This window comes from Ixodes scapularis, unplaced genomic scaffold, assembly GCF_016920785.2.
Source record: "Ixodes scapularis isolate PalLabHiFi unplaced genomic scaffold, ASM1692078v2 PGA_scaffold2__306_contigs__length_199485367, whole genome shotgun sequence".
In the NCBI taxonomy this organism is placed as follows: domain Eukaryota; kingdom Metazoa; phylum Arthropoda; class Arachnida; order Ixodida; family Ixodidae; genus Ixodes; species Ixodes scapularis.
Genome location: NW_024609857.1, coordinates 127,142,121 through 127,254,432, shown reverse-complemented (window position 1 = coordinate 127,254,432; position 112,312 = coordinate 127,142,121). Strand labels below are relative to the sequence as shown.

The window sequence follows — 112,312 nt, the reverse complement described above, 5'->3', positions numbered from 1 at the left end:
TATTAATCATAGTTTTTTGTTATACTTCAGACGAAGATGTATAAGTTATTTTTAGACGCCATAGGAAGCTTTCGAAAGAGCGCAATCATCACGTGATAAATAAGGGCCAGTCACCTGATAAATAAGGGCCACTTTTCCGCGGCTCCCGCGGGCGCCAACTAAAAATTCGTATAGCGCCGTAAATATAACTCTAAAATTTTTTTCTTCGTCGTAAAATTGTTTTATGACATCCTTTTTTCATTTGAGCTGTTTTAAAAATGTTTTTGGTTCCTTCGCATGTGTCCTTTAAGAGAGAGGAACTAGTCTAAAATCGGTCCATGTTGACGATATTGTTTCTTCTACACAGCAACCGCGACAAGTGAAACGTTGCGTGTGGGTGCGCTTTCTTTTTCTCGACAATTAGCACTGAGCTGTTTCTAAGGATATAGTTCCAAGCATACAGTACGGTGAGGTTCGTGTTTAAAACTAAAACCGATAGGAGGTGTTGCCATACTTGAATATTGTGACATTTTCCCAGTGGTGTACTCGCGCCATACCGATATACACGAGTACTTTGCTGCGTTGGGTGAGCGCCTTTCCTCTCCCACTTTTTATTATTTCGCCTAATTAAAATGACACATTGTTATTAGTATGTCCTTTGTTAATTTTTATGTTTATTAAATATGCGTCTGGTTTAAGGGGATTTTACAAAGCAAAAACGAAAATAACTATTAAAATTTTCTTTCTTTCGCGCGCATCTTTTGAACTGAGTGTCCGTTTTACGGGCTGCCAAGACGATATCGTAACTACGGTCGTTTTTCCAGCGATGCGAAGTATCTCTGGAAGGATGATCGCTTATTCTATAAATTTTATAAAACAGGATACGATAAAATGGCTTTCACCGTATTCTGACACGAATAGTTCCCTCTACGAAGGTACGCACACGGCTTATAGGAAACCATCCGGATGCTTCTCTTTATTTTTTTTTTTTTTTCTTCATTTTATTATGTAAGATGAATGCGCGGATTAACGGTCGGATGCGGTTCCGTATTTTCCGGATGCGGTTTGGATGCGAATAAAAAGTTTGCGGACGCGGATCGGATGCGGATACAGTTATTTAAGAACACTGCGGATACGGTTCTGATGTTGATACAAAGTCTGCGGACAGTGATTAGATTACTATGGTCGGATACTGATTAGATTACTATGGAGAACTAACTATGGCCGACAAAGGCTAAATGTCGAGATAAATAAAACTTTGAGTTGAAAAGATAAGTCCGTAGATTTCTATCAACCTTTCACAATATCTAAATGTGCTTGTAGAAGGATGCTCGTGACACGTGAAATTGCTTTTTCATCTTTGATAGTGCCGTAAACCTCATGACTGTTATAAATATGTCTTTGATTTTTGTGCATATTTTCATTTTATGTTTCTTGATGTTTAAGTGTGAGAGAAAATCTTTTTATTGTTCTTTTATTATTACCACTGTGTTGTGGCTGATTTTAATGTGATGTATTGTACACTTGTATTTCTTGTAGTCCACAACGGAAGCCTGTCTTTGTTCCTGGTCGTTTTCAATGATCAGTGTTTTTTTTTATTTTATTCTTATTTTATTTATTTGTTCATGGTACATGAAACTCTAATTGTGATTATATACTTGTCGAATGTTTCACAAATGTTTTGGTCTATTTTCTACTAACAGATCGGCTTGGTAAATGGCGCATTTTGTTCTCTGGTGTATTGGCCACTGTGTTTTTGTACTAAACTGCTGAACTGTACGGGGGTGGGGGGGGTGCAGAGGCCCTGTCAGGCACCAAGCCTTTATCTCTGCCCCCCTCGCGGAACCTTCCGCGAAACAAAAAAAATAAAGATGGGGATGATCAAACTGTTATCCGCGCAGGGCTCTAAATGTGAGTATGACACGGATGACAACAGTCATCAGACTGCTATCGCAAGTACTGTTGTGGGGCAGGCTAGAGGCCCGTATTCTGGAGTTATGTTTTAGTACCAACCAACTGTATTGTAAGTATAAAATTATCAGAATTCAATGCTAAACAAAAATATAAACATACCGTTTTTGTTTTTGTGTGATATAAACACAAACTAAATATTAAGGAACTTGCTCTCTAAAACTAAATTTCGATCGTGGCAGGGAATTACATCATCTTTATGTGGTACGTTTATACTGGTAGTCCTAAAGGTTTAGAAGAGAAACACATGCATTATTTTGCGCATAATTGTTCCCTTAAATGTGAACATTTTCGACGGACATCCGTCTGGTTAGAAATGATTTAAAACTTAAACTTGAAAGTCTAACCACGCTTTAATCAAAGCAAAGAACCCGACGTTTCGGGCCAACTCGGCCCCGAAACGTCTTTCTTTTGATTAAAACGGGGTTAGAGTTTCAAGTTTAAGTTATAACTGTTCCCTAACGCGTATTTGCACATTTTTTGCTTAGATTAGAGTCACCAACTGTAAACTTTTTTGTATTATGTTTGACGAAACATTACTCAGATTAGTTTAATGGTGTATAGGTCATGCGTAACCTGGATGGTTTAAACTTTAGATTTGGTTAAAGATGGCACATACCGCAAGCATCAAAAACCTGCCGTCAGCCGCTGCTGTTTCATGAGATTTTTAGAGGCTCCGCGCTCTCATACTGGGCATTAAAATCGTCCTGAACTATATGCGGGCAAATATAAGCGCATCAATAAGATGCATTGCGAAAAAATAAGAAAAGCTAGGAACTGCCTTAAAAATAGCCTGCTGAACTTGAACGAAAATTGAAAACGAGTCAATTTACATAACTTGCTTCTTACTATATACAAGTATTACACGCATACATTTTATATTTTTATAGAAGGCTATAAAATTGTTTGTACGTCGCACGAATGTAGTAATCTAAAAAAAGATTACACAGAAAAAATCTGATCTTTTGGGCGAAATTGTTTTAAATGTCCAGCCTCTTTGGGAACTGCTCAAAAATTATATACTATAAATGAAAAAACAGGTATTTCAATTAGGTGTTATTACATTGCTGGTATATTACCCTAAACGTGTATAGATTTTTAGTTCTAGCGTTGGATGAAGCGGAAATCAAAGATGTCGTCGACGACAATCACCAGAACCCCGTCATCTTCCACGGCATCTTTGAAATTATATTTATTTAACAATAAACATATATGAGCTTTAAGACGCAGTGCGTTCTCTTCTGCGCAATATGCACCACAAAATATAAAATTTTAAGGAAAATAAAAAAAACACAAAAATGTACCTCAGTATCTCTAGATGAAACCTGCCCTTCTACAAACTATAAAAAAGCCTTGCGTCTACCTTCCTGCACAACTCTTGGAGAGCCAATCACCGCAACTTACGCAGCTCAGCAAATGACGATGCCGAAACATACGTTTAGACCAAAAACGCAGCCTAACTTGTGACATTAAGCAATGCAAGCAAGACGTTTTGCATTGCTTAAAAGGGCGGTGCAACGCTATTCAATTGGAATGTTTTTTTTACTTTATATGAGCTTACTGGCACTACACTTTTAAAAAATGACTACCCTGGGATACAGTTTTTGGGTTTTGACGACCCCGAAAAGCGAGTGACTAGCCTTTGGGCAAAGTGTCGACCCCAAGCCGCTGTTGAACGACCACTTTTCTCCAGGTTACGACGGAGGAGGTCACTTTCGAATCTGATATTTATGTGCAGGCAGTCGTAATTGATATTAGTAACTCAGACAATTACAAAAAAACTATAAAATTTTTTATTCTTTAGCTTCCGTGATCCTGCAAGATCCACCAAGACCACATTTGTTGTGTAATTCGCGTAAATTGATGGAATAAAAAGTTTGTCAGCGCGAGCAGCATCACCGGTCAGCAACGATCGACGCTTGGCTTGACGGGCTTGACGTGAGTATTTCCAGAAATGAGGTAAGAATATTGTTCTTGCCGTATTTTATTGTAAAGATTTTTTTTAAATCACTATTCGTATATCTGATTGTATTGAACCATTGAACACTGAGACCGAAGATCGGAAGGGTAAATATTTCTCAGAGGTATGTGACTCCCTATTGGAAAGACCAGTTCAAACTGGTACCAGTGTCAAACTTGGTTATTGCTCCAGTTTGACCAGTTTCATAATGGTTGAACTGGTCAAGGTGGTTCGAACTGGTCACACTGGTTGACTGGTTGACTGGTCATGATGGTTGAACTGGTCATGGTGGTTGAACTGGTCACACTGGTTCGACACAAAATATTTCCATTTGTTTACGCCACCACTGTGTTTGGAAAATCTTTATTATACACAAATGTAGACACAAAATGCCTCCTACAAGCATCAGCTGAACATATATTGAGCGCATACACATACATGGCACATAAAAACATCAATACAACGGCACACTAACCTGATCACTACTTCCGAGCTCTGCGTTTCCGTCTTTTATAGTGGTCGTTCTGAACGTAGGAATTTCTCGGTGACCGCCTAAGCAATAAAACATATTCCCAACGTGTTGATTTTTTTCCAGCAATGTCTTATCTTTGAGAGTATTTTGAACGGCTCAGGAAATGAATCTCTTAGTAAAAAAGTAAACGCTCGATCATGCCGAAATTATTTGAAAGCTAATAAATCAAAGTGCGAAAGGCAATAAATAAAGTGAGAAAGAGGGGTCCAACTGGTAACCAGTGTGACCTAGTAGGCCAATCTGGTGACCAGTTTGGTCGTTCTAGTTACCAGTTGGACCATTTCGGCCAGTCTGGTGGCTAGTTCGGCGTCTGGTGACCAGTTTGGCCAATCTGGTGACCCGTTAGGCCAATATTGTGACCAGTGAGGTCAATCTGGTGACCAGTTAGAAGGCGATCTGGTGGCCAGTTAGATCAATATGGTTACCAGTTAGACCAGTCTGGCTACCAGTTAGACCAGTCTGGCCACCAGTTGCACCAGTTTGATTTCCTGTTAGACCAGTCTGACCAGTCCAAATACCAGTTTGACCAGTCCAAATACCAGTCTGACCAGTTAGACTTTCATCTCGGAGTCGTTGAATTTCTGAGCTGCACTCGTCATTCTTTTGATCTCTCGGCTGTACGTAAATAGCACGTTAACTCTCCAATTTAATAACGGGTTCCAGTTCAGTAGCAGTGTAGTAACTGGCTCTAACTAGATTTTTTGCATCGTCACGGACTCTATTTGTGCTGTCATAAGCGCTAACTGGAGCCCGAACTCTCGCCTCTTTCGCAGTTCGTGTTCTTCAGTGTTGATGTTCTGCCGACCCATCAACATCATCGCTTCTCCATTGCAGAATCACTACATTTTGGTGCGTCGGCCGCTACTACGTTTTGGTGCGTTGGCCGAGCCTGTCCGCCCATCCCGTTCTTTCGACTGTTTAACTCTTTCCGGGGCAGAAAAAGAGTCCCCGGGGTTTTTTCACGGCGTTCTTGCGCTCGTGCTCGTTCATTTTTTTTTAAGGCCGTATATAAGGTTCTAATGTTCTTTGCGGTGTTCCAACGCTTGTGTTACTTCAGTTCTTTCAGGGTAGTTAATAAGCCCCTGAGTTTCTCCACAGAGTTCCAACGCTCGTGATCGTTCAGTTTACCCGTCTGCCCCGCAAGACGTGGCCTATCAAACCGTCTCATCTTTTACCTTCGGCCAGTCGCTCTGTTGTACCCATTTCTGGACTTCACGAAATTTCATTGCATTGAGACATGCTGCCCTATACTCCCTATGACTGCAGTGAGAACTACGTCCCCACCGTACCAGTCAGCCGCTTCCCTTTCATCACCTATCCCAGTCCTCCGCGCGTGGGTATGAGCGGGACGTGATCACGTGATGGAAGAGAGATGTATGGTTAGTCTAACGAGGAACGTAGGTTCCACCGCAGTCTCAGCTTAGGGGTGAATAGAATATCGTCAGCGCGCAAGATGACCGCCCAGCCCCGGCCTCTCGGGAATTCGGCGTTTACAAGATGGCCGCTGCCTTCATTGGCCCTCTCGCTCGATACCCTATGGCGAAGAACCAGTGTGCACCAGCACGTTCCACGAACCTTCATCAACGGCTGCCCGTCCGTGAAGGAGCTGGCTTCTTCTCCGTTCATGACGGGTGCTTTCGGTGAATCGCATTGTTGTGAAATTAATTGTTCCTCTTTCGGTGTTTGCTTCTAAAAAACGTTTTCATCATAAACGCCTGTAACCCAACAGCAGCCGTTGAGCCGAAATTTTTCTCCGACTCCAAATATTTCAAATACGACTAACTTTTCACGAATATGCACTTTTTTCATTACAATTTCTTGTTGACTGCTTGTGTGTTTCAGAAGGTAAGTGTCGCGGTCTTATGTTTTTATCATTCTAGCCTCCATGTAGCTATTGTTTAAAAAATATGAAAAAAAAGAGCGTAGTAGTGTTTTCCTTTCTTTAAAGGGGTGCGGAGGCGAAATTTTAGCGCCTATTTCTTTGTGTAGACGTGGTCTTCTTTATGACAGCAGCTCACAAACAGCAGTCTTTCGTCCGTAAATGCAAGAAAAGCAATTTTAAAATGAATAAAACGATTTCCCAATATCACCTGGTAGTTTGGGGGGGGGGGGGGGGACGAGCTTCATTGGAATGTCTCACGTCACGGGGCCATCAGGAGCAACACCACGGTGCGGCGTGTCCGATGGAGGCACGCAGGAGCGAGCGCAGGTGCGAGTACGCCATACCTCGGCTATTTCCACTTGGCGGGATCGTAATGCGTTGACGATAAAGCTGGCAGAACATAGTGACGACGATCGTAATTACGGTACCCCTGGCCGTGTGTGGGCCCGTGATGTTGTGAGCGTCACGTCACGAGCAAATATCCCGAGACGCATCGCGCCAACTCGATGGCTGATTTTGAAGCGCTCGCACGAATCCGTCGGTTGGGACAAAAAATATAGCCATCTGCTGAAAATACAAGTGTGTGATTATTGTTTACGGATATCATGGATCATATTTCACCTATTTTGAACTGCTCTGGGGATATTTCAAGTTTCGATTCTGTACCCCTTAATCTCCTTGTTGACGTTTTGTTAAAAAATAAATCAATAGGGAAAGGAGAATGCAATAATTGGCTTTTACTAGTTTGTTGCATCACCACGGACACTATTTGTGCTATTATGAGCGCAAGCTCAAGCCCGAGCTCGCGCCTCTTTTACCGTTCTTATTCTTCAGTTCTGATGTTCTGCTCAGTAAATAAACCTAAACCTAAAGGTCAATCCCATCTGCTTTGTCGCCGGCAGGGTCTACGGTGACCGTGAATCCCGGCCGCTACTCGTCTTTCGTCAGGGTATCCCATCATTTGGCCGCTCTACTGGCACGTTTTGGATGTCTCCTGCTGCCAAGGAGCAGCCTGATCGTTGAACCACCGAATCTCCAACAGCGTCGCCTCTCCATCAAGAAATTACTACTGGCAGCCTGGTCCACTTGTGGGGATGCCGTGTCCAGAGCTGATCCGCATGCTGTTGGTGCTATCCTCTTGGGGTGCCTACTGTTGTCATTCGCATACCATCAAGTGAGCAGTAAACTTCAGGAATTCACCATAGGCCGAAACTGCGTGCCCACACAGTTTCTCCCGCACCAAAAGGGTGGTTGCCCCTCTCGAGCGGGGACGAGTCCAAATGCATATAGAAAACAATCAATCTGGGTTCAGATGCGGTAGCCGAATAACAGCTCCGAGGAGTGCTTCCTATCTTTTGTTGAGCTTCTGAAGCAGTGGAACTTCAACAATAGTGGGGAAGTACTTACAAGGCTGGTTGCAAGGCTGCGAAGACTGAACCTCGTGAATGTCCCCCTTGACTTTACATTTTGCACGCTCGGCTAACCTGTTGAGCTGCGGATGACACAAAGTAGGGGTGGGTGCTACACATAAACACTGTAAAAAATGTTTGAAAACAGTACTATTAAACTAGGGTCCGTTTTCAAGCTCCAGTGTCCTTGGCTGTCCAAATAGACCAAAGATGTTGAGCCGGGATTCCACTGTGGTCTCGGTCGATGTTTCTATCTGTTTTGTGTCCGAGTGAACCACGATCAGTATTAATCAAATCTCCAGCGGTACGGCATAATATATCTGAAGTCGTGTTCAGTGTTGCTTGGTATCTAACTTGCTGACCCGAACCAGAACGAGAGACCTTTCATAGAACTGCGAACATGCCTTTCACTTTCTTGCATGGTCTTAACTGTCTTGGTCAACACCGGGAAACCCAAAGATGGTGTTTGCCAAGCTCTTCATGATTGACCTACCGAAATAGGTGTCATGGAGCACAGCCTCCTGTATACTGCTGCCAACTATCACCGCAAAGGTGCGCCGCTTCCTCATACAAGACAGAAAAAGTGAACGATGTGAGCAGGCCTCTTGTGCGTTCTTGTGTTCTTAATGCCGTTTTTGGCATATATCGTGGTACCTGTGGGCAAGGACGTGCCGGGGTTGTCATTTCACGAGACCCCAAGCAACACCTGGGACCATGGAAAGTGACTGTAGCTCATTTCGAGGAAAGACTGCGTCCCAAATTGTACCTCCCACTACTCAGTAGTATGCGGTAGGCACTTTTTGGTGATGGACATTATGGAAGACCAGCTCACCACGATGTTACATCGGGACGTGCCATGTCACAGTGTCATAGGACGCTAGCTACGATTTATGTGGGAATCACCGTACAATGCCTCTCTTTATCGTGTGTGTGTTTTCCGCTTATTTTGGCAACTGATACAGTCAAAAGAGTTTTTGATGGAGGCTATCAAGTTGGCAGGTTACGACCGCCTGCGCATTCAGCTAATTGGTGATTTCATTTCGTTACTCGTTTCAGTGGAATGTCTAATCTTGATTCTGTTTGTCCATAATCTATTCATTGACTGGTTTGTTCCGAAATAACTCAGTTGGTCTCTTTAAGGAAGCCTAAAAAATGCTTTGCTAAGGCTGCACTACCCTTGAAAATTATTTTCCTTGAGACCGAGAGACCACCTGATTTCCTTTTGAGCAAGCTGGCACACTGCAAAGGAAGAGAATGACCCAGGTTTAGCATGAAGTAATAGGTTTCACATGAGTATATTTCATTTGTTGCTGAAAAAGAGGTGTCGCACTTAATTAGAAAGAAAAGTTAAACAAAACAAATTTTAGTTTTTTTTGGTTAAGAAAGCAGTGCATACTTTAGCTCAGCGTTCAGTATTTTGCGCACATTTTACTTTGTAGCTGTGAGTATATCTATAATGACTATATAATCTATGATTTTAAGACGCTATCATTGAGAGACTCCTACGTTATTTAGTTCACTTGGAGCATGTAAAATACATTGGACGGGACAGACAACCGCATTTGGGCGTCCTTCATATGTCTAAGCTGTGCTTTAATTTTTTTTTTTCTTCAGTTGAAGTGTATCTCTCTCGTTTGACTCAATTAGTATCTACTTGTACTGAATGTTTGGATAAATGGTTTTGAGCAAAAAAGGCGGACATAAGAGAGAGAAACAAACACGAGCGCACCTTACAACTGTATTGAGGAAACCTTTAGAAAACATAAATATATCGTCAACTTCAATGCGTCCACGCATGTGTCGTGTCACTATCACACGCTCGTCACAGAAACTTATCAAGGAAGCGTTTCTCAGCATTATACAAATTTATCGAGGTGTCGCTCACACATAAGTCGCCTTTCTTTTTGATAAAGAAGTCTGGTTGAAATTAGAACTGCCTAGTGACCAGCTCACATTACTGCTAGAGAAATAAAATGGCATGCCTACTCATCCGCTGATGAAGTATAATAAAAATAATCAAGGAAAGCAAATATTAAAAAATCGCTGATGATGATTGTTGATGATTGGAACTTGGAAACAACTGCTACCGGACACCTGAATTTTCTCGAAACTACACAGCACACCTTGGGGAATGAAGTGATCACATAGCAGGTAGTAGGCAAATAGACAGCGTTGAAAAATATTTATTCCCCCGATTGTTAGGAAGGCTGATCGTGTCGGTGTCGGAGTTTTAAGCACTCTCAGTTCAGACGCTTTAGGGTGCTGCCGGTGCTAGCTTAATCTTACAGTAGAAATAGAAATTTCATGAAAGAAAGAACCATACAGAAACACTTCATACGGTGACGCAAATCCCGAACATACATCAGCGATCTCACTCTACTCGGTTTGGGCTATCTGCTTTGTCAGCGAATGAAGAACATTTTGGTAAAAAAAAATGTAGATAATGCTCCCCGTGTCAAGTTTTCTAATCACAGTCACTGGTTGATGTCGTCCCGTGGTAATTTCTGGCCTTTCGAACGAACTAGCACTTTGTAATCACATTTCCAGCACCGCCGCCGCGTCGCACAAGAACGAAGGTGAACAATCAAGATGGCAGAGCGTTCCCCGTGCTGTCTTCGCCGTCAGCGCGGTGTGACAGGGTGGTCGGACAACAAATCGGCGAACACGGTTGCCGGGCAGCAGCACCATGTTACCCGACCGTTGTTGCTGCAATGTGACAGGGACGCCGGCAACATGATTTCCTCGTGTTGCCGGATAGAGTTGTCCAACTGCTGCCTCAGTGTGACAGTTCCTTTAGTGCGATTGGTCTATTGGGACGATTGGTGGCAACAATAGATGACTGTCGCCATCTATGGTTGCGCACACCTGGAGCACAGGTCGAGGCAAGTGTCTCTACTTTCTCGGCTTTTCTTTGTGTGCCCACGGCAGCCCTCTCCCTTGGTGTGGCATGACTGCTCCACAGCGTGAACGGTGTGATCCTCATGCAATCTCTCAGATGCGTGGTGTCTACACCGCTAGGAGAGTAGCAGCGCACCCACAGTGCCAAACTGTGGGCGCGCTGGCGTAAATGAATGGAGACGAATGTATTTTTCCTGATAAAGTATTTGGTAGCATTGTCAACTGGCATGCTTGCGCCAGGCTAACAATGGCCGTAGAGAGGTGACTCGCATCCCAAATGTCCCAGATGCCTCTGTCTCATTTCGATCACTGCAATTGATGTACTTGCAGGAATGGGACATTTACCATAAAAATATAGCAATTCATTCAAGATAGATATTAAAAATATATTTTTAATGAATCTGTATACGCTTGTAGTTTAATTTCATTATCGCTGCAGATTCAAAAAGGTTGAATAACAAAAACAAATTATTGTTTTATTTTGTTCTTGTTTTGTAATTTATGTTCCAGGTGCATCAGCAAAAGACATAGGCATAGCTGCATGTTATCCCTTCAAAAGTTAGAGGGAATGAGCTAATTGTATTTTCGATGGTGATTATAGCAAAAATAGCATGTCACTGTTTCAGCGGTTGCTGCTTGTGAACTTGAGACCGGAATGGACCTTTTCTAAGAAGTGTTCTGTACACGAGCGAGCGCCCGATACCAAGCGGCGGAAGTCGGCACGAGAAATCGAGGAAACTCGGAAGGAGGCGTTTGGGTGGACGCCTCGGATGCCCCTCTTCAAAGTCACGTTGCTCACGCGATCACTCAACAACCCCGTAGGAAAAAGGTACCTAGAATGCGGCTGTACCTCTAATCGCCGTAATACTTAACTGTGTAACCTGTGCTTCACCGGAATAACAAGTTCTTCACGCCTTCACCGCCTCTTTCTATAGATTACGGTTAATCCCCCCTCCCGTGGCCATGCCCATGGTCACCCAACTTTTGAGAATCCGCCAGATTGAGCGGAAGTTTCCTATTTTGTGATTGGCCGCCCTTAATAGGGCGGGGCCCCCATCTCCCGTCGGCGCCGGGGACGTAGAACACCGTCTTTCGGCTCATTTCGGCTCCGGTGGCCCGATTTCGGTCAGAAACCGGTCCGAAAACCCTCTCTCCCGGCGGAAACGCCGCCCAGCTCTATCGCCAGGACGGGGTAAAAGACGACTTTCTGAATGCCTCCTAATCCATCCACCACCGTCGTCATCGTTGCTCGCTAGGTTACCTTGTTTTTCGTGGGTTCCCCCTAATTTCGTGGGTTCCCTCTGGCTGATCACGAGGTATGAAAATCCCTGGGTGCGTACCTTCGTACTGCTCGCGCGGCTCGCGTGCTGTCGCGCACGCGCCGCAACTCAGAGAGCGAAAAAACTAGTAGCATAGCTTCCATTATCGACTGGTAGTGCAAGTCACTTCCTCAATTTTTAGTTCGTGCAGCCACCGCCTGGTGCCGTCGGTATGTGGAAAAAGTCCATTGCAGCAATTGCGACTTCAAGATGAAATTATACTTCAACTTCTCCTTAGGCAAGGGTGGTGGAAACGAAACCTCAATCCTTTGGTGGGGCGTGCTTGTTGGTTTAGACCCTGCAACTTACAAAGTTGTGTTTACCTTGCAATGTCAAAATGTTGAAAAAGTTTCTTCGTGTCAAGCCAGCCTAAAACATCTCTGTTTGCTATATTGTTAAAGGTTTGTCACCCTCTTTTTTTTTTCCTATAGTGATTTAGAACTGGGTCATTTCATGCCAAAGAAAACGACAATTTTCGTCATATTTTGGATATGCTTGAAAAAAATAATATGAATAAAGACGCGCTTGAAAGTAGGGGTGGTTAAGTTTGAGGACTGAATTACGTTTATTTGGGCTGACGTCATGCTCCAAAGTGCGGGGAATCGGAGAAAACCTTCTGTATTTCGGAAAATTGCTGAAAAAAAGCTATTCTTACTACGTAATTTTAAGTTTGCATGCAATCGATCACTAATATATTATATCTTCCCCTGAAAGGGAAACACCTTTTGCCGCCATTTTGGGTCCAGACAGGCACTCCAAACCGAAGCAAATTTTTAAGATTTCTTGATTTCTTTTAGTCAACTTGAAATTAAAGTATGACTAAGACACTTTTTTCATTTATTTTTCTGAACCTTATGCTCGACTGGTTGCATTACAATTCTAAAAAATCATTCGGACAGTTTTTAAATAAATGGTGAATATGTCACTTTCTTCAAAAATGGCCATATTGAGGGTAAGAAAAAGCCATGTGGGCAACGGTGCTTGAATTTTCTGAAATAGCCGACAGGTTAACCAACCCCCTCTGTTCAACATATCAAAAAATTAGAAAAGCACCTTTTGGTATTTTGGAGAAATTATTTTTTTTAATATGAGGCAGAACACATCGCCTCCAGGTGTCCACCTCGTCGGCAACGCACGCCGTCGTCTGATACGGTCGAGCGAAACACTGCACGGGGAACTTAATTTCGTTAACTATATTTGTATAGCTAACGCTAAGAATCTTGACATTATGACATGTCTAGTTATAGTGAATAGAAGGGGAATAATTTTTTTTCCTCTAAACATTATATTTGGGTGCGCTTGCAAGTTGAATAGCGACCACTCGAATACTGTTTGGGATACTTTTTATCAAAGCCGAAACAAAGCACATTTATAGTTCATCGTTCACTATTTCATTTTTTACAAGCAAACGCAGTATGACCAAGAAGTGAAGACGCGCCGTCTGCTAACCAATTCTGGCGAACCGTCTGCATTCACAAACTCGGTTAGCAGACGACGGCTTTGTATCCCGTCACCTGAGTACATGTAAAGTGGAATTAAAGCCTTCAAATGAGCTTGCCAAAAGAATATTATTACGTGGTAGCTAAAATAACACCCACGTCCATGGTGCAGGAAGAGTTTTCCATGCGAATTTAAGACATCGCAGCAGACGGATCACACCGGTGGCGTTCCAGACGTGCGCAGTGTTCTAGCCTATGACATGAACTGAAAGCTAATGAAACACTGATATTCTAAATGTGATATAGTATTTCTTGACTATACTTTATATTTATTTACATATGAAGAAACAAAAACATCGGTGAGCTGCAAATGTGCTTTGTTTCGGCTTTGATAAAAAGTATCTCAAACAATATTTCGAGTTGTCGCTATTCAACTTGCAAGCGCACCTGTACATATAGTTTAGAGAAAAAAAATGCACTCTCTATTCACTATAAATAGACATGTCATAATGTCAAGATTTTCCAGCTTTAGCTATACAAATATAATTAACAAAAGTAAGTACCCCGTGCAGTGTTTCACTCGACCGTAGCAGACGACGGCGTGCGTTCCCGACGAGGTGGACGCCTGGCGGTGATGCCGTTCTACATCATATTTAAAAAATTAATTTCTCCAAAATAACAAAAAGAACTTTTCCAATTTTTTTATATGTTGAACAGATGGGGTCGGTTAAACTTTTGGCTATGTCGGAAAATGCGAGCACCGTTGCCCACATGGCTTCTTTTTACCCTCTATAGGGCCGTTTTTGCAGAAAGTGTCATATTCACCATTTAATTAAAAACTGTTCAAATAATTTTTTACAGTTGTAATGCAACCTAGTCGAGTATAAGGTTTATAAAAATGAGTAAAACAAGTTTCTTAATCAAATTTTAATTTCAAGTTGACTAAAAAAATCAAGAAATCTTAAAAATTTGCTTCGGTTTGGAGTGCCTGTCTGGACCCAAAATGGCGGCGTAAGGTGTTTTCCTTTCAAGGTAAGATAGAATATATTTATGCTCGATTGCATGCAAACGTAAAATTATGTGGTAAGAATAGCTTTTTTTCAGCAATTTTTTTTAAATACAGGAGGTTTTCTCAAATTCCTTGGACTTTGCAGCATGACGTCAGCAAAAATAAACATAATTCGGCCCTCAAACTTAGCCATCCTAACTTTCAAATGTTTTTTATTCATATTATTTTTTTCAAGCATATCCAAAATATGACGAAAATTGCCGTCTCCTTTGGCATGGAATGACCCAACTGCTATGAGCAACACCGAAGCCCACCGCCGAGTGCAGCACCTCATGTGGCAAGCACCAGCAAAAAGACGCGAAAGAGGGTTGGCAGACAAGGCCCATCCTGTAATCGATACCACCAGCCCGACAGCCCACAAGACCACGTATTCCACGCAATAAACAAGTTGTCGTCGTTAACCTGTCTCGACCACGACATGGTGGCAGTGGTGGGATCTATTGTTGCCCACGACAAGAACAAAGGCTATATAAAAATGATAAGAGACTAGTGAACATTGCAGTATGCGCTTCTGCAATTTGTATTGCTGCCGCCTACAGCTTGTCAGCAACCCTTGAATATACCCTTTTCAAAAGTGTGTACCATCTATATTCCGTTCACCCTTAAGCTGAGACTACAGTGGGAGTTATGTGCCTGTCTAACCAATCAGCCGCCTCCCTCTTATCACCTGACCCCGCTCTCCGCGCATGAGTATGGCCGGGAGCGTGATGACGAGGCAAAGGAGAGGCGTATGACTGGTCTAACGAGGACGTAGCTTCCACCGCAGTCTCAGCTTAGAGCTGAACAGAGTATGGTGGCTGCAGCACCAATTATCAAAGTTCGACATTGTTTGGGTACACACCTTGGGCATGTATTGGACACGAGGGCTGTGCAAGCATTCGGCGAGAACTCGGCTTGGCTTGTATCGAGAATGAATGTTGCGTCAGAGTTCGGTAAGGACTCTGATGCCATTTCAGGTTTCGTGCCCAAGAAATGGCGACCTCCAATGTTGCTTGATGGGACCATGAAAGGGTCTGCTACAGAAAAAATTGCCTTATCTCGATAAACCTTATGCAAAATTGCTGGGTGGTCTGACAGCACTAAAGCGCAGACCGCATGGTGCGTTTTTCTACACGCGAAAACGCGACGCGCTATGAACGCTCGCGCGGAAGCGGACACGGGGGCACCCGCATGCAGACAAAGCCAGGTAACAGAATTCTCAACACGCCACGTAAATGTTGACGCAAATACTATACAAAATGAGAATTACATGAACAAATAAGTAAATAAAACGGGTTTGTGTGTCAAAAAAAAACACCTTTTCAATTTTTATATGGAAAATAAAATTGCTTTTGAACACTTTGAATTGTGCTGCATACGAAACAGCGTACCGTGGGGGATCACGTGATAGTTCGACCGACCCTCATTGGGCGAGAGCCGCTTCGACGCCTCGGCGCGCGCGTCTTGTTCTGGGTCGGCTAGAAGCCAACGCTGCCGCGAAAACGCGCGCCCGCGCGCAGGAAATGACGTCAGTTTGACGCCGACGCGCCTGAATCGCGAGCAAAAACGCGCCATGCGGTCTGCGCTTAAGAGCGTCGCTTTTTTAATGCTAGGAAGCCTTGTCGGTAAGCGGTGGAGGCATTGGGGACAACCGTACGGGCAGTGTGCGATGGCGCGGCAGCTGTGTTTTCCGCCTTCTGACCATAAAATGTGGACGAACAGTTTAAACAACCAACCTTAACTGTCTGACAAAACTCTCAGAGGCCTGTGTACACGCTGGCGACAACCGACAATGTGTGAGCTTCCACAGCGAAGGTGTAGGACTTGCTCCGCTGCTTCGACGAGGTTGTCGCCACCGTGCACAGGCCTCCGAGGGTTTTGTCAGACAGTTGCGGTAGGTTGTTTAAACTGTTCGTCCACCTTCCATGGTCGGAAGGCAAAAAACACAGCAGCTGCGCCATCGCACACTGCCCGTACGGTTCTCTTTGATGCCTCCACCGCACTTCGGTAACGACGACGCCGGCCAGCATTAAAATGGAGACGCTCTTAGTGTTGTCAGACCACCGAGCGATTTCGCATAAGGTTTATCGAGCCTAATTGACCGGTAGCCATTTTCTTTTAAACAAGGCATATGTTGAAAGCTTTTGACACACTAAATCATACGAGGGTAGCCGCAGAAGTAACTAAAATGAATTTCTGAAGGGCGGACCGTTTGTAGTACCAGCTTTAGCAGCTAGCAGCGCTTAGCAGCACCCTTTTCGAGTGAGTTTGCCGACCGGCATTGTCTGCTATAATTTTTTTTCCCCGAACGGTTAAAAATATTTTGTCTTTTTTTTTTTTTTTCAATGTTTTATATGAGGGAACAGCATGCGGCCATGAAGTTTTGTTTTCTTTTAGGGAAAACGGTACCGGAAACTCTTGTAATGCTTAAGAGCGTTAACAAAGAAGATGCTAATGAGAAATCGCAAGTCTACGAGTGGTATTCTCACTTTAGGACCGGGGAATAACTATTGATCGCCGACCAACCTTGCTCAGGGCGACCCTCAACCTCCTCAAGTGATGAAAATATCTAAAAAAATTGGGCATTTTTCACTTCGAGCTTGTTCCTCTTAATGAAACTGTTAATCGGGCGTTTTACCTGGGAATTTTGCGACGCTTGCGAACTCAGTAAGGGAGAAACGCCCTCATGTGAGGGAAAGGGGAAATGATAGCTCCATCACAACAATGACCCAGCACGCTCTGCCCTATAAGTGCAACAATTTTTTTAGCAAAAATGGCATGACGCCGATTTTCCATTTACTCTATTCTTATGACCTCGCCCCTTGTCACTTCTTTTTCTTCAACCGCATGAAAAGTCTCGAAAGGAAATAGTTTTGCGAATATAGAAGGCCCTTCAAGTCGGACGTTGCAAAAAGCAAAGAATGATTTTGGAGTGCTTGGAAAAATATTAACAGCTGCCGCTAGATCCTTAGCAGACGATGCCAGTGGGCAAACTGACTCAGGAAGGGTGAAGCTCCTCTATCCTGGGAAAAGTGGCGCCCTTCTTTAAACTAGCCGCCGCGCACACTATTGGCCAGTCGTCACGTGACATCTGGCTTTCGGTTTTGGACTTCCGGTCGTCACGAATTTCCCAAGATGTTTCTACGCCGCAGCTCACGGGCTGCTGCGCCCGTAGAAAAGTCGACCGGAAAGCTTTGCAATGTTCCCTCTGAAACAGAAAATGAACCTCGGGGGAAAATCTTGCTTCACCGAATCAGTCAAAAAGATTTCAACCCGACGGGAGCCGTAAAGTTATGCGAGGTAGGTGCTCTGTATACTCATTAGCATGAAAAAGACAGCTGTTTAGAGTGAGTTATGCTTTCCATTCCACCGTAAACGCGAGCGATGTAATTGAGGAGTTTCAGCGACGGTGTCACCGCCCTGGCGGCCGGTCGCCGAAAGAGAACGAGGGGGATAGGTTCGCTGGGCGGTGGCTTTGTGTATATGCGTTGGCCGCGAACGTAGGCTTATAAACTTCGGCAGCAAGAATATTACGCGGCTCTAGTGTTTCGGTACGAGCAACAGAGGTGACACGATCTGCTACGACCAGCTACGACCACCCGCCGCAGCGATGCAGGCGTCGAAGGAGCGCAACCTGTGTACTACGCAGTCAGCCGCCGTCGCCCGACGCAGATCGTTCGGCATTCAGGGCTTTCCGCCCCGGGTTCTTCGCTTGTACTTGGAACCGAGTATTATTTCCTGTGCTTGTGTATGTATGTGCTCAGTGGCTGGATATGGACCTCATAGAGCAGTTCTTCAGACTCAACAGCGATTCAAAGTTGACGGCGGAAGGGCTTGCGGCAACGCTTTCGGTTGGTGCACGGCTGCGACGACTACACGGATAAATTTTAAGATTGGTGCTAGCAAGGTGGGCCATAGTCGCTTTATGTTGACACGATTTTGAGTGTAAGTACTCCGTGCAAAGGCGAATCTATCGCGTTTCTAATCCACCTCTGTTTTTGTTGTTTTTAGCACGCACGACCGACTGCTAAGCAAATGCTTCTGTACCGATCACGGAGTGAATGTCTTCGGCCTTACATTGCGGAACGCCCAATAAAAAGTCATATTCGTTCAGCAAGAAAACTTCCCTTTCGAGTGGCCTTCTGATTGATAATTTCTCCCGTACTTAAGTGCTTTAATCAACACGATCGATTAAGTTGGCTTCCCTAGTTAGGACATTTTTGTGCTACATGCGGCACGAATGCTTGGCACGATGTTTGCCACTGGTGGTATTGTGAATTGGTTTACTTCCAAAGCTAACAGTGTGACAGGTGGGACCATTCAATTTGCTAAAAATGTGATGATATGGGAATTTCGTTGCATAACTAGCGTTTTACGTTTAAGATTGATAAGAAACATGCTGATGTGCTGATGCATGCCTACAGCATAAACTTTGCAGATCCAGAATAGATGTGCTATAGGCTACAGCCTCAAGATTTTTAATGGACCAAATTGGTGATTACACGGCAATAAATGTTGTGGTGAAAAACTGCCCATTGACTCGGTGAGTTTTGATCGTGACCATTGGTGTGCTGTTGGCAAATTAGATAATGGCACACCTTTTCCCTGACCATCTGGCTTCAAGGGGCATTGCATCTAGATGTGCTCAAATATCTTTATTTCAAGATTCAGTGGACCCCTCTGCATCATTACAGTAAGGCAGTGTCAAGCCACAACAAACAGCAGTGAATATACAATGCATAATAACAGGCACCAGTGTCCAGGTGTATAGTCCGCAGTAATCAGTTTGAGCCTAAAAATGTTTGTTTTGTTTAGATAGTTTGCATTTGTTGTATAATCCGCAGGGCCCGATTTCCGCGCCCAGTGCATAGTCCGCCAAGCTGGTGCGTTGTGTCTTCGTGCTTTTTTTCCTGGGTGGCATTTTCTTCAGAAGTTCTTCGGTGAACGCTATTGAGCCTGAAGAACTGCTTTTGAGGCCCATATCTAGCCACGGAGCACACACAAGCACAGAAAATAACACTCGGTGCCAAGTACAAACGAAGCACCTGGGCGGAAAGCTGTGAATGCCAAACGAGCTGCGTCGGGTGACGGCGACTGACTGCGTTGCGCCCCTTCGACGCCTGCATCGCTGCGGTGGGTGGTCGTAGCTAGTCGTAGCGAGATGATCTTCACTTCAAGCAAGAAATCTTGTTATACCATAGTCAAGATATGTGTGCAAGTGTTCGACGACGTGGGCTCTCTCACGTTGGTGCAGTTGTCATCAAGAAAGGTGCATATCAACAATGTTGCATGTTTGAGGCTGAAACTATAGCGCATACCTATCTAAACCTAAATTTATCGGTCTGCGGCTACAAACATTTTCGTTGACGTTGCTTAGATGATGTAACCATTCAGGCCTCGCATTAAATGGTGTTGCCACTCTTCGGTTGTGTATGAAAACCTATTTTTGCCCTAATAAAAGACATTTCCAAAAGGACATGTGTCTTCTGCTGATACATATCTTCCAATTTACAATGCAGAGGCAAACAGAAAATCAACTGCATACATCTACCACTTAGCATAAGCACCTTTGGCATTCATTCTTGAGCACACTCAAATATCAGCTTAGTTTGGTCTTGTTTTAGAAGCTTTGCCCTGTTCTGTAAAAATAAAACAGTTAAAAAAGCTTTACCTTCGTTCTCCTTCTTGCATTTAATACAGACTTGTTTGTCAGCAGATATCACCGTGGCACATACAACTCGAATGACCGATGAGACTATTGCTATTACAATAAAGCTTTCCACAAGAGCCGAAACGAGGCTTGTAGGGGTGCAAAAGCACATAGAAATGAGATTGGCACTTCCGGGGATTGTTTACATTACGCGTAAAAACAGGACGACCGGCGACCAGCTGATCGCAAGATAACACCAAGGATACCGATGTTTCGATACGCAGGATAAAGACCTCAATCGTCCCTTGTATGCTGCAGTTGTCATACTTTCTATCCAACCGCTTTTTTGCTCAATTAACTAGAACAACCGAAGAGTTCGCGACACCTTTTAATGCGAGGCCTGAATGGTTACATCATCTAAGCAACGTCAACGAAAATGTTTGTAGCCGCAGACCGATAAGTTTAGTATTAGATAAAGTACGCGTCATAGTTTCAACGCGCGAACATTGTTGATATGTACCTTTCTTTGCACCCGCGTACATTCGGTTCAACTTGATGACAGCTGCACCAGAAGTGAGAGCTCACGTCGAACACTTGCACACATATCTTGACTCTGGCAAGATTTCTTGCCTTCAACTGGCTTGAAGATTTCATCTGTAGCATCACGGTAGGTCTTGGTTGAAACGATGATCGTCTCGCACACGGCAACAAACAGAGAACTACACGCTTTGTTTTATTTATACGCTACCGGTCTACGGGCGTCGCAAATCTATCCCCCTCTTGTCCGCCATGTTGGATCGATCGGAGCGCCCTCTATATTCGCTGAAACTCCTCAATAGCGAGCACAACAATGTCAACTTGGCATGCACGGACGCTCGTGCCGTGAAAGTAAAGGCCCCTACGCACAGTTGCGTTTGAGGGCATTTGACTGCGTTGCGTCAAGAAACGAAAGCGAGTCACCGGCACATCTGTGCTTCGTATGAAGCGTGGAATCCAATTCAAGGAATCATCTTGGCACGCAATAAATTAAGCATGGATGTCCTGCGTTCTCGCAGTCGCAACGCAGTGAAACGGTCTCAAACGTAATTGTGCGTCGGGGCGTTAAGTCGTTAAAACGGCCTGCTCCTGCTCGTGCTTGTGGCATCGGCGTCGCTCCCAATTGCAGGTGTGTGCGGAGTACGCGCTCTCGTCAAGTGTTGCGTACGTGCTCGCGTACCATACTTTGTTTCGCACAGATAGCTTGCAACGCTGCCGCAGCTGCGGACCCCAGCAATGGGTTGTATCTATACTCCGTTTCAATATCAGTGCCAGCGCAGCCAGTGCCACAAGCAGGAGTATATTTTCTCTGACGACGCTTCTACTGGACGAGCGTCTGTGCTTACCCCGCTAAAGTGCGTTCGCTCTCGTAGCGTTAATAGGGTCTCAATCACCCGTAGTCATATAGAAACGAAAACGTAAGCAAATAAAACATTTGAGGTCAACCCCACACTCGCGCCAGCAGCCTTGACAGCGCGCAAACTTTACGTGCAGGTCTTTGGCAGGCTAACCTAGGGTCTGCAGAAACGGGCGTTTGAGGTGGCGTTAACCGATGTGCTCTCGACTGAAGTCCGATTTCTTCAATCTATTACAGGACCACTTCAGTATCGGTCAATTCAAAACACTAATCATGCAAAACAAAGGAGAGCAAAGAATTGAGGAAAGATGCTCTCCCAAACATTTTTTTTTTCTCGTTACCTTCAACCATGAGAGTAAACCACCACTGCAAGGGAACTGAAAATGTAAATGATATGTACAACATCTCACAAAATATTTTTTTTTCAGTCAGACACTTTGCATCAGTTTTATTATACAAATTTGATGCACAAACTAATGATTTTGGATGCCTCCTTTACAAAATGCAGTTCCATTTGTTTGTTTTGGTTGCCTCCTTAAAGTCCTCGAGGCACCCCCAGCAAAGCCTGAATAGTACACCACACCAAGACAGACTGCTGCAGCAACCGCAGCTGCACTTTAGTTTGGCTCTCCGATACTGTTTCGTGGTCGACCGAGGCCTATCTGCCTCTAGTGCCATCTCTGTCCATTCAAGGAGTGTGCGTCCTCCCGAGGGCCCCCAGCAAGGTCCAAGCGGAGCTTTTTCCTCAGGGCAATCTGCGCAGTGACCACAGCTGTTGGTGAGTTTGGCAGTCCGATACTCTTTCCAGGTCAACTGAGGCTCACCTAACATTAGTGCCGCCTTTGTTGATTCTAGGCGAGTGTGTCCTCCTGAGGCCCCCCAGCAAGTTCCGAGGGGTGCTGTACCGAACCTAACTTTCCCAGCTTCCCCAGAGCAGCCTGGTTCGGCAACCCCCCCCCCCCCCCCCCCCCCGCTGCTGGTGAGTTTAGCACAATGATATTGTTTCTAGGTCGACTGAGGCACACCAATAACGACTGTTGTCTCTGTTCATTTAGTCATTCTAGAAGTGTGTGCCGTCCCATGGCTGCCCAAGCAAGGTCTGAGCAGCGCCCTACAGGCCCTTACTTCTCCAGCTTGTCCCGGACAGATTGCCGCAGCAACAGCTGATGAGTTTTCATTTTCGACTGCTGTTTATTTCCTGGCAGAGTGCAGACAATTACACACTGTTACTTACATCCGATCTTATTGTCTCACTGTTAGTCACTTAACAAGACAAAAGTAATAATGTTTTTTTTTCTTTTTTAGGCACACTGTTTACACTTGGTATCAGGCAGTATCATCAGAATGCCATTGTTTGTATACTGATGAATAACAAAGAGCTGCAAAGAACTATATTCAATGCAGGTAAAACTGATATTGGCACGATGGCACGAGTATCAGTGTCAACGTGAAGAGAACAATTGACAGTTTGGACTTAAGCACTTTCTCGTTGCAGTTCAACTTAAGTGTCTCGAAAAGTCCACTATGAAGGGGACTGCATTGAGTAAGGGGATCCTCGAGAGTTTTTAATATGCATCTTTCTTGTGTTTCCCATGGTTTCAATGTGGTACTGGGGAATCGGGGTAGCTTTTGCCTGTAGAATGCACACTTCATTGGCATCTACAGGACTTCAAGTTTGTTTCAGACATAATGCACAAGCTAATGGATTCTTTGGCATACAAGGTGAGCTAAACTTGCAGCATATAACACACTCGTGCATCTTTATCTTAAGTATGCATCTGAAGCCTGATACCCGCAGACCCGTCTCATCAAGCAGCTCGATGTTTAATTCTATGTGGTTTGTACAATTTATTGTCTACAGGTGTACCGTACCAGTAACAGCATTAGAAGGTGTAAGGGCTTTAGAAGTATTTTATGGTATGTAAAAGTGACTGGCACTTGTCAGTAAAGCTACCCGCGCATTTGTGAAGTGTTAAGAAAGCATTTTGATTGTGTATGGTGTGTCTCCGTGTCATTTATCTTCTTTTTTCATTCTGTGATCTCTTTTGTTATGTACTCAGCATGTGTTCTACTTGTAGTGAATGCTCCTGCCGTGGCCATTTACTTGGCTGCCAGTTTTGGGAAATAAATAAAATTGTGACTTTGATTTTGTTATTTTTAACATCATCTGTGCTTGTAAAATTTCATGAAAATTTTGATCTCGCATTTGCTTATTTTGCATTGTTCTCTGGGTGTGATTTCAATTATTTTCGCCTCATTCCCTTTTTCTGAAATAACCAGCAATTGCTTGACTCGAGAACTTGGTGCTGAAACCGAGCGCTAGTTTCCAATTCTGCACCCGGACGCTGGCCCAGGAGTCTAAAAGCAGCGTAAATCATAATTAAACCGGGATTTTTTTGGAATGAACGAATAACAGAAAAGATACAGACACGCTGATAAAATTACGGAGTAACAAAACTAAACGAAAACGGAGTTTTCATTTCTAAAAACGGTTTCATCAAATAAAATAACGAAAATTATACGCTCAGAAAAGCAGCGGCACCGCGTAGCCACGTAGCGAAAGGCCCGCGGTGTCGCAAATTTTTACGGCATGCACAAAAATACGTAGCGATTTTTATCATTACTAGTACTGCAGGCAGCTTAAAGGGGCCCTGCAATCATATTTAAGCGTCCACCTTTTTTGTGGTTTCCACGTCTCTTGGGGTTCGGGCAAGCCACCGGGCACGGAGAGAGTAACTAAATATCAGTGCGTCATATTTTAACCGGACGACGCGGAAACCACCTCCACCGACGAGGGCGACCCGCGGTACCGAAAGCGCGCAAAATCTGACGTCTTTGGTCCTGGGCTTACTACTGGTCAGAGCCGCTAAATCCTTCTTCTAAGTCGAAATACAAAATATAAGTGGCGCGAACCGTTTCAATTATTTATAAATTTACTGTTTGTTCAGTATTTTAGATAAAAAAAGAAACGAATGCAGTTCATAAAGTACGGAAACAAGAAATGACCCGTCGACATACCCGCCACCAAGCGGTGGAAAAGGCGGCGCATACTAGAAAGGAGTAGTGGGATCAGGCGCCGACACGGAAAGGTCACGGATGTACGCGGCGGCGCTGCGGTCGTTTGGGCAGGAGGATCCGACCGGCTCCGAGCGTTCCGAAGGCCTTCGGCGAGAAGCTTTGTTTTGCGGTTTGGTCGTTTCGCGGTATGGCAGCGCAAAATAGCTCCCATTCTGAACTGATCTTTACCCCGTGTTTGCTGTCGTTTGTGGCCAATGAAGTGTCATGCCGAATTAGTATTTAATCACGCAGCAAATGCAATGAGAGCCGCTCTGGCTGCCTGCTGCATACAGCCTACCCAGAACACGCTTCAATGGCGCCCTCTCGCGCCGTCGACTCGGAGTGCGGCAGCCGTGAGCGCTGATAAGCTCACTACCCCTCCTCTAGTTCATGGCCAGTCTCAAGCAACCAAGGACGTCATGAGGGAGGTTATCTGTTGCTTGTTTTTGTAATTTGAATTTGCCTATAACTTTTGAAATAAAGGGAATTTCGAAAAAAGAAAAGTTTCACTAAGTTACTACGTTCAGTGCGCTCAGGTTCGGTGCAAATTAAAAATTAGTGAAAAAGTCATTGCAGGGCCCCTTTAAAAGTGCTAGCTCAGCGTCAACCACATCAACACTTCCCCGATTAGAAAGAAAATAGTATCTTGCTGTCTAAGCCGCCAAATTGTTTTTAGCGCCAGAAGGCCAAACCTTCCCGAAAGCTCGCCAAGGACACGTATTAAAAAAATAGTCAATCATTTGAAATCGTGGAGTATAAAATAGCAATTTGGCGGTTTTATATGATGATTAAAAACGACTTGCAATTCCTGTGAAGACGAACACTCACGAGACACTGACCAAATGCAACTCGGTAGGGACGAGTATCCAAAGCACTTTCAGAATCCACAGTTAGACGAACAGATCTAGAGCGACTTCAGGAGAGTCGGATACGAATGCAGGCTCTAAATGAGGTCATTGCCACACTTATATGACGAGAGACGTTCACACGATCGGCAACTCGCCCGCTCCAGCTGTGAAGCCGAACACTCACGAGACACCCACCTAATGCCACTCGGTAGGGACGATCATCCGACGCACTTTTGGGATACATGGTTGGACGAACAGATCTAGAGCGACTTCAGGAGAGTCGGATACGAATGTAGGCTCTAAATGAGGTCATTGCCACACTTATATGACGAGAGACGTTCACACGATCGGCAACTCGCGCGCTCCAGCTGTGAAGCCGAACACTCACGAGACACCCACCTAATGCCACTCGGTAGGGACGATCATCTAAAGCACTTTTGGGATACATGGTTGGACGAACAGATCTAGAGCGACTTCAGGAGAGTCGGATACGAATGCAGGCTCTAAATGAGGTCATTGCCACACTTATATGACGAGAGACGTTCACACGATCGGCAACTCGTCCGCTCCAGCTGTGAAGCCGAACACTCACGAGACGCCCACCTAATGCCACTCGGTAGGGACGATCATCTAAAGCACTTTTGGGATACATGGTTGGACGAACAGATCTAGAGCGACTTCAGGAGAGTCGGATACGAATGCAGGCCTTAAATGAGGTCATTGCCACACTTATATGACGAGAGACGTTCACACGATCGGCAACTCGCCCGCTCCAGCTGTGAAGCCGAACACTCACGAGACACCCACCTAATGCCACTCGGTAGGGACGATCATCTAAAGCACTTTTGGGATACATGGTTGGACGAACAGATCTAGAGCGACTTCAGGAGAGTCGGATACGAATGCAGGCCTTAAATGAGGTCATTGCCACACTTATATGACGAGAGACGTTCACACGATCGGCAACTCGCCCGCTCCAGCTGTGAAGCCGAACACTCACGAGACACCCACCTAATGCCACTCGGTAGGGACGATCATCTAAAGCACTTTTGGGATACATGGTTGGACGAACAGATCTAGAGCGGCTTCAGGAGAGTCGGATACGAATGAGGCTCTAAATGAGGTCATTGCCACACTTATATGACCAGAGACGTTCACACGATCGGCAACTCGCCCGCTCCAGCTGTGAAGCCGAACACTCACGAGGCACCCACCTAATGCCACTCGGTAGGGACGATCATCTAAAGCACTTTTGGGATACATGGTTGGACGAACAGATCTAGAGCGACTTCAGGAGAGTCGGATACGAATGCAGGCTCTAAATGAGGTCATTGCCACACTTATATGACCAGAGACGTTCACACGATCGGCAACTCGCCCGCTCCAGCTGTGAAGCCGAACACTCACGAGACACCCACCTAATGCCACTCGGTAGGGACGATCATCTAAAGCACTTTTGGGATACATGGTTGGACGAACAGATCTAGAGCGGCTTCAGGAGAGTCGGATACGAATGAGGCTCTAAATGAGGTCATTGCCACACTTATATGACCAGAGACGTTCACACGATCGGCAACTCGCCCGCTCCAGCTGTGAAGCCGAACACTCACGAGACACCCACCTAATGCCACTCGGTAGGGACGATCATCTAAAGCACTTTTGGGATACATGGTTGGACGAACAGATCTAGAGCGACTTCAGGAGAGTCGGATACGAATGCAGGCTCTAAATGAGGTCATTGCCACACTTATATGACCAGAGACGTTCACACGATCGGCAACTCGCCCGCTCCAGCTGTGAAGCCGAACACTCACGAGGCACCCACCTAATGCCACTCGGTAGGGACGATCATCTAAAGCACTTTTGGGATACATGGTTGGACGAACAGATCTAGAGCGACTTCAGGAGAGTCGGATACGAATGCAGGCTCTAAATGAGGTCATTGCCACACTTATATGACCAGAGACGTTCACACGATCGGCAACTCGCCCGCTCCAGCTCTGAAGCCGAACACTCACGAGGCACCCACCTAATGCCACTCGGTAGGGACGATCATCTAAAGCACTTTTGGGATACATGGTTGGACGAACAGATCTAGAGCGACTTCAGGAGAGTCGGATACGAATGCAGGCCTTAAATGAGGTCATTGCCACACTTATATGACGAGAGACGTTCACACGATCGGCAACTCGCCCGCTCCAGCTGTGAAGCCGAACACTCACGAGACACCCACCTAATGCCACTCGGTAGGGACGATCATCTAAAGCACTTTTGGGATACATGGTTGGACGAACAGATCTAGAGCGACTTCAGGAGAGTCGGATACGAATGCAGGCTCTAAATGAGGTCATTGCCACACTTATATGACCAGAGACGTTCACACGATCGGCAACTCGCCCGCTCCAGCTGTGAAGCCGAACACTCACGAGGCACCCACCTAATGCCACTCGGTAGGGACGATCATCTAAAGCACTTTTGGGATACATGGTTGGACGAACAGATCTAGAGCGACTTCAGGAGAGTCGGATACGAATGCAGGCTCTAAATGAGGTCATTGCCACACTTATATGACCAGAGACGTTCACACGATCGGCAACTCGCCCGCTCCAGCTGTGAAGCCGAACACTCACGAGGCACCCACCTAATGCCACTCGGTAGGGACGATCATCTAAAGCACTTTTGGGATACATGGTTGGACGAACAGATCTAGAGCGACTTCAGGAGAGTCGGATACGAATGCAGGCCTTAAATGAGGTCATTGCCACACTTATATGACGAGAGACGTTCACACGATCGGCAACTCGCCCGCTCCAGCTGTGAAGCCGAACACTCACGAGACACCCACCTAATGCCACTCGGTAGGGACGATCATCTAAAGCACTTTTGGGATACATGGTTGGACGAACAGATCTAGAGCGACTTCAGGAGAGTCGGATACGAATGCAGGCTCTAAATGAGGTCATTGCCACACTTATATGACCAGAGACGTTCACACGATCGGCAACTCGCCCGCTCCAGCTGTGAAGCCGAACACTCACGAGACACCCACCTAATGCCACTCGGTAGGGACGATCATCTAAAGCACTTTTGGGATACATGGTTGGACGAACAGATCTAGAGCGACTTCAGGAGAGTCGGATACGAATGCAGGCTCTAAATGAGGTCATTGCCACACTTATATGACCAGAGACGTTCACACGATCGGCAACTCGCCCGCTCCAGCTGTGAAGCCGAACACTCACGAGGCACCCACCTAATGCCACTCGGTAGGGACGATCATCTAAAGCACTTTTGGGATACATGGTTGGACGAACAGATCTAGAGCGACTTCAGGAGAGTCGGATACGAATGCAGGCTCTAAATGAGGTCATTGCCACACTTATATGACCAGAGACGTTCACACGATCGGCAACTCGCCCGCTCCAGCTGTGAAGCCGAACACTCACGAGACACCCACCTAATGCCACTCGGTAGGGACGATCATCTAAAGCACTTTTGGGATACATGGTTGGACGAACAGATCTAGAGCGACTTCAGGAGAGTCGGATACGAATGCAGGCTCTAAATGAGGTCATTGCCACACTTATATGACCAGAGACGTTCACACGATCGGCAACTCGCCCGCTCCAGCTGTGAAGCCGAACACTCACGAGGCACCCACCTAATGCCACTCGGTAGGGACGATCATCTAAAGCACTTTTGGGATACATGGTTGGACGAACAGATCTAGAGCGACTTCAGGAGAGTCGGATACGAATGCAGGCTCTAAATGAGGTCATTGCCACACTTATATGACCAGAGACGTTCACACGATCGGCAACTCGCCCGCTCCAGCTGTGAAGCCGAACACTCACGAGACACCCACCTAATGCCACTCGGTAGGGACGATCATCTAAAGCACTTTTGGGATACATGGTTGGACGAACAGATCTAGAGCGGCTTCAGGAGAGTCGGATACGAATGAGGCTCTAAATGAGGTCATTGCCACACTTATATGACCAGGGACGTTCACACGATCGGCAACTCGCCCGCTCCAGCTGTGAAGCCGAACACTCACGAGACACCCACCTAATGCCACTCGGTAGGGACGATCATCTAAAGCACTTTTGGGATACATGGTTGGACGAACAGTTCTAGAGCGACTTCAGGAGAGTCGGATACGAATGCAGGCCTTAAATGAGGTCATTGCCACACTTATATGACGAGAGACGTTCACACGATCGGCAACTCGCCCGCTCCAGCTGTGAAGCCGAACACTCACGAGACACCCACCTAATGCCACTCGGTAGGGACGATCATCTAAAGCACTTTTGGGATACATGGTTGGACGAACAGATCTAGAGCGACTTCAGGAGAGTCGGATACGAATGCAGGCTCTAAATGAGGTCATTGCCACACTTATATGACCAGAGACGTTCACACGATTGGCAACTCGCCCGCTCCAGCTGTGAAGCCGAACACTCACGAGGCACCCACCTAATGCCACTCGGTAGGGACGATCATCTAAAGCACTTTTGGGGTACATGGTTGGACGAACAGATCTAGAGCGACTTCAGGAGAGTCGGATACGAATGCAGGCTCTAAATGAGGTCATTGCCACACTTATATGACCAGAGACGTTCACACGATCGGCAACTCGCCCGCTCCAGCTGTGAAGCCGAACACTCACGAGACACCCACCTAATGCCACTCGGTAGGGACGATCATCTAAAGCACTTTTGGGATACATGGTTGGACGAACAGATCTAGAGCGACTTCAGGAGAGTCGGATACGAATGCAGGCTCTAAATGAGGTCATTGCCACACTTATATGACCAGAGACGTTCACACGATCGGCAACTCGCCCGCTCCAGCTGTGAAGCCGAACACTCACGAGACACCCACCTAATGCCACTCGGTAGGGACGATCATCTAAAGCACTTTTGGGATACATGGTTGGACGAACAGATCTAGAGCGACTTCAGGAGAGTCGGATACGAATGCAGGCTCTAAATGAGGTCATTGCCACACTTATATGACGAGAGACGTTCACACAATCGGCAACTCGCCCGCTCCAGCTGTGAAGCCGAACACTCACGAGACACCCACCTAATGCCACTCGGTAGGGACGATCATCTAAAGCACTTTTGGGATACATGGTTGGACGAACAGATCTAGAGCGACTTCAGGAGAGTCGGATACGAATGCAGGCTCTAAATGAGGTCATTGCCACACTTATATGACCAGAGACGTTCACACGATCGGCAACTCGCCCGCTCCAGCTGTGAAGCCGAACACTCACGAGACACCCACCTAATGCCACTCGGTAGGGACGATCATCTAAAGCACTTTTGGGATACATGGTTGGACGAACAGATCTAGAGCGACTTCAGGAGAGTCGGATACGAATGCAGGCTCTAAATGAGGTCATTGCCACACTTATATGACCAGAGACGTTCACGCGATCGGCAACTCGCCCGCTCCAGCTGTGAAGCCGAACACTCACGAGACACCCACCTAATGCCACTCGGTAGGGACGATCATCTAAAGCACTTTTGGGATACATGGTTGGACGAACAGATCTAGAGCGACTTCAGGAGAGTCGGATACGAATGCAGGCTCTAAATGAGGTCATTGCCACACTTATATGACCAGAGACGTTCACACGATCGGCAACTCGCCCGCTCCAGCTGTGAAGCCGAACACTCACGAGACACCCACCTAATGCCACTCGGTAGGGACGATCATCTAAAGCACTTTTGGGATACATGGTTGGACGAACAGATCTAGAGCGACTTCAGGAGAGTCGGATACGAATGCAGGCTCTAAATGAGGTCATTGCCACACTTATATGACCAGAGACGTTCACACGATCGGCAACTCGCCCGCTCCAGCTGTGAAGCCGAACACTCACGAGGCACCCACCTAATGCCACTCGGTAGGGACGATCATCTAAAGCATTTTTGGGATACATGGTTGGACGAACAGATCTAGAGCGACTTCAGGAGAGTCGGATACGAATGCAGGCTCTAAATGAGGTCATTGCCACACTTATATGACCAGAGACGTTCACACGATCGGCAACTCGCCCGCTCCAGCTGTGAAGCCGAACACTCACGAGACACCCACCTAATGCCACTCGGTAGGGACGATCATCTAAAGCACTTTTGGGATACATGGTTGGACGAACAGATCTAGAGCGGCTTCAGGAGAGTCGGATACGAATGAGGCTCTAAATGAGGTCATTGCCACACTTATATGACCAGAGACGTTCACACGATCGGCAACTCGCCCGCTCCAGCTGTGAAGCCGAACACTCACGAGACACCCACCTAATGCCACTTGGTAGGGACGATCATCTAAAGCACTTTTGGGATACATGGTTGGACGAACAGATCTAGAGCGACTTCAGGAGAGTCGGATACGAATGCAGGCCTTAAATGAGGTCATTGCCACACTTATATGACGAGAGACGTTCACACGATCGGCAACTCGCCCGCTCCAGCTGTGAAGCCGAACACTCACGAGACACCCACCTAATGCCACTCGGTAGGGACGATCATCTAAAGCACTTTTGGGATACATGGTTGGACGAACAGATCTAGAGCGACTTCAGGAGAGTCGGATACGAATGCAGGCTCTAAATGAGGTCATTGCCACACTTATATGACCAGAGACGGTCACACGATCGGCAACTCGCCCGCTCCAGCTGTGAAGCCGAACACTCACGAGGCACCCACCTAATGCCACTCGGTAGGGACGATCATCTAAAGCACTTTTGGGATACATGGTTGGACGAACAGATCTAGAGCGACTTCAGGAGAGTCGGATACGAATGCAGGCTCTAAATGAGGTCATTGCCACACTTATATGACCAGAGACGTTCACACGATCGGCAACTCGCCCGCTCCAGCTGTGAAGCCGAACACTCACGAGACACCCACCTAATGCCACTCGGTAGGGACGATCATCTAAAGCACTTTTGGGATACATGGTTGGACGAACAGATCTAGAGCGACTTCAGGAGAGTCGGATACGAATGCAGGCTCTAAATGAGGTCATTGCCACACTTATATGACCAGAGACGTTCACACGATCGGCAACTCGCCCGCTCCAGCTGTGAAGCCGAACACTCACGAGACACCCACCTAATGCCACTCGGTAGGGACGATCATCTAAAGCGCTTTTGGGATACATGGTTGGACGAACAGATCTAGAGCGACTTCAGGAGAGTCGGATACGAATGCAGGCTCTAAATGAGGTCATTGCCACACTTATATGACGAGAGACGTTCACACAATCGGCAACTCGCCCGCTCCAGCTGTGAAGCCGAACACTCACGAGACACCCACCTAATGCCACTCGGTAGGGACGATCATCTAAAGCACTTTTGGGATACATGGTTGGACGAACAGATCTAGAGCGACTTCAGGAGAGTCGGATACGAATGCAGGCTCTAAATGAGGTCATTGCCACACTTATATGACCAGAGACGTTCACACGATCGGCAACTCGCCCGCTCCAGCTGTGAAGCCGAACACTCACGAGACACCCACCTAATGCCACTCGGTAGGGACGATCATCTAAAGCACTTTTGGGATACATGGTTGGACGAACAGATCTAGAGCGACTTCAGGAGAGTCGGATACGAATGCAGGCTCTAAATGAGGTCATTGCCACACTTATATGACCAGAGACGTTCACACGATCGGCAACTCGCCCGCTCCAGCTGTGAAGCCGAACACTCACGAGACACCCACCTAATGCCACTCGGTAGGGACGATCATCTAAAGCACTTTTGGGATACATGGTTGGGCGAACAGATCTAGAGCGACTTCAGGAGAGTCGGATACGAATGCAGGCTCTAAATGAGGTCATTGCCACACTTATATGACCAGAGACGTTCACACGATCGGCAACTCGCCCGCTCCAGCTGTGAAGCCGAACACTCACGAGGCACCCACCTAATGCCACTCGGTAGGGACGATCATCTAAAGCACTTTTGGGATACATGGTTGGACGAACAGATCTAGAGCGACTTCAGGAGAGTCGGATACGAATGCAGGCTCTAAATGAGGTCATTGCCACACTTATATGACCAGAGACGTTCACACGATCGGCAACTCGCCCGCTCCAGCTGTGAAGCCGAACACTCACGAGACACCCACCTAATGCCACTCGGTAGGGACGATCATCTAAAGCACTTTTGGGATACATGGTTGGACGAACAGATCTAGAGCGACTTCAGGAGAGTCGGATACGAATGCAGGCTCTAAATGAGGTCATTGCCACACTTATATGACCAGAGACGTTCACACGATCGGCAACTCGCCCGCTCCAGCTGTGAAGCCGAACACTCACGAGGCACCCACCTAATGCCACTCGGTAGGGACGATCATCTAAAGCACTTTTGGGATACATGGTTGGACGAACAGATCTAGAGCGACTTCAGGAGAGTCGGATACGAATGCAGGCTCTAAATGAGGTCATTGCCACACTTATATGACCAGAGACGTTCACACGATCGGCAACTCGCCCGCTCCAGCTGTGAAGCCGAACACTCACGAGACACCCACCTAATGCCACTCGGTAGGGACGATCATCTAAAGCACTTTTGGGATACATGGTTGGACAAACAGATCTAGAGCGGCTTCAGGAGAGTCGGATATGAATGAGGCTCTAAATGAGGTCATTGCCACACTTATATGACCAGAGACGTTCACACGATCGGCAACTCGCCCGCTCCAGCTGTGAAGCCGAACACTCACGAGACACCCACCTAATGCCACTCGGTAGGGACGATCATCTAAAGCACTTTTGGGATACATGGTTGGACGAACAGATCTAGAGCGACTTCAGGAGAGTCGGATACGAATGCAGGCCTTAAATGAGGTCATTGCCACACTTATATGACGAGAGACGTTCACACGATCGGCAACTCGCCCGCTCCAGCTGTGAAGCCGAACACTCACGAGACACCCACCTAATGCCACTCGGTAGGGACGATCATCTAAAGCACTTTTGGGATACATGGTTGGACGAACAGATCTAGAGCGACTTCAGGAGAGTCGGATACGAATGCAGGCTCTAAATGAGGTCATTGCCACACTTATATGACCAGAGACGTTCACACGATCGGCAACTCGCCCGCTCCAGCTGTGAAGCCGAACACTCACGAGGCACCCACCTAATGCCACTCGGTAGGGACGATCATCTAAAGCACTTTTGGGATACATGGTTGGACGAACAGATCTAGAGCGACTTCAGGAGAGTCGGATACGAATGTAGGCTCTAAATGAGGTCATTGCCACACTTATATGACGAGAGACGTTCACACGATCGGCAACTCGCCCGCTCCAGCTGTGAAGCCGAACACTCACGAGACACCCACCTAATGCCACTCGGTAGGGACGATCATCTAAAGCACTTTTGGGATACATGGTTGGACGAACAGATCTAGAGCGACTTCAGGAGAGTCGGTACGAATGCAGGCTCTAAATGAGGTCATTGCCACACTTATATGACCAGAGACGTTCACACGATCGGCAACTCGCCCGCTCCAGCTGTGAAGCCGAACACTCACGAGACACCCACCTAATGCCACTCGGTAGGGACGATCATCCGACGCACTTTTGGGATACATGGTTGGACGAACAGATCTAGAGCGACTTCAGGAGAGTCGGATACGAATGTAGGCTCTAAATGAGGTCATTGCCACACTTATATGACGAGAGACGTTCACACGATCGGCAACTCGCCCGCTCCAGCTGTGAAGCCGAACACTCACGAGACACCCACCTAATGCCACTCGGTAGGGACGATCATCTAAAGCACTTTTGGGATACATGGTTGGACGAACAGATCTAGAGCGACTTCAGGAGAGTCGGATACGAATGCAGGCTCTAAATGAGGTCATTGCCACACTTATATGACGAGAGACGTTCACACGATCGGCAACTCGTCCGCTCCAGCTGTGAAGCCGGACACTCACGAGACGCCCACCTAATGCCACTCGGTAGGGACGATCATCTAAAGCACTTTTGGGATACATGGTTGGACGAACAGATCTAGAGCGACTTCAGGAGAGTCGGATACGAATGCAGGCCTTAAATGAGGTCATTGCCACACTTATATGACGAGAGACGTTCACACGATCGGCAACTCGCCCGCTCCAGCTGTGAAGCCGAACACTCACGAGACACCCACCTAATGCCACTCGGTAGGGACGATCATCTAAAGCACTTTTGGGATACATGGTTGGACGAACAGATCTAGAGCGACTTCAGGAGAGTCGGATACGAATGCAGGCCTTAAATGAGGTCATTGCCACACTTATATGACGAGAGACGTTCACACGATCGGCAACTCGCCCGCTCCAGCTGTGAAGCCGAACACTCACGAGACACCCACCTAATGCCACTCGGTAGGGACGATCATCTAAAGCACTTTTGGGATACATGGTTAGACGAACAGATCTAGAGCGGCTTCAGGAGAGTCGGATACGAATGAGGCTCTAAATGAGGTCATTGCCACACTTATATGACCAGAGACGTTCACACGATCGGCAACTCGCCCGCTCCAGCTGTGAAGCCGAACACTCACGAGACACCCACCTAATGCCACTCGGTAGGGACGATCATCTAAAGCACTTTTGGGATACATGGTTGGACGAACAGATCTAGAGCGACTTCAGGAGAGTCGGATACGAATGCAGGCTCTAAATGAGGTCATTGCCACACTTATATGACCAGAGACGTTCACACGATCGGCAACTCGCCCGCTCCAGCTGTGAAGCCGAACACTCACGAGGCACCCACCTAATGCCACTCGGTAGGGACGATCATCTAAAGCACTTTTGGGATACATGGTTGGACGAACAGATCTAGAGCGACTTCAGGAGAGTCGGATACGAATGCAGGCTCTAAATGAGGTCATTGCCACACTTATATGACGAGAGACGTTCACACGATCGGCAACTCGCCCGCTCCAGCTGTGAAGCCGAACACTCACGAGACACTCACCTAATGCCACTCGGTAGGGACGATCATCTAAAGCACTTTTGGGATACATGGTTGGACGAACAGATCTAGAGCGACTTCAGGAGAGTCGGATACGAATGCAGGCCTTAAATGAGGTCATTGCCACACTTATATGACGAGAGACGTTCACACGATCGGCAACTCGCCCGCTCCAGCTGTGAAGCCGAACACTCACGAGACACCCACCTAATGCCACTCGGTAGGGACGATCATCTAAAGCACTTTTGGGATACATGGTTGGACGAACAGATCTAGAGCGACTTCAGGAGAGTCGGATACGAATGCAGGCCTTAAATGAGGTCATTGCCACACTTATATGACGAGAGACGTTCACACGATCGGCAACTCGCCCGCTCCAGCTGTGAAGCCGAACACTCACGAGACACCCACCTAATGCCACTCGGTAGGGACGATCATCTAAAGCACTTTTGGGATACATGGTTGGACGAACAGATCTAGAGCGACTTCAGGAGAGTCGGATACGAATGCAGGCCTTAAATGAGGTCATTGCCACACTTATATGACGAGAGACGTTCACACGATCGGCAACTCGCCCGCTCCAGCTGTGAAGCCGAACACTCACGAGACACCCACCTAATGCCACTCGGTAGGGACGATCATCTAAAGCACTTTTGGGATACATGGTTGGACGAACAGATCTAAAGCGACTTCAGGAGAGTCGGATACGAATGCAGGCCTTAAATGAGGTCATTGCCACACTTATATGACGAGAGACGTTCACACGATCGGCAACTCGCCCGCTCCAGCTGTGAAGCCGAACACTCACGAGACACCCACCTAATGCCACTCGGTAGGGACGATCATCTAAAGCACTTTTGGGGTACATGGTTGGACGAACAGATCTAGAGCGACTTCAGGAGAGTCGGATACGAATGCAGGCTCTAAATGATGTCATTGCCACACTTATATGACGAGAGACGTTCACACGATCGGCAACTCGCCCGCTCCAGCTGTGAAGCCGAACCCTCACGAGACACCCACCTAATGCCACTCGGTAGGGACGATCATCCGAAGCACTTTTGGGATACATGGTTGGACGAACAGATCTAAAGCGACTTCAGGAGAGTCGGATACGAATGCAGGCCTTAAATGAGGTCATTGCCACACTTATATGACCAGAGACGTTCACACGATCGGCAACTCGCACGCTCCAGCTGTGAAGCCGAACACTCACGAGACACCCACTTTATGCCACTCGGTAGGGACGATCATCTAAAGCACTTTTGGGATACATGGTTGGACGAACAGATCTAGAGCGGCTTCAGGACGGTCCGATACGAATGCAGGCCTTAAATGAGGTCATTGCCACACTTATATGACGAGAGACGTTCACACGATCGGCAACTCGACCGCTTTAGCTGACCGAGACGTCGAGACGCTTGGGAAATTCCAGAGGGCGCCTCCGTCGCAAACTGGAAGTTAGAGGTGGGGCAAGGAGAAATTTTAGAGGAGAAGGAAAGAGAGTGCGCCACCTTTCCCAGATACAGGGACTTTAAGGAAAGGTGGCGCTTAGCGCTGCTAGAGGCGGATTCTGGTACTATGAACGCCCCGCCCCGCCTTCCTGAAATTCATTGTAATTACTTTTGGGTACCCCCCAGACTTTTTTTGATTGCTCAAACTGGTTTTGATTGCTCAACCTCAAACGTTAATGACCTGCTTCACAGGTCATTACCGTCCGGGATCTGGTCTAAGCGGTATTTAGGCAAAGTACAAAAATCGCTGCATCGCCCCTTTAATGTCACAACTCGAGTGCCTTTTTCGGTCTATGCATAGGTTTCGTCATCGTCATTCGCTGAGCTGCCTCCATACGTTGCGGTGATTGGCTCTCCCAGCGTTGTACGGAAAAGTAGAGACACAGGCGAGTGATATGACCAGACAAATCAAACTATAGGAGGCGCTGTTTCATGATCATCATCGTCACCACAAACAATCCCTGTGTAACAAACAACTCCGACGCCAGTACTCGCCTAGTGTACGCCGCATGGTGTCCGCGCTCGCTGCATATTTATAGCGGTATGGCGCGCACCTGCTGCGTACTGCAGTGCTCAAGGCATGCTTTTAAATTGGGTACATGCAACCCGGAGGACTGCACCCCGTACGCGACGATGCGGACGCTGACCGCCGTCGGGTCTGGTGCAGTGGTACACTCGACAATATGATCGCAGTTGAGCACATCCTTTTCTTCAACGGGACACCGCTTGCTTTAGCCGATATCTTTCGTCATTGTCGAAAGTGACAGGGTAATTCAAAAGTGATCTGCCCGCTTTGTGGATTATTCAGAAAAACACGGACGCCGCGCCGGCGACGCACGACACAGCGCGCGGCCGACACGACCGGTTATCCCTGCACGCCCGCGCGGACTCAGGTACTCAGGTATTTCCAGGGGGCTCAGCGTATCATATGTTCGTGAACAACCCCCCCCCCCCCCCACCCCCCGTTTCTCCGCACTAAATGTTTACGCATGCAGAAATCAATATTGGGGTCAGGACATCCGGACCTCCCCTCTGAATCCGCCACTACCACCCATGCACTTGTTTCGCCTTCCAAGAGGACTTCGATAACATTGAACGCAAGGGGAGACTAGATTACTTTTATCTAGACGTGAGTAGGAGAAAATAATAGTGTTATATGTCTTTCACGTGCCTTGCGTCGTCGTCTTTTATGGCAGCGAATGCTCTAATGACTGCTGTCGAAGGGTTTATTTGCCACACAGCGTTAGTTCCCGAGGTGGCCGCTAGGGAGCGCCACTTTTCGATCTCCCCCCAATAGCGCCTAATTAGAATAGAATAGAATAGTTTATTTCAGACATACATGTGCCTGGGGGGCTGCAGCAAAAGAAGACAAAACGCCCTCTGACGTGGCCGCCAGCCCCAAGCCCCCCCCCCCCCTAATAGCAGCCCACAGATACAGCATACATAATTAAGCAACAAAATTATATAAACATGACATCTGTGAACCATCCCGATCAACATCATCCATATCAACATATGAATATAAGCAATGCGTCACAATAAAAACCAAGAAATAGAAACAAACAAAACAAAAAATCATGAAACCAAAACATTAACGTCGTCATTACCAACAATATCATCCAACGCACATCTGGCATGAACATATCACAACAATTCATAACACCCTGAAAGGAAGATGTACTCAAGGCACTATATTTGTAATAAACACACATAAACGTTGCATTCTCTAACAATAATCTAAGGTAGGGGTCAGCTTCAAGGAAATATGTTTTGACTTTTTTCTTGAACCTGTGGATTGTTCTACACTGCTGTGCTATTTGTGTAATGCTAGGGTGTTTGTTTAGTAGGTTAGGAATTTGGTAATCTAGTTTTTGAGTTCCATAGTCGGTCGTAACGTTTGGTATTGTATAGTTGGTACACCTGAGATCGCATTCCGCATGTTTATGAAGATAATTATCGAAGAAATATGTATCATCATGCTTGATCTGACCAAAAATTATTATCACCAATTTATGTGAGAGGACATGTTCTATCGGTAATAACTTGTATGAATGAGGGTGCTGGTATGTTCGATGTAGCCTAAAGTGTCAATTATCCTTGCAGCCTTCTTTTGTAAAAGAAATATTTTTTATTGTTTGTTTTTGTTGTTTTGCCCCACACTGAAAGACAATTTTGTAAACAAGACTATACAAGAGCGTAATACAGTTGTAGTTTGAGCCAGCTTGGTAGTAAGTCCCTTAGTTTGTGCACCATTCCAATTGAACTTGAGATGTTACATCCTAGCTTGTTTACACGATTTGTCCAAGTTACAAATTCCTCAAACCATACTCCAAGAAACTTGTGCGCAGTAGAAGACTCTATTGTTCAATTTAGATAGTGAGTATGTGGTTTATACTGCAATGATTTGTTCGTTGATCTAAATATTACATGTTTTGTTTTCTTTCTGTTTAAGACTAGTTGTTTAGACTCTAACCATACAGCTCGTTCTTTATGCCAGCTTTATGCAGTTTCTTCAAGCTCCTGCAGATTATCTCCGGAAAAAAACACGTTATTATCATCCGCATGCGATATAATATATAGGGTGGTTCAAGTCACCAGGCTCGATCTAAAATTGACCGTAAAATACGAACGCCAAACACACCCCGCTACTGAACCCCTGTCGTCTGCGTCGCTGCCCGCCGTAGAACTTACGCTTTGTAATTTTGCAAGAAAAACCGACTTGTGATATACACCTTTGACAAAAAGTTTAGATTTCTGTGTGCAGGCGTCGATTTTTACGGTTCATTTTAGGACGAGCCTGGTGAGTTGGACCACACTATAGGTAGTAAGCGGCACGTTAGCATAATCATTTACATATATTAGGAATAACAAAGGTCCAAGGATGGAACCTTGTGAAACACCGTACTGTATGCGGAAAATCTGCGATCTAAAATCCTTCAGGATAGTAAATTCAGTTCTATCGAATAAATAGTTTTGATAAGGTCAAGGGCTATTCCCTTACTCCATACCATGGTACTTTGTATAAAATCGAACGCTTTGCGAAAGTCTAAAAATATACCTAGTGTGTAAAGGCGAGACTCCATATTACTGATTATGTTTCCTTTATGTTCAACAGAGCCGATTTTGTGGATTTTCGTTTTTTTTTTAATCTATATTGACAAGGCGTTATAATATTTTTGTCATATAAATATTTAGAAAGCCTACTGTTTATCACTTTTTCAACGATCTTTAAAAATAATGGCAGTATCCAAATTGGCTGATAATTATTTACATTATTTAGTGTACCTCCTTTATGTATGACACATACAGTAGGTTTTTTTGTTGTTGTTTTTTTATAAAGAAATGTGCCTGTTTCGAGGATTCTATTACATATATGCGCAAAACGATAACATATCAGGTCGTTTGTTGCTTTGATAGAGGCTACAGTTAGGTCGTCAAAGCCTGACGCGTTGTTGTTTTTTAATGAGATAATTATCTTTCTGACCTCGCTGTCAGTGGTAGGGGCCATTCAAATAGAGTTAGCTTTGGCGAATTCGGGTGGTCGTTTCCCGACAAATTATTTTGCCGTTTCTTCGGCGAGGGCGTTCGCGTGGTCAAAGGCTGGCGGGTGCAAGCTGTTCAGGTGGCGCTTCTCAGGCGTGTTCCGGCAATTTAGCGGCACAATTTTTGCCCGAGCTCCAAGAGGTCGGGCCGCTTGCCGGCCAGACTGTATCTACTATCGTCACATCCGAAATTGGAAAGGGAACCAAACGAAAGAATGCTCGCCGGAAGCGGCAAATAGCGGGATCGAGCGGCAAACGAAGCCATCGACACAAACACGCGTTTGTGCTTCGAAAGAAGAAAGCGAAAACAACGAAGATAAAGATAATTTATGTTTCAAAGAAATCCAACATTTTTGGACGAATTAGCTCAGCCCGCACAAGGTTAGTTTACTCTGGGACTTGGGCTACAGTATACATTACTTTTTTTTACAACTGTGTAATAACACGTCATTACACCGCTGAAAAAAAAGGAATGTATGCAATGTGATGCAGTTCGATACTTGAATACGCATTACAAGTTCAAGGGGGGTAAGCGCAATGAAGACGGGATTCCAAAAAAGGTAATAACCATATACAAATTATAAAAACGACGCAGGCGAGCCTCCTTGGGATTTTTATAAAATGGCAGCAGTTCCTGGAACTAAAAACAGAAAACACTTAAAATTTTACGCGTGTGTCGGCAGCACCACACGGATTTATTAATCTGCCCTTTCATTAATATTATAATTTAAGATACTGTTAGCTGTACAAGCTGTGGTGATCTTAATATTTCGAAAAAAAATTGTAGAGCCAATGTGTTGACACACATCTCAAACAGTGAGAATTTATATTGTTGACGCAGGGATGGGCAGTATTTCAAATACAAGTATTTGAAATATGTATTTCAAATACTTTGTGTATTTTGCATTTGTATTTAATTACAAATTGAGTAATGTATTTAACATGTGTATTTAAATACTCAAACGTGGGTATTTCAAATACAATTGTAATTAAATATAATTTTGTGGGCCAAAATACATCCCTCAAATTTATTGTCACGACTCATTTTGCTCATCCTGACGTGTCCAGAGCAGGAAGAAAACTATGTTCTGCACCGAATGCAGTGTCTCTCAATCAAGCACAAGCGTTTAGTGACTTTGTGATTACGGTGCTAGTCCAGGGCAAGAATAGTGACGGAATCGACATTCACAGGCAGACTGGCTAAATAAGTGCCTGTGACAACTTGTGATGCTTTCCAGCCTGATTTCCATCCATATTTTTGCCTGGAACATTCTAAATGCGTGGGTCGTCCAGGTTTTCGTAACTGGTGCGAGTTGCAACAATAAAAAATTATCTGGCTAGTGCTGCGCGTCTTGGTCGTCTCGGTTCTTTGTTGGTCTATACCAAAATGTAATCGACAAAAAAAGCTGCTTGAAGCTCTGTACTTTTTTCACCTATTACGTCCAAGCTGATTACATTTTTTTTTGTGATTATATTTCTATTATGTTACTAGAGCCCCGCACACTAACTTCCGAGTGTGCAATGCAAAATTAAATTGAGATACCCAGAAACCTGTTGCATGTGCCCTGAAGTCGCTGACGCAAATTTTGAGGAATGTATTTCGAAGAGTATTTGGAGGAGACCAAATACATTTGGTTGTATTTGTATCTTGTACTTAAATGCTTTTTTGGAATTGTAATTAGATTTGTAATTAAATACATTTTTGACGAAGTATTTTGTACTTGTATTTTGATACATATTTGCATGTATTTTGCCCATCCCTGTGTTGACGCCTACAGCGTACTCATTGTACCATAGATCAATTAAGGAAGAAGATAACAAAGCTCACGCGCGACCCGGGAAAGTAAAAACGCCAGTTGCCGGCGCTTTGCGTCCGGGTGCAGAGGGTCACGTGGTGTGCCGCTGGCGCGGTTTTGGTCGCCGGTGCCAGCGGCAAGGGCTCACCGGCGATTGACCACCCGAATTTGCCATTTGATTCATATTAAAAAAAGCTTCACAGAGATCGGTGTGAATTATTGAAGGAGCACCAGCTCCAAACGTCAAAAAATTAGTACTAAACTTCTCCGCAAATGACTAGGGCGAATAGGTGTGATCTTCAATTGTGAGACGTTTGGAATGACTTCGGAAACTGACGATTATAGCCTTTAGCTATACTTAGGGTTCCGTCTTTTCTGCTAAGTCCGAAAAACTTCGAAATACACCCGCCGAGAAAAGTTTGGTGAATTCGGATTTTTCCGATAAACACCGAATGTTTATGAGCCAATGGCACCCCCCCCCCCCCCCCCCCACCCCCAGAAAAAAAAAGTAAAAGACGTTTTTTTCTGTTTTTTTTTTGTTTTTTTTTACAATTCGGTGAGCACAGAGTCAATGGTCCCAAGGAAATGTCACCATACCCAGGCAGCACACCAATGTCGGTCCGACATTGGCCTAACATTGGCAAAGACCGGCCTCAATATTGGACAATATTGGAAGCGCTACCCTTTCCAATGTTGGCCCAGTGATCGGTGCCAATGTTGGGCCAATGTCCAGCCATCGTTCCAACCGATGTCGGCCCCATCATTGGTGCCAATGTTGGGTCATCGCTAAACCATGGTTCCAGCCAAGGTTCTCCCACATTGGCGAAGACCGGCGTAATATTGGACAACACTGGAAGCGCGACCCGATCCAATGTTGGCCGTCATGCTGATTTTTGGCCATCGTTGCACTCGCCCAGCTCTTTGCAAGTGCTCTCGCCAAGTTGTTTGCAAAAAGGAAGGTAAACAGACACAAGGGATTGTTTTGAAATCTCCTAACACTTTATTACACACAGCTTATTCTGTAGACAAGCACAATCTCAGCAATTCGCAATATGTGAAGAGCTACTACTCAGCTGTGATACAATTAAAAAGACTGCAAAGTAAGCAACAACCGGGGTAATTCTTGGGTAGTGTCCAGTCTCCCGGCAGCTGACAGAATTGTTTCGCCAAAATTCTACCACTAGTCGCCCCTCATTGGCGGTGCAATCAGTTCATCGAACTACATTTCATAGACAGATCGTTTCATCAACACGCGATGTTTCATAAAAAAACTAAAAATATGTTTTCTTTTCTTCTTTTTTTGTTGCAATGAACCGCTTCAGATTAGCATGAAGCGGCGTGAAAGGGTGGGCTGGTTCGGTGAGCACGCGCCTCAGGAATACACGCGCGACGAAATGCCCCTACAGCGCGCAATTCGCGTAACGAATGTCGATGAAACGTAAATGTCGACCAGAAAGGTGGCAACGATACGTGTTCTTGCGAAACGCAGGTAGAATAAAAAAAGTCAGTATTCTACCTGCGGTTGTGACATTATTTCAGACAGATAATGGCAGGCGACTGTCGGTAAGATTGCGGGAAAATTATTCTCCCAGCTGCCAGGAGATAGGCAATGCCCAATTCTAGAGGTTATCCGGAAGATTTCCCATACAAGAACGGACAATGATCATCAAGTAGGTTGCAGCACACTTACGTTGAAAATACTGGACTTGAAAGATGTAATCCGACTTATATGTCAACACGGGCACTGCAGAACAACCACTCAAACACAAAAACTACAAGGAAGTGGTCCGTGAAGATTCAACACAATGTAGCACATGCTGCCATTTGCCGAACCGGACACTAAACTGTTCACAAGAATGTCTTGGGCCTCTTTGAAGAAATCGACACGGGTAGGACTTTTCGAACGAGACACCATTTACCACAGAAGCGAAATCCACAGCAGGCCTGCACCCCGCAGGCCGCATCACGCGCGAAACTATTGGCCCCGAGCGGGACCGATTGGAGCGCTGCGATCGCTCGACCGTGACGTAGGATAGGGGATCACGTGATAAGGACGGTTATTCTGCCTTGCTTTGGTCGGGGTATTCGGGAACCGTTCGGTCGTTATTTTCGTGTTTTTGTTTTTTTTTTGTGTTTGGAGCCCGATTAGTTCACGCGTGGATCGGCTTCGGCAGCCGTCGTGCTCAGGAAGCAATGGTGAAGTACTGTTCGGTGCCGCAATGCCGCAGTTACGCGACCGACCCGAACGTCAGCTTTCACATCTACCCCAAGGAGAAGCAGCTGCGCACGGAGTGGCTTGTGAAGTTGAGAATGGGCAAATTAAACTCCAAGAGCTCGACAGTGTGCAGCAAGCACTTTAGAGATGAAGACTTCGTGTATGCGGTTGGAGCGAAGATGTTTGGTAAGTGTTCTCCAGTTATTTCAGTGAACCTCCACAAAAAGGGGGGGGATTTTGTTGGTACCCGTCGGAGATCGACGCTCTTGCATTTTGCACGTAAGCTGCAAACACGAAACGTTTTCGCAGAGAGTGATATCACGCATGCGTGTATCTAAGTGCTTAACACTCGTTAGTTTTCCTGGGCCACGACGCCCGAAAGTCACGCGAGCGAACTGAGCAAAGCTGGCGATCAGACGGCCGAGATCGACGCATGCTCACGCTCCGTCGTTATTGATTTTCTTCCTTTTTTTCTCGTCAGGCTGGAAAAAAGGACACTCGCCCCAGGAACCGTGCCGTCCCAGAATCTGCCTTTACGGCCACTGGACAAGCCCCCGAAGCTGCGACAGCCCCTGAAGCCGCGGGCAGGTGTGGACACATGCAAGCCTCGCCGTGAGTGCTCTCGTTTGTAGGGAACATTCGTGGTATCAGTGGATGCTGTGTGATAAATAACCAGATTTTAAATATTTGGCTCCTGCATACCTGTTTACTTTTTTTTTTTTTTTTTTTGCAGTCATCAGAAGATAAAACATGGTCGTGTCTATTTCAGTTCCAGTGCTGAGCTGTAATTTTAGGTTTTTCTGGTTTTTTTTTTTTCCACTTGGATTTAACAGCCAAGGATGACCTGCCAGCAGCAGTTACATTGGCAGGGCTGAACTCCGAAGAAGCCAGCACCAGTGAGGGTTTGATTGAGCAGGAACTACCCAACCAGGATGCCGATGCTGCAGATCCCATTGGTGAGGAGAAAGCAAACATTGCATGCCCAGTGTGAGTCATGTCAGCCTAATTCTAGTTGATACCAGAGTTGTTTTTTAATGTTTCAGGTCTTCAGGCTGAACTTCACACCTTGAAGAAAGATGTCGGAAGTCAAGCGGACACACTACAGCTTGAGAAAGATCAAGTGCTCGGGATAGCACGGGTTAAGAATGAACCGGCCCTCGTATCACTGACCTGCATACCCTGTTTTCAGCTATTCTATAACATCTGCGACCTGTATGGGGAATCTCGCTTATTAAGCCAGAGGAAGGATTTCAGCATCAGTAACGAGGACGCAGTACTGCTAACAATGATGAAGCTGTACCACAATCTGACGTTTTCCCTTCTTGGGGTACTGTTTGGGGTCCATAGGACGACAGCTTCCAACATATTTAGAGCGTCGGTACCGGTCCTAGCAGCAGTGCTCAGGCACGCCGTTTTCTGGCCTAAAAAGGAGGCTGTGCTCCAGTCCCTGACCAAGTACTTTAACAAGTACAGGGACTGTCACATGGTGCACGACTGTACAGAGATTCCTCTGCAAAAGCCGAAAAACCTGGAGTCTCAACTACTTACCTACAGTCACTACAAGGGAACCCACACTTCAAAGGTGCTTGTGTGCGAGACGCCAGGTGGCTTAATTAGCTATGTGAGTCCGGCATACTGTGGCAGATCCTCCGACACGCATATCACAAAGGAGAGTGGGCTTCTAGAGAAATGCCTGCCCTTCATCGACAGCGTAATGGTCGACAAAGGGTTCTTAATTGACGAGCTGTGTTGCGAACACAAGGTAAAGTTGGTTCGTCCACCATTTCTCCGTAAAAACACACAGCTGAGCAAATCTGACGCCGCAAACAACCAAAGCATCGCAGCCGCACGCGTCCATGTCGAGCGTGCAATTCACCGAATGAAGTTGTTTCGAATTCTTCGGGACAATTTCAGCGCAGACCTCCTTCCGCAAATCGATGCTGTTGTCGTCATCATTGCAGGTCTCGTGAACCTCTCAAAGCCCTTGTTCAGCGACGACAAATTTTTAACTGGTTAATACATTGCTGAACAGGACACGATAGCGTTTTCTTTTAGCTGCCTGTTTAAACGTTGACGTTAATCTGTAGATCACTTAATGGGCAGTTCAAACATGGCATCCCACTGTCATTTGTGAAGAATGAGTTCTCTTTAGCAGGGTAGTAAGAAAAAAGTATTGTTCGGCCACAGACTGTCACTAGCCAAGAGTTTCCTTGTTAACTTCGTTCAAGGTACTCTTCCCCTGTGCCACATTGGAGAAAGGTTGTCAAAGCACAAAAATGAGTCAATATTTCTAGCTCGTGCATTTAGACACACAAGCCATTCAACAGCCTTGTAAGATATGTTTCTATGCCAATTTAATTTTGCAAATTTGATGTCATGCATACTGTAATAAATGAATGTATTAGCACGTGCTTGTTGCCATCCTTTTGTTTATTTGCTGGCTTCAAATGCATATCTAATGTGACCACACTGGCCCTTTTTGGGGCCCACTACCACGAGTATGAACATGCCAGGTTCTTCAGCGTGTCAAAAATGTACTTGTCGTAGAGGGTGTGCACTGCAGCCGAACATTTAAGGAAATGTGCAGCATCAAATGGCACGGTAAGTGCCCTCCAGTCCTCTGGACTCTTGTAGACGAAAAAGTCACACACTGGAATATTCGTTATCCCCATCTGGACCTGAACCTGTGTGTAGAATAGGGGCGTCGGCTTGTCCTTTGAGAAAGCTTTCTTCACCGTGTTGAGGCACTTGATTTCTAAAATACGCTTCTCACCCTTGCAGCAGGCGCAGGTGAAAGTAACGAGCCCATCCACGCTACAGCCCATCACAGGAAACTCGTTCCAAATCAATAGGCCCCTGTCTTCCACAGTGCATGCGTGGCCCCTCGACTTCACAACCGAGACATACTTGTCCCGCGCAGTGCCTTCCATGCTCAGCCCGCGCTGCACTGCTGCAGACTGGTATGTGCTCGTGCGGAGGACCGCCTTCAGCAAAAGCCCCATGTTGTGCGGCATTTGCTCTATCTCGCACTTCGCTGCCCTTGTTTTGAAGGAATGGCAGACTGTACTGGTTGCCATGCCTATCCTCTGGCGCAACCAGTCCTCAGATAGCGACTGTTCCCTCGTCCTCTCCTCGATTACCGCACAGACGTCTGCAGAGAAGGTGGCCCTTATCTCCTCCACAAAAGCATCGAAGCTGGGAGCAGCAGTTGTGGCAATCAGCCGCGTAAGTGTGGGCAGTCCGGGGACAGGGGGCTCCTCAGCTGCGGTGGGGGCGGTTGATATCTCTGCAAACATGCAAATAAACAGGGAATATTGACACATTACACACTATAAAGGTGATAGGAAAGAAATTGGTTGTTGGAATGCAAAAATGAAATGCTAGGGAACAGTTCTATGTACAAAACACAAGAGGACTAATTATGACCAGTCTCATCGCTGCCATAGTGAATACGTTGAATAAGCCTGGTACTAATATGCGAGCATACGAGGGCCATTAAAAAAGTATCAGACCTAAATTTGTTCTGCATAAACAAATGAAGTGCAGACAGCATCTTCTGGTTAGAGAAGTGGAGGGAACATTAATGTGTATGTGTGAATTTTATCAGGCCCGATGAAAATGTGAGTTGTTTTCAGTCAGCCTCAGAGTGAGGAATTGTAGTCGCTGCTCGTCGTTTTTTTCCGTAACTCGAATAAGGTTCCTTTCAGCGGCATTTTCATCGTAGGGAAGAGCCAGAAATCACATGGAGCCATGTTGAGACAGTAGGAAGCCTGTTTTGACCAAAAAAACTCAGACGCAAGGAATGAGCTGGTGCACTGTCATGATGCAGCCCCATCGTGAGAAACTTCGGCACGATTGCACGAAGTTAGTTAATCACCAGATTATTTCGGCTTGTTGAAGGCCTCTCCCCACTGACATGCAGTCATCTTTGATCTGGTTGTACCAAACCTTAATGTTTTTTTAATGCCCATGGCATCGTCCTCGAACTCCTGCTGAATATCTCGAATTGTTTCCACTTGAGTGTGAGCAAGCTTGAATCAAAATTTGATGCAATACCTCTCACTCAAACTACTTTATCAGGTTGCAAAAAAAAAAAAAAAAAAAAAACGACGAGCACTAACTACACGTCATCACTCCGAGGCTAGCTGCCTGCGACTCACATTTTTTGCGGGCCTGATAAAATTCTTGCATGCGCATTAACGTTCCCTCTGCCTCCCGACCAGATAAAGCTATTCGCGCTTCATTTGTTTCCACGGTACTAATTCAGGTAGGATACTTCTTAAACAGACCTTGTACACCAATTAAGCATGTAGTGGCATACTTAATTGGTGATGGTGCTCCAGGCGCACTTTCAGTTTAGAGTTGTGGGCCAGGAAAGTCACCTGCACCTGGCAATCTGGTTTTTTGTAGAAATCTGCCTATGGCAGGATGACAGTGCACATTGCTCAACTAGACTTAAGCCTCAGCCACTTTAAACATATTGTACTAAGGAACATTTCTGGTTGCTTTTCTGGTTCGCTTGACATTTTTTTCTCTCCTTTGCAGTCAACTGTTACGACATATTGGATATTAGTGCTTCCACTCAAATCTAATATATATATGGCGCAATCGCCATGCCTTCACAACCTAGTACCTGTACTTTTTATTATCAGCTCTGTAACTTTTGTGAGTCAGGCATGCACAATTCAGAATGTAAACATATTAAGGTTGGAGTCCCCATCCGTTGAGCGTACTGCTCACAGCTGTGTCAATTTATCACAGCCACCGATCTAAGTGGTGTACATTTATCTAGGGTTTCAATGTACACAAAAATTCTACACAGATAAATATACACAGGAGTGTACATTTATCTTGGGTTTTGTTTTGCTGTGATCCAAACATGCTGCATGGTCTGTACTGAGCATAGCTTCTATCCCGTGTGAGGCATGCCACCACTGATGTTCGTCGGATACTGAGAGAATCGATTCATAAAGTCTCTCAAGAATGACCAACAAACAGCCAAAACCAACTGTAGCAAAGACAATGGGAAAGAGAAAGAGGAAATGCAGTTCATGAACCAACCAAGAGGACGGATTTCTTCTGTGTGCCGCAGGGCAGCTGACCTATAAGTCAGTCCCTCCAGTAGTCGTCCCAGGATATCGCCTTTAGGAAGCAGCACCGGATCCCCTTCAACCTGAAAATATGAAGCAAAATTTCGCCAAAATTAAGCAAACGTAAAACAAGGGATTGCAAGCGTCCCGGCTAGTGCCTCTTTCATGCAACCATGTTCGCATGCATGTAAGGGCAACATTGGCAGGCTTGCAGTTGCGCGTGCTTCGTTGTTCAAGCGGAGACAATGGCTGTTCGGTCGAAACCGAAATCATGTCACTCCGCTCTGTCGCCCACTGGATCCCAAAATTGTATGCAAAATGCAACTGCCTAGCATACGACAAAAAAAAAAAAAAAAAAAAACAGTCCAGCGGTGTGCGCTTGCCAGGCCGGCAGGCGAGGTACAAGCTAAACACCCAGAAAAAAAGAACCTGAGTTCATCGATGTATGGCATCGCGAGCCAGGGTCAAAAAGTTTTTGGAGCGCTTTGTCCAACGACTGAACTCGTGGCAAACAAGCACACTCTGCGGGTTCAGCTTGCAGACATTGCCTCCTTTGCTCACTTCTCGTCACTAACTCTCTTTCGCGGCAGATTTTTTACGTATCGGGGTCCCTCTCGAAAAAGAAAGCCCACCGAGAGAAACCTATGTAATCACTACTTCGACAAGCAGTTTTTGAAAAGGGGGATTTTGGTAGTGCCATATGATTTAAACGAGAGCACGAATGTTGATGAACACGCAGCAGTAACTACGTTTCAGTTTAGAAAGCGCCATATTTGTAGCGACGTGGGGACGGCAACCCGTTACATTGCACGACCACGGTGACTGTGGTTGTGCTAGTGCTTCAGTGCTGTGGAACAAAACCAAAAATTGGTTTTGTTCCACAGCATGACGGCATGGCCGGCACACTAACGTCAGAGCATCCGCTCACGCCCGTGTGTATCGTTGAAAAAAATTGAAAAAGGCGCGAGACGAGACCACCGGACAAGAGCCCCGAGATGACATGAGAGCGCAAAACCTGAGACGGCGGGAAAAGCCATGCAAGGGGTGGGGGTGATCGGACGAATGATTGATGCGGGGTACTTAGTGTTGGGCGGTTTCTTGCGCCACCTAAGTCACGCATGCTCGATTACGGTTCTCAGTTTAGTTTCGTTTTTGAAAGGCGACCGAAACTGGTGCTTTGGCACAGGCTTGGTGCAGACTACCCATATTTTGGCAAATGTAGCAGGACGTAGCAGGGTTAGCCCCTTGGCACAGTTTCGCACAACTGGCCCAGCATACACATCACTGTCTTCATTTGATTTGTTAACTCAGGCTGACGCAACATATGCACTACATCGTTAGTGAGAATCCCACAAGGTCACGTAAGGCACACAAGAAAATAAAGGAGCATCCTGTGTGCTCTCGGCGTACCTATGCCGTGACACACTGTTGGTCAAGTTCCGTTAGCACAGGTCAGGGCAGAAGAAGCGTTTATATGCGGGTCTTGTACAGCCCTTTCCCGTGCGGATGGAGCTTTATGGTATGCACAAGGTCTACTAAAAGCGCTGTGCATGAATAGAAGTTTCATAGCTCACTTTTTCAAGACCTGGAAGGTTGACGATCTTCCTCGGAGCATACTTCTCCCCGACCGCTCTCTTCTGCCCCTTCCCCCACTTTTGTGGCGAGTCTGTGGACGCCAGTACGTTGAAGTTCCTCTTGGCGTTGATATGTAGCAACATTGCCACAACGTGCTTACACTTGTAGTTCCTGCAAAATGGCAATGTTCTTAGCTTGCAATTAAACAGCATATCCAATATCAGTCATAAAATGTGAACAGTCTCACCCTCTAGCAGTACCTTTTTCATGCAACTTCAATATTATTTGAATGAGAATAAAAGTGCATGTACATGTTGGCAGTATGCAATGCCAGTAGAGCTGAGTGTTAATAGACTTGAAAGAGTAATCTACAGAGAATAGCAAGACATAAAATTTCACCGACTATTTTAACGTGAAAATCACTCGCAGCTTAGTGGTATCTAAACAACCAGCAGCTGCATAAATGTGCGAATGTTATGTGGCTCCATTGATTTTAGTTTAAAGGTTGCTGATACGAGGGCAGCTGCACTCGTATTTGCATGTAATATTTTTCTTTTTGTAGCGCATCTGGTTACTATGTAGGGGCCGAAAGAAAACTATTCTACAACTCTAATGGACCTAGCTACAGGAATATTTGCATAATCTTTTTTGACAGAAGAAAGAAAAACAGCAATGCTGTACACAAACTGCCATTGGCCTTTGGATGATCGGATATTAGTTTATGAATTAAATGTTATCCACAAGGTTTAATACTCGTAGCTCAAAAATTCCGACATTGCAGAAAAGATAAAAGACGGGTACTCAAACAAAAAAAAAAAAAAAAAAAAAAAACGGACGCGCGGAGTCGAACTTGCGACAAGCGCCTCACGAAGCGCGCACCTTACCACTGCGCCACGGGAACAACGGGTGAAGCCTGATCGTATTTCGTAAACAAGGCGCAGCACTTCGCCGGTTATCGCAAATTGTTCGGTTCCCGGCTCGAGCCGCGAGCTCCTCGATCGACTTCACAACACGCCGGCCGATAAGTACATACAACTCAACCGAGTAATGATACACGGCATGTTCCTTTACCCTGCTTTGCAGGAGCACGATGTGTCACCGACGTCTCTTCCATTCAGTGCTATCTCCAGCTCGTGCGGGTCCGAAGTCAGTGCCGACGTCTGGAAAACGAATCCAATGAATGTGTAGCAGTCCTTATCCACCTTCTTGATACTGCAGAAGACATGTCCCGCTTCAAGAACTCGTTCGCCCTCGAGCAACAGCCGGGATGTTTCGTGGGCCTTGTCCACGAACGCGTTGATGCTGCTTACAGGCAGCACAACTGAAAAGGGGTACACAGTTTTAACGGGCTGCCCGGTCAAATAGAAGCTAAAAAAAAGGTTCGCTTACCTTCAACGGTAGGTCGCACATGGTCCGCATCCATCTCGGTGCCCGATACAGCCGCCGAAAACGACAAATTATTTGGCCCGTACCGTCTAGTCTAGTCGACGCCGCCGCGCTTCCCTGCAGCGACCGGTTCCCTGCTAGCCTGCAACAGGCTCACCGGCTCCCCGGAAGCAGTTGTACGTTAGCCGACTTAGGAGCTTGACCGGATCGAGTACAAAAACGAAAAAATGGGTTAAAATAAACCTTAAACACTCGTACTAATAGAAAAAAGCGAAGACCAAGACACTGCACCCTACACACTGAGCGCAAAAAACCGTCACGTGATCCCCTATCCTACGTCACGACAATAGGCCCGTTAGGTGGCGCCACGTCATGTTCTTGGGGCTAATAGCTTTAGGTCTACCCACTAATCGTTCCAGCCAGAACTGGGCGTTCTGACATCCCTACACGCTATCGTCTCCTCCTCCTCTCCCTCACTTTCTCGGCGCATACACTCGACTGCTCTACTTCCCTTCGTCATTTATCCGAACGCAGCTCAAAGGCACGAACATGCCCATATATTAAAAACGCAAATTCTGCGCTTCTTCAGATGTCCGTAAGTATTTTCGTGAGAGTTCACGGGGGTTTCGGATCATGAGTATTATCATTGTCGCGCCGGGGTCATTCAGATTGAGGCATTATGCGATTATAACGCAGAGGATCAAATCGCGAGGCAAAACGGGGATAGGGCAACGAACTCCAACCTGTGTTGTCTAAGCTGTCGAAGGCCATACACTAATAAAAAAAAAAGGTGCGCGTGTATACTTTCCCACCAAACATCTAAACAACCAATCGCGGCACACGATACCAGGATCTCAGCGATTGACATGGCTCAAAATTCATTCACTCCGAGTTTCAAGTTTTATTCATTTCCATCGTAGATGAGGTGGGGGGGGGGGGGGTGCATTGGAGGTCTAGGAGTTTGACGAGGTCTCTAAATCATCTTTCATTTCAGCGTTGGAACAGGACATCGTCGAAATTAAATTGCTACATTAAATTAAATTGAATTACCATATCTATATTGTGCAATGATGATGCCGCAGTGGGTTCTTATTTTTTTTATGTTTTCCAGGTATTTTGGGGGGGGGGGTTCGATATGAGCTAAGATTCTTAGGGTTTACGTTCAGGTCCTCCCTGTGTCTCGAGTCATTTAACGTAAAAACATTTTATTAGTATATTATATAGTGTATTTTTCCAAGTGTCGGCCTGTACATTAGCCTCGTGGGTTTCCATGAAAGTTATCAAATACGCAAAGTAGCATTTTCTGGGCGACTATTATTCTGTTGTAGTTCATCTAGCACGTAGGAAGGTAGATGTAAGCTATTTTGACTGTTCTAAAACGTTTGATCGTATAAATTACAGTCAATTGTCAACAAAGTTATCAAACCCTGATATTGATTTTGGCTTTTGTAAATTGTTTGAAAGCTACCTCAGGGATCGCCCGAACACAGTATCTTATATTGGGCACCAGGTCTTCTCCTTACGTCCAAAAATCTGGAGTGGTGCGATGGTCTAACCTTGAACCGCTACTTTTTAATATGCTTATAAATGACCTTGCAACTAGTGTAGGCAATGCAAGGTGCTTCAATTTGATGACGATGTTAAAATTTATCGTAGCATTAGCACTACCGCAGATTGTGAGCTATTGTAGCTTGACATTGACGCCACTCATCTTTAGTATAATGCAAATATGTTATTTTTAAATCCCGTAAAAATTAAAGTTGCTTCTTTTTCCTGTAAGACTAATTGCTTATTCTAATGAATTATATGGCTCTGACAAATCAAGGTCTTCAGTTGTGAGTGTCTTCAGTTGTGAGAATCAAAACCCACCCTTTGAAATCTGTGCTACTATGGCTTGTTTGAGTCGTGTACGATTGTCATATCTGACGTAAACTTTATTATAATTATGTGAGCCTTTAGAAACTTCGTCTCTCGCCTCTTTTTGTAAGAAGATTAATGTGTGATTTAGTGTTTAAATACAAAGTATTGAACACTCTTATTGACTGCCCTTTGTTGCTTAGTAAGACTTTGTTTCATGTACCCTGGCGACAAAATAGGTACAAGATACTTTTACCCAGGCTCTTCACACTTTGAGACTTGCTTGATTTCTATGAAATTTCTCTATTATAAGTCAAATAACGCTTATATCGATTTTTATGACCTTTAAAGCAAATTAAGAGGGAAAAGTGTGCGATCAATGATTGCTCGATAGCTTGTGACCAGGTTTGTTTATTTTCTATATATTATTTAGACTATCTGTACGTATAACCCTATTGAAGGCTTTGAGCTGTTTGGGAGCAGCATAAAGAAATCTAAATCTTGGTTCATGTACCCCACACTAATGCGACATATGAAATTCTTGAAGATCATAAAGAGAAACAGAATATATTTTACCATAAGTAGGTTATGAATTATATATATATACATCCCACTGCTTTTGAGAATTCAGAGCAGAGTTTCTGTAAATGCGTTAAATGAATAAGCTCATCGTTAAACCATATGCTTAAAAACTTTTGCTCCTTAACCAGTTCCAAAGACACTCCATCAATGTTTATGCGTATGGAATATTTGTCTCGCTTGTAATTGAACCAAAGCTCGTGCATTGAGTTTTTTTTTTCCCCTTAATCTGTAAATTTTTGCACTTTAAAAAGAGCTAGATAGTCTGACCCGGTATCTATTTGCCATTGTGTCTAATGTGCCTTTGGATTATGGCTTAGAGAATGGGTTAGCATCGTCTGCGTATATGATTCATTCTGGGGAGTCCCGTATGGTTCTCATATCAGCAACATAAACTAAATATAATACATCATATCGACGAACGTTTCTTTTTGTGAAAACGACCATTTATAGGGAGGTGCGGCTTACACAACGGTAAGCCTTATAGACCAAAGAAAATATGGTAGATTAATTAAAAGGCGCTTTATGGCCATTCAAGAAAGCTGCCGTGCGACCGAAGCGTTAGAGGGGAAAACAATTCAGCAGATAAATTTAAGACTGCTTACGTGTATGAATTCGAAAGCATTCCTACACGCAGTGCATTCTTACAAGCAGCGCGCCACGTCTTCCTTTTTCACACGACGCTCCGGCGTTGACATCACGCTCTCCCACTGCGCAGGAACGGCGAACCTTACCGGCTTCACGACGGCTTCCGTGTCGAAGCATCTGGGTTGCTGTGCTTTTCTTTGTGCTTTATTTCTGAGGCACGTGCTTGATGACGTATTGGTGTGACCATCTTTCGCGCACATGCCGCCGCTTATTTTGCGTCATGGGACAAGCAATTGGCATTCGCCTTACAAGAGCTTAGGAATGACCCTCGGATTACTCCGTGTCGTATTTCTCGCATATCAGAGGCTACGTTATTTATGTGCACATAGTGATACCGATCCTTTAGGTGACTTTCAAAAAGCTTTAATGCAACGCCGCGTACCCCGTTCAATTAACTGTTAATCAATAGAACATCAATCTGTAACGTATTCAAGGCCTTCGTAATGTCCAGAAAAAAACGCTAGTGTACAAATTCTCGTCAATGTTCCGAATAATAATTTAATCTTTTATGGTGTGTAGTGCTTGTTCTGTAGATCTGTGTTTTTAAAAACCAAGGTGTGTCTCGTTTAACATATTACGCCTACAAAAACAAAGTTCCGCGTGCGCGGGCTAAAGGGGCCATGACGCTCCCCTTAATCATCGTCCCTGCCCGCAACGCACTTTTTTCGGATCTAATGTGTTATCAGTTTTGTAATTCGCTGTGATCCTGGTATTGTTCCCCGGGATTGGCTGTCTAGGTGTTCTGCATGCATGTAAACCTTGCAGACCTTTTCTGGAGTCCGTATGAGATATGTAACAACATGAACAGCAAAAGCGGCGAACAAGGAGAGCGCGCGACTTCCACCGATCGATCCAGGGGATGCGGAGGATCGCGGCTGCCGGGACGAGCCGGGCGCAAGGCGAGGAGGCGCCTGCGCACTGCGCCCCCCCTTCCACCTGCGCCATCTTGGAAGCCCGGCGGTGGGCGACTGTCGAGTGCGCTCCCTGATTCCCCGTGAAGATCCCCGGGCCCATGACCGCGTCATCGAGAAACGAACGAGAGACCTGAAAACGAACGGATGCTGAAGGTGAGCACGACGCCTTCTTGCTGGCTCCACTTCCTTTTGCTCCAACCAAGAACTTGTCGAAGCAGTGCTAACTCCATCGGGGCAGTTCTCAATGCGATCGTTTGATGAGAGGGTGTCGATGGAGGAAATGTCTGAAGGTTACAACCGTCTGATATTCACTCCGATTTTTTTTTCTGTTGTCTTAATGTAGTTTACGTGGCGCCACTGATTTCCCCAACCGGTGTGGAGATTTGCGATTGTTTTGTTGTCACTGTCAAACAAACCAAAACAAAAGGGAAACGCTGAACAAAATAGGAGCAAAGAGAGAGGGATGATAACAATTGAACGTTGCCATAAAATTGTTCAGCTCACGGTACGTATTTTCTCGTATGCCTTCTGCTCATCACCTGTCTTCATCGACCTGACAATATTGCAGTTAGGAGTCTACTTCTTTTTTTCTTGTTTTCTTTCTTTTAATAAAGATTGCGAACGCGTCAATCAAGTACAACATCAAAGTGCTAATAATCAAATAGAATCTCCACGAAATAATAGTCATGTGCTTCATAATTTAAAATGTCTTAGGTAAAAACGTCGTCAGACAATTACAGTGTCAGTAACATTAGCTCGTCGCCATGTTTGGTTAAAACGAGGCTTCCGCGTCTAATTTTAGACATAATTAGGAACTTAAAAAACGGGGCGTGGACGAGCTGCTACAAGTTGGTCGCGTTCGCTATAATTACTGCAAACCACGCCAAAAGTAACAAATATCGGTGCCGTTTTATTTTACTTTTTTTTATTTGCCACTTGTATTCTTAATATTGATTTTTATAACAACTTTTTAACTATAATGTACTGACTACCTTCTCTCTATCGATTCTAAATTATTTAATAGCAATCTAAGGAGACTTCATAGCTATACCTAAATAAACTATCTACAGTACGACAACGGCACAAGCAAACATGCATTTCATGGCTTGTCCTCAATTCTTTACCAAAAATAATCAGCCATAATGCGACAAAATGAACATCCGCCCAGATATGAGGAAAGAAAACCACACACGATACGAACTGCCTGCATGCAGACTATAGTGAAAAAAGCGAGAAAAAAAAAAGAAGTGATGGCAAACTGTTAGGCAATTGTGTTGCATATATGAAATGTTCTAGCATCACAAACGTTTACTTTCATTTTCCAGACGCCTACTTTCACGGCGCTCTTCATCATATAGTTTAACGCGTATCATGTGTACACTTCATAGTTGTTCCTAGAATGAAACAATACTAACGCATATAAGACTGATATCCATGGCGATCATCCAGAGCCTTCTTTGCCCTCGAACACCTCTTCCTCCGTGCGCACAGGTGGTCAAGCTCCTCCACGACTACCTCGCTCCTCCTCACCAACCCCTCTGGTCACATGACCTCCCCGTTAACCAGTCAGTGTCGAGCACCTGAATCCCTTTCTCCCACCCGTCAACCAATCAGTGTCGAGCCTCGCGGCCACACTTTTATATCTAGGCTTCACGAAATGCCGAACACCTAGCCAAAGAACTTTTCACGGTAAAATGACAGCAATAATTGATCGCCTTGACTAATACAATGTTTATAACAAGACAACAAATTCGGTCGAGCACTCTTTGCTACTGAAACTTTGTCAGCATTGAACGCAGTATCTCTTCTTCACCCACCTGACTGGCTAAGCTCTTTACTGGGAGGCAAGTAATTTGTCGTCAGAGTGCAAGGTGGGACAGTTGCGGGCGCACTCTTTTGAGTGTGCTTCTTGGTAAGCACTTCTGGACGAAAGGGTTGGAGCATGCGTGTCAATGAAAGGGTCAACACTGCACTTTAGGAAACTAATGTTGGACTTGTATTGGGGCATGCAGTGTCTGACGCTATAGTATATGCACCCTAAAACAAGATGAACCTCTTACGGCTCGCACGAGCTTTACTTGTGATTTTAGGATTGCCTTGTCTGGCATTTTCAGTGGAGGTGACTTGCATTGCTGCAAGTTCTGAGCATGCGCGTTGTCAAACAGACTGGCACGTCAAGCTGAAAAGTGTTTCAGTTTGCAGTACAACACGAACTTTATTTGCACCACTGCTACATATCATGATTGAGGGGCCGGAAAAAGGAGTACAGAAGTTTATACTGTCGAGATTCCGGGCTTTCATTCAACAGTTATGACAAAGTACAATCATCGAACATGCTCAGAAGGCACTCGAAAGTGTGCACGTGTCAGGTTTGCATACATAATGGTCAGTGTGGCAGATCAAAATCAAAGAACAAGATCGAATAATCAAGTCAAATGTACTGTTGTGGGGCAGTTGGACCCCAACTATATTGCAATTAAAATAATTGTACAGCGTCAAAGACAAGCCAGAGCTTATTCTTTTATTTTTATAATTGGTTCACAACTTCGTAAATTGGCCATGGCTGATGATATCTTTAAGAGTAATATTTACGTTTTCTGTAATCGTGAAGCGGTGCAAATGTATCGCAGCAACATAATTTAAACACGGATATTGGAAAATTCTGAACAAAACACAATTTTTTTTTCTACCTGCGTTGTGATTACGATGTTTCCTACTTTTAACTTTCTCTTTGCTTTTTTTTCTTGTTTTTTTTTGTTTTTGTTTTGTTAGAGCGTTGTTGTGGCGCACGCCTATACAAGCGATAATTATAAATGTGATCTCCGAAATATGTCCAGAATGTATCCGGCCAGTTTTTGTTATCTCGCTAGCCCGGGATACAACTTCAATGTAAATTGGCAGACAGTCAGACAAAACCCTACTGCGCATGCGTGAGGAATAATTTCGCTTTTTGTACGCTTAGTCGCTAGCTAGGCGCCATTTATTTATTTATTTCGGGTTACCCCGCAGCGCCCAAAGGCATTATTGCAGGGGGGGGGGGGGGGGGGGGGGGGAGCCATAGTTGTGAAGGTAGAAATACGCTCGTGCATATGTACCAAAGAAAAAACAAGGCAACGCAAGCACGCAGAAAAACACACTCAAAGAAAATCAAGCCCGGAATATGATAAAAGAAACATTTGTTGCTCGCATTCCACGTACCTGCCAGATAAAAACATCAGCTGAGGAAAATATGCGCTAACAGCAAAAACAAATAACTCTCGCTTGCCGCGGGACACACGAGTAAAAAAACACAGATGTAGTTTAATCAACTACGTTTAAAGAATAATAAAACATTCAAAGTAGGCACAACTATACACGCAGCAGTATAACGCCCAGTAATCACTCGAATTCACATCGCAAGGATCAAAACATTTTCCTAGTAATGTCAGTCTGCCCCAGCTGTCATGTAACACTCTGTCAAAGCAAAGCGAGTTTGACAAGATGGAAATGGTGTCATGTGGCAGGTAATTCAACTCTTTGATAGTGTCTGTAAAAGGAATATTTCAGAACGTTGGTTCGGGCTGTCGATTCCCTAATTTTTTCTGAGTGGTCTAATCTCCTAGATACGAAGTTGGGTGGTTGAATAAAGTTTACTTTGCTTAACATTAAATTAACTAGGTGAAGTGCTTTGTGATCCTCGGATTTAGTAACTGAGCGGGTTGATCAGCGAATCTACATCCAGTTTTGCTTGAAACGTCAATATTCATCAACGTACACCATTCGAATTCCACAAGTCTTTCGGGAATAATTCAAAGGAGAGATAGAAAGACAGAAATAGGGTATGGTCGATGAGCGCATTAAGAAGGTAATTACCATATTTATAGGCGGCTGGTGACTGGCAACGTAATCACGACAGTGGGTCTGCCTACTCGTTATGTCTGGTGCAAGCGATTCTGGAAAAACACTGCGTCACCTATATTTGCCAGCCCCCCCCCCCCCCCCCCCCCCCCCGCCTTCGTGCCCCGCCAATGGCTTAGCGCAACTTCGGTTTTTTTTTCAAAAGCTGAAATCGCAGTTACAAGGCACGATTCGAGACCACTGACTGAATAAAAAAGAAAACGACGAGGCAGGCGATGGCCATCCTAAAAATGTTTCACCAAATGTTCTGAAACGTCTAGGGAATGCGGGAACAAGTGTGCGAGCTCCCAAAGGGAGTGCTTTGAAGGTAATTAAGGCGACATTGTCCTAGGTCGCCTACATTTTATACCATATATAAATGGCTGAACATTCTACGGACAGACCTTGTACTTTAAACTTTATATATTGTGTGTAATTTAAACCATGATTGTGCTCATCAAATATAGGGTAAGTTTTCCGTAATTCTTATTTAAATTCCCTGCTTTAAATGTGTCATATTAGAATAAAAAATATGCACCGTCCCATATTATTTTGCCAAACAAAATTGAGAATGAAATAACAAATTTTATAAAATGTAAAGCCATGCTTTTTTATGTTAAAACATAACTATAGTGATTTATATTACCTCAAACACCCTCTACACTTCCGAGTTGACTCCAAAAGCCCCTTTAACTTTCGAGAAGTAAAGAAACATATAAAGCTTGGAACCCCAAATAAATTTCAACCCCCCCCCCCCTCCCCCGTAGAGTGAAACATTTAGTAAACCCCGTATGTATGTTCTTGTTAACATTTCCGATGGTTCTCCCAGACTCCAAGAGAAGTATTTGACATAATTAGTGTAACGCCAGCATGCAATCAGAGGAAACAGCACCGAGGGTTCTAACACGGTTTCCAAATTCGGTACCGAAATGCCCAAAGCTGAGAGAATGGCGAATTCTATTCTCGAAATACGTGAGCAGAATATCACCACTTTAGTTGGATACATTACTATGCAAACAATTCAACTTAACCCACGTTTTCAACTTTAGACGAGCGCAGTAGCTTTACTCCTAAGATCCTTAGACTTGTATCTAAAAAATATATATCAACGTGTTTAGTTGTGCGATGCGCTGCTTGGTCACGATAAATGAAATAGTGCAAATTGAACACACGGACAAGTAAAACACACGCACAAAAACCTCGCTCACTGTCTACAGTCAACATTTCGGAAACCTGACATCGAGAAACTAAAAGGGGGACGAACTCGCAAAGTCCACGATTGTGTTTCTGTGTCATAAACTTTAAACATGTCGGAAGTTCACCTGCTTGCCTGCGTGTTTTCTCTTGTCTTTATCGACTCGTTTTTTTCCCCACAACAAAATAAAACAGATTAACAGTTTTTTCGTGTCAATGTATTTTGTTATAAAAAATACAGTCGGTAGTCAACACTGTGTTTGTGTGTGTCTTCTACTTGTGTTTCTGTCCTTTGCCCTGCTGTCTTACACGAAAAATATGCTCATGACATTTGCATAATTATATGTTTCCAACTTGAATTGATGTACCCTGTGTACATAGAAAACAAAATTAGTTCTGAGATACTTCCAACTCTTGGCGATAATTTTAAAGGAGCTGACCTTTGATTATTTGAAGGTGAAAGCCTTACTTGTCCCATTACGCAAAAAAGCGGCGGCTTTGTGCCCGAAAGATGGTCACATGGTCAAAGTGGACGCGCCTCAGAAATAAAACACAAAGTAAAGCACAGCAACGCAACTGCTTCGTCACGAAAGCCGTCGTGAAGCCAGTGGGGTTCTCCCGCGTCTGCAAAGTGAGGGAGTGTGATGTCACCGCCTTAGCGCAGTGTGAAAAGGGAAGGCGTGGTGGCACGTTACGTGTAGAAATGCTTAGGCATTCCTACACATAAGCAGTCTTAAGTGTCTCTGCTTATTTATTTTGATTAACACAGAATGAGTGCGAGCGTAAATACGATTTAATTACTGCGAATGGAAGATCATGAAAAAAAAAATAATATACCAAGCAAAAAAGGTTGACTAATGATGGCACAGGCTTTTCTGAAGTCTAGGAGTACCCGAAGTGTGACAACGTATATTCGGTTTCTAAGACTATATTATCGAACTAATAACGCAGACTTTGATTATTGGGGATTTAAATTGGCATTCTGTGGTGAGGGAGTGTTCATCAAAAAATATATATTAACACTTAAAACTAACATTTTGGAATGCTAACATTGAAAATATGGGTACAAGACAATAGTTTCCTCATAACTTTTTTCTCCGGCTTTGAGCCAAGCAATATTTCGCGGTTCTCATCTTTCAGAATAAGTACCGTATAATAAATACTGCGAAGTTGTAAATGTACTCTAGGCAAAAAAGATTAAGCGTGCAGGCTAGCTCGTGAAAAGTTGACACAACTTAATCTAAGACAGGAAAACATCTGGGAGACACATAAGAAAGGTACAACATACAACGTTTCCGACTTCGGAGTCGTTGTGTGTTGTCTATTTTTTTTTATGTGTCGTTCTTTTCCTTCCCTGTCTCAAGTTAGGTTATAAGTAACGTCTAGACATGGACCATCCATTACATATTTTATACGTTTAATTTGTAAATAATTTTTCTCAAGACTGCTACTACTAAAACTCCCGTTGAAGGAACAAGCCAATGTGGCATAACTGTAGGTATGATTAGGAAGAATTCTGAAACCGCAAGCATGTCGTTTCATTTTATTCTTTTTGCACTTCATTGTGGTAAATGCTGCAACTTATATTCAAAAACACTTCTGCCATATTTGAACTACTCAAAGCTTGCCCTGGTGGTATAACTATACTATATTTTGTTTAGACATTTTGAGGATTAAAAAACGACGTTCCCATTATAAATCAACCTTTTAGGCGTAAAGTATAAAATAAGCCAGAGCTACAGGTTTGCACTAATCGTTTCATTTCCATGATTTAATTATCTTTACATTTAAAAGAAAATTATTTTAATACATCATGGACCCAATTTAGATCACTCTAAAATATTATATTTCGTATGTGTATCTCAGGGGCTCAGAAGTCATCTAAGGCTTCCGCCCCTCTCTAACAAGTTTAATGCTTTTATAAATACATTTCAAGTAACGGCCCGTCTAAATAATTCAAGAAACGTGTTGTACGCTTTATCCATTGTCAACAAAGTTGGGTTTAGTGTCTCTTGATATTTCCTTTTTAATTTAGTATGACACAAATAAAATACGTCAATGATGACGCTGATAGCGTGGTGCTGGTGGGGTGAGTAATCGCCTTATAACTGTTTTAAATCTCAGGTCAGCGCTAATGAAAACTTTTGCGAACTCCTTATTTCTTACAGAAGGCAAACAGCAGTAATATAATCCAAACCTACAATGTCTCTACTGTTACATGGGCAGGCCCAGCTTCCTACAAATGGGCAGTTTATATAAGTGGTACAATAAACCCAGGAACGTATACTTTCAGCTGTAGCCTCAAAATTTTGCCATCTTCGCAAAACCTTTATTTTAAATCACTCCTAAAACATATATTGGATGGCGGTGTATTCAACGTCAAACGGCGGGATGGTCAAACACTCCCCGAATACGATGGCATCAAGGCTAGATATTTTATGCACCTTTTTAACGTGAACAGTTAAAAATTCGCCCTAGTGTTCTACTTCTCAGGTGGAAACTGTGTTTATAAGCAATGCATTATCTTTTTTTTATTTTTCTTTAAAGCACATTACCGCGATGCTCTCAAGCATGTCGAACTATAGCTATCTTCCGTATCAGAACTCCGTCTCCTCGAATCAGGCATGATTATTTTTATTTCTTTTCCTATAAAACACGGGCGGAGTTTACCACAATGTTGTCGAGCCGCCTCGCCGTACTGCAGATGCGAATGACGAATTGCTCGCTCGGCTCCCGGGCCTTTGTTCTGGAGGGGAGGACTGTCCACTGTCACGGCGCAGCAGACGAACGCTGCCAAAACCCGTTCGTCTGACAGCGCCGGTATTCCTGCTGCGATTCGACAGCTAGACGTCCCTCGATGCAGATCGAGCGCCGAGTGTCCATGCCGCAGTCCTTCGGCTGAGAGACGTCCCGACTGGGAGACGCTCCAGCGACAACCATGGGTACCCCCGAGGTACTCTGCCTGCTTCTACTCGGCTGTTTGGCCGCTCATGCCGACATCAAGATTGGTAAGACAATCGTCGAACACTACTAGTGATGATCTGCCAACATACAAAGTCTACTAATTCGCGATGATTGATAGTAGCATTTTCTCACACCAGCAATTTTAGTATCTTTTTTGTTTGAAATTTCTTTTTGTTTTAACAAATCGTTTTATGGTAAACCCTTATGCTAAAACTCCGCAAATTGCTATAAATCACCGTACATTAGTTGACAGCTATACACGTCTTTCGTGCAAATATTATCCAATATTACAAATTATATAGCAGTATTTCGAAGTACTGTTTCGTGTGTCGTTGCTACCAGGATCACATCTGGGGAGTGCAAGATCTGTCTTGTGATGAGGTGAAAGCACTCCCCGATTAAATAACTGGCTCAAATGTGCAAATATTTTGTTAGACCACGTTATTACAGTTTAATCGCTTGTCGGTGACGCTGAATGCAAAAACACGTGTTAGCCGGGCATTGCTAAAGGTAACCACAACATTACATGGTGCAGGCATGCGGAAATATTAATCACGGGCCATAAAGATCGCGATAGATGCTTTTCTTTTTTTTAACCAGAGGGCATCTCTGACGTCCCGGGCTCATCAAAAGATAAAATGGTCTGTTTGTCTGAGTATCGTGTTTTCTTTTTTCACATTATTCAAATTAGTAAGACAGTAAACCTACACTCTAACGGATTGATTGATAAAGTTAGCATAATTACCTCAAATCTACGTAACTGAAGATAGCGCTTACGCGCTCACTGTAGTAGCGCAAGCTCCTTAAATTAAATTCAGCTCTCAATACCACGAGGTTTCCACCCGCATAATCTCAAAGTTATTTAAAGTGTTTTTTTTTTACGCCTTTTTAATGACGTCAACGTTTACTACTCGTTTTTTGTTAGTATATGTCTTGTTGTTTTCCAAATAGATAAATAAAGGCTGCTTGAATTTTGAATTTTTGAAATAATTTCCCGCACGACTTCTTAAGTTTTAGGGTAAGCAACAGGCTAAATTTTACTTTATAATGAAACATAAAGAAGTACTTTATTTAGGGTCTCAGAAGAAAGTCCATGAATGCACGGATCATTTAATACAAATTTAAGCTGCTAGAGAAAGGTTTACTGGTTTTGTAAATTAATCCCCAATTCATTTCTGGGATGTGCGACATTTCCACTGTTTGTTTCGTACGTGATTCCTTATAAGCGCCTAGATATATATTTTACGTCAAGAAAATATTTTACGCAATGGGTTTTTCCTTTTTTTTATAAAATCGAGTAAAAAGTGTGACACCATGCAGCGGGGCTCTCGACGACAGATGAACAACGTCTATTACATTCAAATACACTTATCTCTCAGTGGGTAACAAGGCAATGACGAGGATGACGCTGGTAAGATCGATGCATGACTATGCACTGTCAAAGCTATTCCTCTCAATGGCCTGCAATAGACAATGAAATACAAATTCTAATTATGTGTGCGCTTTCTTGTCAAGGGTATCAAGCTCTTCGGAATACCTGTCCAGCCTACAGTAATGGCACTCTCAAGGGTTATTTATTGGTGTTTCTTAATCAAATAATTAGCTCATACACACAAAGCGGTTACCATATGCACATCTATACACACAAAGCTCTGTACAAATAAAGTTTCGGAAAAAAAAAAAAAACGCCGTCATACCTTAAGACGTGGTATGTCATTCATCCGCAGGCGGGATCTTCGAGACAGGCGATGACGTGCTCGAGATGGCGTTCAGTTCTGCCGTGGACCGCGTGAACACCATGGGACTGGCCGAGCCAGGAACGCAGTTCGTTGCCGCAGGCTCCAGACTCCTGGCACGCGTGGAGCACATCGAACGACTGGACTCCTTCCAGGTAATCAAGAAAAACATCTAAAGGCTGCTGTCGACAGCTCCTTTTGAAGGACCAAAATATCATTGAAGGAAAGGTACTTCAAAAGGAGTTTTTCCAAGAAAATATCCTCCAAAAAGAGGTCCTCTAAAAATATCTTCCAAAAGGATTTACCCCAAAAGAATCTCCTCCAAGAGGAAGTTCCCTAGGAGGATTAACGTAGAAATTTGGGCTATTTGGTACGCAGACATAATTAAAACAAAACAGCGCAAAGACGAGGACAATGTAAAAGGTAACCGACACGACACAGCGGCGTGTCCTGTAGGTTACCTCCCCGCAGGGGGCACCTGTGAAAGCAGGTGTTTAGTGAGTGGCGTCACAACGGACCCCGAGCCATGCGGGTTCGCCCGCCCACGTCTGGCTGCTTGTGGCATTCACGTGTCCGGGGAAAAGGGCATCCTCGTGGTTGAGTCGAGCCCGAGGTAAGCCTGGACCCTTTGAAGCCCCTCGGGTTCCAAAGGGTCCAAACCTACCCCGGGCTCGACCACCCAAAGGCTAACCTTGGGTGGCGATAGATCCCTTGTCTGGACCCACACTAGGTTATAGTGTCTTGCCAGCACTGAGAGTGTAATGTCGTCAAAACCTTTATTGCTATGGCGCATTAGATATCCCCCTGTTAGGTTCCGTGGTGGGTGGTGCGCTACAGATGCCGAACGCCTTCCAATTTCTTATGGGTTCCAAACTGAACAAAAAACCTGATCGGGCTCTGAGAAGGGTCCGGACCGAAGTACACGTTGTAGAAGCCTTTGCACCTGTAGAGAAGTTTCCTCGATGCCTCGTCATGAACTCTGAAACAGAAAAACCTTTATCCAAGCTATCCCCTTTCCTGGTTTCTAATACTCTTGAATCTGTAATTGGGAAGAATTTTAAAGCAAAAAGAATGCCATCTGGAGACCTCCTCTTTGAAGTTGTAACCTGTCAGCAAAGCTCAGACCTGCTGGCACTCACCTCGGTTTCTGACTATAGGATTACTGTATCACGCCACCGCACTTTGAACACTATTAAAGGCGTCATAGCGGAGGATGACCTATAATCCACCGAGGATGAAATTGTCGATGGCCTTCGTGACCAAAAAGTCATCGCGGCAAAGCGAATTTCTTTTCGCCGGAACGGTCAAGAGATGAAGACAAAGCATGTCATTCTGACTTTTGAGCTGAAGGCGCTTCCGGAATCAGTCAAAGCGGGATATCTGAACTGTAGAGTACGGCCGTACGTGGCAAACCCTCAGCGTTGCTTTCATTGCCAGAGATACGGCCATAGCGCCCATAGCTGCCGTGGAAAGACAACGTGTGCCAAGTGTGGCAAAAATGATCACCCTGCAGAAAATTGCTCAAATCCACCTTGCTGCATCAACTGCAATGAACATCACCCTGCTTATTCCCGATCTTGCGAAAAATGCAAAGAAGAAAAAGAAATTAGAACACTCAAAGTGAAAGAGAACATTTCGCTCCCCGAAGCCAGGAAGCGATTCTCCTTCCTGCAGAAGGGGCCTTACTCTTTGGTGGCACGTGTAGGGGTGTGCCATCAAAGTCCTCGGTAGGAACCCAGGTCTGTCCTAATGACCTGGCAATTTCACCACCTCCCCCTGCCTCACAAAGATTCGCTCCACGACTCCGTCTATCGTTGGAACCAAAGAAACCACAGGGGCCTCCAGATGGTGCACAGGCAAGGGATGCCTCTATGCTAATGGAGGAGAGACAAGAGGACAGGCGGCAACACCAGCCTCAGGGACAAGGCACTGGTGCCTCCTCCATTACAAAAGACGGGCCATCGAACGATGTGCCTGCCTTGGTTACTCAGACCCCTCCCAGAAGGAATGAGGGTGTGTTTCGTTTTCAGACTTTAGGAGAGGCCTCGACATCTAAGGAGGTGCCCGTACCAGCTGCTCCCTCAGCCGTTCAACCTGATGAGGAGCGGATGGAACTTGGTGAACCTCCTCCCCCTCGTTTGGTCCCACCTGATGACGCTAGGCTTTAAAAGTCATCCCAGAAAAAGCTCAATCCGCGAGTAACCACACTTAAACCACCCCACGGCACGTAGGGCAGGTTTTCTTTTTTGTTTTGTCGTTACTTTGAACCATTTCTGACATAAACACGTATAGTTTTATACGGTGGAACTGTAGAAGTCTCCTGCGAAATGTTGCTGACATTCATTTCTTTTCTAGATGAGCTATAGCCCATCGCTGTGTGCTTGCAGGAGACATATCTTAGCAACACCCATACAAATGTTTTTAATCGTCACCGCGTTTTTAGAAAGAATCTTGATTCAGACCACTCTTCTGGTGGTGTTGCCATTGTTGTAGGGAGTGGCATAGCGTGTGTGGAAGTGCCTCTGCGTATATCCCTAGAAGCAGTTGCGGTACGTGTTCTCGCTGGTCGTCACATTACGATTATGTCCTTGTATTTACCACCTCATCGTCAACTGCATCTTCATGAACTTAGAGGATTGGTTCAGCAACTTCCAACACCTTTTTTTTAGTTTGTGGTGATTTTAATGTTCACAGCCTCACGTGGGGCAGTAAGCGCCTTGACTCTCGTGGCGCTGTTGTAGTAAGGTGTTTACTGTCCTCAGGCGTATGTCTTTTAAATAATAAAAAACGAACAATTTATTGTTCCACTCATAATTGCTTCAGATCCATCGACCCCTCCATTTCATCACCATCATTACTTCCCTGTTTTTCTTAGAAGGTTTTAAACAACCCTTTTGGGAGTGATCATTTCCCGGTTGTAATTGAAAGCCTCGTTCCTCTGCCGACTATTTTAAAACGAACCCCTAGGTGGAAACTGGACAAAGCCGACTGGGCACTCTTTAAGCTTTATGCGGTGCTTGACCCGTCAGTTCTAGCAAATTTGTCACCCGAAGAAGCGACACTGTATGTTACGGAGCAAATCATAAGTGCCGCCCAAGACGCCATTCCTCGCAACTCCGAAAATTTACCCAAGAGGTGTAGGCCTTGGTGGAATGAAGACTCTGCCACCACAAGAAAGAAAGCAGCATAGGGCATGGGATACCTTTCAGAGGTACCCTACTTCTTCAAATAGGATATAATTTAAAAGACTGAAAGCAAAGGCCCGATGGAGGCTATAGTTTACGACTCAGCAAATCCTTCTGCACTCAAAATGTTAGATCCTGTGCATCATCTCGGTTTAAGGCTTGCTACAGGTGGCCTCCGCACATCGCCCATTCCTAGCTTGTACGCTAAATCTAATCAAATGTCACTTAGGCACGGACGACGTTATCTGGCTGTTACTTATGCTTCCAGAATTCTGTCCTAACCAAATCACTCAACTTATGGTGCTTTGCAATATTCTCGGTTCGCTTGTCTTTTCGAACATAAGCCCATGGTTGTACCGTACGCCTTTAAGCCTTCGCCTTGAGGGCATTTGTACATCTCCTGACCTCGCCCTTCACGAGACCGACCTTTTGCAGACGGGTGAAAATGAAGCTCCGTGGAGTATGTTGCCCCTCTTTTGTGATTGGTACTTTACTAGATTTAACAAACATAACATCCCCCCAGGGGTGATTCAGCAAGGATTCCGTAAGGTGCAGAAGAAGGATGGTAACTACTCCCAATTTTATACCGATGGTGCCAAATCATTGCATTTTGTAGGATCAGCAGTTTACTCTGAAGACTTCAGTAAGCTTCAGCGTCTCAAAGAATGCGCAAGTATTTACACGGCAGAGCTGTATGCGGTGTTGGCGGCCTTGGAGTATATTCTCACCAGCAAGACGATGAAATCTATTTTATCCGTGGATTCTCAAAGTGTGCTCACCACACTTTGCTCAATGAAGGGAAGTTAAAATAGACTGACACAACTTGTCCGATCAAAGCTACAATGTGGTCTGCGGCTTGGCCAAGACTAAATTTTGCTGGGTGTCTAGCCATATGGGGATTCTAGGTAACGAAAGAGCTGGCGAATTGGCCCTAGCTCTAAGCACCTACCGCCAACTACCTCACAGATTCCATTTCAATATATGAAGCCCTTAGTAAAATCATTAGTTTTCCAACTATGGCAATCGAAGTGGAGTCTGGATGCGAAAACAAACCTCACAGGATTAAACCAGTTCTTCGTAAGTGGGAGAGAGCACCCCACGGGAACCCGCCGCCATGAAGTTCTTTCGTGTCGTCTTAGAATCGGACACTCCTACCACACCCACAAACATCTGCTCAGGGGGAAGCCCCACCCCTGTGGGATGACTGTGGGGAGCGTTTAACAATTTTACACATTTTGTGGCTGTGCCCAGTGCTTGAGCAAGAACGACGTACACACTTCCCCGAGTTTTTTTCACGCCAGATTCCTTTTCACCCAGTGCTGATAATTGGGGCAACTCCTATAGTACTGTTTTATCGTGTCATAAATTACTTAAAAGAAACCGGCTTCTTACTGGAGTCGTAACTTGAATTCTATGACTTTTAACCTTGTCACAAAAACCTTTTCAGATAATTTGTATCAATAAGTCCTGAGCATGTTTCAACCAAACAAGCTTGGCACAATATGGCCATAGTAGCTTTGCGCCATAAAGCCCGTTATCAACAACAACAACCGGTAGGTTACCTTTTACTTCGTCCTCGTCTTTACGCTCTTTTTTTTTATATATATACCAAAGAGAATGTTCTCCGAGAGAAGGTTCCTTCTAAACAGAGTTCCTCCAAAAGGATATTTTCCAATAGGATCTCACCAAACAGGAGGTCCCTTAAAAGAATGCCTTTCATGAATGTGTGCTCTAAAATGATGTCCTCTAAGGGAATGCCCTTTAAGAAGAGGTCCTCTAAGAGGAAGTCTTCCAACAGGACGTCATTCAAACGGAGGAGGTCCTCCAAAAAGAGCTGCCCGTTGAGCCTCGATATGGTTTCTTTATCGACGCTCAACAAGACGAATGATGTTCTTCCCGCAGGCGTCCCGCAAGGTGTGCTCCTTACTCGAAGAGGGCGTGGCCGCGGTGTTCGGACCACAGTCGGGTGAAGCCAGCGCTGCGGTTCGGTCGGCGTGCGACGTGTTGGACGTGCCGCACATCGAGACCCACTGGGACTATAGGGCGAGGCCCGACAACCACTCGGTGAACCTGTTCCCGCACCCGGCAGCCCTCGGCAAGGCCTATCTGGACTTCATCAAGCACAAGGACTGGAGGACTTTCGCCATCCTCTACGAAGAGAACGACGGTGAGGGACGATTGGGCTCCGCTTTTAACGAGAGAACCTACAATGTTGTTTTCTGAAAAATTGAAAATGCCTTACCTCCGGCCAACATTACTCTCGAGAAGAAATGCCTGCCTTTAATTAAGTGCCGAGAGCGCGGAGGACTCTACTACACTTCAGGAGTCCTGTGCACTATAGTGGGAGGTACTGGATGCGGGAGCATGACTTGAGAGGTTACCTCCTTTGAGCAGCTGTACGTTCAATCACATCTACGCTCTATAATATCCCTGCCAGTTCACCTTCCTGCAGAATATGGAAAAGGTCAATCATGGTAAAAAAATAAAAAGATCCCAGCAAATGACGAGGCTCAAAATGCGATTAGAAATACAAATTAGATATGCGCATGGAAAATGATGCAGCAAAGCATCCCGCTCATTGACCCTGCACACATTTAAATTCTAGATTTAATCGTATTCTGAGCTTTAATCCCTAGAATCCGTGTATTGTTCGGCTGTCTTCGTGTTCTTCATAAAAATACTTTCACCGTCTTTTTTTAAGTTTAAGGTAAAGTATAGTCACCGCTACCCAATTGAAGGAGTTAAGCCCAATACGATGATCAAGTAATGCCTTAATGTATATACTATAACACTTAGGACGCTGTACTGAGTGTCTGCACCGCAAACTGTACTGTTTGTTGTGCTAATATAGGCTTGAGGCATCCTTGTACTCAGCAGTAATCATTTTATTATTGTCGATATTTTGCGCACCAAGCAATTAGACTTACGGCTTCTGTTCGGGTAGTCAACTTTTACTAAGGATCTAAGTATCATGCAAAATAACAGGGATGGAACTTGTGCGCTAAATGCGCAACCATGAGACTAATGACTTTTGATGCGCCACACTGACACAAAAGTATAAATAAGCACAACATTACGCCAAGGTGCGCCCAAACTGGAATTATAAACGAGCCTCTTCGAAATTAGCCGTCTCGCAGTTTCCGCTTGTAACATTGATACCGGAACTTCCGGCCAGTGGATCCGAATCCGAAGATCTGTATCTGAAGGTTGCTGCCGCCAACGTTAGCGGCCATTGCTGCATGCTCGCCGTGCTTTTCTGAAGTCCTGGAGTCGCTTCGTCTGAAGATCTAAATAGTGGTGCAAACGTGGGGCTATTGCAATCCCGTAGCCCGCGTTGGCTTGCCCCGCGGCCCCGCGCAGAAAACTTGGGAACAAAGGTAAGCGAGCAGTGAGGCGTTTGACGGAGCAAGATACCAGCTGTCAGTTCGTGATTGCGCTGATAGCGCTTTGAAGACGGAATGCGCGAAGTCAAAAGCTCCCTCAAGTGATTTGGCAATGATATCACGAAAGTGCCTTTGACAGCAGACTTGCTGCAAGCTGCGAAGAAGTCTCATAAAGTTTACACAGAAAGGCTAGAGGTCGAAAAGCAAGACGGCGAGAGGAAAAAGAGGGAGAACAGTGAAGCGAGTACGATGCGAGCTCGTCTTCAGGAAGGACAGCGACAACTTGAACAGCGCATCATCTGTTAGCGGACTATGCTTGAACATGCGCAGTCATTGATTGAGTCGGGTCTGAAAAAAAAAAGAGATAGAGAAGATTAGGTCTGGAGAAGTGCTGTTAGCGGAGGCTAATGCGAAATTGGCTCCGAATCTCGAAAACGTGATGTGTATCCGTGAGCAATTGACGAAGTCCTAATAGATTTATATGAGCACGGACATTCATTATCTTCTTCTAGTCACGGCAAAATAAAAGACCATTTCTGTACCTGCATTTTTATTCTTCGGAGCACCTTACTAGTCAATCCTGAGCATTGGAAGCTATTTGTACGTGTGTATATTTACCTCTTCAAGTCGGTTTTGTCACGTGTCACAGAGTCATCTGAAGTTTTGCTTCATACGTTTGTGTGTAATTAGCACGTAGTTCTGTGAAAAATATTTGCCACTAAAACGTTTATTGAAACTACCGTTAAGTTCACATGGAGTGTCTGCATGCCATATTTTTTTTTTTTTTTTAAATTAGGGGATTTTTAGCCTTTATTTTAACATTCTTAAAACTCGTATGCTGCTCCCAACTTGCTCCTTGACCTCGTTTTTGCTGCTCCCAGCCTGCTCCAAAGTGCAGTTTTTTCTGCTCCCCAGATTGCTCCAAAACTGCTTTGCCCAGTTCCATACCTGTAATAATAATCTTGCATAAATTAGCCACCTGTAAATATTATGTAATATCGTATACCTGCCGTTATATCTTAATCCGAACACATCTTTTTTTCATGTAGGGGGGAGTTAAACGAGTGTCGTCCTTATTATGTATTTATCAGGTTCAGCGCACATAACATGATGGGATAATCGTCTTATTAGGCTGGCTAATGAACAAACATTCAATAATTCCCTTTTTAACTATTGGTTTAGTGGCCATGTTGCAATTCAAGTTTGGCGGCAATTCCTATTAGAGGCGAGACTAGAAAAATATTTTGAAAAAATTTTAGTTTTTTTTTTAGATGTTATTTATTTATCTTTACGTTGTTTAGCCCGATTTAAGAATTACGCACCAAAAGAGCGCCACAGCCCCTGGCCACTATGACGCTTGAGGGAATGACGTGGTCGTTTGAATCACGTTGTCACTATCTCGGTGCCCTCGGTGCCCCGACGACACGAGAGACGACGCGACAGAAATGACTACGTCACTTTTTTAAGAATCATTGTGGGCAGGACTTGCGGCGCTCTTTTAGCGCGCGATTCTTAAATCGCCTAAAAAACGTGAAATTGTATCATCGTTATCTCAAATATATTACCTGTTCGCAAATTCTTTAAAATGTTCTGACCTGTAAAGTAATTGCCATCAATACTGCTATTTCAACATGACCCCCAAAAAAACAATAATTAAAAATTTAGTTAAAAGATACCAATTAATTAGCCAGCTTACCATGACGATTATTTCATCCTCTAATATCCGCCTAGCCTGATACAGGCAGGGTAAAGACGACCCCTCGTCTCTCACCCCTTGATTAACCAAAAGTATGTTCGGATTAAATTCAAACACCTTGTATAAGTTGCCGCGAAACTTCCCAGATTGTTAAGATACACGTATACTATACTATAAACGATTGTCCACGTGCATTCAGCACAGCATATTATTCCTCCTAAAGCGAAAAGGCTTGTGAAAGCATAACCCGATTGTTTTAAAAGGCTTTTAGAATAATACGTTTATTGAGAATTTAAAAAAAAAAATAATGTTGATTTGTCGTGTTCTTCTGCAGCCTTAATCCGGCTCCAAGAGATCCTGAAAGATCCTCTGATGCGCGAGCGGAAGGTGGTAGTGCGGCAGTTCGAGTCCGGAGTGGAATACCGAAAGATCCTCAAGGATGTCGGCAAGAGCGGCATCAAGAACATCGTCCTGGACGTGCCTACGGAGCGGATTCACACGGCTCTGAAACACGTGCGTTCACGTGTGTTCCTTCCTCGCTCTCATGCTTCGCGCCTACTCGGATGCCGTTAGTTTTTGTAATTAAATTATCGTAAGTATTTTTCTTTTAGTAACTGAACCCTTTATACATGTAGCCTGCGGAAGCAAACGCCGCAAAGACATTAATGTTGTGGTTCGGGCTTTTATTAGTGAAGGTAGGGACTACATGGGACGGCAACGTGAAGCAATTTTCTGAAAATGAACTGTACAGCGTGCAAAGCTATAACTTACGAAGGAAAAATAGCCATGTGGAACAAACGAAACAACAATCCCACTTCTTACAACTAACATCACCATTGTATTTTGCAAAACCGAATCGGTGGAAGCCTGGCGTTCTGGTACTTTCACAGTCAACTTCACGAGGAAACGGTTCACTCCTAATCTAAAATACTGGGTATCGCCGCCATAACAGTCTTTGTTTGCTTCAGTAGGATTCAATATACAATCTCTTTGTTATTATTTCTGTCATAACTTTTTTTTTCTTTTTAAAGATGGGGTGAGAAATAGACGATTGCCGTCTTCAACATGTATTTATCAGGTTTGGTGGACATTCGATGAGGTGATAATCGTCTTGTTAAATAGCTGATTAATTAAATTTTTTAATCATTTTTAACTAATGATATTAGGGGTCATGTTGTAATTGCAGTTTTGACGGCAATTGCTGTTAGAAGCCACATCAATGAAACGAAATTGACAAATTTGATTAGACTTTTAGATGTTTATTAATGAATTTCGTCACTTTTTAGCGCGACTCCAGAATGGCACACAAAAAGAGCGCCGCAAATCCTGTCAACAGTGACGCTTGGAAGAGTGATGCAGGCGTTTTAATAATGTCGTCACTATTACGGCAGGGGGGCCCTGATGGGTGCGCCGACGGCACAAGTGACAACGGGACTGAAACGAACTGTAGAAGGGTTACTATCGCGGGCAGTATGAGCTAAAACAGTCCGTCATACTCGTATTGCGTGCCTTCCAGTTTTGAAGAGAGCTATAGCCCTGTCTGGTCACGGAATGTGAAGTTGAGGTTCCGTACACCTCGTAATTTTCGACAAATTGATGGATAATAGAGGTTTTGGGACCGCAGACGCAGAAAACGACAGAAAAAAGCCGAATTTCAGCTCCTACTGCCCGAAAGGTACTTAGGCTAGTTGGTGATTTATCGTATAGAATAAAAGCGATAAAAATTAAACAGACGACCGACAAGTTAGGAGACTATGAACACCACAGAGGCGATCTGTGGTGTTAGTAGTCTTTTCATTTGTCCGTCGTCTTTTAGCGCTTTTATCGTACAGACTGAAACTCCTACGTCACTCTTTTAAGCCTCGATGTGGGCAAAGTATGCAACGCTGTTTTTGCGCGCAATTAGTAATCCGGCTAAAAATGTGAAAATTGATTAATTAATATCTGATATCACAAAAACTAGTATATCTTTGCAAATTCTTTTAATTGGTCTGGCCTCGAGCAGTAATAGCCGTCAAAAGTTGCAACATAATAATAAAAAGTTAATTAACGAACTTTAGTTATACTTAGCCGCCTTACCGTGACGATTATCCCTCCATCCGCCAAGCCTGATAAATACGCGGTGAGGACGGCACTCGTCCAATTACCACCCCTTGTTTTGAACTTCCTGTTCGAATTAAAATCAAACTCCTCGTATATTAAGTAAGAAACCTTATTGGCTGTGTAAAGACGAACTGCAAATAACTATTGCCCAACGAATAAATGGTTAAATATTACCTTAAAAATAAAATACTTGATGTTTTTTTCAGTTTTCCGAAATTACCACACATTTTTTGTAACTATATTCTCGAATGGACAGCATTTAACTATGAACCTTATTGTGGCTAAAAGACACGAATATGTTTGTTCCTCAAAAACAAAGTATCAGTCAACATTTGTTGTTTATTTTTGCACCAACAGATTCGGAGTGTACACAGGAACGGAAACAAGAACGTTTTTTTTCTTCAAATGACCACATTAGAAAACGCACAAAGTGTGAGTTTTTGTTTAAAGAAAATCGTAATAGAAATATTATTCTCGCTTGTTGCAGGCTCAGCAAGTGGACATGATGTCGGAGTACCACAACTACTTCATTACTTCTCTGGTGAGTAACAATTACGCTACAACGTTCAAATTCGTTTTAAGAAAAACAGACACGTAATATTCTTTCTGTCTACCCCGCTTTTTTTTATATTATTGCAAACACAAAAGAAAATACTCTTGCAAATGCTGCTTCCGCCTGAACCACAAAAAAAAAAACTGTTATTCTAATACGCCGAAAATATGTCACGTGTGTCTACGCTGATATAAAATCTTCAATATGGAACTGCGGATATAGTGATTTTAATTCAATTACGCTTCAGCATTTGTAACCTCGGCCGTAGTAGGGCCAACTATGCCGTTACTATTCCTTGTTACTTTGAGATCTTGAAATGACACGCCCATTCAAACTCACCTTCAACGTGAGAAAACGAAACTATTCCGATGTTGCTGTTTTTTCGCAGGGCAAATTACGTCGTGTATCGCGGAACACCGCAACCTCCCCGAGAAGTTGTCGCGAGGATGGTGTCCGGATTCGAAATGTCCAGAGCAATGCATTATCTGAACGAAATGTTAAGGAAACGTGTGCATGTTTGAATGGAAAAATTTTGTGTGCGCCACTCCCGTTTATACTTAGAGTAACTTTCACACAGCTAGTGTTTGTTTAAGTCTAACTGGGTACGTTTCGGGGACTTGCCTCTAAACGTAATTCTTACCTCTAAATGTCCAATGCGGCTCAACAGTCGGTTGTCGTGGCACCGTGCACATGTTTCTTGAAGTAAGGCCCTTAGGTAGACATTTTCAAATGGTACTACGTGAATGGAACTTACATTGCATTTTTATATCATCTCACGCAAAGGCAGTAGTTTGCCATCGCTTCTTTTTGCTACTATTTAAGCCGTTTGCTGTAGCCATGCCTTTGGACCGGCCTCCTTTACTTCGGTTTCTCTCTTTGCATATACTCTCTTCCTCTTTTTTATGCTTAATACTTAAATTCTAATTATCAAAAACTCCTGCTCACTCAAGCATCTTCGGCAGAAGCAACACCACCTAGAGTCCTCCGATGTTACAGCGCACAAAAGCAGAAACGCAGTTTGCAGGGCACACAAAAAGGGGGTTACCCACAAAGCGCCGACTAACAACTCTGTTTGTGTTTTTCTTTTTTTTCTTCCTTTCGTCGCTGTATCTTTTTTTTTTTTTTCTTTTTGGCGCGTTAAAAAAAAATTAGTTTAAATCTCTGATCTGTCTCTGTGAAAATCTGGCTAAGTAATATAACTCCGTTTCTGACAATGTTAGAGACGAGGTGCTAACACACTGGTCGTTTAGCCGCTTTATATTTTCGGTTTCGATAATATCCCTAGTGATTTGATTACTATCTCGGCCCGGAACGCTGCAGTTGGTTAGATTTTACGTACGACCGCAATCCCGGCAATGAATCTCTATGGGTTTTCAGAACTGGCTTTGATAATGTTGTGTTCTCTAAGTTTGTCATTGGGACATCGGCTGGTTAAGGCGAGCGTGTAGTAATTATGGATACTTAAAATAGAATAAAAAAACGGGAACCTCTTTTATAGACAACCGCACTCTTTCATTTAGCAACGACGAATGTTTATTTCCGGGCACGAAAAATTCACGCGTTGACCAGAACGGGGGAGTTAACCTCCTTTCTTTCAGTCCTCCCCTGTTCTACTCAACGTGTGAATTTTGCATGCCCGTAAAGAAACGTTCGTCGTTGCTGTATGAAAGAGCGTGGTTGTCTGTGAAAGTCCTCCTTGTTTGTTTTTATTTATTTTTTTTATTTTAAAGAGACATTGTTTCGTGTGCCCTATGTCGTATCTTCCACAAGAGACGAAAGCAGTAAACCACTCCTGCTCAAAAAACAAAGCGAGTTTGGCGGCCTTAGTACAGTTCACCAATCTATTGGTTCGTGTATTAACTTTCTTTTTACATAACCTGAGAAGGGATTGATAGTGAAAAAATACGATATCGGCATTCACTTAGGTGGCTGTTTTACCGGATTTCTTGTCCTATCTCTGGGCTTGCTTTCGTGAATTTTACCTTTTTTTTAACCTTTTTGTGGAGAGTAGCTGAAGAAACCATCGGACGTAGCTTATCATCTTCACGATTCTTGATTCGTTCTTCGTCTTTCTAATCGGGGAATGCCGCAATATTATCGGGAAGGGAACGATGATAACATGCCAGCGGAATTCACCACGTCCTGCTTTTTTGTTCTTTTTAATTGCGAGTAATTATAAAAAATAAAGCCTGCGTATTTCCTCTGACCTCGTCACTAGTGAATCGTCGCGGTGCCATCTGCCTTGCCTTTGCATAGACGAGATGCATTGTTGTCGTCTCACAACGGACGGAGTGCAATGCAGGTTCTTAAAAGGGGACGCCGCCACTCGTCCGGTAAAATAGTCAGGAATTCTACTTCAAGAAATCACAACGACATGCAGAGCTCCAAACTCTAAAAATGGCCACGCGTAAGGCCCTTACAAAATGCGGGAGCCATGCACGTGGTCCTCCTGGGGCCAGGCGAACGGTGGGGAGAGAGATGATGCTTTTTAACGATCAACCTTGATCACCCCACAAAAGCTATATGTGTACAGAGCGCAACACAAATGTTTCGAAGGCGCAATAGCCAACTTTTTACACTGTTTTTGAGCCACAAAAAGGCTATAGCGGAAATCACCATTGTGGTAAAGTGTCCTCGTGAGCTGCAGCATTTTGTTAGGTTGCATTTGGTAGTCGACGCTAACCCATGGGAGCAAACGTGATAAACCGTTAAATGTCACGTTTCGGCCATCTCTGTTGCACAGTAAACATAACGTGCTTCTTGAACACATAACACAGTAATAAAAACCCTGAAGACTCGGCGGCATTATTTGTAATATACATTAGAACATTGAACAATCCAGCGCACTTATCAGTGGAAACAGAAATCAATCACGGCCGAGTAATCAATTAACCCATAGTATTTCGGGGAGTTTTCGGATAATACCAGCTGAACGTATATATATATATATATATATATATATATATATATATATATATATATATATATATATATATATATAAGAAAACGCTGGTAATATTTTTATTTTATATATATTTTGTTTTACATATCGATTCACATTCAGTTGGTTTTATCACATAACCTAACTAACCCAGCTCCAACCCGTATCTTGGGGTTCTATAAATACAAATATGTGAACATAATATTATTTTTCTTTTGGGCATTTCGTCTTATCTCACAGCTTACTGAGGCTCCGGAAAGGAGTCCTAAGTCATGACAACGCCAATATATGATATCCCCATACTCCGAAGCATATTATTTAGAAACACTCTATTAAGGCGTGATTGCTTGAGTGCAATCACTCAAGCCATCCAGTTTTCAGAGATGATCGATTGTACGTATGGCGCAGGATGCCCACACGGTGGACATGGAAGATTTTCAATATGGCGGCACCAATATTTCCGGCTTCCGGCTAGTGGACGTCAACGCGAAGGAATTTGACGAAGTCGCTCGAGACTGGCTCACACGAAGGCTGCGCTTCAGCAAGAAGGGAGAGAAAGAAGAAAACTTCTACAGGGTGAACATGTTTTAGCATATTAACAGTCACTCAAAGGCTACTTTTTACTTTCCTTGTCGTTTTGCCAACAGGAAGTGTCGGCACGGAGTATTAACTGCCCTTACGTTTTTTTTTTTTTTTTTTTCTTGCTGAATATATGGACACCTGCAGAATCTTACGGTAAGTAACCAACTAAAAGAAATTACGGACGATATGCCTTCGCGTGCCATTCTTTTCACCGATGTTCGTTTGAGTATCCTACGTTATAGTATAGCTATACTTATGTTGTTCCTACTTAACAAGTTATTTTGCATACCACTCAGTGCTGTAGGTCATGTTCGGTAATATATTAAATGCTTTAAATTGTTCATCTGTGCGAGCAGTGCTATGCAAGCAACGTAGCAGAAACCAGAACGCAGAAAATATTTCATATCCACGATGCGTGAAAGAGAATTGATGCAGAGCGACAAAGTTTTATTTTCGTACCAAATATTTCAAGGTCATGACAAAACATTCAAACCTCCTCAAAACAAAAAAAATAATTTCATAAAAATTGCAGCGACCAAGGAAAAATCGCGGTAATATGAAGAAAAAGTTATATATTCCTAATAGATCGAACGCAAAAAAATACCGTGCATGACCCAATAGGTAAGGGCTGTAGTTTTCCTACAACTAGGCTATCTTTGAAAAGGAAAAGAAAAGTTGGTTTAATTCGACTCATAAAAAAAAATTAAAACCAAAGGCGAAAAATCGAATCGCCTTTCTGTTATGTGGAGTGAGGCAGATCATAAGTGAGACAGATAAAATAATCTAAACATCGTTACGCAACTAATCACGAGAAAACATCGGCTGGACTAACTACATGTTTCTTGATATTTCTGGAGTATGAAATTGTTCAGTTAGGGCTATATTTTTTGTTGTTATAGCTAGATGCTTTTTGGCGACGCAGGTCTACGTATATCTGCGAAATCCACGTCTTATCTTGCTGCCAATAGCAACGTGACATTTTTTTCCGCCACAGACCAAAGTCGCCCTAATGTACGACGCCGTGCGACTTTTCGCAACGGCGCTTCGAGACTTGCAACCAGACAATGGACCCAAGATCCAAGTGCGGCCCCTGTCCTGCGAAACCGAGGAGCCCTGGGCACAGGGAAACTCCTTCGTGAAATACATGAGAATGGTAGGATTTCGTTTTCCAAACTGTCTCGCTTCCGGCGTTTTCTTTGTGGTCCCCGATTTGCCTCAAAGTTGACCAAACACACCAACGAACATTGCTGAACCAAAATATTAGATGAATATAATTTTGCTTCGCAGTTATATAACTGACAAGTTTGGACATCATCGCGTTTTGTTAAATTGAAAGTTTCAACTGTCAACAAGGAAGAAGTGACGCCGGCGGCAGGCAGTGGTTCATTCTTTGGATTCTAGAATTTCTTCCCAGCTGATTACAAGTAGTTTTAGGCTGTCAAATGAATGCTTCGGAAGCTCGCTCCAGCACAAGCGGAGCAGCACGAAACAAATGCTCGGCATGCTGTTTATAAGACTGGCTATTCAACCTGCAACAATGCCTACCAGTGTGGTCATGGCACTAAAAATTGCGGATATAACTGAATGTTTGTTTGGCATTTGCCGATTTCTTAACAACTATTTTGAATATTGAGATGCTGAATAGCATGCCGGAAAGGATGAAGTCAAAAATTCAAAAACCATAATTAATAGGGTTAGCTAAAGAAAATCGCCAGAGGATGCGTTTAAACGCTATTTGTAAAATGAACAAAGCGTTATAACTTTATAAAGTGTCAACGAGTCTTTTTTTCCATAGGGGATTTCAAAAAGCCACTTAACTGCAATTAACAGTCGAAGCCCAGGGCTCAACAAATATAGTTAAATACATTCCAGTGGAGCTGTGAAGGTGAGCTGGTAAAGCGATTGATAGCGATCGGAAACAAATATCAGCAATTGACACTTCCCGTACTCTGTGGTAAATTTGGTACCCGGGTATTTTTAGATTGACACAACTTAAATAACACTCAATTATTCCTCTAACGTCTTCAGTGATCACTAATGTTCCAGATCTTTTTTTTTCAGATAAACGTACAAGGACTCACTGGAAATATTCGATTTAATCCGAACGGCCATCGTACTGACATGCGACTCGCAATTTTAGAAATCACTCACAACGGCCTTAGAGAGGTAGGTGTCTGCACCGTACGAAAAAGAACTCTTGGCAGTTACTGACATTCTTGAATAATTCCTCTTTTCAGGCTGGTGAATGGACGATGCACGGCGGCATAAACATAACAACAAACTACTCAAGACAACTGGAAGAAGCCCGCCTTCACCTCATGAACAAGACACTCATTGTGACCACTCTAGTGGTAAGACGCCCCCTTGTTGCCTCATTGCTTTAATTGCAAATTGAATGTAATATGTGATATTTATGAGTCGCAGATAATCTCAGACGCAGTTATTTTATAGCGAGCATTGAACTGCAATTAGAAGAAGCCTTCTGTTTCTATATGAAAATTCAAATTGAATGGTTCTAATCAAACGCTTCTGTATCTCTCTTGTAAATGTTTGACACACTTTGATAGTTAATTTTAGTTGTTACTTTTTATCCTACCAATTCACCCAAAAACTATTCCTTATGAAAACGCGATTTACTGGTTGCATTAAGGAGTTTCTATGCCACTGGCTTAAGCATTCGGCTTTATGTATCACCACAAGTCAACCCTTAGCAGTTGTTCGAAAGAATGTTAGCTGAAGCTTGGTGTGAGATGGTCTAAACGTAAGCACTGGTAACTATGTCGCAAGGCGTGTGCTCCGATCTAATCATGTCTGTAATTTCGTTGCAGTAAGCTAAAATTTCATTTGTGTCGAAAATATCTACCCTAGACCAATTTTCGGACATTGAAAGACCCAAAATGCATGATAACTGACCACAGTTCCTTTCCGCCTTTCTTTTCAGCAAGCCCCGTACACAATGCTTAAGGAGAACCATGCGGAGTTGGAAGGAAATGCAAAGTACGAAGGGTACTGCATCGATCTCCTGGAAGAAATCTCCAAGTTACCAGACATCAGCCTCAAGTACAAGATACGCGAAGTGGCGGACAAGGCCCATGGGCGGAGAGACGATAAGAACGAGTGGAATGGAATGATCGGAGAGCTGCTTCACGGGGTGAGTGCACGTCATATGTGGCCAATTTTGTAAAAGAAACTGCGCGGTTGGCGCTGCTTTAGCAATGCTTGAGAGGCGGGATACGTGACTCGATTATGCGTAAGCGTATTCTAATATGTTTCGGACTGGTTCTAATCATCGCGTATATTTAGGTGAATAAAATTATCCACGCAAATGAGCGAATTTTTTTATATTACTGCACGATGAAAAACGCCGCTCAAAAGGACGGGACGAAGGAGCGAATACTGTACACACACGCTGTCTCACAACTGAAATATGTTCGTTTGTTTGTCCCGTTCCTTTGAACGCTGCTAGTCATCATGCACAACAATCGCCAACAGCCCAACTTACCACCTTAGCTCTACTATTAAACCTACATATTTACAAACGCTGTTTTGGGGCTTCTAATTACATGCAAGTTGACGTCTTTCCTGTTTTTCCAGTATTTTATTAATTTATCGCGTTCTCATTACTCTGCAACTTATTTTGTTTATGTGTTTGTTATTTTTTTAGGAAGAGAGAAGGAGGTTAAAAGCCGCTGAGAGGTATAGAGTTAACTGTATGTTACTAAAATTGCTGTTTCCATTGTTTTGTCTAAGATATCCTCATTCATTGATGTGTTTCTTTTTAGTAAACATGTGCAGGAAACATTTTTTTTTTTGCGAATTGAAGTTTTATTACATTCGCAGAACTGAGCATTGTTCATCTATATTGCCATGCAACTGCGTAGACGCCATGTTCACAGGGTTAGCCTTATAATTCTTGTTTACTCTATAGTTACTCTACATCATATCAGACACTCAAACTTTTTAATTATCTCGTTTTTGTTGGTACATTTATGTGGTATCACTAGTAATTATAGAGTATTTATATAAAAAAATTGGGGTGCTTGTTGCTGGCACGTTCTGGTAGTTTCTGCGTGCTCTGCGTTCATTTTTTTAAGCTGTTATCCGCTTATAGCTCGATCAAAAACATAGAAGTGGTTGCCTCTATCTGATCGATGGAGATATCATAGCAAACGTGATTTGACAACTTTTTTTGTGAGCGCAGCCCAATGACTCCTTTCCACTGAGTAGGACAAGGATGAGAGGATTAGTAGTTACCAGGTGACAAAACCGGTAGTAAAAAGCTTTCAAATTATTTCTTAATCTTTCTCAATGGCGGCCGTCAGGCCGTAAACCGACCGGAACCGTCACAAAGTTTCAGGGATGCTGTGTGAGCTTATTGCTCCCATATAGAGTTCACCAATAAAAAAAAACTTTGCATTTTTTTATTTCTCTTTTTTGTAATCATTATACCCATTTATTTTTATTAATTCAAGCGAAACAAAAACAGATATAATTTGATTTGCATCTTTTTTCTTTTTTTGTAAACCAGGACACTGAAGTACTTAAAGATTCGAAAATGTATGGCTCGCTCGTCACTTTTTTTTTTTTTTTTTTTTTTGTTATTGCGACCGAATGTCGATTTTTAGTATACAGAGTATTTTATGTACATTATTTTATGTAGTTCTCTATATGGGTATAGCGTGCAGCTATACCCACATATTTCGGTACAACCTTAATTACCAGCGACTTCTTTCACATTGGTACTCCATTGCTCACGTATACCTACTTTGGTCCTTCGGTAGTCGTAACCTTTTTCAGCAATACGCCGTACGAAAATTTTCCAACTATTCTGTTCGTAGCTTCCAACTTGTGGGCAACCTGGGGATTCAAAGCGTTGGACCAAGTTATCGGCGTGCCAAATCGTACGTGGTCATTTCCACCTGGAGGGGGTCAAGTGCAACTGGTCACATGAGCGGCGTTCCGCCGCGGAGGCTCTTGGGATCACGGCGCGAGCGATGGCGGTGAATGAATGACTACGTGTTTGTTGAACCAGTGCGTTGGGTCATTCTCCGAGACAGGTAGCAGCAGGGGAATTTATAGAAACTACTGAATGTCACACAAATTTCACACCAGTTTCAGATTTTGTGTCGCGTCATATCGCACACCTTCTCTACGTCACGTTAATAGAAAGGTCTAAGAGTATAGTTTAGCATAAACCAACCGCTAGAAAACACGGAAAAGCAACAGGATACTCGAAAACGAAATCTACTCTGCGCGAGATAATTTTATGACCTTTTTGTTTTGTTTAAAAAATATGAATCATCATAGATCGCTCGGCTTCACTGCCACGCAGACGCGGTGTCACCGCCATCGTCACAGCTCATGAACAGAACCTCTCGTAAACCTGGTTTCTTGACACACGCAGTGCCCACACGTGGTTTTTGCTAATAAGGGTTTATATGTAAACAGCGTGTTTTCCTCTCTTCCCCTTATCTTTATGCTTTTATTGTCAGAAAGCCGACCTTGCCATCGCCGACCTGACCATCACGTACGTGCGCGAAGAGGTGGTCGACTTCACGATGCCCTTCATGAACCTGGGCATCAGCATCCTGTACCGCAAGGCGGACAAGAAGCCACCGTGGCTCTTCTCGTTCCTGGCCCCACTGTCTCTCGAGGTGTGGATCTACATGTCGACGGCCTTCCTCGGGGTCAGCCTGTTCCTCTTCGTGGTGGCCCGGTTCAGCCCGTACGAGTGGGTCAATCCACACCCATGCGACCCCAACCCCACTGAGCTGGAGAACCGCTTCACCATCTGGAACACCCTCTGGTTCACCATCGGCTGCCTCATGCAACAGGGCTGCGACGTCACACCGCGGGCCCTGTCCACCCGCGTCGCCGCGGGCATGTGGTGGTTCTTCACGCTGATCATGGTCTCCTCTTACACGGCCAACCTTGCCGCCTTCCTCACGGTCGAGCGCCTGGTCTCTCCCATCGAGAGCGTGGAGGATCTGGCCAAGCAGACCACCATCCAGTACGGGAGCCTGCAATCCGGCTCGACCCAGTCCTTCTTTAAGGTGGGAGCTCAACTCTCGCGCTTTTAATAACGCCGCTTAAAGGGGTTATGACACGAAAATTAAACAGAGATTATACTTGAAATGGAATGCTTATAGGCTACTTGGTATACACACAAAGGTACGTGTTTTTTAGAGCTCTGGTAATTGCAATATTCAATTTACGAATGTTTATCATTTTCATCTTGCGACTAGGCAACACTGCCCAAGTTAGTCACACCATGGTGTCCATAAACCACGTGACCATGAACGCTCTCTCATTCTAGGCGCCCCCGTGATCGCTTAAGCTCTCCTCGCCGCGGTACGATCAAAACCGCTGACGCAACTCGGTTACCCGAAAGCTATTCTCGCTCTCGCCCCCGGCCCGTTGACCTTCCACCCTGCATGCGCTTGCGAGATATTCCCGGACGACGGTGACCATGGCGAGTTCGTCCGTAACCCGTCGTTGCTGGTGCTGGTCGCCAACGGGTCGCAGTAAAAATGAACAGCTTCCAACATCTATTAATAGCAATCACTCTAATCGCTGCTGTGATCAGTGTCGAACACTTTGACAAGGCGAGCGATGCCGTAGACGTAATCGTCATGGACCGCATGCTCGAAACGTGCAACTTAAATGGGGAAGCTGAGGCTCGAGACGCCAAGAGAGCCAAGTCTGTGAGTGCGTGCAAGCAGATACCGTGCTGGAGGCTGGCTACGTAGCCAGTCTCCAGCTCCACCCGGATCCTCCCCTCCGAGGGCCCCGCAATTAAAACGATTTATCCACGAAACTATCGCGCCATTTTCAGGGCAAATTTAGCCGGATTATAGGAACACACAATGGGTCCTAGCAGGATAGTTATCTCCTATTTTATTTTTGGCGTGTCATAACCCCTTTAAATAAGTCAGCCTCGTGACAAGACGTTCTTGTGTTCAAACTGTCTTTTATGCCAGCGCAGATCAATACAACTTTAAAACATAATAAGAAATTTGTACTCCCACCCACATTCACGGAATCGTTTGATCAAATAAAGCATCGTATAGATTTTTTTTAGGTAGTTAAGGCGTAGGAACTTTTGGGGGAGGCACGTTTGGTCTATCCACGGCGGTACCCTTGAACGTGTAAAGATGTCACGAAAGTATTCTAAAGCATAATAAATATGGCCGGACATTTTATTTTGAATATCACATTAATTGTATAGCTGGCACAGCCATGGGTAAGGTCAGCCTCGCACTAGGGTGTGGCTATTTCTTATTTAGGATAGTACTGAGCAGCATTAGCAGCAATATTTTATTATTCACCAATATATTCTGAAACCTTCTTTTTTTTTTTCTTTTTTCTTTTCAGGAATCAGAGTTTCCGACATACAAGAAAATGTGGCACGTGATGCAGGCGGCCCGGCCGAGCGTTTTTACCGAATCCAATCAGAAGGGCATAGAGAGAGTGCGTCGCGGAAAGTACGCCTATCTCATGGAGTCCACCTCCATCGAATACGCCATCGAAAGGAACTGCGACCTTACGCAGATCGGATCGCTCCTAGACAACAAAGGCTACGGCATCGCAACTCCACCCGGTAAGATCGGTTCGGGGAGAAGGGAAGAACGCTAAGTTCCCTCTCCTTTTTTCATTTCACTAGCACTTTGCCTAAATGTTATGTCTATACTACAGAAAATTTATTTTATTTTTCAATGATTTTTTTAAGTTATTAGTAAGTTATTCCAGTGCCGTCTTCTCCATGCATGTATCAGTTTCGGCGGTCATCATTAGATGGTACGTTGACCAATTAACTAAAACGTGTTAATTAACTTTTTAATGATTAGTTATAGGGATTATGTTCCGACTGCAGTATTGACGGTAATTGCATTTAGAGGGCACACCAATTAAAATCGTTTGCAAAAAAGTTAATTTTTTTTTAGATATTCGTTAGTAAACTTTTGCGACTTAAAAATTGCGCGGAAAATGCAAGCCGCAAACCCTGCCCACAATGAAGCTTAGGAAAGTGACGTATTCATCTCAATTACTTCGTCACTTGTGTCCATGCGTACTCACCAAAAACACGCTGCCGTGACGACATGATTGAAACGACAATCTGACTCTTCTCAGCGTCATTGTGGGCAAGCCTTGCGGCCAACAGTTCCTAGATACCAAAGCCATAGTATTTAATTTGATGTCGTCATCAGCGAAGGCGAACGCTGGGCACAGATTTGATACGACGATTGCGTCAACGTTCGGCTCAGACTTGACTTGAAGTCGAGCGCTGACGGAGGGGGGGGGGGGGGGGGGGGGGGGGTTAAACTCGTTTGCAATCTGCGTTCAGCGTTCGCCTTCGCTGGGGACGCAAAAATGCCAGCACTACGGCCTTGTCTTCTAGGTGGTGTTGTTGTGGCGCGCTTTTTGTCCGCACTTTTGAGATCGTGTTAAAAACGTGAAAATGTATTAATATCTAAAAAAACGTTACAATTTTGCAAATAGTTCGTCTTGCCTCTGATTGTAATTCCCGTCAATACAGCAATCGCAACGTAACACCTAAAGTGAGTCATTCAAATGCTAATTAACATAGTTTCGTTAATTAATAAACTAACCATGATGATTATGGCTTCATCTAATGACCGCCGAGGCTGGATTAAAATCACATACCCTCTATATTCATGGTGTGAGTTTTGCTCCTGCGTAACTATTTTATATCCTGAGGACAAAACAAAATTATATCGTTATATCAGATAAAGGTCGCGCCACTTGTGTTGGTGAAAAAAGTCCTTTTAAAAGTTCAGTAATGCGGAGGTTTCAATGAGCTTCGTACTATCTTGGCGGGCGACCCTTTTAAAGATAGTTTAATATATTTATATTACTGCATTCAGGCATATGTCTTATGCGTGCAGTGCTGTTCTTACAGTTTGATCAGTCAGCACTCGAGCCTATAAGTAGAGCGAGGCATAGCAATGACAAGGGCATACTAGACTTCACACCGTGGTTTAATTTTTCATCAAGAGCAAAATTGCGTATACCCTGAAAAAGAAAAACTTAAAACACTATATAACTTGCTGTCAAGCTAAAGAGGCCCTTTTACGTGAGTACATTAAACGAACAAGTACTTGCAGTTTACCCTGCATAATGTTATTGTTGATTCTTAAACCAACAATAATGCATGACCTACAATTATTTTCAAAAGAAATGAATTATAATGAATATAAATAAGCATGCAATAAAGGCGAAAACAAATAATCACCGTAGAAGTAATATGGCCCGGATGCTTTCTATTCTTTGACTTTTACAGACCCCTCTTAAAAGACTGCCCTATGTTGACAGATCCAAAATCCCTGCACAATGGCGGACTTAAACCGCAACTTCACTCCACACTTTATGCGTTTGGTTGAATCAGAAGAAAAAACACACCCATAGAAAACGGTGACGAGCGCAGTCACGTTACACTTTCGGTGCTGTTTGATTGGCTTGTCGGCTCCCAGCGTTGGCGGCGCTCCGACCTTCACTATCTTATGGAAAGGCTTGCACGTTTCACGATGTCAGTTGTCCAGCCATTGTGCAGTGGTTCTGACCTACTAATAATCGGCATGTGACTTTCGAAAGGGATCTATTGGTATATTTTGCCCAATGATTGCTCAAGTTAGTTCAAACCAAATATCTTTCCTTTTTTTATAATGGCGACGCAAGCAAAGTTTTATCACTTGATAAGCCTCTTAACGTAAGCATGTAGGACACTTTTTTTTCTCTCTCTCTGCCCACAGGAAGTTCTACAATCGTTTGTATATAAAAAAACATTTCTCTTTGCTTGTTTTTGTGTCTGATGGTGCAGGTTCCCCATACCGGACGATGCTGTCGCAGGCGATCCTGCAGCTGCAGGAGAGCGGCACGCTGCACGTCCTCAAAGAGCGCTGGTGGAAAAAGCGGCACATAGTCAAGAAATGCCCCAAGGAGGAGGCAAGCGCTTCCAAGGGCACCAGCGCCCTGGGCCTCGCCAACGTGGGGGGAGTCTTCGTCGTCCTCCTCACGGGGTCCTGCATCGCCTGCATCACAGCCATCTTCGAGTTCATCTGGAGGTCACGCAAGGCGGTGCCCGAAGAGAGGGTGAGACCGCGCTGCACCCTCGACCAGCTCCTAGGACAAAACCCGAGTGCTGGATGTTCCGCAACACCTACTGCGGGACAGCACGCAGCACAGATTAAAGGAAGTGTCGCGTCAGCATCCGGTTGGGATTTCATGTCTAATCAGCCAGAACACGATTTCCAGTCGGAGGCTACCGAAGCGCTCGTGTCCAATTTTTGAACATCGTGGTCGTCCGATAGGGGATGTAAAAAAGTCAATGAACGCGGGGCCTCGGCTTTCTTCCGGCGTTGCTCTTGGATACGGTCAATCATACTAATCGTGAAAATAAGCACATCCATCACCGGAGCGGCAAGTTAGCTGGGCCGCATTCTAAAGCGTCGCGGCGCCTGCTCGCCTCTGACTCCGCGCCAGCTGTGAGAAGCTCGAATTGGTCCGAAGCGCTAACGTCAGCACGCGTCGCACTCCCCTCTCTCCTCGCCGCATAAACGAAGGCTCCTCACCACCCCACTCTCCTCGCGACTTCATGCATGGCGCTGACAAACAGACACACACCTTGACACCGGCGGGTTTTCATGAAAACGACCGTTCTAATGCTAGCGTGTAAAAAACCTAGGAGTGTGACACTGTTATGAATGAGGGGCTGCCTCGACCCGCCGAAGGCAGACGCTGATAGCTTATTTTTCGTTCATGTCACATTGACGGCTGATAATGCAATACACTAGCGGATCTTACACCGTATAAATATTGCACCGCATGCCCGCTTCCTGGCATAGGTCGCGGTAATTATCAAACCATTCTTCTTTTTTCTTACGGGAAAGCCGGTAGTAACAACAGGCGACGGTGTTTACTGCCAAGTTAGTTGAGTTGTAACGCTATTAAATTTATAAAACTACCAACTACTCTGCAATCATGTTGTAATACCTCATATTAAATTAGCTGCACACTGCGGCATTGTTCAATGTACAGTTATAGAGTGCAAATTTGGGCGAGTTGGTTAAGCATAAGTGCAAAAAAAGCGCTATAAAAACGACGAAGGACAGAGAGGATCACACAGTCGGACCGCTGAATGTCAGCTATTTTTGTCCTAACTAACGCCCATCGGCGTGGTCACACCAAACAAACAATACGTAAAATAGTTTCTTCAAAAATAGACAGTTGACAGTCAGCGCTCCGTCTGTGTACTCTTCTTCTGTCCTTCGTCGTTTTATCGCGCTGTTCTTTCTTTTTTTCACATTAATTTTTAGTGTTTGCAGCATATCGAACAAATTAAATTCATGGCGTCAAAATAAGGATTCTTGCTTTCCAATGAATAAGAAAAAATCCGAAAAACATGCACCGGTAACGTTTTGTTAATTCGGATTTATCCGAAAAACTTTTAATTTCTGGGTCACGACGATAAAATAAAAAGAAAAAGAGACTTTTTTTTGTTGTGTTTTTTTAATAAACTTTATAAGAGCACAGAGCCAGTGGTTTTGAGGAGATGCCACTTCAGTGTTCTCTGAAATCTCATAGTGACAAAAAGGGTTTAGACCTTTTAGATCATCAATGCCCCTTCTGGACAACAAATTATGATACCTTCACTTCGTTGGTTTTTTTATTAATATTATTGGGAACAAACTTAAAAAGATTCTGCATTTTAGATAATTGGGGATCTATCAAAAATAAACTCAAATAAACCGCGAAGTTTTAGCAAAAAATAAACTCCGAAAAACACGATTCGAATTTTACGAGAAGTAATCTCCATGCATTTGGAATCCTAGTTATAATGTAAGAGAAGGCGTGACCTTTCAAAACAGCTTATGACAAAGCCTAAGACACAATCGGAGCCTATAGTGCTATATATTATCCACGAAGTGACATATGCGGCACCCCAGAGCAGACCACAATTCGCGCCAAATATTTTCCAATCTTAGTCATCTTCTAGTCGGCATATGTAGATATTTACAATTGTCTTTTCGCGTGTTTTGAAAATAAATAAATGAAGGGGCACCTCGAGAGGAAAGTAAACAAACGGATCACAAGAAATCGAATCTCCAAGATTGTCCTTAACCTGCAACAACGAGAGTGTAAAACGTCAAGCTCCGTACACCAACATAGGTGAAGTTTCCCAGTCAAAACGTATAAAAAATGGGACCCGTGCTTGTCCGCTCGCGCCATTCAGCCACATATATTCCTGGCATTGTCAGCCACCACCTTACCATTGAAAAGTTTCGAAACTCGCATAATACTTTTGATTAAGGCAACGTTTTGTTCCGAAAAACTTCGGCATCTGGTTCGGAACATTTGAACTACATTTTTTCCCAAAAACTGGGCGTTCGACGATGCGCAGTTTATTTTTGCAAATAAAAATACTGAATTATTTTTAACGGTTGTACTTGCTTTTTGTTCGCTAATCAAAGTGGGCGATCAAGAACGGCTCCTATTGGAAAGCGAAATTTCGTGTCCCCTTTTATATTTTTATTTATTCATTTTTTTCGCAGGAGCCCGTGTGCATGGAATTGTGCCGCGAGCTCAAGTTCACGCTGACTTGCGGCGGGAAGAAGCCCGTGCAGAACAAGAGCGAGGACCGGCAGCCTCCGGGCGAGAACGGGCTGCCCTTCATGCCGCTCACGGGCTACAACGCGGTCGTCTCCAAGGACACCTTCTCCTGACAAGAGGAGCCACGGGTCACGCCCGACGACAAGGTCAGCGGCACCTACTATCGGTACGCAACAAGCTCCATGCCGCTTCTTTCAATGTCCATTCTTACGTTAAAATACTTTGTAAATGTACCTCCTAAAGCTGATGTAAGCGATGGCGCTACCATTCTTTGCGCGCAAGTAACATCCGTCGCAACTTTTTTGCAGACTTGGTGCGATAAAAAAAAAAAAAAAAAACCTCACCGCCCAATACGGCGCGCAAGTGTTCCATAACGAGTCTTTGGCGCACCGGATCGTAAAAGCTGGTTCACGCAGTCGCGTTTATTTGAAGCTATGTGCGCTAGAATCGGTTTTTATGCCGGCTTGCAATTGGGTGCGCTGCTGCGGGGCCGGTCGTGACCAGTTGCAAGAGGCTTAAAAAGCGGTTAATGATCTCGGTTGCAACCAACAGCAAGTGTATGAGCCATCCTTAAGGAAGGGTACGCTTACCAAAAGGAAACAAAGAGAACGCACGGGGAGCGCGCGATGAGGAGGGAGCCAAGTGCGCATTTGGCGGGTAAACAAGTGCAAGAAGCAGACGAACTTGCACGCAGCATAGCGGCACTATATGTCATGAAACTTTGCTGCGGGAGGCGCAGGCATTACCTTCGCTTATCGCGTGTTAGGGCCGTCTCTCGACATCTCTTTGCAAATATCGAACTGGTTGCTAAACCGTCGCGACGGGGCGCATCCCTTATTCCGGCACTTTATTGCTGACGGCTTGTGTATACTCATTAATTTACAAGGACGGCGCTTTACGATTTCGCCTTTCTATAATACTCTGCTTGACGAGGTGATGACGCCTGAAGCACTAAGTTTAGCCGCCTAATATTGATGGACGCCTTGTTGGGATTATATTTCTGTTCATTTAATTATGTATGTCATCACCAGACGCTAGTGCGTCAAGCTCCAAGAAACCTTCACATACCGCTAAAGATTCATTTGACCAAGAGAGCGTCTCGCGCAAAATTCAAACATTGAAAGAGTCGAAGTTATATGTTTTACCTTATCAATGTGAGATTTCACTCCAGAGTATGTCCCCAGCGTATTCACTCGTACATTTATGCAATCGTATATTCAAACTGTACAAGTAAACTAAGTTCAGTAGAAGAAAACCATCGTCTTATTGAGTATGAGTTAACTGTGATGTCGGCAGAATCGTATATTTGTTGCAAATTGGCTCCAGAGATATTGGTGTATTGGTGGCAATGATACAATCCAAATAGAACAGTGACAAGAAGAGCCAATCACAATCACCCCCAACGGCGCTGTATATTAAAGTAATACATAAACTAGATTTAACCCCCATTTCATAACATTTACCTTTCCAAGCACCCAATAACCTTCTCTGCGATGGCACTGTTGGTGTCCCTACGACTTAACATATTCACAATTGAACTGGTAACGGCAGCATATTTTTCCTGCTTAGTTATTATTACAATCTGCTCGCAAGTGGAATGGAACGTTTGTATCCCTTGTAATGTTTTTTTTTTTTTTTTATTCTAGCCCAGCACGTTCGGGTATAATGAGATCAGGCGCTTTTAGGAAATACGCCGTGATGAAGGCATTCAATGACTTTGTGGCACCTCTGCTTTGTTCCAGACCTGTTCGGGATTCCCCTAGAAGCTACCGCCCCGAAGACACCGTGGGTACCGAAGTGTAGACATCGATCTTCCACCGTTCATTGCGCTTAGAGAGAGCTTTGAGGAGCGTAGTTGCCTTTGGCGGGCTCTTTTACTTTTTTGCCCATGTACGTTAACGCACGGCCATGTTTTCTGGGTATGCTTCGTCTCGTCCTCAAATACTTTGTACATTAGTAGACTCCTCTTGAAAACCTCTTGCTTCGTTATGCACACACGCCCACCTCTAGTTGTAAAAATAAAAACGTTACTCATTTCGCAGCCCCTTTAAATGTATTACAAATATTTGTTTCCAAGGAAATAGGACGCACTAACGACACAGAGCGTGACAAGTTATTACTATTTTTAATATTGTTTTATTAACTTGAAAGTTATACTTTATTAACATATGTTCAAGGCGAACAAACTTTATTTTTGGGTAAAAAAACTGTCGAGAATGCAAAACGTGTACGACTAATGTGTGCGTATAATTTGTAATGCGTGTGTACAGCCAATCATTTTGTGTTTAAGTGTGTTAGCATCATTTATTCCAGCCCTTCGGTACCCTGCTCGTAAGCAATTCCTGCCCTTCGAGTGAAATAAGTGTGATTATTTCGCGCCAATTATTTTTATTACTTTGATCACTGAACCAATGGCTTTCAGTCAAAGGTCAATCCAGTAGCGAGCTTGATATGTCCGTCATTCATTTTAAAAGAAGCTTCTCATACATGTCTGTCATTAAAATGTATGACATGTTTCCGTGTTAACTGTAATTACGACAAACTCTGACATCCTATTTAACGCAGAAGGTATTAAAAAGTAAAAAAAAGGTTTTCCAAAGAAGAAAACAAAGCACACTTGTCAAATCTTTCAAATATTTTTTTTTGTAATTTTCATTTTGTCATTCCTTTTTTTTTTACTTTGAGAAATACTACGAAAGTATGTGAGGGTGCATTCAAGATAGGTGGTTTAGGTTTTCTTTTTGGGCACTATTTTATACGTTCTGTTCTTAAATTAATCAACCAATCGTTTTGCTTTCCTTAAGATGTGGAGATTCACATATATACTTTGAACTAATTGAAAACGTTTCATTTTTTATTCGCCGCAAACCCCCAAAAAAGTAACAAAATAGTTCAAGAAGAATACCTGACTAGAGTTCCCTTGAAAGGCCCCACCTTCGACATTCATGCGTGACATCACTGTGCAGATATCATCGTCGATGTATACACGTGATCTCGAGTGTTGCATTCTCACATGAGCCCATTCATTCCAAAACTATTAGTCAGCCGTAGAGGGAAGAGCGGCCGTTGTTCAAATCTCTAGACACCTCGACAATGCGCACTGTTCGATGACGTTCGACACTTGTACACATCAGTGTTGATAATGTAATTAATGCAAAGGTGCAAGCGAACTGTACAACAATAACGTTAAAAATCCCTAGAGAAGGGGAACAAGGGAGGGGGACAAAGTGCAAACACAAATCTCCAAACACACCTAAGTGACTGGTGCGCGACTTAAACATCTGCTTGGTCCTGGTTGGATGAAACAGCGCGGATGAACAGTCACACTCACATGCACACAAGAAGGAGACAGACTCGCAACACTGACTTACAACTCAGTCCTATATTTCTTCTTCCTCAAATCTTCAACTTCTTCACCTTTGCCGTAAATGAGAACAATTTAAATTTTTACACACCAGACACCAAATAGCCAATAAACATTAATAAAAACACTAATAATTAAATATCCACATTATCAACCTGGTCCTAATAGCGAACAAGAGACCTCTCCATTTACAGTGGAACGGTTTACCGACTGAGCTAACCAGGAGGTAGACGTCAGTAGAGCAAACGGGTTTTAACAGCTGCCACCAGTCTGACAGCAACAAGGGTTATGATGATAATGTAATTAATGCAAAGGTGCAAGCCAGCTGGACAAGAGTAATGCAAGCCTTGTTAGATTGCTCTACTGTGTCTAACTCTTGGTTCGATACCAGGACCGGCGAATGGCGAAGTTCCTGGTTCGATACCAGGACCAAGCAGATTTTGTTTCAGTCGCGCACCAGTCACTTGGCTCTGTTTAGAGATTTTTGTTTTTCCTTAGTCCCCTCTTCTTCGCCTTCACCAGGGATTATTATCGTATATCATTGCTGTTGGTCAACGTTGACGGTAGCTTCGGCACCTGTCAGATACCTTAATGTTCGTCTGTTGACTAGTTCGGATCGCAATTTCAGTTCTTTTCTGCCTATGAGATCCCATCTGTTCCCGGGCGGTGACGAATTGCATTCTGTTATTGAAACAATTTTATTTATTTATTAATTATTTCAATTAGAACTTATATTAGTTTTATGTCCAGTTCACTAGCTTTTAAGAATTGCGGGAATAAGGGCCATACATAGTTATGTTTTACATAATAAAACGAGTGCCACACTAATTTCACTAATGCATGACACAAAACGAGTATTATATAAAATTGCGTTATTTTTTTAACTATCGAGACCAACTAACAAAAGAAGCATCCTAACCAAAATTTTTGAAGTGTCCTTGTGCCCATGTCTTTAGGGTTTTTTTTCAGTTTTTTGCTTACTTTTTTACGTTAGTGTCTGGTACCACTTTCCGCATTTGTCTGTGGCGAAACTCATACGCACAGTACAAGTTATGTATAAAATAATCTGCTGTAAAGCATTTGTAAATAGTGTGAAAAATCTCCAATATTCGTTTCTATCTCGTTACATTTCCCTAATTCGTCCTCTAAACGTGATAAATCGATTTCAATTATGGAAACAGAGTTTTGCACCTACCGCTACATTAAGGTACGTTTGGTTCATAAGTATCAGATTTAAAAGTGAACTGAAAAACGCGCAACGTGGAACGGTTGAGAATACAGTCTCTAAATGCTCATTTACATCTTAAATTTCTATTTGTTAAGAGTCTGAACTTACGTAGAATTGGCACTGGGGTGCACCCGCTAAATAATCATATCACTATTTTTTTATGTCCATCATTATTGAACTGTGTTGCGGTTGCCTTGCGTTTATTTTAGACATACGTTGTTGACACAGCTAAGTGTCTACTTGCGTCTGCAATGCCAACATCCCTCCCCATGCATGCCAGCGTTACTCGAGGAGGAACCATGTCACATTTCTTACTTTTGTTCTGAATGCCGCCTTCTTCTTTCCCTGGCACAATCAATATCAATAAATTCGTCATAATTAAGGTCAAATTGTGTGTTCACTTGAATTTGAGTCATATTTGAGTCACGCGGCTGTCGGCGCCGTCATACATAGCTTGCGCTGGCGTCACTCGGTGAGACATAATGGAGAAAGGGCAAGTGAGAAGTGTGTTTTTCGCTGCGTTCGGGAGACGCTCCTTGCCACCAAAACGAGGGCGTCCTTGGGGGAAAGGGTGAGTGAGAGCGTAGATTCCACTACGTTAACCTGGCCACCATAAAGAACGGCGGGCTGAAGCCACGTGCAGGTCATGTATTCCAGTGCAAGAGAAAATGTCCGAAACTGCGTTTTACTACAATTTTTTTTTTTTTTTTTGCAGACACGCGTTTATGATTTTGATGGCCTACTGGTGAAGTTGTAACTACACCTGGGTATAACTTTTCTTCGCAATGAAGCTAAAGCTATAATAATAATATAATATCACATTGTTTATTTTATGTGCCCAAAAACAACCACGCGGGTCTTCACGTTGGCGCACACAAGATGATAAAAAGAAGAAACTCAACACACGCACAGCATTGAATGTACAAATTAACATGGCTACAAATAGTGGGCAGACTTCATACAAAATTTAGTAAAGTTTCAACGTTCAACAAGACTCTCCAAGTCCCGGAGATAAACTGAGGTATTCGTGAAAATGTTCCAAATAGACGATCCGATTCTATTACAGTAAATTTGCATGCGGGAAAGTGGTGAGAGTTTAGGCATGTATTGGAACGTCAAAGACGGTAAAATTTCTGGGAACGCGACAGGGAACATGAAAATCGACAGAATTCAGAAGTTTTTTTAGCATCAAACAAACCATTTACCACCCATTGCAAAAAAAAAATCTAATCAGACAGGAATCTTCTTTTTGACCAACGCCTAAGTAAAACACAATTAAGAAGAAATTTATCATCATAATAAAAGCGACGCTGAAAGTAACTGTTATAAACAATGCGTATCATTCTTTTTTGCACCGATTCAATGCTGAAAGACTGTGTACGTGTTAGAGAATTCCAAACCACTGCGGCAACTGCGGCAAACTCGATCCGTGAACGAGTTAAAGCACAAAATAAACGAACCACACAAGCAGGTTGTTTGAACTTTTGAGTTATACGAGATATAATGTCAAGAGTTTGTATCGCACGGCCAACAATAAAACAAATATAGGCATAAGCGGCAAAGGTGGAAAGGGTCCTCTCCCTGCAACCACACTAGGGTGTCGTGCCTGGACAGCACCGGTAGTGTACTGTTGTCAACACATTCATTTTAACGCATGAAATGCTTCTAACCCTCAATGTCAATGTGATAGAGGACCCTTCCACCTTTGCCACATTGGCGGCAATGGTGAAAAGAGTCATCTTTCACTAAATTTAGCAGGTCAATTGACGTTACATTACCCGATGTCAGGTCACCTATATACTACTTCAATTTCCTCACTAAATTTAGCCGTGAAATCGACGTTGTCACCTAATCACCAATTCCATTTCACCGCTAAATGTTTTGCGGAAAACTTGACGTCACGTGACCTCCGACACCGAAATACTTGAGGGGCTCACCGGCCAAAAAGATTTAGCTGCGTGGCGCATCTCCTTGCGTCGGGATGGCCAAGAGCGAAAACTAAAACACATAGTCATAATCTTTGAGTCCACAAAACTTCCAGAGGTTTTGCAGGCAGCGTATACCTCCCCTGAGAGGCTCGGCCCTTTGAGCCTAAACCTCGAAGGTGTTTCATCTGCCAAGGATAGCGCTATGGTTCTCAGCACTGTCATAGAAAAGCCACCTGTGCAAAAGGTGCTAAGACCGACTGTCTCAGAGATTCTTGCATCAACAATGCACATTGCGCAAATTGCTGTAATCCCCAGCCTGCGTACTCTAGATCCAGCACGAGGTGGAAGGAAGAGAAATGGATTCTTACGTTGAAGGGCAAAAAAAAATTTTCATTCCCAACATTCCTTTGCTGATTGTGTCCATGTATTTTGTTTATGGCATTGTCACATTGAGGAAACAATTGGACAACTTTGTTTATCAACACGAGGGAAATATATTTTCGGCAACCCTCTCGCGTCCATCAACACGGGAAACATGCTTCTGTCACCCCGCAACCGTGTGCGCCAATTTTTTGTCCGACAGTCGGAGGATCGACACTCTATCACACAGCGCTGACGTAGTGTCCAATACGGGGAACACTCCGCCATCTTGATTGTTTACCTTCGTTTGTGTGCGGCGAGGCGGCGCGCACCTTCTCTTATTTTTCTAAAGATCTCTTAGTGGCGCGTGGCAATAGCCATTGTACTTAATTTGCAGTTCACCAAACGGCGATCCCTCATTCTCCGCTCAAATGTAGCGCTACCGGTCTCAACCAGATGCCAACCGTTTCAGAGCTAACCGCTTCTTCATTCAGAAGTTATAGGATATTTTGTGAAAATTTTAATGGTAAAATGAGGCCCGTTTTTGTACGTTGTCGGTAACTGGAGCAATTCAACTTCATGCATTCGAGAGCTCCGTCAGCTTTCATTTTCCCATAGAAAGTTCCAGAAGATTACTTAGAGTATAACTTCTGACTAAGATAACGGTTATTTCTTAAACTTTTACATCTGGTTTCGACCGCTACCGCTACCTTTGGGCTAGAGTGGGCGCTTGGCGATTAGTAGCTTATTCTTTTGGTGAAGAAATCCTGTAATTTTTTTGGAGGGCACCCTGTACAACACTGCAGCCTTGCTATCTAAAAGTTGGCTGAATTACGAATACTTTTGCGCGCGGAATTTTCCTCAAGCTCTGAGATATTTACTAAAGAGGGAAACACGCGATTCGGTTTCAACTTGTGGCCTTCGTTTGATTTTCTTTAATCCCTTTGCTACCATCTGACATTTTTTCCAGACATGTCTAGAATGTTATCAGATTATTGATGAATATGCGCCTATTTCTGTATGTTTCATAACAAATAAATATAAGTTGAGGTTGTAATTCTAGTTTTAAACATTTACAGACCTAGCGGGTAATTTCGGAGCGACTTGTGCTAGTGCGTGTCATTAAAGCACGATTACTGACAAATCTACCACCGCATTGTGGCGATTGCACTTTGCCGAAGATTAGAAAATATAATCATGGGGATAATATAATTAAGCAGTCAAGTGCCACACCAGGACTAAGGAGGATTAATTACCAATAATATTCGCTAGTGCTTGTAGGTTTTGCTGTAGTTTCTGTTAATATAAGATGAAAAAAAGAATACTCCTTTGTTTTCATAAATTATTTATTGTATTATTCGGCAAAAGACACACGAACAGTACTAGGGTGATATACAGCGACTCATGCTATCGTTTTAGTGTATTTCCGTGCGAATTTTGTATAGAGTACGAAAAAGGACGGCTAAAAACAGGGGGTGGAAGCAATTACACTGCTAAAGCCACTCTTTGCAGTCCCCCTCTTACTCTGACGAAAAACCTCCCTACGCATGAACAATGATGGCGACTACAAATTTAACAATACTTAGAATCAATGCAAATATTTATTTTGACTTCATTTGATTATCATAAGAATACCACAGACAAGTTTTTATGGGTTGGAGGAACTAGTAAAATTAACTTAAATACAACAAGTATTACGATGAAAAAAGGGAATTACACATTTGTCAAATTCGTTTTCCCCCCCTACCTTCGCCCAGTCCACCCCCTCTCCACAAAAAAAAAAGACATCTTTCATTTATTTGCATGCACACCAGATAAACGTTCAAAAGAACCGGTCAACAATCATTAAAAGAGCCTGGTCACCGGTAACTGTCATACAGTTCAAATGAGTGCCCTGTCAAAAATATACTACACGCATCGTGTGGGATCCTTCGACTAACATTGACAAACGAGAACTAGAGGAAGTGCAGATTTCTTATGCTTTAGCAAAGCCTTTCAAGAAGAGCTAGATTAAGGTGACGCTTTCCAAACAAATGTTAAAGTGGGATGCGTCCCAGCACCACCGAGAAAAGTCGCTTGGTGCTATACCACAGGAAACACCATTCACAAACTTGTATTTATCGTGCAACCTCGATGTTTTTGTTTTTTTTTTATGTTTTTTACCGAATGATGTATCCGTGCGTGTTGATCACTTCACAAGGTGCGCGGGCTAATATGCAAGACTAGCCATTAGCGGTGTATGTTTTACAAAACCAATTTGCTAAGCATTATTTTACAGAACTGACGCAGGAAGGCATCTCTATCAACATATTTTGCTTAGGAAACATTCACTTGCTTTAACTACACAGTTTTATGGAAGTAAAATTGTAAACCAAAACCTTTGATACTGGTTGAATATTTTTTGTGTGTGTGAATGTGACAAGCGCCGTGGCATCAACTGACGACATCAAGTGATAGCTGCTCAAAGCAAGGCATACGGACCGCGATATGCTTTATCTGGTCTATAATATTTACTTTTCATTCACCAATGATTTTAGCCCTTTTATATGGGCGTTAATTTTCAACTGAAAAAGTCAGATCTTGGTCTATTTCTGACACAAATATTCAAGTTTTGGTTAACTTTCGTTTGCAACATTGTAGCCTCTGTTTGGACACAACTTTCAGTGGCATTTCCGAAACAGAAAGAGTGCACGTGCCCAATATTAAGCGGCAATGGGGCAGGCACGCGTCTACTTCTGCTCCCATTGCCACAGAAAGTTGTTCCTGAGGATAGTTTTTTCCACTATATTTCGACTCGAATATCACCAGACTTTATTTGTTGTTGTAAATTCCTTAATAATGTAATGCCGAAAAAGATACTGTGCCTACATAACAAGTAAACAAATAAATAGCATCCGACAACATCCCCTCAAAAGTAGGTCAGCGACGTCAACCACTCAAGCGCGAGAACCATTGCCGCAGCGATGCACCCGGCCAGGTACAAGATGATAAATCGTCGCACATCCAAAGGAACCGCCGACTCTTCGACTGTCGACCGCTTCCATCCCTCAACTTTTGATTGGGACGACCTGAGCCCGGTCTCATCAAGCCTTCGATACATCGCTGCGAACTCGTGCCTCAGCGGGAAGTCCTTCCTGACGGGAGTGCTGCCGAACGAGGGCACCAAGGTATCTTTTCCGCGAACGATCTTCCTTCCGTACTTCTGTAGCTCACTGGGCCAGCGTACATGCGGGAAAAACACGTGGGTCCTTCTTACCGCGCGGTCGAGGCATTCGTCGACGATTGCCACAATGGTCGGGTTGAGCCTGAAGGCCCTTGCCATGTGTCCCAAGAAGCCCGAGTTGTTTCCTCTCTGCTCGAGCAGGGACCCGTGGATGAAGGGCCGTTGCACGCACACCGACACAGTTCCAGCCACTAGATTCGGGACCAACTTTTCTTCAGTGTCGTCGTCTTCCCAGGAGACGCCGTGACTAGCGCTCGACGTCAAAAGGCTCTGGAAGAATATCGCTAACGACGTGCCGCCCAGTATCCAGTAAAAGAGGACAGTGCGACCGAAATTTCATCTCTCAAATGAAGTTGGAACAGGGTAAGGGAAGGAGAGCACTGATGCCACGACAACCATACCGATGGCTCTGATGTCAGATCCTAAAGGCCTACGGTCGCGATAGTTGATGAGGCAAACGCACGCGAGGCACGCGACCACGGTGGCCAAGAGTTGAGCTAGAAACTCGGCGAGAAAGGAATTCAGGTGCATGCCGTTCTTCCAGGTGGCCTTTCCTCCGACGTAGTACACCGCCTGATCGTCGAACAGGAAGGCAGGATAGAAGATGTGAGATCGGCGGTACTCCGAGAAGATAACGTTCGCGTCCAAGACGTCGATACGCTTCCACAAAAGGTTATTCATCCAGTTGTCATCTCCGACTTGGACCATCTCGTAGCTGACGTTTAAAGCCTCCGGAATACTCCTGACGACAGTCAGGAAATCGTATGAACACGTGGCGTTTGGTCCACCGTCAGACGTGCATCCTACCTACAGTGTCTTCGAGAATAACCTAGTCCATTTGTATGATCGCTTCTTTTTCAGCAAAAGGTCCCCCAGAAGTTTCGTCTCGCCAATCGTGCGCCGTGACTTGCAGTTCAAAAAGCGATCTTTAGCAATCGAGGCGGTATGTTGCCGGACGACGACGGCTCTGCAGAAAAGTTCATGGGATGATGCCGCGTCCTCGAGAGGATTCCAGTGATTGGAGATAATATTCCACGTGGTCAGAGGAAAATTATAAATCTTCGTAGTGATCAAACGCAGCATGCCTCGCCTCAAAATGTAACTCGGTAAGACGACCAACGTTTTTTGATTGTAGACCGCACTTGGGCGTTCATGAGGTTGAAGTACTGGGGCCAGTTGCCCCACCAGTTTTGAGTCTTGAAGTTTCTACCGAAGTAGGAAGGGATCCAGTGGGTGCCGGGTGTTTCCCTCACGCAGACAAGGTCAACGTTAATGTTAGTGTTTAAAGCAACGAGAGAGTGGCTCCAACATTTTGATATCCAGTATGTTAAGATGATGCAAAGCAGAAGCGAATTACGGTCCATCACGTTCTTTGCCGGTACAGTTCAGCAGTGCTTTGACTGTATACGACAGCCGAGTTTTCTTGGTGAAAAGCGAGAGCGAATTCTTCTCACACAGAGGAAAGGGAACAATCTACGAATTCGTTCCGTCTAGAATAAACTAGCCTCTGTTTATGTGTTTTTCGTAGTGACCTAATATTGGCGAAGCCAATATTTTTTTATAGGGAATGAAAAGATTTGCTGTCGGCCGTCTTGAGCAGGCCTCATTGTGTGGATGTCGTTTGTGTAAGGGAGTTACTTAATCATGGAGAGCAACACAAGTAGGCCTGTTGAAAACCTTTTACGCTCGCTGCAGTACCCAATCGGACTAAGATTGATATGAACTCAGTTGACATGGTATTTTTAATATAAACCACAATATAAACACAATCGTTTTTTCGACGCCCACCCCCAACTTTCTTCGACATCAACGCCTCGGCGCATTAAGGCGGCGCGGCGCATGGATTCACTTGGTATGACGTATGGGATGAGGGCGGGGGGGAGGGGGGAGGTGACGCTTACATTGACTTCTGGGTTGTATTGATTTAACCAAGTTTCGGGTAGTAACGCGCCTCTTGTAACGCATTACAATACCTTCGTTACTTTTTGATAACCTTTAACGGTAACATATAACTCTCTTTTTTTAAGTGTAACTCGTAACTGTACTTCTATTAGTTTTCTGGAGTAACGATGAAAGTATAGACGTTACTGTTGTTGTTACTTTTCAGTTTTTTACTTAAAAAGCTATCGTTGAACGAGTACACTCTAGCCATTTCTTGCACTTTCTAAGTTATGTGTTCCCGACATTTCGACTGGCGTATTGGCCTTGAACAAACTTGTGAATACGTTCTTGCTCGCGAGTTAACGACCCGAACATCGCCACCTGTAGATTTGGTTTAAAAAAAATCATATTTTACGCCTACAATATGGGAAGAAACCAAAGCAGCAGCTGTAGCACGGTCGCGCAATGCGGGTGGAATGGTGCCGTCATGTACCTGGGGACGGAGGTGCGCCGTGGTTAATTCTCCTAGCTGTCGTGGTTGGCGTCGTGGATGCTGCCTCCTGTGATCCGTCAAGTCAGTAGCGCTGTGCAAGTTTCTTAAACCATCCGACATTACGCGTGGCAACTGGATACTGCCAAAGTGGGATTTGGCATAACGCGAGAAATGTTGGAAAACAAGTCTTTGGATCAGACGACGCGATGAATCTCCCTTCGTTGCGCCATTCTTGGCGGGACACCTGGGCTGCCCTCATCGCCCTCTGCGTGCGGCACGTCGTGCGGGAAGTCCCGACTAGCCTTTCCTTGCGGCGAGAGTGGAGAGAAGGGTTTATCCATTTTCCCCGCGCGCGCCGCAAAGACAAAGGCCGAAGTCGAAATCTCTGGAAAGTGTCTCCCATAAACTTATCGCTTTAAAAAATTAATCTAGTTATTTTAACGCACGCGCTTGTACTTCGTGACTGAAGACTTGCACCTTAGTATCTTAAAACTTTATCTATGTTGCAATTTCTATTCTTCTTTTTCTGCAGCTTGCCAAAATAATTATATAATAATAAATATTCGTTGTTTTCTGCATCACTTCTATTTTTGCAACGAGAGATATATTATATAACCTTTACGACTCGCGTACGTTTCGCAAAAATGAGTTTCTCGGGCCAAAAAGGGTGGCCAAAGCAAATCTGGCGAGGGGAAGTGTTAACGGGAGATTCAAACTGACGAATGAAACCCCATCTTCGCCTTAGATGTGATGCACGTGTTCAGAACGTGGTATTGCTTTAATAACAGCTATTTTTATAATAGTCTGTCCAAAACAAAAGGTGTAACACAAGCTCGAGTTCTAAAACTCGAACACATGGAACGCGACGGAGAGTAGGCAGCATTTTGTTCACGTCACTTGACGAAATAATTTTAGCCACGGCAGGTCTGTATCTTGGATGTGGTGTATGTATCTCCAGACATCACAGTACTTCTGGTTGTACTCAAGCTTTTTTTTATCTTCTGAGAACGCACAGCGGCGCTTTGAGAAGCTTCGAGTTGACTGGTCCCTTCCTCCAGTGTTCACAGCGGCGATGAAAACTGATTTTGCGCCCCAAAAAAAGTTCTCCGAGTGCTCCCTACTGCTGCCAAATGGTCGCACAACAAACCGCCAAACGGATGTGTCATGGGCCAGTCATAATCCCGGCAGTCGGCGCTGTAGCTACTAGCGCGCTGAGTATATAAGCTCATGGTCCGCACCTACTAAAACTGTTCATTGCCAGACTCTGACTAGACTACAGGATGGAGGGAATAACGTAAAATGTAGCCAAAGACACTAAACTTTGATGTTATCTCGAAAACAAAAGCGTAATTGGCCCATCAATTTTCTGATATGTACGGTGCCTAAACCTTTCTCTCAAACTAGGAAGACTGCCCTTTCTTCTACATAGACCGGAATATTACCTTAACCTTGGAAATTTCCCTCGGGTTGGCAGCCCTCGTGTAACGTTTGGCTTCAACGAAATACCAACACCGAAAGCATTACGCCCACATAGGGGCCGCTTGAAATTATTTCAGTCCCCAGGCAGAATTTGAACTCACGACCTTGAGTCCGTAACCCTAGTGCTTTACCGACTGAGCTAGCGAGGCTTTTTTTTTTTTTTTATTGCCATGTAAGGTACACGTAACATATACATATTACCGTTCCAACACAATCAAATGGAGGGTGCATATTCTCCTACAGAGATAATAGTTTTTGGATTTAAACTCCTTCAAACTTTTCGATTCTTCAAACATAGTAAACCATTCAGGGGCGGGCTTAGTTTTGTAGATTGCTGTCATTTCACATACCACCTGCGTGAAATGCAGTCAAACCGAGAGTGCGTCAACATCCGCGTGTCTAACAGCCATGCGACTTCGCGAAATGCAGTGAAGACCGATAAACGTGATCATATCTAATGGAACAATGTCATTCGGATTTCTGTTTAAATATCTAATACCATTGGGGGTTACAGGTAGGTCCTTTGTAACAGTTCTCTGTAAGACATCCCGTAAGAACAGGGCATCCCAACATTCCAGAAGAATATGCTCAATTGAGGCTTGCTTAATCACAGCGAGGGAAATGCCATGCTGTTCAACTTCGCGAGAGACCACTCGGATTCAACTCGCCGTGTTTTCCAAGGTGGAAAACCGTTGATTTTTCAAACGAGGCCGACCTGGTTCAGAGAAAAGTGCAGTGAAGTGAGAGGGTGTTCAATGCGGAAACCAGGGACGTATCTAGGGGGGGGGGGGGGGGCATGGGGCTCGCTCCCGCTTATGGCCTGAATGTCCAACGAGACGGAATGTCCAACGAGCCTGAATGTCCAATCGGTCACGTGACAGGCGAGCCGGAATGTACAACGAGACGAAAGATCCAATCGAGACGGAATGTCCATCGAGTCTGAATGTCCAACGAGACGAAAGGTCCAATCGAGACGGAATGTCCAACGTCCCTGAATATCCAACGAGACTAAAGATCCAATCGAGACAGAATGTCCAACGAGCCTGAATGCCCAACGAGTCTGAATATCCAACGGATATAGAATGAACCTTGCAAAGAATTTAGAAGACATTTCTTTGTTGAATTGTAGGATTACTGATAGTTGCGGCGGTGAAAAATGCGGTCGATGAAATGGGGAACCGGACATTTCGGTGCGGAGATATCGGTACGCGATCATTTCGGTATATGGTCGCTTCGACAACTGGCTTTTCAGTACCGGGATTTTTGATGCACGGCTATTTTGGTATGCCGCTGAGCTTGTCCCACTGACGTTGCCTCTGTGAAGTCCCCAAAGTGAAATTAAAATTATGCTCGTTTATTTTGTAGACTTCATAAAATCCCAAAAACAATTCATTTATTGTTCGTTTTATATATCTAGATATAAAGATGATTTCTATAATTAAAGGAAAAAACGTTTAAAAGGTCACACATGCTACAAGATCAAAGACCGAACTCGTTGACCATTGACAACCTGTCACGCGTTTGATTTTAGAAGGTCGTCACCGTTGGAGCGGAGACAAATGTAGGACCCACGAGCGTCCTCAGCCACCGTTTTTCCGTATTGTACGAGTTGCTGTATAGTTTCTTATTCGTGTCCCTAGTCCCGCAAAGATGATGTCCCTTGCATGGGAGAAAAGCGCCTGATTGAATTTTTAGTATATAGTTATTATTAGGTGAATTCGGTGCAGTATGTGTAATTACTCTAAATGGTAGTTTTTGCTTTTCTTCTATTTACAGAACGAACGTGAAAGTTTTAGACATTTCTGATTGGACTTCTCGGTCCCCAGAAACGAAAATTCGATCCTCATATTATAATCAGTGATAGAATACAACGTAGCTTCCATTAAGCCTTTGTGAAGCTAATCTCCTCAATTGGTGAGCTTTTGTCCGGTGATTGTGCGGAGGATTCGGCACGTTGACGCTTATCGCGACTATTAGTTTCGCATGCTTCGGCCACCAAAGCGATTGCTGTCGCAGTGAACCATGTATTAAACAACAAGAAGGTAATATTAATAATTATTACAATACTTTTTTAGGGTTGGCTTCCGTCGTTTCTGCCTTTCCTGGTCACGTGGCATGCAGCAATTGCACCCATACGCGCCCATGGTAGCATACCAAGGCTGTGATTGGATTTCAACTGGTTCTTACTCCGTCACAGAGCCGCTGCGACAGTGCGACCGTTATTTATTCATATGCGTACATTACAAGTGCACATATGAGCACGGCATCAGGAGGTGAGACCCTCGCTCGGTCTTCCCAAATTTCATAATGCTAGAGTTGCGAGTGAACATATTCACGAAGAACCCGACTTTTATCATTTTGAATAACCCGGGTACGATTCTATATCGGACCCTTGCCAATTCTGAGAGCTCCATTTGTCATCCTCTCTTTTTTGAAAAGAAGGTCTCACTGTTGACCCCCACTGTCACCGGCAATCTACACACCCAACCCTAATCAACTCTTTTCGACAGTTCGACAAACGGGGACTTTCGCCCCATTCTTCATTCAGCGAATCGGGACGAATCGTGCTTCTTTCAGTTGTCCAGAGACCAATGGAATTTCGACGAAGTGACCGGATTCGTGGTGCAATACGCTTACCCTACAAGAATAGAAAGCCACGTGGAACGATCTATTGTTATATTCACGCATGATGCAGGCTATTAGGACATCCGGGTGTGAACCTTTTGCTGCACGCCGAGATAGATGCGTTCGCTTCCTTTATCAGCAGTCAAGCTCCCACCTACCAAGACGTCATGAACTACCTCGACAGAATGGCGATCTTTGGAGTGCCTCCAGATGACAGTTAAATTACATGGGCTTCAATTCAATTCAATTTTTATTTTCAGATCAAGTCATACAAGATAAAGAGCTGGCCCACAAAAGCATCATTCTGCTTGTATGTGGGGCCAGGCGACCAACTAGAATGCATGTAGTTACAAAAAATAAACAAAAAGGAAGCACTCCGCAGCACACAAAAAAAAGAATGAAAGGAACACCAAATTAGCAACACAAATAAATACAAAAATGGAACACTTTAGGGCATGAAATATAGGTGCTTATAGCCAAGTCTACTCCCGTAACCATGAAATAAAAGTACGAAATATCTCCAACGTCAGGCTACGATATCTACAGCTCAGATGCTTGACACCAATTCCTTAGTTTCCTTTTTAGAACTCTAGTGAAATTTATATTCATGAGGGACTCTGGGAATTCGTTAAATAAAGAAGGAATGTAATGATTTCTGTTTTTCTTTCCATACAATGTGTATATTTTCGGAATGATGTATTTTTCAGTACTTCTCAAATCTCTATTTTTATTTACTTATTTTTATTTCTGAAAACTACTACGCATGTCACATGCAAAAAAGGAAAAAAAAAGTTGCGTACTGTGTGATACTTGTATTATCGCTCTACTCACTGACATGCAAACCTATTGGAAGGGAATGGATGCGTTTGTAAACTACTGACGACTGAAGTGCACAGTGAGTAGTTGTCTGTTCCAAAGATAAACGAACAAAAATAAAAATTTCTCAAATTCACACAATTGTTCCGCATTTACTCAGGAATTGTCGGGTCACACCAACCACCACCCCCATGCATTTACAGGCGCGTTAGATGTAGATTTTATTTTTAAAAAAAAAAAAGATATCTATATTTTTTTTATTAGTGGGAAATTACGCTTGTGCAACCTCTTGATGCCTCGCACCCACAGCTCCCAAAAGCTCCTTTTAAAAAATTAAATATTGACTCTGCGCATAGTCAGTGACGCTGGCGGGCGGTCATGTGTTTGCAATGCGGATCTCCGTATGTAGCTCATCTATAGATCGAAACGGGCAGGGATGAGGACTAAACTAGAAATTCCTGGGTTCTAAATCGCGGCTTTTATAGACGTCCGCCAATTGCGATCCACTAGAACACCCGTACTTTGCATTCCTATTATATATTTCAAATTGGCTGACCTATGTCATCGGAATATTCCA

The 112,312-nt window shown here is 44.4% G+C and overlaps 3 protein-coding genes and 1 pseudogene across 3 annotated transcripts; 2 read left to right on the top strand and 2 right to left on the bottom strand.

Annotated features, from left to right (window-relative positions):
• The first annotated feature begins 45,941 nt into the window (after positions 1-45,941).
• Positions 45,942-47,624, top strand: LOC115321449. Its single transcript, XM_029981675.3, has 3 exons — positions 45,942-46,061; positions 46,283-46,405; positions 46,493-47,624. The coding sequence occupies exon 3, from the start codon at positions 46,735-46,737 to the stop codon at positions 47,464-47,466; it is 732 nt and encodes a 243-aa protein (XP_029837535.2). The 5' UTR covers positions 45,942-46,061; positions 46,283-46,405; positions 46,493-46,734; the 3' UTR covers positions 47,467-47,624.
• Positions 47,625-47,938: 314 nt separating this feature from the next.
• LOC120850177 lies at positions 47,939-53,559 on the bottom strand. The gene is made up of 5 exons (XM_040222610.1): positions 53,504-53,559; positions 53,186-53,435; positions 52,114-52,285; positions 50,511-50,622; positions 47,939-48,735 (listed from the first exon to the last, which is right to left on the bottom strand). The coding sequence occupies exons 1-5, from the start codon at positions 53,535-53,537 to the stop codon at positions 47,939-47,941; spliced, it is 1,365 nt and encodes a 454-aa protein (XP_040078544.1). The 5' UTR covers positions 53,538-53,559.
• Positions 53,560-67,264: 13,705 nt separating this feature from the next.
• Positions 67,265-96,297, top strand: LOC8032620 (glutamate receptor ionotropic, kainate 2). Its single transcript, XM_029974964.4, has 14 exons — positions 67,265-67,423; positions 72,356-72,620; positions 75,867-76,045; positions 78,123-78,176; positions 81,538-81,705; positions 82,706-82,864; positions 83,773-83,877; positions 83,949-84,062; positions 84,653-84,862; positions 87,204-87,764; positions 89,086-89,311; positions 91,550-91,821; positions 94,281-94,504; positions 96,081-96,297. Exons 1-13 carry the CDS (start codon positions 67,295-67,297, stop codon positions 94,449-94,451), a joined length of 2,613 nt encoding a protein of 870 aa, XP_029830824.2. The 5' UTR covers positions 67,265-67,294; the 3' UTR covers positions 94,452-94,504; positions 96,081-96,297.
• A 7,829-nt stretch (positions 96,298-104,126) lies between these two features.
• LOC120850178 lies at positions 104,127-105,805 on the bottom strand (annotated as a pseudogene).
• Between the last annotated feature and the right edge of the window lie 6,507 nt (positions 105,806-112,312).

Bases quoted from the DNA above. Each gene is read 5' to 3' on its own strand.
- LOC120850177 (XM_040222610.1), bottom strand. From the start codon at position 53,537: ATGGATGCGGACCATGTGCGACCTACCGTTGAAG. The intron at 50,623-52,113 runs GTGAGCTATGAA...TCATATTTTCAG, and splicing joins ACCTTCCAGGTCTTGAAAAA to GTTGAAGGGGATCCGGTGCT. The intron at 48,736-50,510 runs GTTGGTTCATGA...GCATGTTTGCAG, and splicing joins AGAAGAAATCCGTCCTCTTG to AGATATCAACCGCCCCCACC.
- LOC8032620 (XM_029974964.4), top strand. From the start codon at position 67,295: ATGGCGTTCAGTTCTGCCGTGGACCGCGTGAACACCATGGGACTGGCC. The intron at 67,424-72,355 runs GTAATCAAGAAA...TTCTTCCCGCAG, and splicing joins AACGACTGGACTCCTTCCAG to GCGTCCCGCAAGGTGTGCTC. The intron at 72,621-75,866 runs GTGAGGGACGAT...GTTCTTCTGCAG, and splicing joins CCTCTACGAAGAGAACGACG to CCTTAATCCGGCTCCAAGAG.
- LOC115321449 (XM_029981675.3), top strand. From the start codon at position 46,735: ATGATGAAGCTGTACCACAATCTGACGTTTTCCCTTCTTGGGGTACTG.